The following is a 121,992-nucleotide window of genomic DNA, read 5'->3' on the forward strand; positions in this document are numbered from 1 at the left end:
CTTTTCTGTACCTCTCTTCGTTTTAACTTTCTGAGCGTGTTTTTAATCCAAACATATCATATCTATATGTTTTTGGAATCAAGAACCGACAAGAAATAAGATGAAATTGTTTTTAAATCGATTTCGGAAATTTTATTTTAATCATAATTTTTATATTTTTAATTTTCAGAGCTTGTTTTTAATCCGAATATAACATATTTATATGTTTTGGGAATCAGAAAATGATGAAGATTACGATTAACGTAATTTTGGATCATTTTATAAAAAAATAATTTTAATTACAATTTTCAGATTTTTAATGACCAAAGTCATTAATTAATTTTTTAGCATCCAAGCTGAAATGCAATACCAAAGTCCGGCCTTTAACGAAGATTGCTTGGCCAAAATGTCAATCAATTTTATTGAAAAATGAGGGTGTGACAGTGCCGCCTCAACTTTTACAAAAATGCCGGATATGACGTCATCAAAGATATTTATCCAAAAAATGAAAAACAAATCTGGGCATATCATACCCGGGAACTCTCATGTCAAATTTCATAAAGTTCGGTCAAGTAGTTTACTCTGAATCGATCTACACACACACACACACACACACACACACACACACACACACACACACACACAGAGAAACACACACACAAACACAGACAGACAAACAGACACACACACACACACACACACACACACACACAGAGAAACACACACATACTCCACGACCCTCGTCTCGATTCCCCCTCTATGTTAAAATAGGGAGCCAGGATACAGGTCATGCGAGGGTGGTGTGTGAGTTTTATGGTAAGAGTAAGATGCAGCTCTTTTCAATTGATGGCGGCAAAGCAGGCTACCGAAAACCATGCAACTTTCCCTTTTTTTGGAATGTTACTCGACTGAGATTTCAGAACATTTGATACTGTTTGTTGCTGGGCCCGTGTAGAATGAGTATTACGCTTAAAACAGCACTGCCGCGACAGAGCTAACATTAAATTTTATGAGCTGCATCTTAGCATTGCCCAAGCAGACACATTTTCTGCATATCGCTAGTTTTTTCAAAAGTCAATCGCCGCCGTTCAGTTTGTGTCTCTCGCAGTCGAATCGTGTGTTGTATTTTAGGTTCAGAGGTACACAATAACGTACTATTGCAGATGTAGAGTCGCTTTGAAACCGGAAGCGACTCAATAAATTATGTATGAATACAGTGGCCACACGGGGCCCCGATGGCTCGGGGGTTGAATAAACAACGAGAACTGCTTTGTGGTTTACGCGTGCTAAATAGCCATTCAATTGATTTGTAAGTGGTATTTAATGTTAGAAAAATAAGCAAAACATTCAACCAAATATTTTGTTGCTTTCAGAAACTCACATTGGTCTTCGTTCTTTGCTGCATTACAACACGTATGATTTGCAATGGTAAGAAATAGACTTTTCCATTAGGCAAAAAAAAAAAATTGTCTGTTTAGGGTAACCCGACCGACCCTATCGATTTGGCGCCGACCCAAAAACTTTTTTTTTAATTCAAAAAAAAAAAAAAAAAAAAAAAAGAGGTAAAAATGCTAAAAAGAGACATTTGGCGTTTCTTTCTCTCCCTTTCTCTCTGTTTTATTTATACGTTAGTTTTGAAACATGTATTCATCAAATATAAGAAGTGAATGTTCAGCCATTTACACACACACACACACACACACACACACACACACACACACACAAAAAAAACCCTACCTACCTACCGACCCTACTTTTTTTGCTCATGTTACCCTAAACAGACAATTTTTTTTTTGGCCTTAGTTTCTCTCAAAACATACTTTGAGTATGGTGTGTGTGTCTTTGTCTGTGTGTCTTTCTGCCTGTTTGCGTATCGGTTGGTCGCTCTGTAAATGTGTGTGTGTGTGTGTGTGTGTGTGTGTGTGTGTGTGTGTGTGTGTGTCTGTGTGTCTGTGTACCCATGTTTCCACAGGTTTGGTTGCCTAAATCACCATAAGGCAACCATCCACACGTGGATGGCAACCTAAACTCTGGATGGCAACCTAATTGTGTGGATGCTCGCTTCATTTAACACCGTTAAATTGACTTTTTTGACGGAAAGAATGTCATAACAATGTTCAAAATGACATTCTTTCCGTCCTCTATAGGCGACGAAATAGGTCAAATTTTGTGCATTTTTTAGTGCAAAATTCTTCGATGCCGGAGCGAGTACTGCACCCAGTGCTGTTGTAGTGCAAGTGCACTAGAAAGGCACTTCACCCAGTGCCGCCTCTTAGGTAACCATCCACACTTTAGGTATCTGTGTGTCTGTGTGTCTGTGTGTCAATTTATCTGTGTCAATTTATCGGTGTCAATTTATCTGTGATTTTTTTTTAGGGGAAAGCAAGAGGGAAGAGAAGAAGTCTCCAGATACACGCAGCCCTGTCGCTGAAGAAAAGAGATATCTGACCGGCGGAATCAGATACAAGAAGTCTCCAGATACACGCAGCCCTGTCGCTGAAGAGAAGAGATATCTGACCGGCGGAATCAGATACAAGAAGTCTCCAGATACACGCAGCCCTGTCGCTGAAGAAAAGAGAGCCGTGAGACTGATGAGATTGGGGTAGAAATTAAAAGAGTAGAAATTAAGACTACCAGGGCATATGAAGCTGAGAAAATTTCTTTCAGTTGGACATCACAAATGGGCTATCTCATGTCTTTTACAATGACAGAAGAAGCAATCTACATACAGAACCCAACCCTTTAAATCAGAACACTCTGCTATACAGATCTGAAGGTAATTAGAAAATGTGTTGATCAGCAGTGTTTTTCTGGTTGCCTATATATGTTTTTGGAATCAGGAACCAACAAGGAATAAGATGAAATAGTTTTTAAAACGATTTCGGAAATTTAATTTTGATCATAATTTGTATATTTTTAATTTTCAGAGCTTGTTTTTAATCCAAATATAACATATGTATATGTTTTTGGAATCAGAAAATGACGCAGAATAAGATGAACGTAATTTTGGACACACACACACACATACACACACACACACACACACACACACACACACACACACACACACACACACACACACACACACACACACACACACACACACACACATACACCACGACCCTCGTCTCGATTCCCCCTCTATGTTAAAACATTAAAGAGAAAAAGCCGAACGGTTTTGAGATTTGTGTTTCTGCAACTGTTTTGACATGTGCAGAGAGGGTGAATACAGCGAATAAAAACTTTTTTGAACGCTCTAGCGCCGTTTGTTTCTTTCTTTCCCTCTCTCTCTCTCTCTCTCTCTCTCTCTCTCTCTCTCTCTCTCTCTCTCTCTCTCTCTCTCTCTTTTCATCTCTCCATCATCCCTTAAGCACTTAAAGTCATTAAACAAATTAAAAAATGTATCAAAAAACACTTAATGTCTGAGTTGTTTAACGCGTTTTGATTTACCGCACTTAGTATTACGCCAAAGATATGCTGTGCATTGCATATTCTGAACATATTTTTGTTGTACTATTGCTACATGTTCGATTGCTACCAGCTTGTACTTATAATTACTTGCATAGTATGCATTTGATTTTATGAATAACCACATATGTATGCTCTTCATGCCTCATCATCATCATCATCATCATCATCATCATCATCATCATCATCGACATCTTTATCATCACGTGTTGAAGTTTTTTTGTGTGAGTTTAGATAGAGCGGACAGCGTCAGATAAACTCTATTTAAACGAGACAGCAGTGTATGGGTTCAGACAAATCCGCATCGTCGTTAGAGAAATAAACGGTAAAAACCCTCTTTCAAATGTATGGGTTCAGACAAACCCGCATCGTCGTTAGAGAAATAAACGGTAAAAACCCTCTTTCAAATGTATGGGTTCAGACAAACCCGCATCGTCGGGCGTGTGTAGTCAAAAGCGGCATCCGGCAAAGGTTAACAATGAAAAATGCATCATTGCAAAACTAGTTAGTCTGTTACAAGAGAAGCCAAACAGACGAAGCAAACATCAAGCTGACAAATTAAACACATTTGCAGATCGATCTCTCTCTCTCTCTCTCTCTCTCTGTCTCTCTCTGTCTCTCTCTCTCTCTCTCTCTTTCTCTCTCTCTCTCTCTCTGTCTCTCTCTCTCTCTCTCGTCTGCCTCTCTGCATGTCCGTGCGTCCATCCGTCCCTCTCCCTCGAGGTATTACACACCGGTACGACCGAACATAAGGTATCAATAAACTCCTCTTGTGCAGCGGGTTGAAAGTATACCCTGATCCCTCGGAGATATACCTCCACTCCGGTCTGAACGACCTCACGTGACATGTTATATGGTAGAAGAGCATGCTGTCGCTTATTCTCCTTCTGAAGATGAGGTATACCCTCAGTTCGGTTAGACTGAAACGATGCTCAAGCAGTGGAATTTGTGTGTGGTTTGTTTCAGAGCAAAATGTTATTTTATCCAAACAAGAAGATATTCTCGCGCACCGCCTTGTTCAGGATATCCACAAGTTGACAATGATGTGTGCGAAATAAATAAACAATGAAACGAACCAGAACGGACGGACGGACGGGCAGACTGACGGACGGACTGACGGACGGACCGACGGGCAGATTGAGGGACGGACCGATCGATGGACGGACGGAGGGACGGGGGGAGGGGGGGGGGCGGCGGGAGGGGGGGGGGGGGTGGCGTTACGGGTAACCCCTCCTGATCCGGTCCTGCAGGGTATTCCTTCAACCCTCTGCACAAGAGGAATCTATTCGGATACAGACTGAAGGACGGACGGACTGACGGACGGACTGATGGACTGACAGACAGACTGTCGGACGGACCGTATGGACGGACATACGGACGGACTAAAAGGACGAAGGAACGAATAAACGAAGGAAATAACGAAGGTCGGAACGAAAGAGCGAACGAACCAACCCACGAATGAACGAACGAACGAACGAACGAACGAACGAGCAAACAAACAAACAAACAAACAAACAAATAAACAAGCAAACAATAAACAATAATTGTGTGCAATCTGGCCCATTTTCAGGGCATTTGTCAAACGTTTGGAGGAGGTCCACAGTTAGGCCTGGGTGGGGGGGGGGGGGGGGGGGGTTGTCCCACCAACAGGAATTCCCCCCCCCCCTCTCCCCCTGTATTGGGCCCTGCACAAGAGGAATTTATTGATACGGACTGAACTTGAAGAACGGATTGACTGACGGACCGACGGACGGACGGACTGACGGACGTACTGAAGGACTGTCGGACGAACTGTCGAACGAACGAACGAACGAACGAACGAACAAACGAACGAACAAACGAACGAACGAACTGACGAACGAACAAACTGACGAACGAACAAACAAACGAACAAATTAGCAAATGAATACATACATTCGCAGAAAGAAAAAGGCAAAAGGTACATTTGTGGAGTCAGTAATTAAGGGGGGTGGGTGGGCTTCCGGAACCCAGGAACCTTGGGAATCCCCCCTGGCCTAGAACACACACACACTGATCGACACTGACACACACACTGACACACACAACTTGACGAACGCACACACACACACAATCAGTACACACACACACATCCACACCGGCACACACACACACACACACGCACGCACACACACACTGTGACACACACACGTAAACACACACACCGGCAATGACACTGACACACACACACGTACCGTACACACTGACGGGCACACTGCCGGGCACACACACACACACACACACACACACACACACACACACACACACACACACAAACACATACTGACATACTCGCAACTGACATAGCAGAGGGGGGTGGTAAGTCATTTGAACGTTTAATTTCTTTTGTCACAAATTTAACTACCCATCAACAATAGACCCTATCGGTATTCCAAGCTCTCGTAATCTCTCGCAAACTCAGTTCAGAGCATAGCAAAGCATGCGGTACAGCGATCTCGTGCAAGCTGCACAAGCCAAGGTTCGAAGTTCTCGCGATGTTCAAAGCATAACAAAGAGCGTGTCTCGCGAGAGCTGCTCAGATACCGAAAAGGTCTATTACAAACCGTTCCTTGTGTTTTTATTTTGAGATAGTTTTGTATTTTTAGTCACTGCAGCGAAGGGACATCACTCCCGCCACCTTATCTGTATAGATCTTCTTCTGCTTGTTGCCGCAACACGTGTAGACCAGTCCAAATCGTCCAAATGTAGTGGTCATCTGCAGAGACGCCGCCGTGCCGTACAGCTTATCCTGGATGGGAGTCGGGATTCGCTTTTTTTGCACTGCCATTGATGCCAAGAACGGAGCAGCCAGGGTCATTTCAATTTTCATCCAGGAATGGCACAAGCGAGCCAAACCGGCCGATGGTCTTTCGACTCCATGGAGACAGCTGGTGAAGGTAATACTATTTTTATTCCTACATTCGTGTTGACGACAGAGTGCAACGTTTCTAAAATATGATCGGTGCTAACAGAGCAGCAGGAATATACGTGCCCTTGATGACTTGGTCACTTTCGGTTTCACGGTACCAGTAAAGTCGATCGAACCCCCCCCCCCCCCCCCCCCCCTTCCTTTTAGGACCTAAACAAATCTGAAAAAATCAGGTCTTGAAAGGAAGAAGTCTTGAGATGAGAGTAAATATAGAGAGGTTGTGGACAGACAAATCTGAGAAAACAGGGTCTTAAAAGGGAGGGAGTCTTTAATCAGGGGATATTAAAAGTGTTGTTCCACTGTACTACCAAAAAGAGGGGATACTGTTTGATGTTACTGTAAAGACTTACAGTAACACTGTTCTCTCCGATTGCCAGTGTTTGTACTTTGAAACAGATTGTATGACCGGCACGGTTGGCCTTGTGGTAAGGCGCCCGCCCCGTGATCGGGAGGTCGTGGGTTCGAACCCCGGCCGGGTCATACCTAAGACTTTAAAATTGGCAATCTAGTGGCTGCTCCGCCTGGCGTCTGGCATCATGGGGTTAGTGCTAGGACTGGTTGGTCCGGTGTCAGAATAATGTGACTGGGTGAGACACGAAGCCTGTGCTGCGACTTCTGTCTTGTGTGTGGCGCACGTTAAATGTCAAAGCAGCACCGCCCTGATTGGCCCTTCGTGGTCGACTGGGCGTTAAGCAAACAAACAAACAGATTGTATCCTGAAATTTAGCACTCCATGTGTTAACATTTCCACTTCCAGGTCTGTAGTGTGCAAACGTGTTGTCACTGTTACAGCTGAAATGAACTAACAAGAATACTAGTCTGATGTACATAAAATATGGGAGAGGTTTGGGGTCGGGGGTGGATGGCAAGCATAACATTGATAAATGACTATAGTTTTGCAGTGGTTTGCTCTCTTGTACTATGAGTGTTAACAGCAATTGTTTATAATTTATTACTCAACTTACTGTAAGGACTATTACTATTAGCTTTTCTCAGCAACTGCAAACAATTGTGACTTAATTGCAAGAGCGCTTCATTAAACATTGGGACACTTCTTTTGGTTTTTTTAATGGCTATAGTGTAGAAACTAGAAATGCTGAGATACATTAATGTAGTCATGAACAACAGCAACAACAAAAACAAGAACATGTTTTGAATTCTGATAGCTAATGAAACTGACAGCTTGATTAGAATTATGTAGTTTTTGCAATTGCTGACTGAGTTGCATCCTTTGGTTTTACCTTGCATTGATTATCACCTTTGCTGACAATTGACTCATTGAGTGCAGTATTGAGTAACGTATAGTTATTTTATTTCAAGTTAACTTCTGGCTCTGCATGGTGTTAATCCTACTCAAACTTAGTCAAAGTAAGGTATCATTATTTATGAATAATGTGAAGTTGAAGATACAAATTAATGAGAAAGTTTGTGTATTTTTCTGTACACTCTTGCTATTTACTGTTTCAGTGCTGAACCATTTGCTTGAATGCTTGATCAGATGATGACAGAGTGACACCTGGTGGTACCCAATAAAACTGCCTTTGCTGCTATAACTACAAGAAATTTCTACAATTCAGAACAGTAAGTGCATGAGGTTCCATTTTAAGCTGTCAAGAGTAAATCTCAGGAATAGATTAGAAGATTTAGTTATGTCACACATGTCTTGCTTTCTTGACTTTTCTCACACTCTCTTGTCAGACTCAGAGAGTGCATGATTGTACATTTTTTTTACAGTAATTTTTTATGTTCCTAATTGGAAAACAAATGTGTCATAATCTTAGTGTTTAGGATAACTATATGGCAGAGAGAATCATGGAAATGATTGGGCGATGGGGGTGTGTCGCTGGTGTGCAAGAGGGTGGGTGGGTGTGGAGAGAGTAGTGATGGTAGTCAACTACTAACTAAAAGATTACTGATTGCATACATTTAGTGTTTATTGATTTGGAGGGTGGGGGAGGAAGGCAAGCAGTATTATTACATGTGTATGGGTATACTAGTTGTGCATGTTCCAAATGGGGGTGGAGGTTGGCATGGCAAGCAATAGCTCAGTCGGTATAGTGGCCTTGAAACCGGTTGTGGGGATTTATTTCTCAGAATTGACGTTGTGCAGACTCTGCTTGGTTTCTGAATAGCTTATTAAGCCTGTGACTGTGTGCATACATAAAGATCTCAAGTTCACAGTTTCAGGGCTTGGAATTAATGGAAACATCAACACACATGTAGGAAAAACTCAAAAAAAGGAGGGGGGGGGGGGGAGTTTGGTCCCACGGTAGTGTTTGAATGAAAGCAATCTTACTTTTTAAGAGGGTAATGTTGCAGGACTATGATTCTTACATTGGTAGTTGACTAGTGTAGTTGTGGTTTTGTACTAGTGAGGAATGTCATCTATGTCATGTGATTTCTTGCTTCTTCTTTTTGTGTGTGCAGCTAAAGATGTTGGACCTTGCCTACAGCCTAGTTTTGCATAGATCTCCAACACCGTGGCTTTACTCTGAGACACCACAGAAAACACAGCCTTTTCTGCTGCTGAAAGGTAAACATTAGGTTAAATTTGTGTTTGTTTTGATTTGTATGTTTTCCTTTTGTAGTCTATGGCAGGAGATTTGTGCAGGTGTACAAATGGTAGAGGTGTCAGAGGAAATGTCCACTTGTTACTTGTCTCTATATCAGTATATATGTATCACAAATACGCATCAAATGTACTGATAGAGACCACATGGACAATTTCAAGCACTTTTCTGCCAGGGGTAGGGTCAGCTATGTAAGAATCATGTCTTACTCTGTTCATGCAAAAATAAGGTTCTGCATTTGAATGAGTTTGAATCAGGCACCTGTGTTTTTGCTCTTGTTTGTGCCCTCTTGTGAACTGTTAACTTATGAACAACCACCCCAGCAAGCAACTCTTTACTGTTCTGAGCACAACAGAAGGGCGCATGGTCTGGGCATATGGATGGTAAACACATCTCATGCACAAGTACAGGCCTGAAAGTGGCGAGTATTTTCAATTACTCGCCATGGCGAGTAAAAATCATGTAAATGGTGAGTAGAAATGTTAATCTACTCGCCACATGCGAGTAAAGTTGATAAAACAAATGGTTGTTTTGACGAGTAAAGTTTCAGTAAATTATGAGAAGTACATGTACTAGCAGTGCTTCATTTTGTGGACTTTCAGTGCTGAAGTATGATTGTGTGGATTGATCATTTTGTATTCTGTTATTCAGATTGCCACTTGCTTTCTTTTACATATATTTACAAGATGGTGGCTGATTTGTGTGTGTTGCAGAACACAGGTCCATGAATAAAAGAACCCAGCTGGTATTCTTCATTCATGGAAAATGAAAGGAAATTTATCAGCCAGGATTCGCCACTCACTCTGCTAAGGGGGAACCCCGGTCAGTCCTACAGTGGATGAACAGCTTGGTCCTTGGAGGGAAAGGTAACTACTGCAGCACTTTAGAAGGGGTCTATGTCGACCAACAGTGGCTGTATTCCCTGTATGTTAATTTCCTGTACATATACAGGGAATATACTTCCGTTAGACGCCATGGAGTTACTTCAAGCTTACGAAAGTGAAAGTGATTCAATGGACGAGAGTACCAGCGAGGAAAACATAATACCAGGCTGTTGGGGGTGGGGGTGCAGATGTTTCTTTAACTAAATCCGTTTTGATAAACGGTCGAAGCATGTTTTGCTTGACTGGATGCCGCATGCGAATTCAGGATTTTAAATAGATTCTCCTATCTAACCGCAGTCACGCGCTTGGCGCAAGATTGTACGATATTATACTTCTTTACAGAAAATCCAACTGTATTCCCGGTACACAGGGAAAACACCTATGGCTATGGGGAATACACCTTCTTTTGGTCGACATAGACCCCTTCAACCTTACAATATGTGAATGTGTAGAATATTATGCTTTTGCTTAAAGCTTGTTACATATGACTAAGACAGAAATGTTAATCATTCCCTTGGTGCAAATCATAAAAAGAACAATAGCGATCTGATGTACTGTGGATCAATCGAGGAAAAGGTGTGTATGACCTAGAAGAAACTGGTTTTGAAAGTGCTGAGGATGGATGGAACATTGATGCAATATCATTTACTACATTGAACCTGGGTTTCAAACTGAAGTGCTTTTTTATGCTTCTTGTTATATATATGGTCTCGATTGACTCCTGTGTTCAAGAGACTGTAAACAACCATAAACAATCTTGTGTTGTTATGTGGTGGTGGTTTTGCTGTTGTCTAGCATCTACCCGTAATTGGCTTTATCAAATGCACCAGAAACGAGCATGAGTTTGTCGGATTAGTGAACTGTTTGAAAAACTTTAATGTATTTGTGGTTGACAGGTTGTTATTATTTCTATATTGTGTTCTTCTTTTTCTCAGGTGGGCTGTCTTCTGAAACATATGAATCGGGAGCGTCACATCTTTCTTCCTGAGACATCCCCTCTTGAAAATGGTGTGGCGTTTAGCTGAATGGAAACGTGGCAGTGTCCTGTTTTTCATAGCTTCGATGCGCGAAGTTGGGGATTTCAGCAGAGAATTTATTGATTGATTAATTAATTAGTTATTTAAGCTCACCTCACTCCTTAGTGTTATTTTGGGGGATGGGGGGGGGGGGGGGGGTGGTGTTGGCCTGGATCTTGTTAGTGAACTTTCTTTCTGGCAACTCGCATCAGAAATTCCAGGTTTGCTTTCAAGGCAATAGACGGTTTTTGAAAATAATTCTGTTAGGATTATCAGCAGTCCGGAGGTGTAAAAATCCCTGTACTGCAGTCAGGTTTTTCAAAACATCTCGAGCACGCTCTACGCCTCTGACGGGCTGTATCCCACAATCGGGACAAACGACCAACTTGGATGTGTATGCCATGCGCACAATATGATACCCCTTGCCTTTAAAAATCAGCGGTCACGAGTTCATCAGAGTTCAGAATTTGTTGTGTAAAAGATAGCCGCTGTCAGCTAGCCATTCGTGGCTCAGGTGATTATATTTAATACAAATTTAAAAAAAGGTTTCTTATGTAGCGCACGCCGCACAGCATACACATCACAGTCAGTCGCTTGTCCTGATCGCAGGATAGCGTGAAACATGCTCCGGGAGACTGCCAATAATCCTTACATAGTTATTTAAAGAAATTGTGTATTGGTACAGCATGTTATGCATGTACTAAGATAGCTATTTGTAAATATTTGGTAGATATTTATGGTGGTGTCCCGAATTGCTCCCTCCCAATTTGCCCCATCCCATATGGTCCCCAATTATTCTTGCATTTTGCTGTGAGTAACATAACGTGTGCAAAGGCATTTGTCTGAAGCGCATTTCCAAAAAGACCCCCCGCGGGTTAGGGGGAAGAATTTACCCGATGCTCCCCAGCATGTCGTAAGAGGCGACTAACGGATTCTGTTTCTCCTTTTACCCTTGTTAAGTGTTTCTTATATAGTCAATGTTTGTACAGATTTTAGTCAAGCAGTATGGAAGAAATGTTAAGTCCTTTGTACTGGAAACTTGCATTCTCCCAGTAAGGTAGTATATTGTACTACGTTGCAAGCCCCTGGAGCATTTTTTTTATTAGTGCTTTTGTGAACAAGAAACAATTAACAAGTGGCTCTATCCCATCTCCCCCCCTTTCCCTGTCGCGATATAACCTTCGTTAAACACCAATTAAAGAAAGAATTTCCAAAAAGCATAGTTACCATTTGTTTTTTTAAATCTGAATCCGTGACTGTTGTTCTTGAATACTCTTTCGTTTAGGTTTCCAAAAATGCTGATATAAAGGGGAAGGATAGTTGAAACTGTAACCGTTTACATTTTGCTCCCAGATTTGCAGTTGTTGTTTTTACTAGGAGTTTGGACGGGCTCGGTGTTCTTGTGGATAAGACATCGGCCTCCTATTCAGAAGGTCATGAGTCAAAATCGCGGCCGCCTGGTAGGTTAAAGGTGGAGAATTTTCTGATCTCCAAGGTCATTGCTTATGTGCAGACCTGCTAGTGCCTTATCCTCCTTCGTGTGTACACGCAATCACAAGACCAAGTGCGCACGGAAAAGATCCTGTAACCCATGTCAGAGTTTGGTGGGTTATAGAAACACAAAAATACCCTGCATGCTTCCCCCGAAAGCGGCGTATGGCTGCCTGAATGGTGGGGTAAAAACGGTCATACACGTAAAAATCCACTCGTGCAAATTTGTGAGTGAACGTGGGAGTTTCAGCCCATGAGCGAAGAAGAAGAAGAACTATGAGTTTTACTCTTTTAAAAAAATTATTTTCAAATTCGAAGATTGCCACAACAGTAGTCTATCTCATCCGACTTGAACCCTTCAGACTCCCTGTACATGTACAGTGGTCGCCGGATAATATGACCACTTTGGGACCGGGATAAAATGGTCATAATAAGCGGCTGGTCATATTAACCGATGTTAGAGAAAACGACTTTAAAAAAATCGCAAAACGAAACATTGTTTTTGTAATTAATAATTGTAAGAAAATGTAACTTGTTGGCAACAAACACAAAATTAAATATGTGTACTGTACATTGTAGCCATTATAGATGACGTCCGTTGAAAAGAAATTGAAATGGAATGAAAAGTAAATGGAAGAAACGGCATATACACGTCCAAATGTTCACTTAGGGCCTGGAAAAAATCACGGATGTTGGTCTGTGTGTTGGTGCTAGACCAGAGGAGATCCTTCACTTCATTGTCAAAGGTTCCAAACTTCTCCATGTTGTAGCCACGACTTTGAAGTCCAGACCTCAGTTTCTCCATGAGCGCTCTCATTTCAGGAGCTGTTGGGGGTGGGGGTGGGGGTTCCTCTTCGTCATCACTTTCAGGTTCTGTCTCGGTCTCGGTTTCATCCAATGACGTCCCTGGGCGCAATGATGTCACAATGTTCTGCATTATGGTTTCATTGTTCTCATCTGTGGGTTCGACGATAGATGCGCCGTCGTCAACCCCCACCCAACGATCAAATTCCTCTTGTGCCATGTCGAGAGATCACTGAACACTGATCACTGATCACTTTAGTTTCATTCACGAAAAAGAAAGAAAATATCGCACGCCTTTTTGCCTTTTTCAAAAAATCCTATGTTTTTTTTCCCCCCGAGTGATTTCAAACTGAAAAAGATGTGAACTTGTTGCCATTTTCTCGAAACAATGTGGCCATATTAAGCGGCGTTGTGGTCATATTAAGCGGCTTTTTCTAATACATAACAAAGAAGGACAATTCCGGACCGGGTAAAATTGGTCATAATACGCGGCTGGTCATATTAACCGCGGTCATATTAACCGGCGACCACTGTACTTGCAGTTTAAACTCATATTTTGTCTGAGAATAGTTTTCAAATGCAAAGTCCTTCAGAAAAACTGCGAGATAAAAAATCTGGAGTGCTAATATCGTGTTGGTGTATCGTGTCAGTGGCCGAGTGGTAACGCACTTGCGCTCGGAAGCGAGAGGTTGCGAGTTCGACCCTGGGTCAGGGCGTTAGCAATTTTCTGCCCCCTTTCCTAACCTAGGTGGTGGGTTCAAGTCTTTCGGATGAGACGAAAAACCGAGGTCCCTTCGTGTACACTACATTGGGGTGTGCACGTTAAAGATCCCACGATTGACAAAAGGGTCTTTCCTGGCAAAATTGTATAGGCATAGATAAATTTTCATAAAAATGTCCACCAAAATACCCGTGTGACTTGGAATAATAGGCCGTGAAAAGCAGGATATGCGCCGAAATGGCTGCGATCTGCTGGCCGATGTGAATGCGTGATGTATTGTGTAAAACAATATTACATCTCACACGGCATAAATAAATCCCTGTGCCTTGAATATGTGCGCGATATAAATTGCATAAAATAAAATTAAAATAAAATCCCCGAGCTTAGAACTGTACCCACAGAATACGCGCAATATAAGCCTCATATTGATTGGTATGTAAGAAATGTTAAAGTCCTTTGTACTGGAAACTTGCATTCTCCCAGTAAGGTAGTATATTGTACTACGTTGCAAGCCCCTGGAGCAATTTTTTGATTAGTGCTTTTGTGAACAAGAAACAATTAACAAGTGGCTCTATCCCATCCCCCATCCCCCCCCCCCCCCCCCCCCCCCCCTTTCCCCGTCGCGATATAACCTTGAACGGTTGAAAACGACGTTAAACACCAAATATAGAAAGAAAGAATAATCTTTGAACAGCATTTGGTTGGAAAATGAAAGTCTTCACAAAGCTATCTTCTTCTATTTGTGTGGGTTAATAAATAGGATTTAACATAACAATGTGGTACTGGTATGGGTTTTGTAAAGTGATTACTCAACTTCTGTGAATTGTACCTTCGTGGTGATCATGCTACACACTGGGTAATTCAAGCACAGAAAATAATATTTCTTAATAATTTGGCCTTATAAATGTACTCCGTGACTGTATTTGTATATGGTGAAAAAGAGAAGATATAAAATTTGTGAAATAGGACTTCGTATTTGGTTTTGTCATAATGAATTTGTTGTTTCTGTGTGTGTGTGTGTGTGTGTGTGTGTGTGTGTGTGTGTGTGTGTGTGTGTGTGTGTGTGTGTGTGTGTGTGAGCATGCATGCGTGCTTATGTGTGAGTGCACAATTGTGTGTGTGTATTAATCCAGCAGAAACAGCTTCTCTTCCATACATTTGAATCATTTATATTGATACCACATGGAGACTATTCTGAACACACAAGCGTGGTTTTCTCTCTACAGTGCTTTTCCTAAAGTTAAATATTGAATTTTGGAATTTAAAAGTTTTTGGCACACCACTTTAAGATAATGCTCAAGGAAAATAAATAGTCTTCTTTTTTCATTAACGCTTTTTCTCACAGTGATGTGTCAATATCTCAGACGCAAATCCAGAGTCATGCACCGTTTTATGCTTGGGAAGCGCACTATACTCACTTTGGTAACGGTCACTGTTAGAAACATGCATACCAATCAATCAATTAAGCGAAAATGAATGATAAGATTCGATTATGTTCTTCTTTTTGTGCACAGGCGGTTATATACAAACGTGCATAGTGTCAAGAAATCACACACACACACACACACACACACACACACACACACACACACACACACTGAAAGTATGAAGAAGCCCCTCCAACTTTTGGTTGAGTTTGACTGCATTACCTTGAGGAGACTGACGACACTTCACAATGGAAAAAATAATAACTTTTACATTTCAGTGATTTGTTTTAAGTACAAGTGAAAGTAGAAATAAATTAATGTGACACTATCCCGTAATCACATATCAGGGTCAACTATAATCAGTCCATTGGTTTACAAAACTTTATTCAATTTGTTATCATGACAGAAACAATGCATTGTTTTTTTAAGATAACTCAAGCATAAATGCTTATTTTAAGTCATCCTGGTATGTACATAACAAAGTTTAGCATGATGGCGGACTAGATACATTTACTCATTTCAGACAACGAAAACAAACAGACAAACCTGATGCGCAAGCAATCAAAAAATGGAGGGGGTGGTAGTACAGAACTTGGTGGGGGTAAAAACAAGAAACAAAAAGAAATGGGGTACGAGAGAACAGAATTCAGCATAAGGGGGAAAAAAAAGGACGACGAAGACTTGGAGCGCCAGAAATGTTGGAAGAATGGGTCACGTCACAATAATATTAAATGCACAGAAGACACACACGCAAAGTTAATACATTTTGTGATCGGCGAAAATGGCACTAAATTACATAACGATTGGGCCACAATCGATAAGTCGAAACAAGGACACAAAACACGAGAGAAATTACGAAGAACAATTGGTCAGGCAGCATTTGTCTCATGACAGTGTCAAATGAACATTATGAATAAAATGTAGAGGCTCATGTACGGAACATGCCTGGTTGTCTTAATAAATTCTTGTACAGTTATGAATATGGTCTGATTGACATTCCGGGAATATTGCGGGATGCCTTTCAATAATATTTCAATAAACTTATAATCAGTTATCAATTGACAATAATCGTACATCTCTACACGTACAAGGGTCAATGCAACAAATAGTGCTCAGCAGTCTCCCTTGGGTAACCGCACTCACATTTGGGGCATTCCTTGAGGTGCCGCTGACATAAATCAAAATTCAAATCACTCATACCAATACGCAGTCTGCAATTATGGACTTTTTCAAATCTATCTCCAAAATAATAATGACATGGTACTTTAAAATCAACGTTGATTGCAGTAAAGTAATTGACTGACAATTAGGGTTGTATGTGGGGTGCCTAAAATTTGAACTTTTCTTATTCCCGAATATTTTTTGTGGGCGCAGAAGCACGGGGCAAATGGTATTGTTTTTTTCTGGAGGGGGATCAGACAATATAAAACCAATTAGAGGCCGAGTTGCCTGACAGAAAGGCCAATTCTAGCCCCAGTCCATGCCGGTTACATGTAATTAGCTATGCACACATTTGAGATCGATACCCAACCTTACTGAGCATCAGTTCTTTGCGTTATTTTAATTTTCTTGTTTTTCTTTAAAATAAAAAAGGGAATGGTTTTATTGATGTCATTTTATTATGTCATTATCTAGTCAGCATAAATGACTTTTGTGGATACAGGAGAAAGTGTTAAAATGTGAAGATTTCAAGTGTGGTTTGTGGTCATCTGCTCAGTTGACCACTTAAAATGATGTTTCATTTGATGATACGTTTTGTTTGGTGTTCCCGCTTGAATGTGACAGTAAGTTGTACAATGTTACTCTGTGTGTGTGTGTGTGTGTGTGTCATGTGTGTGTGTGTGTGTGCCGTGTGTGTGTGTGTGTGTGTCATGTGTGTGTGTGTGTGTGTGTGTGTGTGCGTGCGTGAGTGTGTTTGTGTGTGTTGGTCATGGTGTGTGTGTGTTTGGTAACCGGCTTTGTACAGCGGGACCACCTTATTTTGTCATGTATTTTTATTCATTCTGGAGCTTTATTAAATAAACTGCCCATTTCAATCACAACTCTGGTCTGGTCTTATTGTCAGTGTTGCATAAATGATTGTATGTGAGCTTGTGAACATACAAAGAAAAAAGAAAGAAACATTCTGTGTCGAAATATCTTGACTAAAAATCAGGCGGAAGACTACACCTGTTGCATTTCCTATTATGCTCAGGCAATTATAACTGAGGGCGGAAGCGACAATGATTCGTTTTCCCCCCAGATAACATTAATTTGTAGAGACGGAAAAGGAACACGCACATTCTGGAACTGATTTGTGTAAATAACTGAGAGGGTGTTTTGTCTGTTTTGTGAAACGGTCCTCACACATTTGCAAAGTTCCACAGTTAGGCAGCTGAATTAAAGCATTACATAATGCATAGTGTAAACTCTAGGCCTACTTCAAGGTCTTATTACTTCAAGATGCATACACGTGCTGTTGTATCTGTTAGTGCTTGCCGGACACCAGTGCTGATTAAAATGGCTTAGATTGTTACTAATTTGAAACTACAGTATGTCCTTTTACGCGTTGTGGCAACTGAATTTTGTTGGTACCGATGATTTATACAAAGACTTTTATCACAGGTTTCTTCCATATCAAACATTTATACTTACCTTCAAGTTCGAGTTTACCTTTACTTTCACGAGGAGAGTCTGTGTGTGTGTGTGTGTGTGTGTGTGTGTGTGTGTGTGTGCACGCTTAAATATTCTTGATTTTTGAACATAAGCAGTTTATCTGTCATGGAGTTGTGTGTGTTTTCATGTCTGCGTGTTCTTTTCCCCCTCCTTCCTCCTCTCGGCAGTCCGGCTTCAGTCATTTTATTCCTCCCCTCAAAGCAGACAGCAGCATTGCGTTAATGTTCAGAACTTTGCCAGGTTTTTTGTTTGTTTGTTGTGCTTCTTTAATTTAGGTTTGTTGTTTGTTTAAAACACTCAAACATACGCACACATCCACACGCACACTTTTACTTTTTAAGTTATAATAAGTATTGCATTCAGCCACGGTTTTTTTTCTCAGTTGATATTCTGATTTTTGCCATTTTTTTGTGTAATTTGTTTTTGTTGTGCTTGTTTGATGTAGGTTTGGTGTTGTTTGTCGTTGTTTGTTTAACACACACTCAAACACACACTAACCAGACACACACACACACCATCACCACCACCACCACAAGAATAGGTTTACACTCACTTTTTCCTCCACATTTTAATTTTGGCAATATCATTAACCCAGGATTGCAAAGCAGGGATCATTTGTCAATTTCATAACAACGTACATACAATTTCAGCTGGTCACTTCAATAAAATGTGCATCATCACAGGTTTCTGCTGGAATGACAGTGTCTTATCTGTCAACACAAAATACACACACACAAAATGAGTGTGATGCTGTATGCCTCCTAACAGATCCTAACTTCACCCTCCAAACCTCCCTGCAGATGTATGTTCTGTGCACAAAAATAACCTTTTAAAATATACAAAATGCAGACGACATTTCTACATTTGTAGTTGTGCTGCAGACCTGTTTACCCCCATAAGTGTTTTGGAGTAATGCTCAGCCCCAAAAATAGTAATCCTGGTACAAAAATAGTAATCATCCAGCATTCGTCGCCAATTACAACGCACATGACAACTGTGTCTGCGAAACGCAATAATGCACATATATCCATCATTCACAAACAAAACACATCAGTCAGTTTTTGTAGTCATCATAATGTCAAAGAAGATTACATCAAAAGCACATGCATCACTGATTCTTTTTCTTTTGCTCGTAGTAGGCCTTTTTCAGTGTGTCAAGCGCTTCTCTACTGTACTTGCGCTTGCTGAAGGTACTGAACTTGTCAAATTCAGGTGCACGGAGCCCCTGGGGCTTTTAGTCATACCTCAGGCAGCTATCTGTTAGAAGAACTACCAAGTTTCATTGACTTGCACCCAAAGAGTCAAGAACTGCGATTTTTTTACGAATCAATTTCGTACTCGGACCCGGCTGGTTTGTTTGTTTGTTTATTTGTTGCTTAACGTCTAGCCGACTACGCAGAGCCATATCAGGACGAGGAAGGGGGGGATGAAGGGGGCCACTTGTCAAGCGATTCCTGTTTACAAATGCACTAACCCATTACTTGTGTCCCAGCAGGCTTTAGTAAAACTAAATTAATACCTACTGGAAGATTACCAGTTTCCAGTATGTTAAAATAGGCTTAACCTATCTACTGCTGGACTTACATCAGAACACTAACAGATTAAACTATACATGAATCGCGAGACAAGCGGCAAGAGAAGAGATTTTTGGAAAAAATACAGGTGAATGAGCAAGAAGGCAGAAAAAAGAAAAGAATTCATGAAGAAAAAGAGAGCATGACAGGAAAGAGGAACCAAAAATCTACCTAACAGCAAACTAGAAAGCTCCTGCGGTTCCAAAAACAGGAGGGGCTTTTAATTTCATAACCGCAGTGCCCCACTGCGGGAACCCGGCTGGTCTTGACCTATTTTTGGATCTAAATTTAGATCAGGTAGATCACCACATCATGCACAAAAAGACACGTCACTAGCAAACTATGTCAGACATCATCATGAGTTTGTATATAACAAAATGGAGGCCGGAATCACTCAGTTGAATCGAACTCCGACCAAACACCACGTAATAACTAGGTTAATTTATGCACTCGCGTGAACAAGAAACTGTCGAGCTTCACAGATGTCGTCGTTGGGTAGTTTTACTACCATAGGAGGATTTTTGAACTGTAAATGCACTCAGCTGCAACAAAAACGCAAAACGAAGGCTGTAAGCTGCACTGTGCCTTTAAGTAGCTCAACACAATGATCGCAGCCCAGGGTGCTAACACAGTTTGGAAGGTCAAGGTTTTATAGTATGCTTCACTAACGGGATCTTATAAAAAAAAACTAAAACATTTACCACTGAAGAAAAACCATCTCTGAACAATTCAAAATTGTCACACTACTAGTTTTACATTTTAAGGATCTTGCCTAGTGCACATCTTTTTATTATGAAACATTTGTATTGTAAACAAAAGAAAACACAATGTCTTGTGATCTGTAAATGTTAATACAGGGAACTTTATACATTGTTCAAGTGAAGTACTGTACAGCCTATTTAGCTTGTTCATTTTCTCCCTATAATCTGCTACAATTCAATAAACTGCTGTAAACTTGTGTGCCCTTAAAGTAGATTTATGTCCTTCTGTGTGGGCACCTTCTTCTTCTTCTTCCTCTTCAGTGTTCAGTGTTTGCATTTGGATGTGTGCTCTCTGGCCAAGTCTTGTTGCACAGGGGTACGGGTGGCAAGAAAAGGCCACCCTCTCAGAACGTGTTGCAGAGTCTGTTCTTCCTACCCTAGCCACAGTCGCACGCTGTAGGTGCAAAACCTATCCTTTTGATGTGTACCTTCAGACAGCAGTGTTCTGTGCAAAGGCGAAAGATGGCTGTCTGTTCTGCGTGAGTAAGATGGGGCTATGGTCTTGAATGAGCTGGTAGCTGTCTGTCTTTAAAAACAAAAAAAAATAGACATCAAAGAAGCTGCAGCACCAGCCAAGTGTTGACTGTTTTCTTTATGCGTAACCTGGTCCTGGCAGTAGCTGTTGTCCATCTGTAAACAAGCAAGATCATTATTATAATATATTGATGGTGTATTTGTTTTACCCAAAAGACGATTAAAATAACATTTAATTTTTGTTTTAGTTATGTGGCATACATGCAGTGGAACGATCATATCTTGTGATATCTTCCCTCTGAGAAAAAAACTACTATTCAAAATGTACTTTTACATACTTTTTTGTTAACTTAGGCTTTTGAAGATCCACATCCAATCCTGCCACAATGTAGGCACAATCATAGGCTAAAATTGTCAGGGTTATTTACCATCGAACTGTCCTCAACATTCTATGCTGACACACACACATGCACACACACACTGGCACAGACACATAACTTGACTTCACTTAGGAAGGTTATGTGATGCTTAAATCATTTGTCTTGCCACTAGTTCATCACAAGTAACCACTGTGTTTATTGCTGGTATGTGCTTAAATGGAGGGATAGTCTTATCCCATGGTAAAACATTTTTTTTTTTAAAAAGCCTGGCAGGTGATGTGAGATGTGAGCCAAACTGTGTTCACGAAAAGCAGCCGGCCTTTAATAACACAAAGCTGCCTCTGTACACAATTCTGCTTTTACACATGCTATCCCTTAACTTGGATTCATACCAAAAATCAAGCCTGGTTTCATAGGAAACAGTCAGAATGTTGATTCAGCATTTAGAATGATAATCTTATTTCATGTACACGCCTTGGCAAATCTGACAATTAAGTAAGCAGAAGTTTTCTTCACGGGACGGATTTGCTCATTTTATTATGTAGCAATGCACTTCACTTGGTCACATACACCCCCCCCCCCCTCTGTGCACAGTGATAGTTTTAAACAAGGAATTCTGTAAACACAGGGGTGGTCAAATACACCCCCCCCCCCTTCCCTCTGTGCACAGTGATAGTTTTAAACAAGGAATTCTGTAAACACAGGGGTGGTCAAATACACCCCCCCCCCTTCCCTCTGTGCACAGTGATAGTTTTAAACAAGGAATTCTGTAAACACAGGGGTGGTCAAATACACCCCCCCCCCCTTCCCTCTGTGCACAGTGATAGTTTTAAACAAGGAATTCTGTAAACACAGGGGTGGTCAAATACACCCCCCTTCCCTCTGTGCACAGTGATAGTTTTAAACAAGGAATTCTGTAAACACAGGGGTGGTCAAATACACCCCCCCCTTCCCTCTGTGCACAGTGATAGTTTTAAACAAGGAATTCTGTAAACACAGGGGTGGTCAAATACACCCCCCCTTCCCTCTGTGCACAGTGATAGTTTTAAACAAGGAATTCTGTAAACACAGGGGTGGTCAAATACACCCCCCCCCCCTTCCCTCCGTGCACAGTGATAGTTTTAAACAAGGAATTCTGCTGTAAACACAGGGGTGGTCAAATCCACCCCCCCCCCTTCTCTCTGTGCACAGTGATAGTTTTAAACAAGGAATTCTGTAAACACAGGGGTGGTCAAATACACCCCCCCCCCCTTTACTCTGTGCACAGTGATAGTTTTAAACAAGGAATTCTGTAAACACAGGGGTGGTCAAATACACCCCCCCCCCTTTACTCTGTGCACAGTGATAGTTTTAAACAAGGAATTCTGTAAACACAGGGGTGGTCAAATACACCCCCCCTTCTTCCCTCTGTGCACAATGATAGTTTTAAACAAGGAATTCTGTAAACACAGGGGTGGTCAAATACACCCCCCCTTCCCTCTGTGCACAGTGATAGTTTTAAACAAGGAATTCTGTAAACACAGGGGTGGTCAAATACACCCCCCCCCTTCCCTCTGTGCATAGTGATAGTTTTAAACAAGGAATTCTGTAAACGCAGGGGTGGTCAAATACACCCCCCCCCCTTCCCTCTGTGCACAGTGATAGTTTTAAACAAGGAATTCTGTAAACACAGGGGTGGGACTCTCTTGTGATGAAAAAGGAGGAAATCCCTTTTTTTCCAGGGGGTTCGGGGGCATGTTACCCTGAATTTTGGTTAAATGGTACATTAAAATCTGTGCAATCTGACAAAAAAGACATTCTCCACACTCCCCAACCTCCCCCCCCCCCCCCCCCCCTCAAAATTACTATTAGTTATCAGGAGTTTTCAGTCAGCACAATTTAACTCTCAAGCCTCCAGTGTTCTGTTTCATCTCCACGTCTCTCCAAATCATTCAGTCAACAAGTCATAGATATTGTAATGAAATGTGACGCGGAAAAATAGATTACTCCAGCAGAATTCGTAAGTTGTGTCCGCGGAAATCCGCGGAAAAGTCCCACCCCTGAAACAGCACTGCATGGTGCCTTTTCCAGAAATAAATTCATCAAAAAATGTCAACTCACAACAGCAAGAGTCAGTGTGTCGATTGTTCATATGTGACAAAGTTGAGGGATGAGCTTATCCTATGTTAAAGCCTGGCCAGAACTGAGACGGTGACGAGAAGTAGTGTGCCTATAATGACACAATGCTTTCTTCGTAAGCAATTAGATTCAACATCTCAGATCTGGTCAGGCCTATACAAATGCCATCTCTCAACTTGGTCCATACAAAAATCATGAACCTGGCTTAATTCTGTACAGAGTGGGAATTTGTTTTTCTCTTTTTCGAAATCCAAAATAAGCAAAATCAGGTCTTAAAATCAATCAATCAATATGAGGTTTATATCGCGCGTATTCCGTGGGTAGTTCTAAGAGCAGGGATTTATTTTATCTTTTTATTTTATGCAATTTATATCGTGCACATATTCAAGGCGCAGGGATTTATTTATGCCGTGTGAGATGGATTTTTTTTTACACAATACATCACGCATTCACATCGGCCAGCAGATCGCAGCCATTTCAGCGCATATCCTACTTTTCACGGCCTATTATTCCAAGTCACACGGGTATTTTGGTGGACATTTTTATCTATGCCTATACAATTTTGCCAGGAAAGACCCTTTTGTCAATCGTGAGATCTTTAACGTGCACACCCCAATGTAGTGTACATGAAGGGACCTCGGTTTTTCGTCTCATCCGAAAGACTAGCACTTGAACCCACCACCTAGGTTAGGGAAGGTGGGAGAAAATTGCTAACGCCCTGACCCAGGGTCGAACTTGCAACCTCTCGCTTCCGAGCGCAATTGCGTTACCACTCGGCCACCCAGTCCAAGTCCAAATGGAGCAAGTCTTAAAATGGGAGTGAATTTACAGATGTTATGAACAAGAAGTCTGCGAAAACAGGGTCATTAATAGGAAGGAGTCTTAGATTGGGGTGTCTTAAAAGGGGCAGGGGTGGAGGCCACTGTAATGACCATGAAATAATCAAAATAATACTATCAGTCATCTTATTCTCTACCAAATTTCTAGAGGTCAAGACAATGATACAGATTATTTACTTGTGTCACTGTTAGTGTCATTCTATGAATAACAGACCGATAGAAAGAGAGCTCTGTGTCTTGTACCTGGGTTCGTGCTCAGTTGCTTGAAAATTGACTTGTCAGAGGTTCTTCTTCAGCCTTACACCAGCCTACAGCGGTAGCTTCTACTTCACCAAACTTTGTTCTGAAACAAAACAAATAAAACACATCTTCAGGCTCAAGCATATGTATCAAATCATGATCACACAATTAAACCTTCTTCTTTGGTCAGTACTATTGAAGATTTGTTGATTGTTTCTTGTTCACAAAAGCACTAATCAAAAAATTGCTCCAGGGGCTTGCAACGCAGTACAATATATTACCTTACTGGGAGAATGCAAGTTTCCAGTACAAAGGACTTAACATTTCTTACATACTGCTTGACTAAAATCTTTACAAACATTGACTATATTCTATACAAGAAACACTTAACAAGGGTAAAAGGAGAAACAGAATCCGTTAGTCGCCTCTTACGACATGCTGGGGGGCATCGGGTAAATTCTTCCCCCTAACCCGCGGGGGGTTGTACAAGATAATGAAATAGAGTGAATTTTGAAGTGCATTCATAATTAAAGCCCAATCATGTGGTTTAACCTACCTAGTCTTGAAAAGCCTGTCCGAGGAAACAGATCAAGCACCCTTCCGCAGACCTTCCTGACGGAAGAGTCTTGGTTGTAACCGCTCACTTTCTAAAGTAGTCCATAAGCAGTTCTATGTGCCTATGTTATCACTGTAACCAGCTCCTTTGTGTACCTGTGATCTGGATGAGCTGCAACACATAAAACTTTCATATGAACACTATGTCAAGTATACCAGTTAGCATCCATCAAACACTGAATGACTGAGGAGCATCACAAGATCTGTTCTAAGGAGGTAACAACTATTGTCACAAAGTGTTTATGATACAGCTGCAGGCACATGGCACTGAGTGGTCAATTGGTGAGGGGGGGGGGGGCAGAAGTTCTGCTCAGTCTTGTCTGCTGATACTACACTTTGTGGTGGTGTAAGGCAGGGAATCACACCCCAACCACTGGCCCCGCCCACCTGGTGTCGAGTGCCTGTGGATACATCAGTCCCAGTCATGGCTGGCCCCCGGTTGACAACTGCCATGTACGTCATGTACGGGTACATTTACTTTGCAGTACAGATTAGTTTTCAATAGCAATGACATCATGGACGCACACCTGCCCAACGCAGACAAGGACAGCAAAATCAGGGACCAAACGTGATAAAGAGTAACTAATCGTCACAAACATCAAAATGCTTTGCATTTCTTGACCAGATAACAATCATTTCTGGGCAATTGAAGATTATTATTCCACCTACAGGCTATCACCCCCATGGCTGTTACTTGTAACACATTTCATTTCTTAAAATATGTTTTGTAAAGTAATACTGTAGTTAATAGATTTCTCTGAAAGGCACATTCCTTCTCATGAAAACAATTTGGCTCACCGTCTAAGATCTGGTCAGGCTTTAAAATGGGATAAGACATGATCTCTTAACTTGTTCACATACCCACAATGAACGGTCTGGTTGCTCTCTGCGCCAAGTGCGATTGTGTTATGAATAAATGCTGTAAAAGCTACAACTGTACTAGCTCATTTAAAAAAAAAATCACAAAATGTCACTTCACCACAGCAAGCAAACAGTGTGTTTATTTCTGGTATAGAACAGACACACACATACACACACACACACACACCAAAGCAACACAAAAGCCCAAAACATGCCTACCATCTAAATGAGGAATCCAGTTCCAACTGTCTTCTGCCAATATAACACTGCCAGAGACACCATGGTGTAGAAAGTCAGTTTAAAGAGAGACTACCTGAAAGAAAAATGATACAATAATAATAAAACACCCAGTGCAATAGACATACTTGCTCGTTAAAGGCTTACTTTACCATGTAAAAACATTTTGCTTCACAATCACAGTCTCAGATCTTGTCAGGCTTTTACTTGGGATAAGATCATCCCTCTACTTGGACGAATTGCAACATAGATCAGCTTGAATGCTCTCTGTGCAGAGTGGTTTTTGTTTGTTTGTTAAAGAATTAGTTTTGTTAACAACACTGGTACCTTTTTGTGAAAATATTTCATCACACATTTTAACTCACCACAGCAAGCAGTCACTGAATATATAATTGTTTGTATGTGGCCAAGATGAGGGATTCCATGTTAAAGCATAGCCACATTATACTGTAGTGACAAGGCAAGTGGGCCTTTAAATTGTAAACTGATATATTGTGCATTTTGACTTCTTCATAAATTATAACCCTGATGCAGGCAGTCATCAGTACATGTAGTGGTTTAGTCCCTTGAATGAGAAAAGAATGACTTTGCAAGAAAGAAACTTGGAGTCAAAGTCAAAATACCCTTTAAATTACAAACTATAGATTCAACAGGGTTTGAAGTTAGAAAGCTCTGAAAATAACTCTGCTATTTGAAATTGACTAATAGTATTAACTTATACCGCCATACATGATACACATGTACAGACAAATGAACTAAGGCTTGTGAAGATCCATAATCCTGCTACACAAAGACACAATCATTCAGAGGTTGAAATTGCCAGGGTCATTTTCCATCCCCATGTAGCCTGGATTTAATTACTGGCATGTTTTTCAGTTAAAGAGATGTGTCACTCAGAATGACAGGAGATGGTTCACTCAATGCAGAGCATAATATAACATTGATTTCTTCATGCCATCTGATTTGCAGTTGAATTCACAGGGCGAGAAAAATTCTAGACTGTCCTCAACATTCTATGCTGACTGTAAATTGTAATTATATAATACATCCACCCTAGCTAACTGGTACACTAATCACTTGCTCTGGCTTACTTCTTTTTCCAACATAATAAATCTGTTATTTGTACTTTAGCCTTTTGTGGTAAAATATTCTCATTACCACCAGTTGCACTCACAAGCTATTGCACTAGTGTATTTTGGAAATGATCAAAGGACTTACTTGTGTTCTACAACAGCACCATGTCAGTGTTGCGGGAAGAATGAGGCAGGGCTTGGTAATAACTGAGACCTGCAAGTAAACAGAACATATTTAGAATCCCAGCATGTGTTATAATTTGTGTATATTTATATTATAAGGTCTTACATTGCAATAACAAACACACACACACACATGCACACACTCATTCAATGTGCTCTATGTGCTAAGAATAAGAGTGATTGTTTAATGAATTAACGCTGAAGAAGCTACTAGTTGCTTAAACACATTCATAGCAAAATGTCACTTGATCACCACATCAAGCACACTGTATCTTCATTTCTGGTTGTATACATTGTATGCAAGTGGAGGGATGATCTTATTCCATGTAAAATCCTAGCTCAGCTGATCTCTCTCAACTTGGATTCATACCAAAAATCAGGAGCCTGGGTGTTTCTGTTCAGTGGGCATTTCCCTATTTGTTTTATTTGAATGCATTTCTTAAAAAGAACACTTCCTCTGCATAGCCGTCAGGATGTTGGTTCCACCTTTAGGAATGTGTCTTAGTGGACGGACAATCTTATTCCATGTACATGTTCCATTCCTTCGTGCATTATGTGATTCTACTGTATTTTAGTCATAAACAATGACCTTCATTCTAATAAGAAGAGACTATTACCTTTCACCTCGGACGTGTCAACTCATATTTTGCTGCTGAGTCGGTGGACAGTTGCTGGAAACCGAGTCCGTCGTCACACTTCGGGCTTTGGCAACTAAGTTCACTTTGCGGGTCTTTCCCCTTGTAACACCATACTTGTTCGATCACAGTTTCTTTGTTCATCGGCCGAAGCAGGCCCCTCCTTCGCTCCCGTCTCGGCCACAGTTTCCTCAGTGCAGTCGGGCATGAGAGCCCGCCCTTGAACGCACTCTCCCCTGTACCGCATAGTTTTAAACCTCCCCACCTTTTTAATCTCCCTGTTTGCCGGAGCTAACCACTATCGGTAACAGTGACTCAACCGCAGGACTCTGAGACGTTCGCAAGAACCCAGTCCTCTTCGGAAGAAGATGATGATCAAAGATGCATTGCCGACGCCGGCCATGTTGAATTAGTGAAAACCGATACGTGGAAGCGAAACTAACTTATCTTCGGGAATCAATTAGGAAAACTATATGTGTAGTAGGTAGAAAAATGGCATTTAATGAGACAGATAAAACTCGGATCAAATGAGAAAGAAAGAACTATCCAAACTTGCAAGCACAGCCGCGGTAGTCCTAAGTACGTACTGAAGTTCCCGATCCATGTTTTAGTCTAACCAGCGCTGTCTCTAGTCTATAGATGCGCAACAGGATAAGAGATACCCTGAGGTTATAAGTGATACTCCCACATACGTTGCACAAGCATAATTTAACGTTACCTTATGTACGGTCCAACCGGTGTGCAATGGGTGCTCCCTCTGTCTCTGTGTCTCTCTCTCTCTCTCTCTCTCTCTCTCTCTCTGTCTCTCTCTCTCGTCTGCCTCTCTGCATGTCCGTGCGTCCATCCGTCCCTCTCCCTCTGTCTCTGTGTGTCTCTCTCTCTCTCTCTGGGGAGTGAGCACATCTCAGGCTTCCGGCCGGTCGCATTTTTCCAAGCTCCTGCTTGTTCATCAAGTTTTCCTAGTTTCACGCTGTTTTGTTCAACCAAGGTTAGTACAAGCACGGACCTACATTCTACTGGATGGCTGTCTCAGGATCTAGGTCACTTTAGTGGGAATATCGGTCAACTTCGAAACCTGGGGACCAGCCACTTCCGGTTCGCCTTTCAGAGTAATGAGATTGCTGGGGCCGTAGAATTTTTCATCCAGTTTTGTCCTTTTTTTCCAAAATTGATATTAGTCGGAAGAAACAAGCACACGTGTGGTACGTGGGGGTATTTCCCGGCGAGTTTTCAGTGTTGTTGTTGTTGTTGTTGCGAAGCGAAGCGGCTTCCCAGTGCGGAAGGCAGGCAGTGTGTGCATCAAACAGTGTTGTTGTGATGGATGGATGAGTGAGTGATGAGGGTGAATGAGTTAGTTAAACTGTGACTGAATATCTATTGATTGATTGATATTAAAGTGAACATTAGGGGGGGGGGGGTAGAAATGCACCATTGTGCACTCGCCTTGATGTAAGGAACACTACTGCAGTCTCCAACAGCTTCAAAGTGGGTTTGACAGGCTCTTGATAAAGAGTGAGGCAAAATGTGCCAAATCACACATTGTCTTGTAAGAAGGAAAAATCTTCATTTGTCACCTTTCTGCACTTTTTTGACTTTGAGTGCATAGCCACAATGGTCACAGACAAGATGCATCAAACAGATTTGAAAAAGACCCCAAACTGAACTTGTTATGACTATTTGTAACCCCTCTCACCTTTTTGACTTGGCCGTACCCAAGCAAAAAGGCTAAAAAAAAATCATAACTAATTCCATGTTGACTTTTTGGTGGGGTGGACCTATTGTTCCAGACTCGCCTTGATTAGAGCAACACTAGTGCAGTGTCCAACAGCTTTTAAAATTTGTTTTGACCTCTTGACAATGTACATGTAAACATGTAACCCTAATCCCTGACTGTTCTTCTTCTTCTGCGTTCGTGGGCTGAAACTCCCATGTACACTCGTGTTTTTTGCACGAGTGGAATTTTACGTGTATGACCGTTTTTTACCCCGCCATTTAGGCAGCCATACGCTGTTTTCGGAGGAAGCATGCTGGGTATTTTCGTGTATCTATAACCCACCGAACTCTGACATGGATTACAGGATCTTTTTCGTGCGCACTTGGTCTTGTGCTTGCGTGTACACACGGGGGTGTTCGGACACCGATGAGAGTCTGCACACAAAGTTGACTCTGAGAAATAAATCTCTCGCCGAACGTGGGGACGAACTCACGCTGACAGCGGCCAACTGGATACAAATCCAGCGCGCTACCGACTGAGCTACATCCCCGCCCTCCCTGACTGTTGTGTAGTATGAAAAAATCTTCATTTTTTCCCCTTTCTCCACTTTTTTGAGTGTCAGTGCATAGCCACAATGGTCACAGAAAAGATGCAGCAAACAGATTTGAAAAAGACCCAAAAGTGAACTTGTTATGACTATTTCTAACCTTTCCCACCTTGTTCACTTGGCCGTACCCAAGCCAAAAGGCTAAAAAAATTCATAACTAATTCCATGTTGACTTTTTGGTGGGGTGGACCTATTGTTCCAGACTCGCCTTGATTAGAGCAACACTAGTGCAGTGTCCAACAGCTTTTAAAATTTGTTTTGACCTCTTGACAATGTACATGTAAACATGTAACCCTAATCCCTGACTGTTGTGTAGTATGAAAAAATCTTCATTTTTTCCCCTTTCTCCACTTTTTTGAGTGTCAGTGCATAGCCACAATGGTCACAGAAAAGATGCAGCAAACAGATTTGAAAAAGACCCAAAAGTGAACTTGTTATGACTATTTCTAACCTTTCCCACCTTGTTCACTTGGCCGTACCCAAGCCAAAAGGCTAAAAAAATTCATAACTAATTCCATGTTCACTTTTTGGTGGGGTGGACCTATTGTTCCAGACTCGCCTTGATTAGAGCAACACTTTAGTGCAGTGTCCAACAGCTTTTAAAATTTGTTTTGACCTCTTGACAATGTACATGTAAACATGTAACCCTAATCCCTGACTGTTGTGTTATTGTAGTATGAAAAAATCTTCATTTCTCCCCTTTCTCCACTTTTTTGTGTGTCAGTGCATAGCCACAATGGTCACAGAAAAGATGCATCAAACAGATTTGAAAAAGACCCAAAACTGAATTTGTTATGAATATTTCTCACCTTTTTTGGACTAAGAAATATTTGGCAAAAAAAACCCACCCAAAATCTTCATTTTTCCCCTTTCTTCACTTTGTTTTGACTGTCAAAGCATAGCCAGAATGGTCACAGAAAATATGCATCAAACAGATTTGAAAAAGACCCAAAACTGAATTTGTTATGAATATTTCTCACCTTTTTTGGACTTAAAAAATTTGGCCCAACAAACACAGCAAAAATCTTCATTATTCCCCTTTCTTCATCATTTTGTCAGATCGAATTCATCCTCGTCCTGTGAGGGAAAAAAACCGTCTATGAAATATTCATAGTTGTTATACGAATTGAAAACAAAAAGGCTATTAATGAGAACACAAACAAGCCAAAGTTTGCAAACTACTAGCTTAGTAGACTAGGAGTAGGAAAGTCTGCAAGTGTACTGTTGAACAACTTACAGTCGACAAAGCGAGTATTTACGGCGACAGGGAGAACAAAAAACGTAAGCAAGAAGATTTTCAATATTAAAAAATCAACAGTTCATAAGTTATACGCGGAAAACATAGTAATAGCTTTCATTTTACCCGAAGAATGTCGTCGACGTTGAAATTTTTGCAGACGACATTGCTGGTGGAATTGAAACCGGATGTGATCGGTCCCTAGCAGTTGATTTGACCTCGTTTCTCTCACTGCCTGACAAGGCGAGAGAGGGACCCTTACAGAAAAAAAGGCCCTGTGGCGAGCCTCGCAGCGAGGTCGCAGCGAGCCTTGCTGCGAGGTCGCTGCGAGGCCGTAATTTACCATGCAAATTAAGTTTGCTGCGACTAAGTCGCAGCTAGCTGCGATGTAGTTATATATCCTTATATGGAGATCCCACCCGCGAGCTTGATGTGATGAGGTCGCGGCTAGCTGCGATGTTCCCTGCGAGCTTGCCGCGACCTAGCAACAGCTAGCCGCGATGTCCTGGACCCCTTACTGTGAGCTTGCCGCGACCAGGTCACAGCTAGCCGCGACCAGGTCACAGCTAGCTGCGACCAGGTCACAGCTAGCTGCGACCAGGTCACAGCTAGCCGCGACCAGGTCACAGCTAGCCGCGATGTTCCTGGGATCATGCTGCGGCTTGCCGTGATCTAGTCGCAGCTAGCTGTGATGTAGTCGCAGCTAGCCGCGATTACCTCGCAGCTAGCCGCGATTACCCGGACCTATATGTGGTAGTCACAGCTATATATCCGCGACCATGTCACAGCTATAGCTAGCAACGACCAGGGTGAGCCGGGATATCCCTGGCCTGTCCTCCAAATTCTTACCACGTACAAGCTTTCCTTGAGCCAGCTGCAGCTACCTGTGCAGTTGTCACGGTTTACTGCGATGTCCATGAAATCATCAAGCAACGACCTTCAAATTTCACAGCAAGTGAGCTGCAACCTAGTGATGAGTGATAACTTACTGCAGTTATGCAGGAGGAAATGCTTTACCAAACCCTGAACATTGTTTAGATGGTTTAAAGTCCCAGTTAAAATATACCTAAACCCTCCCAGAAAAATGCTGCAACCAGCTTGTGGGTGCATGCAAATCCTTTCGCACTGACAGGCCATTGTGCTACATACATTCTAAATTGACTAGAGACAGAAGCAGTTCAACACATGCAGACGCATATTCTCAAATGTAAAACAAACAAGTGGTTTAAATTCAAATTATTTAATGAAAGCTCATTTGGCATAAATTCAGATTAAATAGAGCAAGCTGTATCCTGCGATCAGGACGAACAAGTTCATCAGAGTTCACAATTTGTTGCCGAAATACAAGATCGCCAGCACTAGCAATCGCTCATGCTGGTTTTTTTACCAATGTCACATGGGTTTAGCTAAAGGTCTCGTGAGTAATTTTTTGTTTAACCATAAACAGCTGCTTAACCTTTTTTCCAAAGTTAATTGCAATACACCCTAAAAGTAAAAGTGTAGAGCTAAATAAAAAAAAGTTTGGTACTGAATATCAGCGATATAGTTATTATGAAAAACTATATTTCGAAAATGAAATCAAGACAGTACATTACAGGCTAACCAGTACATAATATGTTGCATACCTACCAAGTAGTGTATGCACTCTCCAAGAAGTTCTCCCCAAGGTGGCTGAGTGCATCAGAAACAAAATCAACAGAGATGAGATTCTTCCGCTTTTTCGCGGAATTCTGCTCAAAAGTTGATCCCCAGGACCGTTTTCCTAAATCGTCCAGATCCCTTGAGAAAAAAAAAGGGGGGGGGGTAGAGGTTGATTATCAAAAATCTGACCTGCCAATGACTGAATCTCCCAAAAGACTAGACCGGTTTTTGATTGTCCGGACCGACAATACCTCCGACAAAAAAATCTCCGCCGAGCTCAAAACCAAAAATCTACGAAATGAACTTTAGACCCGTGTACGAACTGTCCATTTGGGAACAAGTTTCTCCTCATCATCAGTGTCTTCATCGCGGAAGTTCCTAAATGGGCTGATTTATGTTGACTTTAGCCACTTTAGCAAGATGGCGTCGTCAATGCGATTGTTGGCAGAAACAGAACATGCTTTAGCTTCTGAGATTGATAAAGGGCTAAAGAACAAATGGGTTTGGGCGTGGAAAGACGAAATTATAACTACCGAAGTGAAGGGACAAAAACTGTCCATCCGTCTCGGAGATTCGGTTCAAAAGTTGAATGTTCGGGGAAGGCACAATGCACGTGGTGTAATAAAGTACTGGGCTACAAATAGAGAGGCAAGAGAGTGTTGAAAGACCATTTGACCACATATTTGTCCTTGTGTGCACACTTGTGTTTGTCAGTCTGTGAGTGTGATGTTATTTTCAGTGACTGTTGTTGTTTATTTGTGAGATTCATTCTAGAAATGCATGAACAATGCCCAAAGTTCTAATCAAAATATTCTGCTGCTAAGACTCATTTCTGAGCAATTTTTTGTTATGTAAATGCTAAAAACGCATCAGCTTCAGCCCCCTGACTCCCACAAGGGGCGTTGCCCCTGGACCCCAAACTTCCTTTACCCTCTTATGTCAAAATTTGGGAATCTCATCTCTGAATCAAGATCTCTGACAACCTGAAGAAATGCTGTTGTTCCTGTCTCCCCACTGAGGTGCTCCTTGAATTGCTTCTCCGTGCGATCAATGACACCACCAATCCGATCCACAGAAAAGGTAACTTCTGGGAAGAGCTTCTCAAGCCAGGAGTGGACCTGAAAAAAAGTCAATATCAGTCTGTGTTCCAAAAGATAATATACCAGTGCATGAACTATGCTGCAGTATAGTAAAAGGGACAGCCAAAGAAATAAATACAAATTATCAATGTCTATTATTATTGTGTAATTAATTTTAGTGGATAAAGAAAAGACGCAAAGGATTGCTAGCCTGTTTATAAATACATAAGCATATCTATAAGACAAAAAAGAGTTGTGATCAACCGAGTACTTACCACTGAAGAGGGCTTGCCACTTTGCCTCTGTAACTGCAGCAAAACCTTGTTTGTCAGCCCCGGTGGATTTGGAGGTCTGCCACGGCCAGAGGCAAGAAAATAGTTAGCAAGTTGTTGGTGCATGTGTGTCATCTGGAGAAAAGAACAAAAAGTAAGTTATAACAATAACATCAAACACTACTTCTGCAGAAAGAAAAACACCATTCAAACTCAAAGAAGAAAAGTCAGTTATTTCATTTTCAATAAATGAAAAAGCAGCTACCAGTGTTTTATAAAAAATATATCTGTAATATCTGTTTTCTCACACGAAATAAGTCGACATACATGTGCGAAACATTGCGAGTCCGCAAAACGTTCTCAGAGTCAGCTGGTGAATTCTACTTTTGGTTTCCACTCAGCTGGTGCAAGAAAAGAAGAAGTTACGTGACCAGAATAAAATCAGTTTTTGAACAATATGCAATGTTTTCATTTCGTAGATGCACCAGAAATAGTTTTTTTTTATATCTTTAGATACATTGTCAATGATTATTTTCGTCATTAGATTCTATTGGGTTAGAGAAAAAAACGAAAGCGGTTCGTAACACAACCCTTCCGCTTGAAACACAGACAGGCCATCGAAGTCGAACCACTTCGTCAAATTCAGTACAAAATACCTTCTGTCATTTCGTACATCCGCCATTAAAAACATTCAATCAATACTTTAATATGTCTAAACTTACCGAACAGAACATCTTGAATCGATGTGCCGGACGAAAAGAATGCTTGGGTCGAATTTGTTGAGTCGGTAATCGCGGCTTGAGCCACCGGTCGCCATTTTCAAAACTGCAGGCAAAGCTATTCGAGCCTCGTTTTGGGCGTCTTGCTCGGAGGACACATGTCGGACTGACTTCATTTTTTGCTTGTTTAAAGAAAAATTCGAGCTGAATCGAATGGTGTATTTCATTTGGCAGTGTGATAAAGTTGTCGGTAGTTTGATTTTGAAAACTTCAACCGCAATTTTTGGTCACTTTGTTTTCCAGTTCTCAAAATATACGAAATTATAGAGCTAGCTCTGCTCTTTTAAAACACCCATTGTAGTTTCTTTGACGCGGAGCAAGAGAGCGTAAAGTACGACGACCGAACTGAAAAATGTTGCGCATCACAGCGCGCGGAGGCTGTGTGAGGCTGAACGGTACTTCAATAAAATATTCATACAAAATCACATAGTAAACACAAATTAACTAACGAAAATGGTATGTATTTTGATGTGGTATACATTTTTTATTTTATTCGGTGAATTTCTTCACATTTTTGGCATCTTCAGGTGCATTTCTCTAACCTTCAGTCATCGGTTAGTGGTTCTAATAACCTTTAAAACAGCATGGTCTGGTCCTTTGAAATGGGGTGGAAAAAATCCCGATTGCGGCTAGGAGCTAAGTGATACAAAGAAGGTTTGGGGTACCTATAAGATCACAGAAAGACCAGTGGACGATACCTTCCGCCTGTGATCAAGACCTGGGAACACATAATTATTGCCGTATTAGACTATGTATGCTTGTTTGTCTAAAAATACGATCAGTATGGTTTAATGATTATAACAACTTTACAACTCTGCATAAATTTGATCAATGGTAACCGCTTTTGTCATTACACATTGAAAGAAGCATTTGGTTTAAATGTTTTGGTAAACTTTTTAATGTTGCAACGGTCAAATGTATGGAGTACACCTTTTTTTTCCTGAAAATATATATATATATATGCCAAATTTGTTTGAGAATACTCCAAGCGCAAAACAGCTAGGGTTCCAGCTATATTTTTTAATGGAATTGTTTGATCGTCACACTGCCAGTTAAAATTTCTCTTGTTTGTTGGTGTGCAAGCTATATGTAGTGCTTCCATTCGTGTGCTGTCATGTATGCTCTGAATCTGATCATTTCTGTTAATTAAGTCTTTATAATATAGGCTGGTTGTACACTTTGAGTTTAATGGGCAATAGTAAACTCCCTAAGCTAAATGCAGTTAGCAACACATCACCATGGTACTTTCTAGCTCCCAAATTTTAAAGAAGCACAAGATAACACTTTACCTGATTTTTAAATGGAAATGCAACATGCCATATAAACGGTTGCGACCATCTTTGTGAAAATATAATACTCGAGTTTAAAGGTGTTTGTCTACATTTTTATACAGAAATCGGCATCAAATACTAAGTCTAGCTATTCCCTACAAATATCAAAAATACACTCCCCTTCGATCAGGAAGGACGAAGCCAGGGTAGCCGATTGAAAATTCATGAAAGTAATGCAGCGTAGTACGATATCCTTATTTGTCAAATGCCAAGGGCAAAAGTCCTCTCAAATACCATGCATTTCGTGCGTTTAACAAAACATCGTGGACAGCGCTCTAATACACTGTGTCAAACTGTTGCTGTGGGTGTGGCTGTCAGCATAGTGACATGAATTTGATTGGTCGATATTTATAGTTAAAACACATGCTCTCTCCACATGGAAATCAAAACATTGGAAGTGTTATACTGTACTTCTCAAAAATAAAAACTTTTTTTTACATTTATTTTTATTTTGTTAAAAAAATTTCCCCATGCTTCATTCATCATCTGACATAACTTTTTAGCGAAATCTAACCATAAGATTATTGAAAAAAAAGCAGAAATGTAGACGACCTTTAAGCCTTGAATTTTGCTTCAACAACATTTTGTGTGAAACTACAGAATAAAAGTCTCTGGCAGTTGGTAAACAAACAAGAATTTCGGGCTGCTGATTTATACATCCCTTTAACAGAAGAATTAATGCCAAAATACACTTTTTGCTTAAAAACAAAAGAAAATATTTACTTTGTAATATTTTTTAAAACATGAAGCAAGCTGAGTGTTATGTTTCTGAATAATATTTGCTGCCACCATGTCTCATTCTTGTGCCAAGATGGTAAGAATATTTGCAAATAGGGCCACTCAGAGAGTCAGACACAATAATCGCTCTATAAGCAGGCCCCTCCATATGATATTGAAAAAGCCTCCATTAAGGTCCCGGCTAGCTGTGATGTTGTTCGGAAACTTACGCCAAGATCGCAGCTACCTGCGAGGCTCGCGTCAAGGTCGCAGCTACCCGCGATGTTGTTGCGAGGTTCGCGCCAATTGTCGCAGCTAACTTTGATGTTGTTGTGAGGCTCGCGCCAAGGTTGCAGCTACCTGCGATGTTGTTGCGAGGCTCGCGCCAAGGTCGCAGCTACCCGCGATGTTGGCGCGAGCCTCGCACCATGGTCGCAGCTAGCCGCGCTCTTGTCGCGAGCCTCGCGCCAGGGTCACAGCTAGCCGCGATGTTGTCGCGAGGCTCGCGCCAAGGTCGCGGCTAGCCGCGATGTTGTTGCGAGGCTCGCGCCAACATCGCGGCTAGCCGTGACCAGCTGCGACTAGTTGCTGCGATGTGTTTAGATCGCTGCGACCTCGCAACGAGGTCGCAGCGAGGTCGCAGCGACTTTTCTTTTCTGTAAGGGTCGAGCGCGCACTGAGACAGCCATCCAGTAGAATGTAGGTCCGTGGTACAAGTGTATGCAAGACTACAACAGTTAGAATGCCGGTGGAAAATATAGCGTTCCGTGCCATTTGTGGTGGATTTCGTGCTGTTTTTCTGAACTTCATGTGCAAACGGGTAAAAGTGACAGCAGCCATGATCAACAGTTTCACGAGAAAGTCGAGCACGGCCAGAGTACAGTGTGTGTTGTTGACAGTCATCTTACTTCATGTGTTGATGTGTGCCAATGACATTGAAAGAAACCCGGGACCAGTGCATAGCTTTCAAGAAGGCATTGAAGAAAGACTCCACAAGATGATTCTTAGTACAAACGAGCAACACGCATCAAGGTTGGAGGGTACAATTTTCCGCCATTTTGATGAACGATTCGCTGACCTTTCAACCAGACTAGTAGGACGCATGGAGGATTCTCTGCGAGCAGTGACTGAACAGATAGGTCTTATCCAATCCAGAATGGATTTTCTTGAAAACAGTCAGAGAGAAATGGAAGATAGACTAGAACATTTCCGCGGATCCGTTGATGACGAGCTTGATACACTAGAAGCCTTTTCCAGAAGAGACAATCTAAAGTTTTTCAACGTTCCCCAGACTGACACAAGTGGAAAAGAAAGTTATGACGTGTGTGCCACTGCCCTGATAAACGTGCTGCAAAACACAGTACCAGATAAACAATGGTCGCGTGACGACATAGTACGTGCACATCGCCTTCACACGAACAGATCAGGACCGCAACCTATGATAGCAAAGTTGGCGAAGTGGTCAGACAAAATGGACATTTTAACAAAAGGCAGAGACAAGTTGAACGAGAAAGGTGTGAGGGTCGCATGTGATCTGACGTCAAGACAGCAAAGCATTATCCGACAGCATCGTGACAGGGGGATCCACGCATACTACAGGGGCAACACGCTGGTTGTGGACGGACCGCTCCAATCTCGCCGCAGCCACAGGCACCAGAACGACAAGGAACATCACAGGAGTTACGCAGCCGCAGCCCAAAACAACAGGTACATGAACGAGTACGCAGATGCTGCCAACTACGACAGGTACTCTCGTGCTGCCAACCACGACAGGCACAACGAAGCTACGCACTACGACAGGCACCAAAGCAGGTACCGTGATGCAGCGCGGCAGGATTCCAGGCTTCACGGCTGGGTCCAACACCGTGACACTCACCCGCATCCACGACAGAACGACGCTCCTTCGGGTCTTTTAGAGCCCGGGGAATAGACCTTTTCGGTATCTCGGCAGTTCTCGCGATGTTAAAATCTCGCGGCCTTCGCGAGACGAGATTTCCGATCCTCCTTTGAGCCGAGTTTCGCTTTCGCAGTGGCTGAGACGACGCTAGGACCGACCAGAAAAACGTGCGTTCCTGTACTTCCAAGCTTCGTGATGAAAGGTATGGCAATTTCCAAAGTCGCAAACTATATTTTGAATTCTCTGTTGGAATTAAATGGCTTCGTATAATTTGTCCACCATCTTTACGAACAACTTCAAGTTCGTGAGTCGATGATTTTCTGCTCAGTCAATGTTATCTGTTCGGAGAGACATGGTATCGAAGTTTTTTCGTCCGGACCAAAGTCTGCGGACATTGCAATAAATGTATAATTTGTGACTGGTTGTTTGACATACATATGTTTACACTTTTTGGGGGGAAATTCATTTTGATTTGACTTCTTCGTGAGTTGGTATGAATCTAGATGATAAATGTGCGGTTGAAAAATGAAAGTGATACCACTTTACCAGCTGCAGTGTGGGGTGGCTGTGTACGGTGAGACCATCGAGATTCGGAGATGTTATACAGTCTATCAATGATTCAATCTCTTTTTCTCCTGTCTGAATTTATCATTTTGGTTATCATCATCATTGGTTACAATTTATCTTAAATGTTATTTTCACAACTTACTTATCTTGCTTCTCCAGGATCATCATGCCAAGAACATGTGCGGTTACTTCTTGCCGCAACAGCGAAACCAAGCTCAGGAAATGGGGAGCTGAAATTTGTGAAAGACACCACATTGCACAGAGGAGCTGTGACTGTGGCTGGCCATATGAACTTCGTCCCTTTCCAGCAGCAAAGAAAGAGCATGTCCTGCGTGAAGAATGGATCAAGCAGGTAATTTTGTATGCTCTTTTCCCACCCCAGTGAAAATAGTTGAGGAGGCGAGAACATAGAAAACATAGAAAACAACAAGCAAGCTCTGTAATTCCCAATTTTTAAAGCAAATATAAACAGCAGCTAACCAATGCAAAATGTACACTGTTTGTCAACGGCACGAATCTTGTAAGCAAACTTTCAAACATATTAAGGAACTTGAACACCTGAGCAATACCATGACTCAAGATAAGTGTGTTGAAACTTAAGGTAAATATTAAAGTGTAATCAATAGATCTTTTCGGTATCAAAGTAGCCTTTGCGAGAGATATCTGCAAGAAGCACGCTTTGTTATGTTTTGTACGTCCCGAGAACTTTGAGCCTCGGCTTTTGCAGCTTGCACGAGATAGCTGTACAACATACTTTGCTGTCCTTTGAAGATTGCGAGAGCTTGGAATACCGATAGGGTCTATTGAGTCCAGTCCACTCAATGATGCGTGTACTAATAACAATTTTGAGTTGGAAATAGAGATAGATAGTTACATTCCTGTGCAAAATTGTGTTTTTACAGATGCATCGGAAAGATCCAGCCAGCAGCTACAAGAGATGGGAACCCAACAACGAAAGTCGTGTGTGCTCCCTACACTTCATTCCAGGTGGTACCATCCCAACTTTGGACCTGGGTCATAACAGGAAGCAAGTGAAGGAGCGGAGCCTCCCTAGACGCCGGTGTAACTCACACAATATATTCCAGCATCACACAAAGAAGGAAAAGCACGTTGATTTGGAGCCAGCTGCTACCTCTCAGCCTAACTGTGATGAACCAGCAGGACAAACAACTGCGACGCCTCCTTCATCTCCTGATGCACCCGCAGGTGGGTCTCCTGTTGCACAAGCGCCTGCATCTCCCGATGCTACAGCTGCACAAGCGCCTGCGTTTCCCGATGCTACAGCTGCACAAGCGCCTGCATCGCCCGATGCTACAGCTGCACAAGCGCCTGCATCTCCCGATGCTACAGCAGCTCCTGATACACAAGCAGCATCACCAAACTGTGATCACAACTATGCATACAGTTCAGTGTGTTTTGCAAATTGTGCATGTAAATGTTGTGATGAAAAAGACAAAGTGATTGTGGAACTAAAACGCAAACTTTTTGCAGTGAGTGCTGCCCTAGAAGTTTTAGAAAATGAATTGTGTAGTACTCAGGAGAAAGTTTTGAAGAACAATCACATTCCATGGACACAGTTTGTGAAAAATAACAAGGCCGTGAGGCAGAACACAGGTTTTCCATCAAAGCAGCTGTTAGACAGGGTTTTTACGAGCTTGCAGAGCAAGGCGCGACGCATGCGGTACTGGCAAGGGGCCAAGAGAACCCAGGTATGTGTGTGGACGAAAGCTCGACGAAAGTTTGCCGGTACACCACGGAAGCCAGGGCCAAACAGAAAACTGCCCCTCAAGGCAGAATTTGTAATGACCATGGTCAAACAGAAAACTGCCCCTCAAGGCACAATTTGTAATGACCATGGCCAAACAGAAAACTGCCCCTCAAGGCAGAATTTGTAATGACCATGGTCAAACTTAGACAGGGACTCAGCACTGATTTTCTCTCTGGTCTTTTTGGTGTCTCCATAAGCACCTGCTCAACCACCATCACAACATGGTTGAGATTCATGTCGGAGCAGATGAAGAGTTTGGTAAATTGGCCAGACATATTTGCAACCAGACAATCGATTCCGGCAGGAATGGCAGAAAAGTACCCCCGGCTCAGGTGCACTATGGACTGTGCTGAAGTCTTCCTGGAAAGGCCAAGTCATTTGGAAATTCAGGCAAAAACATATAGTCAATTCAAGTCCCACAACACTGTCAAGTTTCTTGTATGCATAGCGCCAAATGGCCATATTTCCTTTTTGTCAGAGGTCTGGGGGGGGGCGTGCATCTGACCGCGCCATCACTTTAGACTCTGGGGTGCTCGATAAGCTCGACCGAGGCGACACTGTCTTAGTCGACAGAGGCTTCACCATCAAGTCTGACCTCCTTGTGCGAGGTGTGAACCTGCTTCTGGACTCGGCCAGATGACTCGCAGTGATGTGGCCAAGACCAAAAAAGTTGCGAATGCCAGGATTCATGTGGAAAGGGCCATTGGGCGTATGAAATAGTTTCGGATTTTGACGTGCGTTCTGCCAGTCATTGACGACATTGTGGTTGTTTGTGCCGCAGTGTGCAACTTGCATCCGGCTCTTGTGAAGTAAGTGTAACTTGTGCTGTTGCAGTGAAAGGGGGGGGGGCACACAGAAGCTTCAGTCTTTGTTTCCTGATGTGTAAGGGTGCTGGATGTGTTTAGTTGTGTGTGTATAAATATTTATCTTTGGTCAGGTTGTTCTGCATTTGGTGGAACATTTTTGTTATGCTCTGAGTAAATGAACTTTTTTGTACCGGTGGTATTTTGCTGTGATTATTACGAGTAATACCTAACATACTGGACTCGCAACGAAATATACAAACAAATGACCATGAACCAAATAATGAAATATGATCCCAACGAGATACAACACAACAGTTATAACAGTCAGGGTTAAAATGTACATGTGTGTGATTCGCTTACTTTTATTTGACGCATGATTCGATTGATCAGTTGGTATGCACTTTTTTTTTTTGGTGGTAAATCCACTAAATCAGTATTATTGTTCCAATTGGCTGTACTGTTTTAAAAAGTGTATGTGCTTTTTTGACGTGTTGTTTTTGATTGATCATTTTGTGTTATTTTGCTGTGGTTGTTTAGTGTAAATATGTTACTTCCATTACCAGTGATATTTGATGTGGTTTCTTTGTGTTGTTACAAAATGATGGAACCGCAACATGCAGGCCTTCAGGTTTTGGAACCGCAACATGCAGGCCTTCAGGTTTTTCTGCTCCTTATTTAACACTTGATTTTCAAATAGCTGTACATTCTGTTTCAATATGTGTTTCACATACTTTATTTTGACGCATTGTTTTGATTGATCATTCTGTGTTGATTGCTTCACAATCACATACTTAAAATTGATGCATTTTTTTGTTTGATCATTCTGTGTTCACTGTGGAGGTTGAGTGTGTGGAAATGTGATCGTTTAATTCCATTAATCATTCACCCAGAAGTTTACATTCTCATGGCACCAACCAACAGGAAAAAGACACTTGTGATTATTACGTTACAATTGAATCTTCATCACTTTACATACTTGTGTACATATTTTTGACTCATTTTAGTCCGTTACATTGTCCTAGTGATATTTGCTGTGGTTTCTTTGTGTTACAATTCAAGATGAAACCGCACCATGCAGGCCTCAGGTTCCATAGATTCTCTGCTCCTTTTTTAACAATCATTTTCTTAGTTTTGGAGATAGTAAAACTGAGAACTCCCCCCACAGCTCAATCAGTATTATTGTCCCAATGGGCTGTGCTGTTTTAAAATGTTTGTGTGCTTCACAATCACATACTTAAAATTGATGCATTGTTTTGTTTGATCATTCTGTGTTCACTGCTTATTTTGTGTAAATCCAAACGCCCCACTCAGCTGAATCAGTATTTTTTCTTAAAATTGGATGCGCTGTGTTAAAATGTGTGTGTGCTTTACTGTTTACATGTTTTATATTGACGCATGTTCACTGCTTATTTTGTGTAAATCAACACCCCAAAGCTGAATCTGTGTTTTTGTTCCAATTGGCTGTACAGTATTAAAATGTACATGTGTGTGATTCGCTTACTTTTATTTGATGCATGATTCGATTGATCAGTCAGTATGCACTTTTTTTGTGTGTGGTAAATCCACTGAATCAGTATTATTGTTCCAATTGGCTGTACTGTTTTAAAAAGTGCTTTTTTGACGTGTTGTTTTTGATCTTTGTTATTTTCCCGTGGTTTTGTGTAAATATGTTAATTCCATTCCCAGTGATATTTGATGTGGTTTCTTTGTGTTGTTACAAAATGATGGAACCGCAACATGCAGGCCTTCAGGTTTTTCTGCTCCTTATTCAAATAGCTGTACATTCTGTTTCAATATGTGTTTCACATATTTTTTTTGACGCATTGTTTTGATTGATCATTCTGTGTGCACTGCTTATTTTCTGTAAATCCAAACCCCAGTCTGCTGAATAAATATTGTGTGACTTGAAACATGTGTTGATTTTATGCATTTGTATGCGTGGAGGTTGCGTGTGTGGAAATGTGATCGTTTAACTCCATTAATCATTCACCCAGAAGTTTACATTCTCATGGCACCAACCAACAGGAAAAAGACACTTGAACTCAAAATTTAGGTCTGGAAAACATGGTTCCTTTTCTTTATTCTAAAATACAGCTACTTTATCCCAACCAAAAAAAGAGGTCCGTTTCAATTTCATCTGTCTCAAAACAAAACAAAACTGGCACCAATGATAACCACATCTGTAGGTATCTAAGACCTACATACAGTCATAGCCGATATATTGATTGTTAAAATCGCTTTGGGAATATTTCTGTGATTAAATCTATCACAATAAGTCTTAAAAGACCACTGCAAAGGAAAAAATCCCCAAAATAGAAGCAGCCCTGGAAAATCGCTTCCTACTAGACAAGATAACAACGGTTGGTGAGGCGACCGATTGCATCCGAGCAGACGCGTGTAGTTCATAACTCTTTCGCCAAAACGTGTCGCTTATTTCCCCAATGTTCATCTTACACTTTTCTGACCGTTCAACCCAAGAGGCTGCATAAATGCATCACATGGTGGAATAAACTGTAGTTGCAGATTCACAGCAGTGGTCTAATCAAAAGTATGAAATTCTACAAGGTGGCATTACTTTTGATTACTGATAACTCAAAAACCTGGTATATATTTTGAATCATAATGAGCACAACATACAAAGTTATGTATTTTGTTCAATGTAAGTAGGACACAAAGCTATGAACACAAGTTGTCAACTAGAATATAAAAGCAGAACTACAAAATAATACAAGGAGGGCAGTACCATTTGCTAGCACTCACATCTTTGAAATTCACACAGATGCAGTGAAACCATACACCACATTTGTCACAGCCAACACTCTCTTGGTCTGGCTGTGTGATGTCCTCCACCTCCAAACACAGTTTGAAACAAGTGCCACAATTGTATATGTTGGACTGAGAGTGAGACTGTCCTTTCTTGCGCAAAGTCCTTTTTTTCTTCACAATTGAGGTTGGCAGATGAACAGTGCTCGTAGTCGTACACTTGCCTTGGTCTGGAACTGGCACAGACACAGACAACAGAACCTGTGGTGCATTATCAGCTGTTCTCACAGTTATGGTTAGGTCTTGTGGCTGGGGTGCATTATCAGCTGTTCTCACAGTTATGGGATCTTGTGGCACATCCTTGGGGGCCTCCACAGCTGTCGCAGTAATCATCTCATGAGACAAAGCCAACATAGCTGGAGCTACATGCTGAATAAAAAAGGCATCCAGGAGATGAAGGCTTGTTAACATGAATTCTGGATCCGGAACAATACGTTCTGTGAAAGAGAAGCCTGGGCCACAGTACACACAAAAAGTCACAAAAAGCCCTTTTTGTAACACCTAGCTGCTGCTGGCACTGGGTGAAATAGGCGTGGCTTCGCTTGAGCACAAGTTTACCATTTACTTTATGCAGGAAGGCCAGGTGCTCTCCTGGAGCCTTTCCTGCCCCTGACAAGGGACATTTTATCTCCACCAAACCCTTCCCACAGTCACAATCAACGAGTCCATCGGGGCTGGCTGAGATATATAACAGCGGTCCTCACAAACGACAAGTCCGCACATCATGCTTGTAGAGCTCCTTGTGCGTTTTACTGTATGCTCTCCTCGCCTCATCCTCCTTCAAGCGGCCGTACTTCACAGCAGGCAAGTTGCCGATGTCCGGTCCTTTACCCAGGACAGTCTCCACAGCTTTGAGGATACTGCTGTGGTCCCCTTTTTTCTTTTGGAGAGTCGCCATCCGCGATTTGCACATATGGGCTACAGATGCCCCAATCCGGCCATGTCTCTGCTCCCGCCAAGTTGCTCCCGTCTGGTCACGGGTTGCCTCCTCCAACGCAGCCACATCACCTGGATTTTGACGAATAAAGTCGACAAATTCGTTCGTTGATGTGAAGTCCTTGGCCACATGTGGAAGGGGATGCGGTACACATGCACCCGTCTCCACTTCCTCCTCCAAAGCCACGTTCAGGTCTGCTTCAGCGCTGTAGACAGGAGCTCTGTGGGGCACGGCGTAGTTGAACGCTACAGCATCCTGTTGCTTGTAAAGTAGACCTGCCCACTGGTCGAGGGTGAAAGGCGTGTCCTCTCGGCTCCGCTGTGGTGAAAACAGCCTCTTCGCTGCATGGTTGATGTTGCGCTCTGTAAAAACACGAAAGGAGGAAAAAAATCAAATTTAACATTTATCCTACTTGTGCCAACTGTCATATCATATATAAATAATCACAGAGAAAATAAGTTCTACCGGTACTGAAAAGGCCTGCGACTGACAGTGACATGTATGAAATGTCAAAATCTGTTGAAGTCACAAGGTTCAAAGAAGGAAAATCCCACGTTCAATCGATACAAACAAGGAATTAAAAAAAATTAAACACCACAACCATAAAGAGCGTCTGCACGCAGCAGTATCACTTTTTATGGTGGATGGACAATGTTTTAAGACACAAATTCTGACCGCTACACAGAGCAAAAATCAAAAATAAAGAGCCAACCAGGTATAAAATCATTAAAAATGTGGTAACAGCGTATCAAGTTGTCTTAAAAAGTAGCATAGCAGTCAGCAGCTATGTCCATATGAACACATTATTATGAGCTTACCAGTCTCTGTATTAGTGGAAGGAAATTGAACACCAAATGAAACAGTAATTTCTGTACTTACCAACTCTGCTTTTTGAGTCACTTGAGAAAAAGTGACTCTATGTAATCGGTCAGTGTTAGTCTGTCCGGCCGGCCGTCCGTAGACACCACCTTAACGTTGGACTTTTCTCGGAAACTATCAAAGCGATCGGGCTCATATTTTGTTTAGTCGTGACCTCCAATGACCTCTACACTTTAACGATGGTTTCGTTGACCTTTGACCTTTTTCAAGGTCACAGGTCAGCGTCAAAGGAAAAATTAGACATTTTATATCTTTGACAAAGTTCATCGGATGTGATTGAAACTTTGTAGGATTATTCTTTACATCAAAGTATTTACATCTGTAGCCTTTTACGAACGTTATCAGAAAAACAAGGGAGATAACTAGCCTGTTCTGTTCGGCAACACACAACTTAACGTTGGGCTTTTCTCGGAAACTATAAAAGTGACCGGGCTCAAATTTTATGTGAACGTGACTCATTGTGTTGTGAATAGCAATTTCTTCCTGTCCATCTGATGCCTCATATAATATTCAGAACTGCGAAAGTGACTCGATCGAGCGTTTGCTCTTCTTGTTTCAGCTTGGGGCTTGTAGATAGTCATATTAGCAATCTTGCTGGGTTCCACCACCTTAGCGCTGGGTACCCCCCACTGGCAAGGGTTTGAGGTGACTGACTTTTCCGAAACTGACCAGGCCCAGTCCACCTTGAACAGTATGGCAGCAACATGGTTGCACTGGGATAACATCCTGAAAAAAGTATAAATATTATTGTAAACTGTGTAATGTATGATGAGTGCAATAATTTTAATAAATCGGGGAGAACATCAGCAACAGGAAATTGCCTGGAAAAAAACAAATATGATCACTCCTGGACCATATGAATTTGAACACAGCAGATGAATGTGCAAAAATAAAAACTTGGCAACTTACGTACATGACTTTAGCAGCACTAGCGAGTAACACTAATATATGATATATCTACACTCTTGAACAAGAGGCATGTGATTGGTTTAAATATAAATTCTAATAGTATAAGGGCTAACACATACAAACTCCTGCAACATGAGGAATACATTTAAAGGTAAATCATTTTTGGCTCACGTAAGTGTAGCCTATGCGATGGTAAACTTTGTCTGTCTGTGCGTGCGTGCGTATGTATGTATGTGTGTATGTCTGTGGTAGAAACTTTAACATTTTTGGCTAAACACCGAAATACTCATTTCACGTGGTTAATTTTCAAGCACCATCTTCAAATTATTGAAGCAATGATCAACATTGTGTCGGCATGTGTGTAGTTAAAGCGTGTATCCAAAGAAAACGGGTGGTGGGGGGTTTTGAAGGGGTACAAGCAGTTGACTGATTTGTGTCGTGTTTGGCATGTAGACGGCAGGTCAGGTGTCAAGATCAGGTCAGGGGTCGCGCGAAGGATTGTGGTCCAGTTCTCACCTCGCCGATTCGCCGGGGAAGACGATTTCATGTTGTTCGGTTTCTAAGCTCCAGAAAAGTAAATAAAGAAGATACCAAAGGGAGATTTCCTACAATTTGATCTGCACAGCGTGTTTCCAATGTCCACGCGAGGAAGAGCTGTCGAAAGCGCGGCAGTCAGTGTCGATCTTGCAGCCGTATCCCGGTAAGTTCAGAGACAGATCTAGTGTCTCCCACTCTGATAACGTGTCACCTACTGTTAATCCGTTTTGTTTTAATTTCTTTTTATTTCAGCAGACACGGATGTCAAACACAGTGCTAGGCAGTCACCTCTAGTGAAATGAGTTGATCTAAAGTGCCTGTAATGTTTGGATGTCTTTGCTCGTGGTTCGATTTATGTGAATTTCAAGACTTGCAGTAGAGTCTCAAGTTAAGTTTACTCTGCCCGAAAAAAAACTGTCCACCATTTACTTGAACATGCAGATATAAGGAAACGGAATGAATCTGTTCTCAAAGTCAAAATGATCACGATTTTTTCCTCAGATTCAAAACATGCACTGTCATGGTTTTGTCTGTACAATTTAGTAAGTCTTAAGTACTTTGCAACAACTTCCTTGAACGTGAAAGACAGTTTTTGAATGCTAGATCTGTATCGCGTTTCATTCCAGACTCGATCCTCTCTTTGATTGTAGATCTACTGTTTGCTGTTTACGCACTATCATATGATTCGCTATGTAACGTTTGGTAAGCTTACCTTGCCACAGCTTTCTTGTCTTTGTTGGCATTTCTGGCTGTGTTGACCGTCAGAATTATTTTAAGAACCAGGCTGCTGCAGTCGACATGTTTCGCATATTGTAGGGTTACCATGCTGCATAGGTAAAGTGGCTTGTATAACCTGACTATTCTGTTTCAAAACACTGTTTATATTTGTGTAGGTTGTAGTCATCATAACTAATCGCATTTTGCCATTTGTTTCAGAAAGGAGGTTAACCTACAACAAGATCGACGCTATGTCAGATATATGCCTCAGCCACATGAAGACTTCCGAATTTAGATCTACTCGGCATGGTGACAAGTCTTGATGAAAAGTATAGGACTGAGGACAGCAGTGGAAAAAGTGCCCACATGGCAGGTACCTAACCTATTACCCTAGTCATTTTATCTGTTTGCCTTCTTTTGAAAATTATACATGGAGTTGATATGATGCGTTAGTTTTAACTGTGTGTGTGTGTGTGCGTGTGTGTGTGTGTGTGTGTGTGTGTGTGTGTTTGTTTGTGTGTTTGTGTGTGTGTGTTACGGAGTGAGTGAGTTTGTGTTATGTTACTGTTTGTTGATTTCTTACGGGAGCCTTGAAGGCTTCGCCTCTTGTTACAGTATAGTTTTTACAAATTAACATGCACTTACCCTGCCATACAAGTGCAGTATGCACTGCGAATCTGGCCACTTTCCTTGTCGATGAGGACCCAAGCTTTGTGAGGCACGTTCCTGATGTTCTGGGACGGTGTCGCCTTCGCCATCAAGAAGCAGAACTTGCTTCCTTCGCAGACTTGATGGTACTGGACCTGCTGCAGGAATCCGCTTGCAAAGTAGCTGTATCCTTTTCCATCCTTGTACTCAGAAAGAATCTTCTTTCTGCGTTGTCCAGGAACACCACTGGAAAAGATGAAACATAACCCGATTTGATTTTGACTTTTGAGTACACTGCAGCTCTAGACATGTGAAAATAACTGTCTATGCTTTCAACTTTCTCAAGTTCTACTAGTAACTACACTTACAGTTACACTAAAAGTAAAAAAAAAAGTTACAGTCACATTAAACACAGGAGTAGCCAGTGGACTTTTTCACCTCACTCAAATCAAAGTTTAAGATTTAACGCGCCTTTAACAGCAAAATGTTTCACTTTATAAACAGTCACTGCTTTAATCATCACATGTGTAGACACTAAAGAGAAGGTATAATTATTATAACAGACAAGTAAAACGCTCACCATTCAGCCATGAACTCGATCATGTCACCATACATTGTTGGGGGCCATTTTTTGCGTGCAGACCCAGACTCGTCCTCCCATCCTGTCTTCAACTCAGAAAACGGATCCGGCAGTCGGTTCCCGTCTATAAACAACAGATCGGCATACTCTTTGGAAAGAGTTTTTTTGTTGTCCTCGACCGATGGCTGGGGTGGTATGTCCATGATGTGACACGCGAACACAAGGGCAACAAGTTCGTCTTTCGTACCACTTGTTTTTACGCCTCTTACACGTAAAAAATCTTGAAGTGGCTTAACTTTCCACAGCCGGAAGGTTTCTAAGTTCATGGTGAACTTCTATCTCTTCTAAACTTTTTCTCACAAGAATCTATGAACTAAAAACCAACGGCAAGTACAGAGAATACGCTTTACGCAGGTCGCACAGTACGGTCAGAAGTATTCACGCGAGCTCTTTTAGGTTCTTAAATCCCGTTCTCGCGGCGCGAGATGTCGCGAGCGATGCGAGAACTTGGAATATCGATAGGGTCTATTCCCATCCCTGCCCCGCTCCAAACCCCAACCCACCCCTAAATCCCCACCTCCCTCCAAATCCCCACCCACCTCCAAATCCCCGCCCACCTCCAAATCCCCGCCCCCCTTCAAAATCCCATCAGCTCCCAGCCTTACAGGCACAGACAGCGAAGCAGAGTGCCAGAGGGACCGACCACCTCACGGGGACGACAAGCCAGCGTCAGAGTCAGGGGACTCCCGAGTTTCTGCGCGCTCAGACGTCACGACAGAGGAGCCTTCGCCCGCGCAAGACGCCTTGCCCCAGTCGCCGGTGGCTGACCTTGGGGCTTCCCCGCAGGAAGACACCATCGAACCCGTCATCGATGACGACAACACAACCGCCTCACTCCCTCTCAGTACGGTAATACAAGGAAACCCCACGAGGGTTGAACGCGATGTTGTTTTTCATGATGCCCTAGAACCAAGTAATGCCGAAAACCCCGTGCAAGGCGTGATGACCGACAGGCCACGGACAAGGTCGAGGGCTGTGGTTGATTGTGGTCGACAGCTGACACTTTGAGCCGTGGTAACGATACTGCCACGAAGTCAAATGAATGAGGGGTAGGCCGGGCCAACTGTGACAGTACTCGACGGATTGTCAAGTTTATGACATATAATATTGAAGTGTTGAGAAATGTTTATGACTGTGAAATAAGAGCCTACATTGAGAAGTTTGATATTGTCTTGCTAGTTGAAACGTTTTCAGTTACCTTTCCGTCCTTGATTTTTCCGTTATATGATGTGTTTCTTTCTCCAGGTTTAAAAGTTTCAGACGCAGTCACCGGGCGTCTCTCCGGTGGTGTAGCTTTGTTGGTTAAAAAAGAAATCAGCCATTTCGTCGAAAGAGTAGAAACAGAATACGATAATTGCGTTGTATTAAAATTAGGAAAAGAGTTGCTGGGGTTAGAGAGTGATGTATTACTGCTAGGGACATATCTACCACCAGCCAACTCTGCCTATTACAACGAAACTGAAATTTCAAATGGTGTGTCTATTATGGAAGAGTGTATTTTGGATCTTATAGAAAACGTTAGTGATTTGCCCTTTATTTTGTTTGGAGATTTGAATGCAAGAACAGGTTCTCGGAATGCACGTGAAATGCAGTGTTTTTATGATGCAGATTACTTCAGTGTGTTCCCGTCACAGAACACTGAAGTCGAGGAAGGAGACGATTGAAACAGTGGATCACATTGAGAGGCGAATGGCCTTACCCCAAGCTACAAACAATGCTTCTCCTCCCCGCAGTCCACCCCCAACTCCCACTGATCAAAGGAACCAGTCACTCGCCACACCATCCAGCGAAGGCGGACACTCAGCGGTAGATGCAGACGCATTCCCAACCCCCTCAGCCAAACCCCCGTCTGATATACCTCTGTCCTCATCTGACAAAGACGATTCATCCGTCTGTGATGAGGCGTCTGCTGCAGAGTTAGATGAGGAAGCCGCCGGTGTCCACAAGGAAGAGCGAGGCAGTCTGTCCAAGAAACCAACCCGCCTCTCCCCTGCCGACAGACTTAGTACCATGGCGGTTGACAGAAACGCCAGAACCGTACTGCTAGGAGACTCGGTCGTCAGAAATATTGACCTAAGCAAATCCGTGCCCACGAAGGACGCTGCAAGGAAAGTGTGCATTCCAGGAATGACACCAGAACAGCTAGCAGCCTGGGCACACAGCACAGAGCCGGTGCCGAAGGTGGAACAGGTCACGTTTCACGTTGGCATCAACACCTGTGTTCATTCATCTCTGGCGGTAACGACTGACGCGTGGAAGGATGTCGTGACATCACTGAGACTGGCATTCCCCTACGTCAGTCTCCGTGCATCATCCATTATTCCCGCACGATGACGCTCTCCATTGAACGACGTCATCAACCCGTCAAACAAAAACTTGGCTGTGGTATGTGAACGTCTGGGCGTTGTTTTCGTAGACAACACGCCTGTTTTCATCACTGCAAATGGGGCGCCCCGCATGGCCCTGTACAGGGACAGGATCCACCCCAGCCCCAAAGGAACAGCCAGACTGGCAGAGACCTTGTTCCCCGCCCCCAATCATCCAGCCAGGCGACCTGTCCACTCTAAGGACGAGGCCACCTTCGCCCTCCAACACTCCTCCATAAAGCGACCCGCGCATCCGTCCACCAACCCGAAAACCTTCTCATCCCCCCATTATGACTCTGAATTTCCTCCGTTATCCCAGCAGCAGTCACAACACTACTCATACCCCCCACCCCAACCTTGCCACATGGACAGGTCTCCCCAGCCTCCTGTGTCTCCTTTCTTCAACGCCACGAATCAGCAGTCACCACCGCCCACCAGTGTCCACGTGTCGCCACCCCCAGGTGCCTTCCCTAGCCTTCCAAATCCCGGGGTTTCTTTTGAGGAGCCAGTCTACCGGGCCGCCGTTGACCCCAGGAGGTACGCACGTCCTCGAGAGGACAGCTATCCTGTGGGTGATCACGGTGCAGCTGATCGCCACTTTCCCGCTCCAATGTCTGGTGCTCCTTACGGCAGTGACCCTGTTCAGCGCCTCCTGCCGCCGCCTGTCCACCCAACTGTAATGCAGGCTTACCTTAACCACATGAAGGCTTGCCGTTTGCAACAGCAGTTTTCTGTGCCTTACTAGTATTGAACAGTGTCTCGGAACTACTATCACAAACTACCTCGCAACCAACATAGCGACTCCTCTTAGATTGTGTGTGTATGTGTGTGTGTGTGTGTGTGTGTGTGTGTGTGTGTGTGTGTGTGTGTGTGTGTGTGTGTGTGTGTGTGTGTGTGTGTGTGTGTGTGTGTGTGGTCGAAGCTGGCATTCTTTGATTATCGTGTGTTCACTCAACGGAAAAGTGTCATTGACAAACCTTGAAATCTTCTGCTGGTGCTTTTGGTTTTTTTTAAGAATCCTGGTGACACTTCGTTGTGCTAACGATCTAGTCTCTGCTTACATCGCGTGCATCTGAACAGACTTCCTTCTGGCGTTCATAATTCTACTGCTAATAGTGTTTGTCGCAGAGAAGTGATAAGAAGACTGTTACTGACGACAGATTTTCCGTGCTGATCGGCTTTTCTACTTTTTGTTTTCCCTTCTTTCGTTTACCGTGCGTTTTTAGTAGTTTAATTTGTTTTGCTTTTTATTATTCTACGAGATAATACTCACTAATATTCTTTTGTAGAGATTATTGTTGTTGTGTTTTGTTCATTTTATGACTGTGTCTATGAATTCCTGGCCCGTGAAAGATGGTCTCAGAATTGGGCATTTAAATATCAATCATGCCATAAATAAGCTGGATGAGGTAGCAACTATTCTACTCAATTCAGGCAAATATTTTCACATTTTTGGTCTCTCTGAGTCAAGATTAAACAGTAACATCACGGATGCGGAAGTTAAGATTGAAGGATATAATGTCGTACGTCGAGACCCTACATCAACACGACAAACTGGTTTGCTAGTTTTTATTCACGAGTCTTTATCATTTCATAGACTTCATCACTTAGAGCAACATTCAGTTGAAACAATATGGCTAGAATTAAAATTGCCTAAATCAGCACCAATATTGATAGGTTTCTGCTACAGGAATCCAGCTGAACATATTAACTGGTTCGATAATTTTGATGATATGATGGACGCTGTCAGTCTTGAATCCAGAGAAATTATACTTTTGGGGGATTTTAATCTTGATTTAGTGAAACCCAACAAATGCTGGATGGAAAGGTTATCCCTGCATAATTTACAACAGTTAGTAACGATTCCAACAAGAGTTACAGCTACCTCATCTACGCTTATAGACCATATCTGTGTGTCAACTCGAGCTAACATTATTGAAACCTCAGTTCCAAGTTTTAGCTGTAGTGATCATTTTCCAGTGTGCCTCACGTGGTCGAAAAAAGGGGTTAGAATCCCAAAACGAAAACATAAATTTATAACATATAGGTTATTTTCAAAACTTGATCAAGATTCATACCTTTCGGAACTCAGTTGTACAAATTTTTCAATGATTTATAATTATACTGACCCCGACGAAGCATTTGATTTATGGTACAACTTGTTTATAAAAGTATATGATAAACATGCACCATTTCGAACCTCTCGTGTGCAGCAACATCCCAAACCTAAGTGGCTTACAGGCGACATTCAACATGCGATTGATTACCGCGATTTTCTTAAACGTAAGGGAAAAGAAGAAGAATACAGAAAACAGAGAAACAAAGTAACGTCCATGAAACGTGCAGCTCGTAGAAAGTATTACCGTGAGCTCGCTGCATCCAGTTCAAAACAAAACTCAAAAGCCATCTGGAAGGTGATCAACCAATTATCTCGTAAAGATACAGTAAAATCTTCCGTTATTGATATACCTGCTGATGATCTGAACATTCATTTTACTTCTATTGTTGACAAAATAATTACAACTGATAGATCGAAACAGAATAATCTGGACAAGTTGAAACAGTTTTGTGATTAAAAAAATATTACCCATAATTTAGACATTCCTCTGCTATCTGTTAGCGAAGTCTTCCATTATCTGTTGTGCTTAAAACAAACAGGTACTCGGGGTTTGGATAATATTGATGGGAAAATTCTGAAGTTGTCTGCCCCTTTTATTGCAGAATCCCTTACATATGTTTATAATTTGTGCCTTGACAAATCCTACTTTCCCACCAAATTAAAGGAGGCGAAAGTAATCCCGCTATTTAAATCAGGTAGTTCTTCTGACCCCGCCAATTACAGACCAATCTCAATTCTTCCTGTTTTATCAAAACCACTTGAAAAACACATATTTACACACTTGACCACTCATTTGAAGAAATACGATCTTATACATTCCAACCAGTCAGGTTTTAGAGAAAATCATTCGTGCCACACAGCATTAACAAACCTTCTTGAAAGTTGGCTTAGCAGCATTAATAATAATCAACTCTGTGGTGTCCTATTCGTCGATTTTGTTAAAGCTTTCGACGTTATTAATCATGAATTACTATTAAGAAAATTAGTTGAATATAGAATGTCACCCCAAACCTTATGCCTGCTCTCCTCTTTCTTAGCCGGGCGAGAGCAGTCTGTCTGCGTTAATTCAACCGTATCCAGCAAAAGACCTGTGTTATACGGGGTTCCCCAGGGTTCTGTCCTTGGACCACTACTCTTTTCCCTGTATATTAATGATCTTCCTCTTAGTATTAATGATGACTGCGAACTCTTTGCTGACGATACGACCCTACACACTACTGATAAAAAATTAGACAAAGTGTATTCATCGTTGCAGAACAGTGTAGATGATCTCATTCATTGGACGGAGTATAACCACATGAGTCTACACCCTAAAAAGACCAAATACATGTTAATAACAACAAGACAAAAGAGACAAAACATACGAAACAATCCTCATTCCATATTCATTGGTAACGACGCAATAGAGGAGGTAGGAGATCATAAAGTTTTGGGAGTAAATATCGATAATAATTTGTCTTGGGCCCATCATGTTCGGTCGGTATGTAAAACAATGTCGAGAAAAATATATCAGTTAAATAGAATTAAACACTTTCTTGATCAGCACTCAAGGTTATTATACTTTAACGCATATATACAAACCATCACAGATTATTGCTCAACCATCTGGGACTCTGCCAGTGCTAATATTTTAAAACCATTGTTTAGTTTACATAGGCGAGCGCTGAAACTAATTTTACTGAAACAATCCAGTCTTGTATTTGATGATTATAAGAAACTTAAGATTCTCCCATTAAAAGAAAGATTTGAATTAAATGAAGGCGTGCTCCTTCACAAAATACTTTCCGGCCGTGCACCACGAACTTTCGTCGCAAACTTTAAAGTCAAACCAAACCGAAAGTTTAACGTCCCAATTCCAAGGATAGATCTCTTCAAGTCAAGCTTAGCCTATTCTGGTAGCGTCCTGTGGAATTCTCTCCCGGAATTTGTGAGAGTCCCAATGAGTCTCAATACTTTCAAAAAACACCTTTCATTGTATTTAATGTTAAATTACGAAAAATCACAGTGATGGAAGACTTCGTTTAGTTATATTTTCATTTGTCCAAAGCATCAGTGTTCATTATATCCACACAAAAACACTCAAAGCTTTAATAACACATTTACTCATGCATGTGTATTTAGCATTGTTTTCACTACGTTACGTGTACGACGCTTTATATTTGTGTATAATATGTAATGTGTAAATATTCATATGTTGTTGTTTTTTCTATCTTTTTTTTCTACGTTAATATCCGTGTAAATATGTGATTAGATTAGTCCCCTCTCTGGGCGAGGGCTGGTTGAAAAAAAGCTCGTTGTATTGCTTATGCCACAACCCTCGAAAAATAAAATTTGATTTGATTTGATTTGATTTGATTTGATCTCTCTCTCTCTCTCTCTCTCTCTCTCTCTCTCTCTCTCTCTCTCTCTCTCGCTCTCGTTCTCTCTCTCTCGCTCTCATTCTCTCTCTCTTATTCTCACTCTCTCTCTTTCTCTCTCTCTCTCTCTCTCTCTCTCTCTCCGTCTTGCCTGCCTCTCCGAGCTGTTTGTCGGTCCGTTATGCAATCCGTCTTTTTCTCTGTCTCTCTCTCTCTCTCTCTCTCTTGTCTGCCTCTCTGTTTGCCCCCCCCCCCTCTCTCTCTCTCTCTCTCTCTCTTTCTCTCTCTCTCTCTCTCTCTCTCTCTCTCTCTCTCTCTCTCTCTCTCTCTCCCCCTTTCTCTCTCCTCTCTCTCTTTTTCTCTGCAAAATCAACAGGTTAATATTTTCAATAATAATAAATTTTAAAAAAGCAAAATTAAGCAGCATACAGACACACGCATCATTATTCTACAACTTTGCTTTTTTCAACATAATTATAAGGTTTAAACAAGGTGGTATTGAGATTGTAGTTCTCAAAAACAAAGACCGGACAGAGCGAAAGCAGGGTGTGCCAGCGAAAGAATGGGCACACCGCGATGGCCGGCGCGCGGGTCTCGGTTGCTGCACGTGTTGCGGCGCTTGGTGGCTCTATTCTATATCTCTGTGGTCCCAATACTCTGAGAAAAGCAAGACCTGTTGTTTCAATTTTACTTTCTCAATATTCTTAGAAAAAGTAAGACTGTTTGTTTTCAAGTTCAGTGTCTCAAATTCAATTGAAGATCCTGCAAATGATTCAAGATTCTCGGCAGAGATCAAAAATAAAAATAAAACTTTGCCCACCACTCAAGCAGATTTGTGTTGAAAAGTAATGATTTTTTAAATAGAGTTCATTCCATTCCGCAATTCTTGTTTCATGTTTTGGGGAACAACATCATGGCTTACCCCTGACAGAAAGATTCCGAAAAAGGTAATGTTGAAAATCAACCCCAAGGCTTGGCCGAACAGTGCTGAGCCCATTTAATCATAGACCTATTATATAGGTCCCTGATTTAATGTATAAGTTTTGCACTTTTGTTTAAAAACGTTAAAATACCATAAAGATGTGGAAGACTTGTCAGGTAAAAGTCAGATAACACTTTGTCTTCTTGTGGTATCAAACTTTTTTCCTCTCTGTAAGAATAAACAGTATACTGGTCTGTATGATTGTTTGTTACTGTGTGTGTGTGTGTGTGTGTGTGTGTGTGTGTGTGTGTGTGTGTGTGTGTGTGTGTGTGTGTGTATGTGTGTGTGTGTGTGCGCGTGTGTGTGTGTGTGTGTGTGTATGTGTGTGTGTGTGTATGTGTGTGTGTGTGTGTGTGTGTGTTCCTGTGTGTATGAACGTTGTGTGCCTCTATAGGCCCGGTGTGTGTGTGTGTGTGTGTGTGTGTGTGTGTGTGTGTGTGTGTGTGTGTGTGTGTGTGTGTGTTCAAGTACAACTGAATATTCATTCTTGTGTGAACAAAGCCACTGCAACAACAACCACAACAAAACCACACACCTTCGTGAATTTCTGGTGTGTTGTGTCGGCTTCTAGTGCATACAGGACGCAAGGACGCACTGTGTGGGCAGCCCCGCACTGTCACACAAAACACACACACACACACACACCATTACCCTCTTCTCACTAGCCAGTCTATCTGCAATCATTAAGTCAAAACCTGACTACATGTTCACATTGAGAAAGTAAAGGTGGAACCATGATCTGACACGAGTCATAGTAATTCCCCAAGGTAATATCCAATATCTTGATTTTACTGGCATGCTCCTGAGAAAAAAAAACTGACGCAAACCGCGAAACACTTGACATATCAATCATTTACACATTCTCGTTAGCCAAACCGATTCGGTAAAATAGTGTTTTTTGATCTAAATGCGACAAAAAAACTACCATCTAAAATATCAATTGCCCCTCTTCGGGGAGCCATTTGTGTGTGTGTGTGTGTGTGTTTGTGCGTGTGTGTGTTTGTGCGTGTGTGTGTGTGAGTCTGTGTGTATGAGTGAGCGTCTTTGTGTGAATGTGTTTGTGAATGTGCGGTTTTTGTGTATGTGTGTTTGACAGATCTTATTTTAGATTCTGTATGGTTTTGTCTCAGTGTGTGTGTGTGTGCATACGTGTGGGTTGTCTGTGTTGTGTGCGGTATTGCAATTGCTGTAATAAGTGTGCGTGTGTCTGTCTGACTGTGTATGCGTGCGGGTGTACGTGGAATGTGACATAGAAGAGTCTGGAATGCCAAAAGCTAGTGCAAGTTTTCTTCGAGGACCAAACTCACAATGGTAACTGGGCATTTCAGTCTTGTGTCTAAAAAGACAACACACACACGGACGCATGCACACACACACACACACACACACAAACACACACACACACACACACACTCACACACTCACACACACACACATGCACACACACACACACACACACACTCACACACACACACACGATAAAATCATGAATTAGGTCCCCCAGTTTACTTATTTTCTTCAAAACTGCCTTCAAACAATGCTTCAAGATCATCCCATTCGCCACAATTAATGTTGCACCAATTCTAAATCCGTCAACACAACAAGAAAGTTATAACTGCTATTTAAGTTACTCATGCACCACATACATCCAAAATGTAATGACTACCAACAAATCGAATTGGGTGATGATAATTGTTGAAGTGTAGGATACCTATGTTGTAAAGCATCATCTGTGATGGTTTAAACAATGGCTTACATGCACACCGATGAAAGTTGGAAAAATTGAAAATACATTAAAAAGAAATATATATATCTTTCTTTCTTTATTTGGTGTTTAACGTCGTTTTCAACCATGAAGGTTATATCGCGACGGGGAAAGGGGGGAGATGGGATAGAGCCACTTGTCAATTGTTTCTTGTTCACAAAAGCACTAATCAAAAAATTGCTCCAGGGGCTTGCAACGTAGTACAATATATGACCTTACTGGGAGAATGCAAGTTTCCAGTACAAAGGACTTAACATTTCTTACATACTGCTTGACTAAAATCTTTACAAACATTGACTACATTCTATATAAGAAACACTTAACAAGGGTAAAAGGAGAAACAGAATCCGTTAGTCGCCTCTTACAACATGCTGGGGAGCATCGGGTAAATTCTTCCCCCTAACCCGCGGGGGGGGGGGGGGGGGGGGGGGGGGGGGGGGGGGGGGGGGGAAAGCAATGAAGGGTGTCTCATTGGCCCTCACTGCCAATTCTTGTGAAATCTGAAGCCAAAAAAAGATCATCTTTCTCTTGGTTTCTGGGTACCGAATAAAACATACAAACACAGGCGCTAGAAAAAAAGCCCACGATAACCTTACTTGTGTCCATATTGACCCCAAACAAAAGTATCATCATAAATCAAGTTGTAACAATGTGTGAGTCCTGGTAGAGCATAAATAGAAACAACAACAAAGGGCACTGTTCCCACTAAATAATTCAAAAAATCAAAGCATGAAATTTACAATTTTACGATATTAGTACCACTAGCAAGAAACGAAAGGCTACTGTAGTGAGGTATCATCAGTACAGGAATGTAGGGGGTAGATATTAATTGTTTCACTATATATCTCCGAGTTGTTAACACAAGTCAGAACTATGTCAAACTTTCATATTTTAAATCTGGAGTGCTGCTTTTTTACGTGGTGATGATCTGTCTTTCACTCGGCCCTAACTGTAATGTCTACTTGTATCCACTCATCCCTAAAGTCACAAAATCATAAAATTCGTTCTCCTATAAAACTAAACACCGGTATAATATTCTGACTAATGGCTGAAAACAAACAGAGCAGCATTCTTTTACAATAACAATTAACACACAAATCATAAAAACAATTTTAAAACTCGACAATCTTTACCATTTGCGATAGAAGGCCTTATCGTGCAAGTTATCTGATGCCGGCAGGAAGATGTACATGTATCTAACATTCTCTGCAATTGTACACAGCTAAGTAATTTAGAACTATCAGACCGTAACATTTGAATAAGGAGAAGTCCTTGTTGTTCATGCAATCCAACGTTAAATTATTGTGTACGTGGTTTTAAGAAAGTATTCACAAATAATTTTCAATTCATATTCAAGAGTAAATGTCTTCAAATGTATAACAAAAAGTGCAACTAGCAAGTACGTGTACATGTAAAACTCCAATAACAATACATAAATAACCAGCATCCATGTGAATTTCCATTGCAGAAACATTGACAATTAAAGAGAAACGAATAACATTGAACAGCTATAAACGGTATGTGGTAAAGGTGCACAAAAGCCAAAAGGCCATACATACCTGTGTAGTGTTAGATCTCGAATCCCATTCTGTATCAAAGCAGGCTCTATCACAGAGTGCATAAAGTTTAAAAGCTTTGGTTTCAAAAGCATCAAAGAAAATGACAATTTCCCATTATTTTTACTGAAAACAACACCGCTGTGTCCTTGAAATTTGACTCCAAGGGTCTATGAAGCTTGTGTCATGTCTGGAGGGCATCAATCCCTGAGAGCGTGTGAAGTTTAAAGCTCTAGCTTCATAAAACTTTGAGAAATTGATACATTTCTTCAATCCATTTCGAGATGTCCGAGAGGTAATACAAAATTTGAAAATGTCAGTGTTAATTTTTTGTCTACGACAGTCGTAGTGCTTACACTGCTTATTACTCAGTAAGGACTCCTGATTGCTCAGTAAGGACTCCTGATTGCTCAGGTGAGCCAAAATCTCAACCACAAAACAACAAAAAACAAAAAAAGGACTGGAAAATTACATTTTGTTCTTGCTTCTGCCTGAAATCAAATTACCATAGGTCATCAGTAATATATAGAAGGTGTATTGAGGTAGTATATGTTAGGAGTAATTAATGTGGCAGTAAGATAAATACATACATTTTATTATTCAGTTTGTTTCAAATAACAAGACAATGTGTTGCTCATTCAGGGCACATAATTATGTTGTGTTCTGTGTGAGAGCAGGCAGGTTCTTTCTTTTCTTTATTTGGTGTTTAACGTCGTTTTCAACCGTTCTTCTTCTTCTTCTTCTGCGTTCGTGGGCTGAAACTCCCATGTACACTCGTGTTTTTTGCACGAGTGGAATTTTAGGTGTATGACCGTTTTTTACCCCGCCATTTAGGCAGCCATACGCCGTTTTCGGAGGAAGCATGCTGGGTATTTTCGTGTTTCTATAACCCACCGAACTCTGACATGGATTACAGGTTCTTTTTCGTGCGCATTTGGTCTTGTGCTTGCGTGTACACACGGGGGTGTTCGGACACCGAGGAGAGTCGGCACACAAAGTTGACTCTGAGAAATAAATCTCTCGCCGAACGTGGGGACGAACTCACGCTGACAGCGGCCAACTGGATACAAAAATCCAGCGCGCTACCGACTGAGCTACATCCCCGCCCTTTCAACCGTTCAAGGTTATATCGCGACGGGGAAATGGGGGGGGGGGGGGGGGGGATGGGATAGAGCCACTTGTTAATTGTTTCTTGTTCACAAAAGCACTAATCAAAAAATTGCTCCAGGGGCTTGCAATGTAGTACAATATATGACCTTACTGGGAGAATGCAAGTTTCCAGTACAAAGGACTTAACATTTCTTACATACTGCTTGACTAGAGCAGGCAGGCAGGCAGGTAAGGCAGCCCGTTGCGTGAAGGAACAAGCACATCTCCTACATAAGGCATTGCTTTGTACACGCTCAAGGTTAAGCTATAGATACTGTGGAACCCCCACACATTAAAACTCCCTCCCTTGTTTTCTCAGACTTTCTCTTCAGAACCAAGACCCCCTCCTTTTCCAGACCCCCTCCTTTTGATTTTCTCACATTTTTAGAGGTTCAACTGTACACCACACAGAAAAGTTGAACGCAACAGGTCGCATACAACACATTGAACAGTAAAGTCGATCAGGCCTGACAACCGCATGCACTGCAGACAAGGTACATCGCATTGCATTCAACCTTCAAACAAAATTCCATTCCAAACAGTAACATTAGAGAACATGGCAATCAGAATGAGATGCCGGGTAGCTGGGTTAACATTAGAGAACATGGCAATCAGAATGAGATGCCGGGTAGCTGGGAAAGGTTGTATACAACTGCACACCAATGAACCTCTGTTGTTCACAGGCCACCACTTTGTGCAATGCCTGTGCCACCATCCCAGATGCTGGGTAACTGTGATGGGATAACATTGGAAAAACATTTTTCTCAAAAACGCTGTTTTTATATGAAAGAGCGTCCTCTTCCATACAAGTCTTGATTTTTTTTTAAATGTAAATCAACAGTACATGTGTGTACCGTACTTTCATCTTTAGATGAACGAATCATTGTGCTTGAAGCATTTTGAAATCTGCCGCAATTACATTCGTCACATACAGACCCGACATAACGCTGATGTCATGAAACAAACTCATCTGCATTTTCTAAGACTCTGCACTCTCCTGTTTGTAAAGAATTTAAAATTTTTGATATTTTGCAATCAATTTCACCTTCCCGATTGCTTTTCTTGAAAACAAAAGATATAGATTACTGAAGTTTTGAAAGAGTCTGCAATAAAACACCTGTTACGAACAAGTGCCGATTTTATCTCCATGTTTCTCTTCAATTGGCATTACCAAGCACATTGTTGCTTATGTTTGGTCCAGACTGGCTTTACTTTGCAGCTTCAAACACAGTTTTAAAGCTTCTACACTTTCTTTATTTCTTTCTTTGTTTGGTGTTTAACGTCGTTTTCAACCGTTCAAGGTTATATCGCGACGAGGAAAGGGGGGGATGGGATAGAGCCACTTGTTTATTGTTTCTTGTTCACGAAAGCACTAATAAAAAAATTGCTCCAGGGGCTTGCAACGTAGTACAATATATGACCTTACTGGGAGAATGCAAGTTTCCAGTACAAAGGACTTAACATTTCTTACATACTGCTTGACTAAAATCTTTACAAACATTGACTATATTCTATACAAGAAACACTTAACAAGGGTAAAAGGAGAAACAGAATCCGTTAGTCGCCTCTTACGACATGCTGGGGAGCATCGGGTAAATTCTTCCCCCTAACCCGCGGGGGGTAGCTTCTTCACAACAGTTTGTGTATCATTTAACTACAAAGACACTTTTCAGCGTGATTTTTTTCTCAGAGTTCCATAATTCCTTTAACTTTGGTTTAATAATTATTTACACACAATCAAAAATGTACTTTCAAAACACCTGAATGATATGACGAGTTACACCGTATTGCTTTGTTACGCTACAGAAAAGCTGGGCTAAGAGAACGACCAGAATACAAGGTCACCCCCGCCACTTTTAAGGTGTTAGCCAGTATATGTCTATATAAGGTCTTATATATCGCGTGCGTATCTCCAGACTCGGACTCAAGGCGCAGGATCTATTTATGCCGTGTGAGATGGAATTTTTGTACACAATACATCACGGATTCACAACGACCAGCAAGATCGCAGCCATTTCGGCGCATATCCTACTTTTCACGGCCTATTATTCCAAGTCACACGGGTAGTTTGGTGGACATTTTTAATCTAGGCCTATACAATTTTGCCAGGAAAGACCCTTTTGTCAATCGTGGGATCTTTAACGTGCACACCCCAATGTAGTGTTCACGAAGGGACCTCGATTTTTCATCTCATCCGAAAGACTAGCACTTGAACCCACCACCTAGGTTAGGAAAGGGGGGAGAAAATTGCTAACGCCCTGACCCAGGGTCAAACTCGCAACCTCCCAGAGATACATTTATCTTCTCCTGAATATCATCTTTTCTTTCTGTTTATGATGTTCATCATTGATATCATAACATCTCTCTATACACAACTTCTCTCATTACTCACAATAAACACCATAACACTCTGATGACATCATTTCATTGTGGCATCATTTCATTGTGGCATCATTTTATTGTGACATAATTTCATTGTGACATCATTTCATTATGACATCATTTCATAGTGACATCATTTCATCCCCTGCAGCAAACCATGGTTCACAACAGAGGCAACTTTCCCTCTGCAATGTACAGTTGAAGGCTGACTGGCATTTCTGAGGTGACTGATATGACAGCAGTGAAGTCATTCAAGGTCAGGGTCAAGGTCGCTACATGCCGGCAGGGATTTCCGATATCTCCTTCATTTCCGGTGTCTCCACTTCATCCTGTTCATGCTGAACCAGCGCTGAAACACATGAAAGGTTTACTGTTATTGTAACACATTCTCCCGATTATGTTTTGTTAAACTCGCTAACGCTAACTAAATCTTTGAATAAAACCTGCTCATGGCACACATTTTCCGACACTCGTACTTTCTCTCTCTGTCTGACCTCGCTCTCCATCACACACACTCACACACACACACACCCGCACGCACACACACTCACACACACCCGCACGCACACATTCACAATCACACTCACACCTGCACGCACACACACAAACACACACACACCCAAAACAGAGAAGGGTGTCGACATTCATCAATGATGCACAAAGGACAAATATGACAAGATAACCCAGAAAGACATTTTAGAATACTCTTGTCATTTTAAATGTATCTGTAGTGCCAGAATCCATTCACTGAACTTCTAATTTTCAGAATTACAAATGAACTGCAGACATCAATGACAACACAGAGAAAGTGTTTTGTTCTGAACAGACGTTTTCAGGAAATTACTCGTCAGGATTTACAAGCGGAAGATGGTTACGTCCCGCTAAAACATCAGACATCCCGAAGTGCATGAAAACATGTGGTCGACCAATTAAAACAAAGATTGCAATGAATAACTGACTCCAATGTGTTTGTTATGCCGTGTCAACTTGATATTACCCCATTTATTTCGGGAATATAAGACATCCCAGTTAACAATTAGTTGCAGCAATGCTGGACCGCTGGCCCTGTGTGTTAGCCCACAATGCAGCCTGACTACTGAGGTCACATGAGTTTTGCTTCAGGTTGAGGTCACGGCAGCTGTGTGAAACTGACACGTGGTTAGTGATCACTGGAGTCAATCAAGTGAATTGTGCCTTTGATGTGCAGATTTTCAAAAGAAAAAGGCATTTATATCAAGTTGACACTGCATAACATACACATCTGAGTGAGTTATTCGCTTTGATCGTTGTTTAAACTTGCCGACCATGTGTTTCTGGTTTGTCTGCAGTTAGCGGGACGCAACTCTGCCACAAGGCTTGGGAACCCTGACAGAGTCATTTGTGAAAATCGTCCATTTCATTGAGGTACACAAGGCAATGCAAATTTCATAAATGTAAAAAAAACGCAACACACAAAAAAACATAAAAAAACAACAACTTAAACTGAATGAAAACACCAACCAACCAACCAAAAGAACCAACCAAAAACAACAACTTAAACTGAATGAAAACACCAACCAACCAACCAAAAGAACCAACCAAAAACAACAACTTAAACTAAATGAAAACACCAACCAAACAAACAAAAGAACCAACCAAAAACAACAACTTAAACTAAATGAAAACACCAACCAACCAACCCAAAGAACCAACCAAAAACAACAACTTAAACTGAATGAAAACACCAACCAACCAACCAAAAGAACCAACCAAAAACAACAACAACATGTCTATAAAACCAAACAGTGTCAGATTGCTACAAAGAGAAGCCAACATGCATGTGACAAGACACGTCAACAAAGTGACCGTCACAATCAATACAACATTATTGCCTGACACGTCAACAAAGTGACTGTCACAATCGATACAAAACTATTGCCTGACACGTCAACAAAGTGACCGTCACAATCGATACAACATTATTGCCTGACACGTCAACAAAGTGACCGTCACAATCGATACAACATTATTGCCTGACACGTCAACAAAGTGACCGTCACAATCGATACAACATTATTGCCTGACACGTCAACAAAGTGACCGTCACAATCAATACAACATTATTGCCTGACACGTCAACAAAGTGACCGTCACAATCAATACAACATTATTGCCTGACACGTCAACAAAGTGACCGTCACAATCAATACAACATTATTGCCTGACACGTCAACAAAGTGACCGCCACAATCAATACAACATTATTGCCTGACACGTCAACAAAGTGACCGTCACAATCAATACAATATTATTGCCTGACACGTCAACAAAGTGACTGTCACAATCGATACAAAACTATTGCCTGACATAATAATAATACAATAAATGAGCATTTATATACAGACATGAGACCAGCAAATGTTCAAAAAGTAGGAAAGTGAGCCGGGGTCCAGGGGCAACGCCCCGGTAGGGGGTTCAGGGGGGCTTCGGAAAATGAATGTTAGAATTATAAAGGCCATTTAGGGGCCTCTCCTGATAGCAAAAAATGAGATCATGCCTTTTTAAAAAGCTATAAAACCCACAAGAATAATATGTTTTAGCATTTTAAACAAAAGTGTGATTTATAACAATCACACACACACACAAAACTTTCCCCTTATTTTTTCAGTTGCTAATGAAAGATGAAACACCCGACTACGTTCTCATCAACTAATTTCGGTGGTGCACTCGCAAAAAGAAAACAATGACAAAAGTTCGTTTGCATTTATTTTATAGAATTCTCGCGACCTGGCGAAAAAAATGTCGATGCACCTCTAGCCCTATGTATCTGCTAGTGGTACCGGTCAGTATCGTCCACAACCAACCACTCAAATCGACGTACTTTGCCGTAACCTGACCCTGAGGTCCGGAGCCAAATCGCCGACCGGATTTTTGAGTGGGCGTGGTTTGCAGCGAGAGTTATCTTTTCCTAGCTTGCCCCATGCATAGATGCTACACCAAGTCCGTATTTCACCAAGCAGTGGCCGTTGTCGCACCACGTGCACACTGCCTGACCGGGAATGGATATCTTGGCGATACTGTCGCCAATGAGCTGGCGCCTTTCTTTCTTGTTGATAGTGACAGTCACTTCTTCTGACAGCCAGTTGGCCGCTTTCCACTAGTTTTTCACACTTTGGTGGTCGATCGTAAGAGCTTCCACAGCCGACAAAACACTGAATACAGAATCCAGAAGCCATGATGCTACCTTTTTCACCTTCGGCGTTTGGAGATCGGCAGCCAATCAAAACAACCCACAAACCGCCATCGGTGAATAATTAAGCCCCGGCGATAATCGTCGGAGATCGACAGCCAATCAAACGCGACCCATGATACTACTATGGGTTCACGCGAGTGCTGGGGTGCGAATGCACTGACTTCAGACGCAGACAGCTTCAGCTGAACGGTTCATACCACCACCTATGGGTTCACGCGAGTGCTGGGGTGCGAATGCACTGACTTCAGACGCAGACAGCTTCAGCTGAACTGTTCATACCACCACCCCCCTCCCCCCTTTTTTCTCAACGAATTTGCATCGATCTCAAGAATGGTCTGTGAGCTAAGGAAAATATCGGAATTCCGATAAAAATCGGACCAGTCCCATATCTGATATAGCGCAACATCATAACTTTACAATTATGCTCTTTGCGCTTGACACATTTACAATTAAAACACAGTTATACAAGCATTTACATCTACATTCATAGTCAACAACGCTTAATTAAAAACATGTCACTAGCGTCTCACCTTGATCTGAAACATAGCACCAAGTCACCACAGTGCAGTCACAAAGCTAATGTTTGACAAATCACACTCTCTTCCTCACTCATGATTTACCGCTGCCCATGAAGACCACCCTCTAGGTCCCCCAACCTGTTTGTTTCTGCATGATTCACCTTTCCACAGTGACCACCTGCCTATAACGACCACTTTTTGGTAGGTCCCTTGGCTAGTCATTATAGACAGGTTTGACTGTATATTGACTAATATTGACTGAACTCGGGAGGATTTAAACTTGCGCACAAGTCTTTTTGCATACATTCCTGCGATTGAGGGTGCAGTACAATTCTGTCTGCTTGGAGTCTACAATGAACGTGGTCTCTGGAAACTTCTAAAAACAAAATCCCTCACAGTACCTGGGCCTCGATCCTACGATCATAGCAACAAATCGATCAAAAAGCCAGCCCTGCCGACTGAGCTAGGAACCCACCCTTCAGCCTATCCCAGCACAGACAAAAGCAAGAGAGAAGTTGATGAGTACTCACAGGCAGCAATCTTCTCCACGATGTCCGAGGCACAGATCTCGTCGTACTCCGGTCCTCTGGCGATGATGTACGGCTTCATGCTCTCCTGGAACTCCGACAGACGGCACACAGGTCCGCTACACCCTCGTATCGTCCTCGGCTGCAACATCAACATCTTGTCAATATTGGAGGAGAATCTAGCTGTTACCCCATGAAATAATACAGTGGACTTAAGATCTCCAACATTTCGGAGAAAATTACAGTGGAGTTCGAGTACAACGAATCTCAAGGGAAATACATTTTAGTTTGTTATATCAGCAATTCGCTGTAGAATTTTCAACCCTAAATGACCTTGAGACAAGTTTTCCCACTCACCTTCAAATGATCGTCCCATCGATCTTTCCTTGGAGAGTACAATCTCTGCATGTTTTCAACAGCTTCATAATATAATCCATAGAGAGAGACATAGTTCAAATGTTCACTTTATTGTCACAATTTTAGAAGTAAAATTTAAAAAGTCGTGTAAAAGCATGGACATGTACATTCTGATCAATTTCCGTGTGCGTCAAAAAAGACACTGCACACACTGACACTGCCGCGACACGTGTACTAAGCTGTTTTGAAAAGTCCAGAATGTTTGTCTGACGCTGCTCAGAACTGGCACACTTCTCCACTGTACACTCCAATTTGGAGATCATATCCAAGTCACAGACATCGCTGCACTTTGCCTGCAAGTAGCGACGTAGGGTATTGGCAGCAACACGTGCTTCTGTGGCAGATGGTGTTGGGAGCGGTTCTGGGTCAACACAGCGGCGGTGGTGTTCAGAGTTCGCTCATCATGCGATGTGCACTTGTGTTTGTGTATTTTTGTCTTTGGAGACAATTATTGACATCAGTTCGTTGTAGCCTTGTGACTTTTAGAGACAAAACGGCTCTGGGGCGATGAAAACGTGTTTGTTAAAAGAGGGGTTCGTTATGCAAATGAGTTCAAAAGGTTCGATGTAGCCGGAAAGTAACAAGTAAGAAATAGAAGGCTGTCTGCCGGGAAATCAATGGCAGTTCGTTAAAAGAGGGATTTCTTTAGATCCACGTTCGTTATAGCTGGATTCCACTGTAGGTCTTTTACTAGGAGGGAGTCTTAAAATGGAGGTAAATTCACACAGGTTGTGAACAGAAAATCTGAGGAAACAGGGTCTTAAAAGGGAGGGAGTCTGAATGGGGGTCTCAGACGAGGGGTTCCACTGTATTTCAGGTACAGACCTGCCAACCCTTGACAAACCTCAAGTGCAGCCATTTTGCTGAATTTTCAGCGTAGCAAATGGTGTTTTAGTGCAGCGCCCATTCTAAAATGTACTTGCAAATCCACATCTAGTCTATTTCGCACAAGAATATATACATTTTTGAAAAGTGCATTTAGAAAAAAAGAAACATAATGGCCAATAGAGAGTGTCTGCAGTGCAACTTTTCAGAGCGGACAATGTTTTATTACACGAGTTCTGAACGCTACACGGAGGGAGAATCGGAATGAGTACCAGAACTTACCAGAAAAAGCCAACTTGTTGCATGCTTGTGATTATTTGTTTGAGCGTAGCAATTTTCAGCTTGGCGTAGCAATTTATCTTAAAACTTAACAGGTGGCAGCTCTGCAGGTACATATACATATAAGCAAGTTGGACACATGCAGACAGGTGCAATCTTACACTGGAACCCCCCTTTTAAGACCTCCAAAAATCTGAGAAATCGACAAGTCTGGCAGCGGAACAAAATTCAGAGGTGGTTGGAGTAGTGAGTGCAGGGACGGGGCGGTGTGAGAGCACAACGGGACAAGGGAACAAGTGTAAAGACGAAAAAATAAAATAATAAAAAATTAATAAAAAATAAAAAATAAAAAAATCTGAGAAAATCAGGTCTTGAAAAGGAGGGAGCATTAATTAAAATGGGGGTACATTTATTTATTTTTTATTTATTTATTTACGAGGATTTATATCGCGCACGTATCTCACCACACAAGGCGACTCAAGGCGCATGTTACCCGTGTGAGATGGAATTTGTTTTACACAATATATCACGCATTCACATCGGCCAGTAGATCGACTGGCTTTAGGCGCTACATCTACCTTTCACGGCCTATTATTCCAGGTCACACGGGTATTTTGGTGGACATTTTTATCTATGCCTATCCGTCGCGATATAACCTTTGTGGTTGAAAACGACGTTAAACACCAAATAAAGAAAGAAAGATCTACGCCTATACAATTTTGCCAGGAAAGACCCTTTTGTCAATCGTGGGATCTTTAACGTGCATACCCCAATGTAGTGTACACAGGTTATCAAGTGAAAGTGTACAAAACAGGGTCTTGAATGGAAAAGGTCTTAAAAGGTGGGTTCCACTGTACACCCAATGTTGCACAACAAGGTAGGTGACTGACCTGGCCCAGGTAAAGGACGCGGACCCAGAGTTGCTCGCCCTTGTCCTGATAGAGCTCCATGCGCAGATCAGCGGCAAAGGGAGGCCACTGCCAGTCAAAGAGTCCTGTGGCCTCGAGCAGTGCGATCATGGTGGAGTCGTGTGTGGAGTACAGGGACATCTTGGGCGCCCTGACAACAGATTGTCAGTGTTCATTATTTTCACATTTCAAGGGTTGAAACGTCGCCATTACTTGTTTGTATTCTTCGTTCACATGTGAGTAAAGTATTACTGGTCTTTTTATTGAAATTTTTGTTATCATTTTTAATGCTTCATTATTCCATTGCTGGGAAATTGGGGCCTATTTCCCCCTTTGAAAAGCTAGCAGGAACAAGAGTCACATTACCCAGGTGTGTGTGTGTTTAGGGGTGTGTGTGTGTTTAGGGGTGTGTGTGTGTTTAGGGGTGTGTGTGTGTTTAGGGGTAATCAGGCCTTCTGGCAGAACGTCTTTTACATGCCACAGTGGTGACACAGGGATGGGACATAGCTACCATCTCTAAGTCTGCACACAAAGTTGACCAATGTCCGTCCCGGCCTGGATTCCAACTCGTGACCTAAGGATTACAATTCTAGTTCCTACCAAACGAGCTACCAGACACCAGGGTGACTTTACAAACATAAAACACACATCAACAAGCAATCATAGATGGAAAAACAAAGAAAAGCACACACAGACACTGGCTTGAAACCACTTGTTGCTATCGGTGTGGGTTCCACCCCAATGTTCGGCGAAGGATTTATTTACCAGAGTCAATTTTGTGCAGGCTCTCCTCGGTGCATGAACACCCCCACCCCCGTGTGCACGCATACGCACGATAAAGAACCCAAGTTCACAGCAAAAGTCTCAGGGCTTGCAAACACGAATACATTCATTGAGCAAAAAGAAAAAATTGGGTTGTGCTCTGCTGTATGGCAGCTAGCTTTCCGCAGTGAGAATGCAGCAGCAGCCAGACTATCCATGACGGTAACTCCACAGAACGATATGATACCAATACCAATACCAATACCAATACCGAGTACGGTACTTACTTTTCACCGCGCTCAACTTTTTCCATTCCCTGCATCATGAGGTTGAGGGCCGGGCCGGCCGCCAATCGGGTCACTATGGGTCGCTCTGCACTGAAACACACGTCATGTACTGACACTACAATATAATACAAGTCTCTTTGTCCCTTGTTACCCATTCACACACTCCACACTTCACTATGGGTCGCTCTGCACTGAAACACACGTCATGTACTGACACTACAATATAATACAAGTCTCTTTGTCCCTTGTTACCCATTCACACACTCCACACTTCACTATGGGTCGCTCTGCACTGAAACACACGTTACGTACTGACACTACAATATAACACAAGTCACTTTCTCCAGTGTAACCCATACACACACTCCAAACAGGCAGGTCACTGTCTGCCAACCACTCAAACGACCGCATGTAGTTCAGGTTGGTTGGTTGCTCAATTTTGGGTATTGTCTCTTCAGCTGTAGTTGATGTAGAACTATATTTGATTGATTTATCTTTAGTGTGCTGACTGTTATCAAGCAGTAAAAGACATGTCAAGAAAATGGATATCCACATGAGCCTAACAAGAGGGTTCACGAGACTTGCATCATGTTTAGAAGTCATCAAAGTCTGGAAGTGTGTGAGATATCAAAGATTAAATGCACACTCCTTCACGTGGAAAAAGTTCAACTCACCATCTCATATATCTGGAAAGGCTTTTACACGGGATAAGGCCATCCTTTCACTTCATTGCTCACATACCAAAATTCAATGCCAAGACTGCTTGTTGTTGTGAGTTGGATTATTTTTAGATTAACTTACTCCAGTTGAAAATGACAGAGGTACTTCCTCGTCATGAGAACTGCAAAGGAGCTGTCTCCATTTATCAGATACTGAAAGCAACACGACAATATAGTGATAGTTTTTAGCGTTAAACTTTTAGCTAAAGCTGACGGCAATTAACCTATTTGGAATCATGTTATTATCCCTGTTAGTGTACATATGCGTGCGCGAGTGTAGTATGCTTCGTATGGTATTTTTATCTGTTGTCTTATTATTTGTTTTGTCTTTTAATGTGCACCACACTGAAATTTCTCTGTATGAGATAATAAAGTATTCGTATTCGTATTCGTATTCAAGGCTGCACTCACTCATGCTGGCCGCACATGGCAAAGTACAGCAGCTTCGTGGCGTTGTCGTCGATCATCTGCATGTAGGGCTGTAACTTCTCTGGAATCCGGTAGCCCGCGGTCTGCAAAACAAATTTTTTTTTTAAAATTACTTTCTTTTCTTTATTTGGTGTTTAACGTCGTTTTCAACCACGAAGGTTATATCGCGACGGGGAAAGGGAAGAAGATGGGATAGAGCCACTTGTTAATTGTTTCTTGTTCACAAAAGCACTAATCAAAAAATTGCTCCAGGGGCTTGCAATATAACCTTACTGGGAGAATGCAAGTTTCCAGTACAAAGGACTTAACATTTCTTACATACTGCTTGACTAAAATCTTTACAAACATTGACTATATTCTATACAAGAAACACTTAACAAGGGTAAAAAGAGAAACAGAATCCGTTAGTCGCCTCTTACGACATGCTGGGGAGCATCGGGTAAATTCTTCCCCCTAACCCGCAGGGGGGGGGGGGGGGGGGGGGGGGGGTTTAAATTACAAGTTGATGACACTATGATCATGTAAATGTGTGCCTCAAGACATTCTGTAACGGTACCCTGTAAGCACAAAAATCTATTTGTATCAGAGACCACAGCAGTTGCTTTCTAACCCTTTGCCTTCCCACACCCAATGACGCTGTCTCCTTTGCAGTAGAAAGAATACAGATATGCGTCATGTTACATTAATAATAAGAACATTTATATAGCGCTAAATCAAAAACTTTCGTTAAAAAGGCTTGCTCTAAGCGCTTGAGGATCATATGAAAGCAAAAGTGAAAGTATGTAGCGTAGTGTATAGCGGATGTTTCCAGTCGTTCTTTCTTTTCTTTCTTTATTTGGTGTTTAAAGTCGTTTTCAACCACGCAGGTTATATCGCGACGGGGAAACGGGGGAGATGGGATAGAGCCACTTGTCAATTGTTTCTTGTTCACAAAAGCACTAATCAAAAATTTGCTCCAGGGGCTTGCAACGTACTACAATATATTACCTTACTGGGAGAATGCAAGTTTCCAGTACAAAGGACTTAACATTTCTTGCATGCTGCTTGACTAAAATCTTTACAAACATTGACTATATTCTATACAAGAAACACTTAACAAGGGTAAAAGAAGAAACAGAATCCGTTAGTCGCCTCTTACGACATGCTGGGGAGCATCGGGTAAATTCTTCCCCCTAACCCGCGGGGGGTTTCCAGTCGTTCAGTGATCTGCAGATGGAATCTCCAGTGGGCTATATTGGGAGCACTGAGAGGCATTGAGGGGTTGAGACAGACTGCGGGAATGGGTGTGTGGTGGGGTGGGGATCAGACAAGCCTTTACTTTTGTTTGGCATGTACAGAATACTGGAAATCTGGAATAATAAGATGAGCCTGAAGGCAAGAAATCTGTCATGTTATTTATTTTTCTTTCAATTTGCATTCCTTTATTATACCCTAGCTGAGAAATTTTAATAAAAAGAAAACACACCAGTAACCAGGTTAGGTACGTTTGTATCATAATCAATATTTCGGCATGTTACTGCCTTCTTCAGGATGGTAAGCTTATGGAAAGAATGGAATGACGGCACGTCATTTCTCGCTGAGAAATTCAGGTCTTTTCCTCCAAGTAGAAAGCTAGCAGCCACATGAGTATGCTACCCACACTGCTTTTATGGCACAATGACCGAGGTCTTTTGTGTGCCACACGGGGGTGGAACATGGAAGACCTCGGTCATTGTGTCATAAGTGCAGAAGGCGGATTACACTTAAAACACACTCACACCTGGGTAGTGCGACTCTGTTGCTGCTAGCTTTCCACTGGGAGGAAGCGACCCGAATTTCCCAGCGATGGGACAAAAACAAATGAAAATGAAAATGAAATGGCAACTCACGATTCTGGCTATGAGGTCGTCTCGCATAAATACAAAACTCAGTCCTTTTTCCCCCTTGTAACCTGCAGTAAAAGTAGAAAAACTGATTAATTGATTTTCACATTTGCACTGACATTTGACAACACACACACACACACACACACTCACACACACACACACACACACACACACACACATGCACACACACACACACACACACACACACACACACACACACACACACACACTCATACATGCACACACACACACACACACTCACACCCACACACACTCACACACACACACACACACACACACACACACACACTCACATTTCTCTCATATATGTGTTTGCCATACATGCACACAAACAAACAAGCAAACAAAGAGAAGTGTGAGTATACATGCATACAAGAAAGACAATGAGTGAGTGAATGATTGTCTGTGAGTGATTCGGATTATTAAGTATAACAGATTTAAGGTGCAAGCCCTTTTTTTAAATCTACAATTCTTGTCAATGTATTTGTGTTGCTGGAAGCTTTCTCTCCTGTCTGTTTCTTGGAATGTAACGGCTGTCTTTCTAATTCTTTCTGTACTATTGCCTGGCTTTGTCTTTTTTCTGTTCCTTCTTGTCGCTTAGGTCACCGGGCGGGGATGTAGCTCAGTCGGTAGCGCGCTGGATTTGTATCCAGTTGGCCGCTGTCAGCGTGAGTTCGTCCCCACGTTCGGCGAGAGATTTATTTCTCAGAGTCAACTTTGTGTGCAGACTCTCCTCGGTGTCCGAACATCCCCGTGTGTACACGCAAGCACAAGACCAAGTGCGCACGAAAAAGATCCTGTAATCCATGTCAGAGTTCGGTGGGTTATAGAAACACGAAAATACCCAGCATGCTTCCTCCGAAAGCGGCATCTGGCTGCCTAAATGGCGGGGTAAAAACGGTCATACACGTAAAAGCCGTGGGAGTTTCAGCCCATGAACGAACAAACAAACAAAAACTTAGGTCACCCAATGAGGATGGATAAGGAAAGAGAACATTCAGTGACGCTTTCTTAGACAACTTCAATGAAGGAATATCAGTGAGAGAAAAAGTCACGATTTTTGCCACACACCTATAGCTTTCTCTTCTTCTTCTTCTTCTTCTTCTGCGTTCGTGGGCTGAAACTCCCACGTACACTCGTGTTTTTGCACGAGTGGAATTTTACGTGTATGACCGTTTTTACCCCGCCATTTAGGCAGCCATATGCCACTTTCGGAGGAAGCATGCTGGGTGTTTTCGTGTTTCTATAACCCACCGAACTCTGACATGGATTACAGGATCTTTTACGTGCGCACTTGGTCTTGTGCTTGCGTGTACACACGAAGGGGGATAAGCCACTAGCAGGTCTGCACATAAGTTGACCTGGGAGATCGGAAAAATCTCCACACTTAACCCACCAGGCGGCCGCGGCCAGGATTCGAACCCTCGACCTTCCGATTAAGAGGCCGACGTCTCACCACCCCGCCACAACGCCCGTCAATAGCTTTCTCAAGGAAAAGCAATGAAGAAATAAATGAAGACAAAGATAGTCAACATTTTACAAAACCAAACACAAATGCAACAACAAGGAAGAACGAACGACTGATAAACAGAGACAACATACACCACATAACTGTAGCTTTCTCAATCAAAAACAATGATGTAAGTAGGTCACACACGTGTAAATGTTGTGCCCAGTCCTTGTTTTTGTCTCTGTTATTATTTTAGTTAGCAGGTCTAGTTGAGCACGTATTAAGTATCATGTACCCACTACTAGCCATTGTGCATTTTAGTTAATGGACTGATGATGTCATTTGTATGGAGTCGACGCACGTGCGAGGATATGTATGTGTGGGAGGGGGGGGGGGGGGGCGCGGGAGATGGAAGCTTGCTGTATGTTATGTAATGTATATATTGTGTGTGATACGTGGAAATGTGATACTATTTATTTGCATGTATGATACAGGTACAAATGTGATAATTGTAGGCTTATACTAGTGATTACTGTGTGTGATACATGAAATGTGATATGAATGCTGTTTTTATATGTTATACTCTTACTTTCTCCCAAGCGCAAGACAAATTCTTCTATGAAAATTGAAGCCAATAAAATTTGAGTTTGAGTTTGAGTTTGAGTTTGAAATAGAGGTAGATAAAGAGAGAAAACATTGACCACACACCAAGAACTTTCTCATTCTCAAAGAACTACAATGGACGACTAACAGGTGTTTAAAAAACCTCAAGTGTCAATCAATCAATCAATATGAGGCTTATATCGCGCGTATTCCGTGGGTACAGTTCTAAGCGCAGGGATTTTTATTTTTTTATTTTTTGTTTATGCAATTTATATCGCGCACATATTCAAGGCGCAGGGATTTATTTATGCCGTGTGAGATGGAATTTTTTTACACAATACATCACGCATTCACATCGGCCAGCAGATCGCAGCCATTTCGGCGCATATCCTACTTTTCACGGCCTATTATTCCAAGTCACACGGGTAGTTTGGTGGACATTTTTATCTATGCCTATACAATTTTGCCAGGAAAGACCCTTTAGTCAATCGTGGGATCTTTAACGTGCACACCCCAATGTACAAACTGCAGACGTACAAGTAAGTACAAAGTCGAAGAAAAGATCCAGTGAGTCGATATGCATACAGTGGAACCCCCCTTTTAAGACCTCCAAAAATCTGTGAACATCAGATCTTAACAAGAAGGGCAAAGCCCATACGACTCACATGCTTTACACATTTTTCCTACCAAAATACATGTGACCTTGACCCAAGGTCAAGGTCATCCAAGACAAAGCTGTTAATTCAAGACATAGGAAGTACAATGGTGCTTATTGGCTCTTTCTACCATGAGATATGGTCACTTTTAGTGGTTCACTACCTTATTTTGGTCACATTTCATAAGGGTCAAAGTGACCTTGACCTTGATCATATGTGACCAAATGTGTCTCATGATGAAAGCATAACATGTGCCCCACATAATTTTTAAGTTTGAAACAGTTATCTTCCATAGTTCAGGGTCAAGGTCACTTCAAAATATGTATACAATCCAACTTTGAAGAGCTCCTGTGACCTTGACCTTGAAGCAAGGTAAACCAAACTGGTATCAAAAGATGGGGCTTACTTTGCCCTATATATCATATATAGGTGAGGTATTGGATCTCAAAAACTTCAGAGAAAATGGGAAAAAGAGCTGTTTTTTAGGCAACATTTATGGCCCCTGCGACCTTGACCTTGACGCAAGGTCAAGATGCTATGTATGTTTTTTGGGGCCTTGTCATCATACACCATCTTGCCAAATTTGATACTGATAGACTGAATAGTGTCCAAGAAATATCCAACGTTAAAGTTTTCCGGACGTCCGGACGGACGGACGGACGACTCGGGTGAGTACATAGACTCACTTTTGCTTCGCATGTGAGTCAAAAAGGCAGAGATCTTAAAACGGGGGCAAAGAGTACAGAGGTAATGAACAGAAAGTCTGATAACACACGGTCTTAAAAAGGCAGAGATCGTAAATCAGGGGGTCATTGTACCTAAACTTGTTTCAATGTTTGACACGAAAAAAATAATAGTAGAGAAAGAAACATAAGATTCGGTGATTCATCACCCACCTAAAGCTTTCTCCACAAGCTTCCTGTCCTCTGTGACACCGGGAATGTTGTCGAAGTGGACCATGGCTGCGTGGTTGACTTTGCGTAGAACGCTGCACTTATGGGGGTTGGGGAAGAGGACTTCATCGTCCGTTGTCGACACCGGTATCTTCACCACCCCTGCAACAAAATCACACTGAATCCATTACAAATGACGGAGACAAAAAAATCCCTTTGCACAAATTCCTTCTATGAATAGGTGCCACCGGCCCAGAACCCCCAAAATGACTTGTTTCTCATCCCTCAAAACTCAGAAGTCCCCAAAATACTGTACTGTCACAAGACGCCTTCATTTAAGACGCCTTCCCTTTCAAGACCCGGTTTTCTCAGATGTTCCCTTTATTGATCGAGTCCGCAAATTTACCCCCATTTTAAAAAGCCTTCCTTCAAGGAGGTCGTAAAAGGGGGTCCTACTCTACACAGTCAAACGTTTGGGTTTCCCCTTGCATATAGGAAACGCCTTGTAGTGGTAGAGGGGGCCTGGTAGCTTAAGGGCAGGTGGGCCAGTGCAAAATTGACCAAATCGTTCAAAACACTGTTTTGGGTATTTTAGCAGATTATGTTTCCATAACATACCTATCATCCATGTGTGTCGGTGTTTTTGTCAAAAGTGTCCTATTTATCTGTCAAAAAAGACAAAATGTGAACATGTGTGGCCTTGATTGTCTTCTGTAGTCGATATTCCCCCGCCAAAAAATGTCTCATTTCAAAGGCTAGTTACGGCTTTGTCCTCAGCAAAACAGTGCATTCACGACATACGAAACTGCGCAGCAGCTCTTGACCTATAACATGACATCAGTGTTTTGATGAATGTTCCATTCACTCAGCCACTTGTCCGTTGCAAAGGCAGCAATTGTAATCGAACGGAAATGTCCTTATTTGGAAGGTACTCGACATCCATTGGTTCGTTTCATAAACCGAAATCGGGAACCAGTTTACTTTGTGAGTGCGCATGCTCAGCTTAAGAATTTTGCATACGGAAACAACCGAAGAGACTCTCGGCCATGACGGGAACACCCGAAGTTCACTCGGTTTTACAACATCCTGGTTACACATCAAACGATCGGTGACAACCGAAAGCGAATTTTTCCTTGAGAAACAACCTTTGATACGATAACAATGGCTCAAAATAAGAAAGAGGACAATGTCTTTATTAGTTCGGTTAGCAACAACAAGTAGTTCCGCTGGTACTAGGCCAAAGTTTGGATTCTGTCGGTGTTTCCGATACAGAGGAAAGCTTTGATCTCCACGCAGATCCACAGGTCGCCATTTCCGAACACGCCATGCAGCACACTTTTTACGTCTCGGCACTGGCTTGCTTTGCGCTGAATTTGAGTCAGTTTCTGTGCAGTATCTCCTCGACAAGCAAGTTGAGCATTTGCTACGCAAAAAAAACAAAAACAGGAGAAAGTATCCAACATCAGTCAGATTATCGGTAATGTTTGCTGGGCCTGCCATTTCCCGAACGAAACTGGATCAGCAACTGTTTGTATCAATCTGCACTTTCGTAAATTCCGTCACTGTCTTGACGAACTGTGTCATTTTCTTCACCGCGATACACAGTTCATTGCGAAGAGCTTCCTCAGTAAATCGTTCAGATTCCACGTACGATTTGTTGTCAAAAAACAACTCAAACGAAAGTTTCAAACTCATCATCCTCCATCTTGCTTGTCGAAGCACCAAAGTACTGTATCGATGTAAAAACAAAAGCAGAAAACTTCGAGGAAACCAACAAATCGACGAGATAACGGAAGGAATAAGTCTCGTTCTGGCTCAAGTAAGTTACCGTTAAAAATACCGTTATTCTCGCATGCAAATACAAACGAGAATCGGGTCATTGATACACGTTTAGCGCTGGGGCAGTATCCCCATGCTGGTTGACAGAGGGAAAGAAGGGATGGACGCATAAATTCTCTGCTGGCGTGCTAAAGGCTAAGTAGTTTGCAATTCAAATAAACTAAGCTGTTCATTCATAACACAGTTTTGTCCTTGTGTGTCTGTTTCAATAGTGTTTCTGTGGTGTTCAATCTTCAATGTCGTTTTTCTCAGTTCAGCCATTTTGCCTACGGTTACGTCTTGGGTTACGCGATTTCTCTGGCTGTAATTTAGCTAGAGCAATATTTTCTTTTGTAGTTTGTGCAGAATATAACATTCTGGGGGATTACGAAGGGATTTTGCTGAAATTTTATTATAGTCATATCCAGATTATTTCAAAAAATAATTTCGCAAGCGTTACCCTAAAGTTTGACAGTTGTAACAAAGAAGTGTTCCTAACTCCAAATATAAATATAATAAACAAGATCTGCTTCGTAATCCCCTAGAGCATACCCAGAAGGATAAAATAAAACAATAATTAGAAGTGTGACAATCACATCTGATGAAAATCCGTGTATCTCCTGTACTCCACTTTTGTCTGTATTTTGACTGTTTTTGTCGCGTAAAACAAAAACCAGCAACCAAAAATACAAAAAGTGACTATTCTTTGTCATCATTTGTTCATTTCTTTCATAAAATAACATTCAGACACAATAAAACATTCAAAATTAAAAAAAAGGTAGTGCACTGGCCCACCTCCCCTTAATTGGTAGAGCACTGGACTTGTGATCTGTAGGTCACAGCCACAGGTTCAAACTCGGGCCGGAACAGACACGGGTCAACTTTATGTGAAGACTCAGAGACGGTATCAATGCATGTTCTACCCCCATGTCACAACTGTGGCACGTAAAAGACCTCGGTCATTCTGCCATAAGTGCAGATGGCTGATTACGCCTAAACACGCAGATACCTGGGGCGCACGACTCTGTTGCTGCTAGCTTTCCTCTGGGAGGAAGCGACCCGAATTTTCCAGCAATGGGACAATACAGTAATGAAAACGAAAAAAAGAAGAAAATAGGGCAGTGTTGTTACCACATCGGTTGAGATTGTCTCTGCCGAAGAGGCCGGCCATCACACAACACAGCGACTCTATCGTCCTATTGATGTTGGTGGACTGGACGCTGTCACACAAATATCACTGCAGTCATAAATAGGTACATAAATACGTACTATAAATAAATGGATAAATAAATATATGACTAAATAAATCAATAAATAAAAGACTATTTTTAAAATCTATATCTATATATATACGGCTTGTGTGTGTGTGTCTGTCTGTCTGTCTCTCTTCGCGATGCACGGCCAAAGTTCTCGATGGATCTGCTTCAAATTTGGTGGGCATATTCAGGTAGACCCAAAACACAATCTGGTCGATGAAAATTTTCAACCTGTGCTCTCTTGCGATCATTCCGGCGAAGCCGGTACCCGGCGAAGCGGGTAATCATCTAATAATTAGATAAATGACTAAACAAATCAATAAATAAAAGACTAAATAATTAGATAAATGACCAAACAAATAAAATAAAAAATAATAATAAACAAATGAACGACTAAATAAATAAGTAAATGAATAACTACATACATGTTTATATATTCAGAGGATTTTATTCATTACATGAAGAAATGCTGCAGACAGTATGTTATCCACGCATATAGCTGGGGAGGAGAGGGGCTAAAAGGATGTTACATGCAAACACCACTTTTAATCAGTACAAGATTGAACAGCACCTGTAGACAATGAACACCTGCACGGCTGACTATTTCAAAACATGAAACGTCACATATACAGGGTGGTCCAAAACAATGTAGACAGTTTTGCGTGCCTGTCATTTCTGCTACAGGGCTCCCACCTATTCTTTTTCACCTGGAATGTCTCACACAAGCATGAAAGTTTAGTAAGGCACAGTTTTTTCTTCTTTGCAAGATCATTTCTGGGCGTAGTTCAATAGTTCATCACATTCTCAATCCAAGCACCTTGTCCCCAGATCTTTCTCCTCCAGATTTCTACCTCTGGGGGTACTTGAAGGAAGGGTTTACCACAACAATCCACAGACAATACAAGCGCTAAAGGAGAACATTCTTCGTGAAATCATGAGGATTCAACTCGAGACCTTGGACAGAGTTATCAACAACTTCAATGTCCGTGTCGCAGCCAGAGACGAGGTGCTTGGATTGAGAATGTGATGAACTATTGAACTACGCCCAGAAATGATGTTGCAAAGAAAAAACTGTGCCTTACTAAACTTTCATGCTTGTGTGAGACATTCCAGGTGAAAAAGAATAGGTGGGAGCCCTGTAGCAGAAATGACAGGCACGCAAAACTGTCTACATTTTTTTGGACCACCCTGTATATACCATACATAGACAAACATGAACACCCCCCTCTAAGATTTACGACACATCTTCCAGGTGCCAGTCAGAAAAAACTTTGTGACTGGAAGTATATCAACATTTGTTTGGTTAATCACACAAACCAGTCACTGACGCCATTCGTATGGCCAAAGCCCTAATGTTCTCCACCCACCCCCCCCCCCCCCCCCTCTCACGAAACTTACAAGACATCCTCTGGGTGGTAGTTGGTCATGAGTCTGTGCGTGTGTACGTAGGCCTGTCGCAGCTGCTGGCCCAGGTCGTATGTCTGCTGCTGGCCATATGTGGTCAGGTTGCCAGCATAGGCACCACCCTGAAACACAAACACCCATCTCATGATGATAACTGTTGCCTTAAGCCCTCACGGTAAAAACATTAGGGGCATGTTCCCGGGTGTTACCTTGTCTTTAGATGAGATACCCAGATATATATGCAAGCTTGTCTGCTGAGTGTACAAACAAAATTGTTTGTGGACTTTAAGCATGCAATGATTAAGTAAGAGACACAAATCTGACCTTGTTGTCCTTGTCTACGTCCCACAGGGCTGATTATTCCTGTCACAGTATCAGTCACAATTAGCCTTAAACCTGCTACCGCTTCAATTTCGGCAGGAATTCTGAATACCCCTTGCATAGTTTGCCAAGAGATACAAAACGTGAAATGATCTAGAGGATGTGGAAAGATGAAAGCCAAAGGACCGTGACAAACCAAACCTTGAGCGTTGTTTTCTTGTAGTGTTCCTCAAAGTCAGAGTAGTCTCCCCTGGGCTTCATGTCCGGCAGAAACTGTGCCTGGTGTTTGAAGTCAAAGTGCGAGGGAATCCGCAGCATGTCCCGGGTGTAGGTTGCCTGTCAGTTTCAGGAACAAACGCACTGTCAGTCAGATCACGTACATTCTAAGGCGAAAACTATTACTGAAGCGCATACAAAAATTTTACCAGCAAAATAGATGGTTTCAGCAGCAAATAGGAAGGAGTGAGCAGCGAATGTGAAGCAGCAAATTGGATGAATTCAACAGCAGAATAGATGAATTGAACAGCCAAGCAGATTTCTTTAACAGTAAAAAAGATGAAAAATTCAGCAAAATGAGAACAGCAAAAAGGATGAAACAAGTCGCGTAAGGCAAAATTACTACATTTATTCAAGCTGTGGAACTCACAGAATGAAACTGAATGTAGTCCGCCGCTAGTGAAAGTGACGAACCTGTTTGGCGCGGTAGCGGTTGCGCTGTGCTTCATAGCACGCTTTACTGTACCTCTCTTCGTTTTAACTTTCTGAGCGTGTTTTTAATCCAAACATATCATATCTATATGTTTTTGGAATCAGGAACCGACAAGGAATAAGATGAAAGTGTTCTTAAATTGATTTCAAAAATTTAATTTTGATCATAATTTTTATATTTTTAATTTTTAGAGCTTATTTTTAATCCAAATATAACATATTTATATGTTTTTGGGATCAGGAAATGATGAACAATAAGATGAACGTAAATTTGGATCGTTTACAATTTTCAGATTTTTGATTTATTAATTAATTTTTAAGCCACCAAGCTGAAATGCAATACCGAAGTCCGGCCTTCGTCGAAGATTGCTTGGCCAAAATTTCAATCAATTTGATTGAAAAATGAGGATGTGACAGTGCCGCCTCAACTTTTACAAAAAGCCGGATATGACATCATCAAAGACATTTATCGAAAAAAAGAAAAAACATCCGGGGATATCATTCCCAGGAACTCTCATGTAAAATTTCATAAAGATCGGTCCAGTAGTTTAGTCTGAATCGCTCTACACACACACACACAGACACACACATACACCACGACCCTTGTCTCGATTCTCCCTCTACGTTAAAACATTTAGTCAAAACTTGACCAAATGTAAAAACAGCAAAAAGGACACAAATCAGCAAAATTGTAATAAAAATTGAAGAAAAAGTTCACACAGAAAATAGACAAAAACATGAAATCGCATTCACTCTATTTGAAAAAAATCAACACACACACACACACACACACACACACACACCACCTCGTAACAGTAATGGTTTACAATCTATGTCAAGAGAGGCTATTGTGGCTGGAATGGATGATACGGATGTAAATGCTTTGTTTCAAATGTTTTTATTACTGTATGCGGATGATACTGTGATCTGCTCAGAGTCGGAAAAAAACCTGCAAGAATGTTTAAACAAAATGCACGAATACTGTTTAAAATGGCGTCTAAATATTAATGTAAACAAAACGAAAGTTATAGTTTTTTCCAGAGGTAAAATTAGAAATAAACCACTGTTTACGTACAATGGGAATTTAATCGAAGTAGTGTTTGATGTAATGTACTTGGGCCTTAAGATTAATTATAATAATACATTTTCAGTCGCACAGAAGAATCTATATGATCGTGCCTCAAGGGCAATGTTTGTTCTTTTGCGCACTTGTAGACAATTGTCACTACCTGTGGACATACAAGTTGACCTGTTCGATAAAATGATTGCTCCAATTTTATTGTATGGATGTGAAGTATGGGGTTTTGGCTCCTGTGAACTTGCTACTAAACTTCAATTGCGTTTTTATAAAATTGTTTTCAAACTAAAAAAATCAACTCCAAATGCTATGATATTTGGTGAACTTGGAAGATATCCACTAGATGTTAATATGAAATGTAGAATGCTTTGCTATTGGTATAAACTGATTAGTCCTATTCATAAAAATAAATTTTCAAGTATTGTGTATTGCTTTACTTATAGATTGTATATCAACAAGATGATTGAATCCAAGTACTTATGTTTCATTGAAAAAACCTTAAATGAAATTGGTCTCTCTGGCCTTTGGACTTCTCAAGAAAATATTCAATACTCAAGCACATGGTTTAAAAATAAAGTAAAAAGAAGTCTATATGACCAGTATATCCATAAATGGTTTACAGAAATTGGAACAAAAAATATGTTTTGGAATTATCGAATGTTCAAAGATATTTTTGCATGTGAAGACTACGTCACAACCCTGCCATATCAGCAATGTGTTTCAATGATGAAGTTTAGAACATTAAACAACAATTTACCTGTACAGAAAGAACGTTATCTTAACATCCCGAGGTCAGAAAGAACTTGCACCAAATGTGTATCGCATGACATAGGTGATGAATTCCATTATTTATTTGTCTGTGATTTTTTCAAAGAAGAAAGAGCTGAGTTGTTACCACCTTACTATTGGAAAAAACCTAATGCACTTAAATTTAAAGAGTTGTTTGCTACTAAGAAAAAGAAATTGCTAAAGAATATTTTGGACTTTACTAATAGAATTTGTAATAGTTTTTCATAATTTTTATTTTTTTATTTTCTATTTTTTTTATTTTTATTTATTTATTATATTAGCATATATCATGATTGTATTGATTGTATTTATTGTTCAAAATGCCCCCATGGGTTATGGACCAATAAACTTGAAACTTGAAACTTGAAACTTGCACCACCACCAAAACAAGAAGGGCAAAGCCCATACGACTCACATGCTTTACACATTTTTCCTACCAAAATACATGTGACCTTGACCCAAGGTCAAGGTCATCCAAGGTCATGCAACACAAAGCTGTTAATTCAAGACATAGGAAGTACAATGGTGCTTATTGGCTCTTTCTACCATGAGATATGGTCACTTTTAGTGGTTCACTACCTTATTTTGGTCACATTTCATAAGGGTCAAAGTGACCTTGACCTTGATCATATGTGACCAAATGTGTCTCATGATGAAAGCATAACATGTGCCCCACATAATTTTTAAGTTTGAAACAGTTATCTTCCATAGTTCAGGGTCAAGGTCACTTCAAAATATGTATACAATCCAACTTTGAAGAGCTCCTGTGACCTTGACCTTGAAGCAAGGTAAACCAAACTGGTATCAAAAGATGGGGCTTACTTTGCCCTATATATCATATATAGGTGAGGTATTGAATCTCAAAAACTTCAGAGAAAATGGGAAAAATGTGAAAAATAGCTGTTTTTTAGGCAACATTTATGGCCCCTGCGACCTTGACCTTGAAGCAAGGTCAAGATGCTATGTATGTTTTTTGGGGCCTTGTCATCATACACCATCTTGCCAAATTTGGTACTGATAGACTGAATAGTGCCCAAGAAATATCCAACGTTAAAGTTTTCCGGACGGACGGACGTCCGGACGGACGGACGGACGGACGACTCGGGTGAGTACATAGACTCACTTTTGCTTCGCATGTGAGTCAAAAAGGAATGTGAGAGGATGCCCATGCAGAGCGCTAGCAGCAAGTACACCAGACAGTCGGATGCAGAGGATGCCCATGCAGAGCGCTAGCAGCAAGTACACCAGATAGTCGGATGCAGAGAATGCCCATGCAGAGCGCTAGCAGCAAGTACACCAGACCTACTGACGTATGAGAGCTGGTTTTGCCAGCCTAGGTCGTCCCCTCTTTCGCTTCTCTCCCAGGGGGACGGTCTTTGCCTGTGCTGGTGGTTCAGAAATGGACAGCCGGATTTCCATGCCAAGTGAGTGTTTACATATGTTGGACTTCATGTAGACAGGGCAATTGCAGTCAATTCTGTTGTCCTCCACGGTCAGACTCCAAACCGAGTTCCGGCTTTCCTTGTACTGGTCAAACGATTCCCAAGAGGCTCTCTGGAACTGGTCTTGTTGAATCCTGACAGCTGTCTTCAGGTCCATGTTCTGAAGCGACTCCGAGGCCACGAACACTTTCTGGTTCCTCTTGATGGACTTTGTGTTTGAAGATGCCCACTGTTAGGCAGCCATCCAGCAGGGCAAGGTTCTGTCTGGTTCTTGGGCCACTGGGATATGATCAGGCTGAGCGTTGTCTCTCTCCCTGGACCAGTTCAGGACAATGTCTCTTTCAACAAGGGTTAGGAATCTGGACAAGTCAAGCCTCTCACGAAATGTGTTCTGACGTTTGATGGTCTGGTTTATTGCCTCCAGTCCATTGTTTGTGGAAGGAATTCCCGGGGCGTAGCCTTCGTATCAAGTGTCATTGCGGTCGATCCATGACCCCTTGAAGTACTCCACGAAAGACAACAATCCGTGATCGTCGGAATCTTCCCATTTGGCCAGGAACAAAAGAACTGCATGATGAAATAAATCTTCATCTAGACAAAGCTGCAGCTGACTGATGTCAATTGTCATCACGTACAGCTTGACGGGTTCTTTGGTCTCTGATTCTCAGAAGATGCTTGTCTACGTTCATGACAACATGAGCCCAGCATGTGATTTTTTTTCCGGTTCACGCCCAAAGGCAGAGGCATATATATATATCCGTTCCTGATGGCAGGAGCGGCATCAGCGATCAAGTGAGAAGGCACAAAACCGTCATGATCATCTGGAGTCACCTGGCTGATTCCTTTTGCAATGGACGAAAACAAGAAGTGGAAATCGTCCTTCGTTTCATTCTTTGTAACCGCAAGACCTAGAGGGTGAAACCTGCGGTTAGCATCACTGTACCCGAAGATAAGTACAGGGAAACCCTGCCATATCAACTTATATGTTGCGTCTGCATGGACATTCGCAGCATCAGCACCAAGTTTCAGCAGACGCTTGGTTGTCATGCACACCCTGAAAAAAGCCTCTTTCTGGTCATACGAACACTCAAAACCACAAACAAAAGTTACATCGTCATCATCAGGCACAGCTGTGCAAGAATCAGCCCATGCTGCAAGTTCACCCAGGGAAATTGTATGCTTTCCACATTCTTTCATTCTCAGACCGACAAGGTAATTTTTGAGCTGGGCTTTCGAAGGCAAGTTTGCAAAGTCCCTATTGCGCAGTGCTACCAGAATCGCCCTTGGTTTTCTCACACCATCTCTGAACAGAGAATCAATCACAGTCCTTGTGTCTGGGTGAATCCCCCTTGTAGGCCTTGGTGTAGTTGCGTGGTCGTGTTCGCCGGATTCATACAAGGAGACGGTTTGGTCTTCAGCGTTGTTGAGTAGGAACATCCCTGCCAAGCAGCTGGCTCCTCGTTTACACTTGAAGTACACCTTCTTTCCATCAGTCGTCTTATGTGTGTAGCTTAAATGGCCCACTCATCCTGAAACGATATAAAGCCTGTGCAAGGAACGAAACACCTTACTCCTTCTCCTCATCTACTGACTTGCATCACCTCCATCACCATTTCTGGAAAATCACTGCCAGTATTATCGTCGCCGACACCAACATCACTTTTATCACAATCATCATCATCATTCGCCATCAACTTATTCCCTACAGCAATCATCATCATCATCAACATCATCATTACCATCATCATCACTCCTCTTACTGCCATCATCATCATCATTCGCCATCACCTTATTCCCTACAGCAATCACAACCCTAATTCCCACTGATCTTTATTACCATTCAACTATAAAGTGCTCACCTTAGACACAAAATCATCGGCAGCCTTTTCATCATCAAAAGTCCGTTGTTTCTGCCATTCCCTGGCCATTCCCCTGCGCCTTTTTGCTGGTGGCAATTCTCAGTTCATTTTCACTGGATGATGCCTCTTGGGAGATGGGGTGGAAGGTCTCAAACTCAGTGTCATCCATACTTGATACACTGTGTTGAAACTGTGTTGCACTTACATGCAGTTGCCCCACAGTAGTTCAGTCTCAGTAATAAAGCGCGCCGTAATAAAGTACATGTCACCCCACAATTGCTAGAAGGCGAACAAAGCTCAGGTGAATAAGACCCAGATACAACTCTGATTACAGTTCATATGTATTCACGTTTGTTGAATTCATGTAATCTGCTGCTGTGATCATCTATTCTGCTGCTGTGACCATCAATTCTGCTGTCAGTTGTATTTTCTTGCTGGTAAAGTATCTAATTTGCAGTTTAAATATCTCAGCTGTTCAAACAGCAAATCTGCTGGTTAAGGCCTAAAAAAAAATAGGTGTGGTTACGGTAACCCGACCTAACAGTAACCCGACCTACCCTATTTTTAGGGGCCAACCCTATAACTTTTTATTACATAAATTGTTAAAAAAAAATAAAAGAAGAAGGGCAAAGCCCATACGACTCACATGCTTGACCTCAAATAACTAAACCTAGCAATGACATCATACACTAAGAACTGCTTTACACATTTTTCCTACCAAAATACATGTGACCTTGACCCAAGGTCAAGGTCATCCAAGGTCATGCAACACAAAGCTGTTAATTCAAGTACAATGGTGCTTATTGGCCCTTTCTACCATGAGATATGGTCACTTTTAGTGGTTCACTACCTTATTTTGGTCACATTTCATAAGGGTCAAAGTGACCTTGACCTTGATCATATGTGACCAAATGTGTCTCATTATGAAAGCATAACATGTGCCCCACATAATTTTTAAGTTTGAAACAGTTATCTTCCACAGTTCAGGGTCAAGGTCACTTCAAAATATGTACACAATCCAACTTTGAAGAGCTCCTGTGACCTTGACCTTGAAGCAAGGTAAACCAAACTGGTATCAATAGATGGGGCTTACTTTGCCTTATATATCATATATAGGTGAGGTATTCAATCTCAAAAACTTCAGAGAAAATGGGAAAACTGGGAAAAATAGCTGTTTTTTTAGACAACATTTATGGCCCCTGCGACCTTGACGCAAGGTCAAGATGCTATGTATGTTTTTTGGGGCCTTGTCATCATACACCATCTTGCCAAATTTGGTACTGATAGACTGAATAGTATCCAAGAAATATCCAACGTTAAAGTTTTCCGGACGGCCGGCCGGCCGGACGGACGGACGACTCGGGTGAGTACATAGACTCACTTTTGCTTCGCATGTGAGTCAAAAAAAAGCAGTGCAGAATACGCAATGAAAGCGAAAGCGCTCGAGTCACACACTTATTTCCCTGTCAAGTAGGTTTAATTTGTACACATTGGAAAAAAAAAGTTTAAAAAAAAAAGTGATTGCCTACCTTCCTAGTCCTACCCTATTTTTTTTTGGCTATGTTACCTTAACCACACCTATTTTTTTTTTTGGCTTAACCATCTTTTTTGCTGCTAAAATATCCAATTTGCTGCTAAAATATCCAATTTGCTGCTAAATATATTTTTTGCTGCCAAAAATATTTATCGCAGCTAATTTGCTGTTGAAACCCATCTTTTTTGCTGCTGGTCCATCTAATTTGCTGGTCCATTAAATCCCTGCTTCCAGTTCCATCCGCAATGAGCAACCAAACAACGAGCAATCTTGATTCTTATGAGGCCAAAAAAAACAAGAAGAGCAAACGCTCGATCGAGTCACTTTCGCAGTTCTGAATATTATATGAGGCATCAGATGGACAGGAAGAAATTGCTATTCACAACACAATGCATACCTGAAGCATACCTGTGACCTTGAAAAAGGTCAAAGGTCACCAAAGCAGACGTCAAAGTGTAGAGGTCACTGGGAGTCACGTTCACATAAAATTTGAGCCCGGTCACTTTTATAGTTTCCGAGAAAAGCCCAACGTTAAGTTGTGTGTTGCCGAACAGAAAAGGCTAGTTATCTCCCTTGTTTTTCTGATAACGTTCGTAAAAGGCTACAGATGTAAATACTTTGATGTAAAGAATAATCCTACAAAGTTTCAATCACATCCGATGAACTTTGTCAAAGATATAAAATGTCTAATTTTTCCTTTGACGCTGACCTGTGACCTTGAAAAAGGTCAAAGGTCAACGAAACCATCGTTAAAGTGTAGAGGTCATAGGAGGTCACGACTAAACAAAATATGAGCCCGATCGCTTTGATAGTTTCCGAGAAAAGTCCAACGTTAAGGTGGTGTCTACGGACGGCCGGCCGGCCGGCCGGACAGACTAACACTGACCGATTACATAGAGTCACTTTTCAAGTGACTCAAAAATAGGTGTGGTTAAGGTAACATAGCCAAAAAAAATAGGGTAGGAAGGTAGGCAATCACTTTTTTTTTTAAACTTTTTTTTCTAGTGTGTACAAATTAAACCTACTTGACAGGAAAATAAGTGTGCGACTCGGGCGCTTTCGCTTTCATTGCGTTTTCTGCACTCGTTTACTTGGTGTTTTTTTGGTGTTTTTTTACAAATGTAATAAAAAGTTATAGGGACGGCCCCAAAAAATAGGGTAGGTCGGGTTACCGTAACCACACCTATTTTTTTTTTAGGCCTGACCACCTGAAGTATTTTAGTGTTACTCGTTGTTTCAAGAAGTCTCATTCCACCTCGTGAGCATCTGAATATGCGGATGTTTTCCTTTCAAACCTCATGTAAATAAAAAGGCATCTGTAAACTTCATTCTGTCATTCAATTGGTAATTAAAATGACTTGTTAGTGTTATGCTAGCTTACAAGAACAATTTAAGTTCTGAACATTCACTGATTCAGAGTCTTGGTTTGCATGTGCAGCAGAAAACACCCAAAAGTTTACAATGCCAAAGTATAACTTAAAGGCAGAGTAAGCCTCTCGTAAACCATCACAGATACGGTCAGGCTTCTACACACAGTACAAACACCCTTTCATTTAAACACTCACCAATTGAGAACATCCTAGGTGCCCTCCGTAAAGAGCGAACAATTTTCAAAGAATTTATTTTTGCGTGGTTTATCTTACCCCTGAGCCATCGTGAACCCGTGTGATCCAGTTTTCCTTTTTCACAATGCAGTCGTTAGTTAGTCATGAATGCGACTCGATGTGCGCTTATCTACAATAGCACGTTTTTTTATGCACGAAACAACGGCTGTGGTTCACAAGAACTCTAGCGATGGCTTTTGACTGTTGAGAGGAACGGCGATTTGCACTGATAAACCGTCTGCTACAATCCTTGCGTGACCCTGCTTCCGGGCTTTTCTTTTTTTTAAACTTTCACAACTTCGAATTGTTCTGATCTTGTCTTGATGAAAAACGAATTCTTTTATGATTAAAGAATGTTTGTGTAACAAGCTGTCAATTTATTATTTAGATTTTAAAAGTTAGGTCTAGCGCAAAAACGAGGCGCCGTTGTTGTTAACGAACAAGTCTACGAAAATAAATTCTTTGAAAATGTCTCACGCTCGACAGAAAGCAGCCAGGATGTTCCCGTTCGGTGAGCGTTCAAATGGAAGTATGCTTGTACTGTATTTAGACGCTCGGGGAGCTCTGTGATGGTTTACGGGAGGCTTACTGTGCCTTTAAAGCCTGTCCTTAACTGGGCCAAGTCCACTACGAGAAGTATACTTCGCACAGCTGGCCGCACAGAGCTTCAGCCCTGGCGTCTGGCATTATGAGGTTAGTGCGAGGACTGGTTGGTCCGGTGTCAGAATAATGTGACTGGGTGAGACATGAAGCCTGTGCTGCGACTTCTGTCTTGTGTGTGGCGCACGTTATATATGTCAAAGCAGCACCGCCCTGATATAATGGCCCTTCGTGGTCGGCTGGGCGTTAAGCAAACAAACAAACGGAGCTTCAGCACTGAGTTTTCAGTAAAAAGACTTTGCGAAGTCGGCTTCGGGCTCAATTAAGGATCGCCTTACCCCCCGCGGGTTAGGGGGAAGAATTTACCCGATGCTCCCCAGCATGTCGTAAGAGGCGACTAACGGATTCTGTTTCTCCTTTTACCCTTGTGAAGTGTTTCTTGTATAGAATATAGTCAATGTTTGTAAAGATTTTAGTCAAGCAGTATGTAAGAAATGTTAAGTCCTTTGTACTGGAAACTTGCATTCTCCCAGAAAGGTAATAATTATATTGTACAAGGTTGCAAGCCCCTGGAGCAAATGTTTGATTAGTGCTTTTGTGAACAAGAAACAATTGACAAGTGGCTCTATCCCATCTCCCCCCTTCCCTCCGTCGCGAATGGTTGAAAACGATGTTAAACACCAAATAAAGAAAAGAAAGAAAGACCCATTGAAAACAACAACTTTTTGTTTTGGGGTGATACATCTTCATTTTCTCATTTTCATTTTCATTACTTTATTGTCCCATCGCTGGGAAATTCGGGTCGCTTCCTCCCAGTGGAAAGCTAGCAGCAACGGAGTCGCGATACCCAAGTGTCTGCGTGTTTAGGCCAACAAAAAAAAATAGGTGTGGTTACGGTAACATAGCCAAAAAAAATAGGGTAGGTAGGTAGGCAATCACTTTTTATTTTTTTAACTTTTTTTTCTAATGTGTACAAATTAAACCTACTTCAGTACTTGACAGGGAAATAAGTGTGCGACACGGGCGCTTTCGCTTTCATTGCGTTTTTTGCACTCGTTGTTTGTTTTGGTTTTTTTTGACAAATGTGACCCTCCACCACGGAATGAGTCGCATGTCACCTTTTCATGATTTTCATATTTTTACATTTTCTTAAAGAGTGTTTTATTCTCTATCCAGCGGTGAAACCCGTTTTAGAAAAGAGTGAACACTTGTCGAGTTATAAGCCTGTGACTATGGTGACCCTCACACTGTTACCAGACACTCCCCGGACTTATATCATGCCTAGCGCAGAACCGCGTGAGGTGACATGCGACTCATTTCGTGGTGGAGGGTCACAAATGTAATAAAAAGTTATAGGATCGGCCCCTAAAAATAGGGTAGGTCGGGTTACCGTAACCACACCTATTTTTTTTTTAGGCCTTAGGTGTATTCAGCCACCTGCACTTAAGACAGAATGACCAAGGTCTTTTACGTGCCATTGTGATGTCACGGGGGTGGGACATGGCTTCCGTCTCTGGGTCTGCACATAAAGTTGACCTGTGTCCGTCCCGGCCCGAATTCGAACCTGCGACCTTTCGATCACAAGTCCAGTGATCTACAAACTGAGCTACCGGCCCCCGGTCATGATCTTGTATACCGCTCTCACTGCATTACCCCCCCCCCCCCCCCCCCCCCCCCCTCCCTATCACACAACCCACCCGTCTGACTACAAGGGCAAGACAACAACTCACCTCCTCAACCCCCGGGATGACGTGGAGGGGTGTCCTGGCCCCATGTCTGAAGTAGACATGGACCTGTCTCAACTTCAGTCCTGCCAGCCTGTCTTGATCTTCCGTTCCCCCCTGACTTTGAGAATCAGATTCTGCTGCTTCAGCCGAAACGGTTCCCACAATGTTGTATGACTTTGCACAAGTTTTGGCCAGACATACACCACATACTGTAGATCCGATGAATCCCGTGTATCTAAACGCTCTGTTCCAGTTCATGATTGTTCAGAGTGATGTCATTTGTAGTTGTACTAGTTTGAGAATCTGTTACCATCTACGGGAAGCAACTGCTACAGATGTGTTTAAGTAACTAACGAGAGTTAGTTCCCTTGTTACACACACGGATCATCTTCATGGCTGACAATAAACACAGCTTATCATCGTTTGTCGGCTTTATCGTGTACATGCATGGTGAATGTGTATCCACCTTCATCACAGACATCATATCATTGACTGCCGGCCCTTCGATGATCCGAGTTCACCGTCACTGACCACTGACGTCAAGAACTTCGCCCATGTGCCTCATGCGCGATAACTCTCGGCGATCAAGAACCGCAACTCTTAACATTCCAAGATGGTGAGAAAAACTTTCTGCTCGAACTTTTTGTTTTAAACTTCGGATTGCTGGCTTTGTTTTGGGCCACACTGTATTGTGTTAGGTAATTTTGATTGGTCTAAAATGTTTTCTTTGATTTTTTTCAGGCACGATACTTCACTGGGGAAAAAATCGAACGTAAGTCAAGAAAGAACAAAATGATTCCAGTCAAAAAAGACCACGCCCAACAAAATCTTGAAAATGATTCCCAACTAGCACGGTTTAGTATTATTCTATAGTGCAAAGATGGTAGAACTAGAATAAGCACATTTATGACTAGCTATCCACAGATTTGATAGTGTTAAACACACTTTTTAACCTGAAGCGGGAACGAGTGTATGAATGGAAAGCTAGCTGATGCTTTTGCTGCTGACAGTCCATGACTCATGAGTGCATTGTGCTGAAATAAAATGAAATATTATGTTCTCAATGGGTTAATGTGACGTACGTAGTATTGAGGGTTACAAAGAGGGGGAAGAGGAAAAGCACATATCTGAAAGGGTTAATCAAAATTAAATTAAAAGTATTGAAGAACACATTCTCACTACCAATATGGGTGGGTTTTACTGTGTGTGTTTTTTTAAGAATTGAATTTACCTCACTACCTGTGACTCTTTTTATGCATATTTTGTTTTTTCAAAGTTTGTTGCCTGTAATAATGAGTAGAAACATTGATCAGAGCATGTCTTAATTGTGTAGCCAGCAAATCTATTAATATGTTGTTGGTGACATATATTGCATGTATGCAAGTCGGAATGCATGTTAACATAATGTTAATTGGGTTGTATGATATTCATGCTTAGGCCAACAACAAAAAACATGTTTATTTATGTTTACAACCCTTGGGAAGGCCAAATAAATTAGGACAGATAGGTCATTTATTTTTTTTGTAATTAAGAATTTAGAGAAGCTTACTTTTAGTTTTAGGAGGTTCGTTGTGGAAATGGAAATTCTTAACTAAAAAACAATTATTTACACCTCATTAGTTTTCATGCCACACAGGAAAAGGTTGTCTGTCCGATTTTTGAGCGAGAAATAGCTGCCACTTCTAAGTATTGGCTTTTTTGTGAACAGAGTTCAAGGAGTGTTTTGACTTCCACGCGCGGCGGGGCCACATCTCACACGAGGGCGACCTGTCCATCATCATGCGCTCACTCAGCTTCAGCCCCACGCGGGAGGAGATCAGCAAGTACTTCAAGAAACACGTCTCCCGTCAGTATTATACACACATCACTCTTGTCTGGGTGTCTGTCCGTCTAAATTGTGCTAAGGGCATGATATATAATACTTCCCGTGAAAACGTGTCTGCTCACTATTTCAGACCCAGGTTTTTCAGTTGCGGGATATGACAAAATGCTAACAAATTATAAGCCCTATACCATTTGTTTAAAGCATGTTATACTTATAGCTGTGCTTCTTGTAGTTGTGTGTTCTGTCTTTTCAATGAATTAGGTTATGGGACAGAGATGTTGTTTCTTGGACAAGTTACGTAGCTTGGAGAGAAGTTTATCCATTCTCATGGTTTTGATTCCTGAGTCCAGAAAGTTATTTATACTTCAAGTTTACAGTCAGGGTTTTGTAGAGACTGTTTGCATATATATTTTGTAGAGACTGTGTACACTACATTGGGGTGTGCACGTTAAAGATCCCACGATTGACAAAAGGGTCTTTCCTGGCAAAATTGTATAGGCATAGATAAAAATGTCCACCAAATACCCGTTTGACTTGGAATAAAGGCCGTGAAAGGTGAATGCTCGCCTAATAGGCTACTGAGCTTTACTGGTCGATGTGAATGCGTTATATATTGTGTGTAAAAAATGTCTGTTTGTCTGTCTGTCTGTAAAAAAATTCCATTTCAAACGGCAGAAATTAATATGTAAGCGCCTAGGGCTATATCTAGATTAGGCGCATAAAAATGATCACAATAATAATAATAATAGTAATAATATGTCTGGACACCCTATGTTTTTTATAAATTATATATATACATTTTTTTGGATAGAATTTTAAGTGGTCTACAAAAGAGGAATGCCCAACAATTTTTTTTCAGTGACAGCATTTTATCTTCATCTTCGCAGCTCTCAAAACATGTGAACTTGTTTGTTTGTTCGTTCATGGGCTGAAACTCCCACGGCTTTTACGTGTATGACCGTTTTTCCCCCCCATTTAGGCAGCCATACGCTGTTTTCGGAGGAAGCATGCTGGGTATTTTCGTGTTTCTATAACCCACCAAACTCTGACATGGATTACAGGATCTTTTTCGTGCGCGCTTGGTCTTGTGCTTGCGTGTACACACGGGGGTGTTCGGACACCGAGGAGAGTCTGCACACAAAGTTGACTCTGAGAAATAAATCTCTCGCCGAACGTGGGGACGAACTCACGCTGACAGCGGCCAACTGGATACAAATCCAGCGCGCTACCGACTGAGCTACATCCCCGCCCTAAAACATGTGAACTAACATTGATAGACTGATAGTCAGGGGAACTCTCCTTTTCACACCCTGTTTTCTCACATTGCTGTTAATAAGCTCAGTTAATATACCCCTACCCTATTTTGTGGACTGGGTGGCAGAGTGGTAACGCACTTGCGCTCGGAAGCGAGAGGTTGCTAGTTCGACCCTGAGTCAGGGCGTTAGCAATTTTCTCCCCCCTTTCCTATCCTAGGTGGTGGGTTCAAGTGCTAGTCTTTCGGATGAGACGAAAAACCGAGGTCCCTTCGTTGTACACTACATTGGGGTGTGCACGTTAAAGATCCCACGATTGACAAAAGGGTCTTTCCTGGCAAAATTGTATAGGCATAGATAAAAATGTCCACCAAAATACCCGTGTGACTTGGAATAATAGGCCGTGAAAAGTAGGATATGCGCCGAAATGGCTGCGATCTGCTGGCTAATGTGAATGCGTGATGTATTGTGTAAAAAAAATTTCCATCTCACACGGCATCAATAAATCCCTGCGCCTTGAATATGTGCGCGATATAAATTGCATTAAAAAAAAAATTTAAATTTAAAACAAGAGGCGAAGCCTTCAAGGCTCACGTAAGAAATCGACAAACAGTAACACAAACTCAATCACTCCATCACACATACACACACACACACACACACACACACACACACAGTAAGCATAGGTGACACTGTGCAAGAAAGCGAGACACTAGATCTAGATCTAGCCTACTTAAGCCTGTCCTTAATTGAGCCCGTAGTCGACTACACGAAGCTTCGCAAAGTCTTAATACCAAAAACCCGCAGCTGCGGCATGGTACTTTGACCCCAACATCGCTTCTCAAGTTTTGACATGCGAAGCTTCGCCGTAGCTCGCAACGAAGTTTGGTTTTTTTTTGTAAGAAGAGTGCTTTTTGATTCAAGATGGACGACGAAATCAGACTCAATACCATAGTGAAGAATGCACTTATCGACTTTGGTCGATATTGACTAACCGCCTACCTGTATTATTTCATACTGCGATGCATTGACATGTCGAATGAAACTCGAAATCCCAGCGCTCACGCCAACTGGTCCCGGCCGTGCTCAGTCAACGAAATAGAACACATACAATTAACTTACATCATCATCAAGTACGTAAAGTACAATTTGTGACGTAAAGTACTCAGAAAGAAGCACACCACGCGCTGGTCGAGACTACGTGCATGCGCTTTCTGACTAATAAGATTTGAGACGCCAAGACATGAAAAGATAACTCTCTTTTCCGCCATAGTGCCTTCCAACTAGTCTGGGCCCGCTCAAAATAATGAGCCAAAATGACCGAGACTTTCAGTAATTCCTTCGCGTGACGTCTAACCCTCTTACGCCATAATGTGACGTCTTCAAATGACGAAATGTTAAAGTTTCTACCACAGACATACACACGCACACACACACACACACACACACACACACACGCACAGACAGACAAAGTTACGATCGCATAGGCTACACTTACGTGAGCCAAACATTCCTGCTCTTAGAACTGTACCCACGGAATACGCGCGATATAAGCCTCATATTGATTGATTGATTGATTTAAGACTCCCTCTTTTGTAAGACCTCATTTTGTTAGGTTTTGGTGGTCTTAAAAGGAGTTCCACTGTAGCACAGTCCCTCCCGCTCAGTTCACAAGTCCTCTCCCTGTCTTCATTCGTAGGGCTAACACCTTTCCAGTTCTCGCCAAAAATCCGGGTTTTGAAAACTTTTAAAACCGGAAAATCCGGTTTCTTAAAGTAAAAGTAAAAAATAAAAAAAAATGGCTTGGATGGTTGATGGAGGCAAAATATTTATCATCATACATTTTGGAACCAGGAAAGGCTGTTCTTTTGCCCCTGCCGCCGTGGACCCTGGCCTTTCAGGTTTTTCACTTTTTTTGTGTTAGCCCTGCATTCAGTTCTGGTTGAAAAATATTTTTTCATTCAAAAATGTCAACTAAATATCTGTGTTTCTGCTTGTTGTAACAGACGAAGGACAGCTGGACTTTGCGTCCTTCCTGGACGTGATGCATGAGCACTCAAGCGTGGAGAACTGCAAGAAGGAGCTGCAGGCCGCGCTGGTCGCACAAGACCGATCGCACTTAGGCTACGTCAATTGTACCGACGTACGACAGATCCTCACCAGCATGGGGGAGAAACTCAGCAGGAATGAAGGTGAGGATGGGAAAAAACAATTGTTAACATTTGAAGATGAAGTGTGTTTGGAAAACTGAGGAACAAAGGGACGTAAAAGCTCGGAATGTATATATATTACAGTAAATTCTCAAAACCAGGACATTTACAAAATCCCTGAAATTTTCCAGTAAATTTGTTCATTTCCTGTTTTACTCAGTTTTTTTGTTAATTTTATTTTCCTACAAAAAATCTCGGAAATGTGTAAATATATGCAACATGTCCAACAAGAGGAATGAGAATTATGCGGAACCAATCTCCTGGCATCTGAGAGAATAACAAACATTGAAATGAATAAGCAACTTGCATCCTCTGTGTGTTTACAAATCTTTCTTGCTAAGATATATGTATAATTTTACCAGCAAACCGAATCCAAACAGGTGTTGTTGTTGTCTCCCTTGTGTGTTATAATTCACATCATGTGGAGCATTGAATCCTGAGATAACCTTGAAGCCATCTTTTCTCTTTTATGTGCATCCTTCATCCTTTTTTCTATGATTTGAGTAAGGGGTACAGGTGTGCGTTTGTGCATGCTTGTGCGGCACTCGCGCGTACATGTTTGTGTCTTTCTCTGTGTGTGTGTGTGTGTGTGTGTGTGTGTGGTGGGATGGCGGAAGGGTGGAATTCTTCTTCTTCTGCGTTCGATGTTAGGGAGGGTGGAATAAGAGCGGACTGATGAGTTCTGGTATCAGGAGAAGGTGGAGGAAAATGGCAAAGCGGTAACTCCATACACTTTTCTTTTCATGGAATGTATTGATTCTTCAAGTGTCATAGCGGCAGGTCGTGCCTATCTGGTGTAGGTTTCATCAGCCACCAGCCTGCTTGCATCAGATGAGAAACTCATTCTGAAAATTTTTTTCCCGTAGTCAAGCCAAGAAGAATGTAGAGACGGAGAGCGTGTGTTTGTGCGTTGGTGTATGATGTGTATACATGTGAGTGTGTGGGGAGGGGGTATACATGTGAGTGTGTGGGGAGGGGGTATACATGTGAGTGTGTGGGGAGGGGGTATACATGTGAGTGTGTGGGGAGGGGGTATACATGTGAGTGTGTGAGGAGGGGGTATACATGTGAGTGTGTGGGGAGGGGGTATACATGTGAGTGTGTGGGGAGGGGGTATACATGTGAGTGTGTGGGGAGGGGGTATACATGTGAGTGTGTGGGGAGGGGGTATACATGTGAGTGTGTGGGGAGGGGGTATACATGTGAGTGTGGGGAGGGGGTATACATGTGAGTGTGTGGGGAGGGGGTATACATGTGAGTGTGTGAGGAGGGGGTATACATGTGAGTGTGTGAGGAGGGGGTATACATGTGAGTGTGTGGGGAGGGGGTATACATGTGAGTGTGTGGGGAGGGAGTATACATGTGAGTGTGTGGGGAGGGGGTATACATGTGAGTGTGTGGGGAGGGGGTATACATGTGAGTGTGTGAGGAGGGGGTATACATGTGAGTGTGTGGGGAGGGGGTATACATGTGAGTGTGTGGGGAGGGGGTATACATGTGAGTGTGTGGGGAGGGGGTATACATGTGAGTGTGTGGGGAGGGGGTATACATGTGAATGTGTGAGGAGGGGGTATACATGTGAGTGTGTGGGGAGGGGGTATACATGTGAGTGTGTGAGGAGGGGGTATACATGTGAGTGTGTGGGGAGGGGGTATACATGTGAGTGTGTGGGGAGGGGGTATACATGTGAGTGTGTGGGGAGGGGGTATACATGTGAGTGTGTGAGGAGGGGGTATACATGTGAGTGTGTGGGGAGGGGGTATACATGTGAGTGTGTGGGGAGGGGGTATACATGTGAGTGTGTGGGGATGGGGTATACATGTGAGTGTGTGGGGAGGGGGTATACATGTGAGTGTGTGGGGAGGGGGTATACATGTGAGTGTGTGGGGAGGGGGTATACATGTGAGTGTGAGGGGATGGGGTATACATGTGAGTGTGTGAGGAGGGGGTATACATGTGAGTGTGTGGGGAGGGGGTATACATGTGAGTGTGTGGGGAGGGGGTATACATGTGAGTGTGAGGGGATGGGGTATACATGTGAGTGTGTGGGGAGGGGGTATACATGTGAGTGTGAGGGGAGGGGGTATACATGTGAGTGTGTGGGGAGGGGGTATACATGTGAGTGTGTGGGGAGGGGGTATACATGTGAGTGTGTGGGGAGGGGGTATACATGTGAGTGTGTGGGGAGGGGGTATACATGTGAGTGTGTGAGGAGGGGGTATACATGTGAGTGTGTGAGGAGGGGGTATACATGTGAGTGTGTGGGGAGGGGGTATACATGTGAGTGTGTGGGGAGGGGGTATACATGTGAGTGTGTGGGGAGGGGGTATACATGTGAGTGTGTGGGGAGGGGGTATACATGTGAGTGTGTGAGGAGGGGGTATACATGTGAGTGTGTGGGGAGGGGGTATACATGTGAGTGTGTGGGGAGGGGGTATACATGTGAGTGTGTGGGGAGGGGGTATACATGTGAGTGTGTGGGGAGGGGGTATACATGTGAGTGTGTGAGGAGGGGGTATACATGTGAGTGTGTGGGGAGGGGGTATACATGTGAGTGTGTGAGGAGGGGGTATACATGTGAGTGTGTGGGGAGGGGGTATACATGTGAGTGTGTGGGGAGGGGGTATACATGTGAGTGTGTGGGGAGGGGGTATACATGTGAGTGTGTGAGGAGGGGGTATACATGTGAGTGTGTGGGGAGGGGGTATACATGTGAGTGTGTGGGGAGGGGGTATACATGTGAGTGTGTGGGGATGGGGTATACATGTGAGTGTGTGGGGAGGGGGTATACATGTGAGTGTGTGGGGAGGGGGTATACATGTGAGTGTGTGGGGAGGGGGTATACATGTGAGTGTGAGGGGATGGGGTATACATGTGAGTGTGTGAGGAGGGGGTATACATGTGAGTGTGTGGGGAGGGGGTATACATGTGAGTGTGTGGGGAGGGGGTATACATGTGAGTGTGAGGGGATGGGGTATACATGTGAGTGTGTGGGGAGGGGGTATACATGTGAGTGTGAGGGGAGGGGGTATACATGTGAGTGTGTGGGGAGGGGGTATACATGTGAGTGTGTGGGGAGGGGGTATACATGTGAGTGTGTGGGGAGGGGGTATACATGTGAGTGTGTGGGGAGGGGGTATACATGTGAGTGTGTGAGGAGGGGGTATACATGTGAGTGTGTGGGGAGGGGGTATACATGTGAGTGTGTGAGGAGGGGGTATACATGTGAGTGTGTGGGGAGGGGGTATACATGTGAGTGTGTGGGGAGGGGGTATACATGTGAGTGTGAGGGGAGGGGGTATACATGTGAGTGTGTGGGGAGGGGGTATACATGTGAGTGTGTGGGGAGGGGGTATACATGTGAGTGTGTGGGGAGGGGGTATACATGTGAGTGTGTGGGGAGGGGGTATACATGTGAGTGTGTGGGGAGGGGGTATACATGTGACTGTGAGGGGAGGGGGTATACATGTGAGTGTGTGGGGAGGGGGTATACATGTGACTGTGAGGGGAGGGGGTATACATGTGAGTGTGTGGGGAGGGGGTATACATGTGAGTGTGTGGGGAGGGGTATACATGTGAGTGTGTGGGGAGGGGGTATACATGTGACTGTGAGGGGAGGGGGTATACATGTGAGTGTGTGGGGAGGGGGTATACATGTGACTGTGAGGGGAGGGGGTATACATGTGAGTGTGTGGGGAGGGGGTATACATGTGAGTGTGTGGGGAGGGGGTATACATGTGAGTGTGTGGGGAGGGGGTATACATGTGACTGTGAGGGGAGGGGGTATACATGTGAGTGTGTGGGGAGGGGGTATACATGTGACTGTGAGGGGAGGGGGTATACATGTGAGTGTGTGGGGAGGGGGTATACATGTGAGTGTGTGGGGAGGGGGTATACATGTGAGTGTGTGGGGAGGGGGTATACATGTGAGTGTGTGGGGAGGGGGTATACATGTGAGTGTGAGGGGAGGGGGTATACATGTGAGTGTGTGGGGAGGGGTATACATGTGAGTGTGAGGGGAGGGGGTATACATGTGAGTGTGAGGGGAGGGGGTATACATGTGAGTGTGAGGGGAGGGGGTATACATGTGAGTGTGAGGGGAGGGGGTATACATGTGAGGGGAGGGGGTATACATGTGAGTGTGTGGGGAGGGGGTATACATGTGAGTGTGTGGGGATGGGGTATACATGTGAGTGTGTGGGGAGGGGGTATACATGTGAGTGTGTGGGGAGGGGGTATACATGTGAGTGTGTGGGGAGGGGGTATACATGTGAGTGTGTGGGGAGGGGGTATACATGTGAGTGTGAGGGGATGGGGTATACATGTGAGTGTGTGGGGAGGGGGTATACATGTGAGTGTGTGGGGAGGGGGTATACATGTGAGTGTGAGGGGAGGGGGTATACATGTGAGTGTGAGGGGAGGGGGTATACATGTGAGTGTGAGGGGATGGGGTATACATGTGAGTGTGTGGGGAGGGGGTATACATGTGAGTGTGTGAGGAGGGGGTATACATGTGAGTGTGTGGGGAGGGGGTATACATGTGAGTGTGTGGGGAGGGGGTATACATGTGAGTGTGTGGGGAGGGGGTATACATGTGAGTGTGTGGGGAGGGGGTATACATGTGAGTGTGTGGGGAGGGGGTATACATGTGAGTGTGTGGGGAGGGGGTATACATGTGAGTGTGTGGGGAGGGGTATACATGTGAGTGTGTGGGGAGGGGGTATACATGTGAGTGTGTGGGGAGGGGGTATACATGTGAGTGTGTGGGGAGGGGGTATACATGTGAGTGTGTGGGGAGGGGGTATACATGTGAGTGTGTGGGGATGGGGTATACATGTGAGTGTGTGGGGAGGGGGTATACATGTGAGTGTGTGGGGAGGGGGTATACATGTGAGTGTGTGGGGAGGGGTATACATGTGAGTGTGTGGGGAGGGGGTATACATGTGAGTGTGTGGGGAGGGGTATACATGTGAGTGTGTGGGGAGGGGGTATACATGTGAGTGTGTGGGGAGGGGGTATACATGTGAGTGTGTGGGGAGGGGGTATACATGTGAGTGTGTGAGGAGGGGGTATACATGTGAGTGTGTGGGGAGGGGGTATACATGTGAGTGTGTGGGGAGGGGGTATACATGTGAGTGTGTGGGGAGGGGGTATACATGTGAGTGTGTGAGGAGGGGGTATACATGTGAGTGTGTGGGGAGGGGGTATACATGTGAGTGTGTGGGGAGGGGGTATACATGTGAGTGTGTGGGGAGGGGGTATACATGTGAGTGTGAGGGGATGGGGTATACATGTGAGTGTGTGGGGAGGGGGTATACATGTGAGTGTGTGGGGAGGGGGTATACATGTGAGTGTGTGGGGAGGGGGTATACATGTGAGTGTGTGGGGAGGGGGTATACATGTGAGTGTGTGGGGAGGGGGTATACATGTGAGTGTGTGGGGAGGGGGTATACATGTGAGTGTGTGGGGAGGGGGTATACATGTGAGTGTGTGGGGAGGGGGTATACATGTGAGTGTGTGGGGAGGGGGTATACATGTGAGTGTGTGGGGAGGGGTATACATGTGAGTGTGTGGGGAGGGGGTATACATGTGAGTGTGTGGGGAGGGGGTATACATGTGAGTGTGTGGGGAGGGGGTATACATGTGAGTGTGTGGGGAGGGGGTATACATGTGAGTGTGAGGGGAGGGGGTATACATGTGAGTGTGAGGGGAGGGGGTAGACATGTGAGTGTGTGAGGAGGGGGTATACATGTGAGTGTGTGGGGAGGGGGTATACATGTGAGTGTGAGGGGAGGGGGTATACATGTGAGTGTGTGGGGAGGGGGTATACATGTGAGTGTGTGGGGAGGGGGTATACATGTGAGTGTGTGGGGAGGGGGTATACATGTGAGTGTGTGAGGAGGGGGTATACATGTGAGTGTGTGGGGAGGGGTATACATGTGAGTGTGTGGGGAGGGGGTATACATGTGAGTGTGTGGGGAGGGGGTATACATGTGAGTGTGAGGGGATGGGGTATACATGTGAGTGTGTGGGGAGGGGGTATACATGTGAGTGTGTGGGGAGGGGGTATACATGTGAGTGTGTGGGGAGGGGGTATACATGTGAGTGTGTGGGGAGGGGGTATACATGTGAGTGTGTGGGGAGGGGTATACATGTGAGTGTGTGGGGAGGGGGTATACATGTGAGTGTGTGGGGAGGGGGTATACATGTGAGTGTGTGGGGAGGGGGTATACATGTGAGTGTGTGGGGAGGGGGTATACATGTGAGTGTGTGGGGAGGGGTATACATGTGAGTGTGTGGGGAGGGGTATACATGTGAGTGTGTGGGGAGGGGGTATACATGTGAGTGTGTGGGGAGGGGGTATACATGTGAGTGTGTGGGGAGGGGGTATACATGTGAGTGTGAGGGGAGGGGGTATACATGTGAGTGTGAGGGGAGGGGGTAGACATGTGAGTGTGTGAGGAGGGGGTATACATGTGAGTGTGTGGGGAGGGGGTATACATGTGAGTGTGAGGGGAGGGGGTATACATGTGAGTGTGTGGGGAGGGGGTATACATGTGAGTGTGTGGGGAGGGGGTATACATGTGAGTGTGTGGGGAGGGGTATACATGTGAGTGTGTGAGGAGGGGGGGAGAGGGAGGAGGGTATGTTTAGGTGTGAGTGTGCTTTGTGTTGCTAAAACTTGAAATATAAAAGATACATTAGAAAGGCAACGGAAAATGCTGATGTTTGCTAAAGAGTGAATAATGAACGAATAAACCTTTTCTTTATCCTCTGCAAAGGACAGCTTACTTTCTTTCTGTTAAATTTGACTGTTGAGGATTTCGCTAACACTGTGCTGTCGTTTGCTTCCAGTGGACACCCTGTTCAGAGAGGCTGGGATCCCCCCCAACGGACAGGTGAAAATCTCTGAGTTTGTTCAGACGGTCATGACGCCCTCACCAGACTACTGACGCTTTATTTGTTCATGGTTTCCTGTCTCAAGCATGTGTCCCGTTCGTGAAATGTTCACAGTGAAACTTGTTCTGCTGGCTCGCTTGCAGAGCGCTTTGTTACGCAACTCTTGTTGGATTTATCTGTGTTGCAATGTATGAATTCACATATCACCTGTTCGAGAGAAAAAAAAAATGTCCTTCCAACGTACACGATCATGCCACAGATCTGTCCAGGGTTTTACATGTGATGAGAGCATCCTTTCACTTGGTCTTATACTCAAAATCAATCGCGTGGCTGCATTCTGTTCAGAGAGAGATTTTTGGGACTGACTTATTTCAGTAGATTGACATAGGTGTCATTTAAGAAATGGAATCAACAAAAAAGGTCGCTCTCTGCACAGGTAAGCAGCCAGGCTGCTGAGCTTTGGTATGTGTTCCAAGTTGAAGAATGCTCTTAATCTTATCTTCATTTTGTAAATGCCGGGACAGATCCGTGATGGTCAACTCCATTGCCCACACCAAGTATATTGAGTGTACTATTAAGAAAAGATTTAAGTTGTTGTACATGTATTGATATTTTGCCGTTGACCACATAATGACACTTTTCACATAAAATCTTAGAGGCCAACATCGGCTCCCAGTAAATTTAGCTCTAGTTTCTCATGCTGGCAGCGCTAAATTTAGCTCTGTTGCCTTCTACTATAACAAGGCTTGGTCTCCCGGAGACGAATGTTAGCCTTTAATGAGAGTAGAAGTTGTGATTTATCCACATTTGATCCTCAAACATATCACTTGGGTGTGACCTTTGGGCTTTTACACTGTTGTTTGACTGGCAACAAATCTGTGCACTTGAATACAGTCTATTTACACATATCACTGTTGTTGGCCTTGTTGGTGCAATCATTCCTTCCGCAAAGAATTGATATACTTTATGTGTTGTGTATGTAAAACTGGGACAATGATTACCACATGACCCCCCGCGGGTTAGGGGGAAGGATTTACCCCTCCCTGGTCCCCCCGCGGGTTAGGGGGAAGAATTTACCCCTCCCTGGTCCCCCCGCGGGTTAGGGGGAAGAATTTACCCGATGCTCCCCAGCATGTCGTAAGAGGCGACTAACGGATTCTGTTTCTCCTTTTACCCTTGTTACCGTACTTTTCGGACTATAAGGCGATACTTTTTTTTTTTTTTTTTTTACTTAAAATCGTGGGGTCGCCTTATACACGACGTCGCCTTATTCTCGGATAAAATAGGTTTCACGAGCACTGTGAACTTGAAATCAATGAGCAACTAACAACCATTTAAGTGAACACAATTCAAGCAATGTTGATCGCCGAAAAAATTACCTGAACACTAGTTGCGTTGAAACACGACAGTCGACAGTCGGTCTCTTGACACTTCAACTGGGTACCGCTTCAACTTGCACTTCGACTTTGTCACTGTCAAAATGCCGAAAACGAAGAGAGCTTCATACGATGCTGCCTTCAAGATTAAAGCCATCGATCTTGCGATACGACTGGACTTTCTGTTTGAAACAGTGTTTCCTGCCGATTTTGAGCGGTCGCCATGTTTGATCATTGATGTTGTTGTTGTTTTTTTCTATGTACGATGTTTTTCTTCATTTTTTTCTTTCATGCCATCGCCTTATGCACGACACCATCGCCTTATCCATGGCATCGCCTTATTCTAGGCTTTTTTCATTTTTTTTTTAAAAAGTAGGGGGTGCGCCCTATACACGGCAGCGCCTTATAGTCCGAAAAGTACGGTAAGTGTTTCTTGTATAGAATATAGTCAATTTTTGTAAAGATTTTAGTCAAGCAGTATGTAAGAAATGTTAAGTCCTTTGTACTGGAAACTTGCATTCTCCCAGTAAGGTAATACATTGTACTACGTTGCAAGCCCCTAGAGCAAATTTTTGATTAGTGCTTTTGTGAACAAGAAACAATTGACAAGTGGCTCTATCCCATCTCCCCCCTTTCCCCGTCGCGATATAACCTTCGTGGTTGAAAACGACGTTAAACACCAAATAAAGAAAAAAAGAAAGAATTACCACATGACTTTTGAAAGAAAAACATGAAGGAAAAAAGTTCCTTATTTTGTAGGTTGATTGTGATGACGGGGGAGAAGGGGGCATGAAGTGTGATTTTACAGTTATAAGTTTGGATGCTTGGCCTTTATTGTGTGTGGATGCTTGGCCTTTATTGTGTGTGTGATCATTAAAAGAAAGGTTGTGTCTTTGATAGAAGCCTCTTTTTGTGTACAGACAACACCAGAGTTTTCTTTAAAGGCATAGAAAGCTGATGACTATTCACGCTAATTGCTTTACCCACAGCTGGAGACATGCTAAATTAAGTTCCCTGCAAGATATTGTGGTCTAGGACCCCTTAAATGTTGAGATATTTGAATTTTTATTTTGATCTAGATCGTCCTATTTATAGTTTTGCCAACAGAGGTAACGTTGACGCAAGGGAAATAACTCCGCGTCTTTGTTGACATCCTCACTTTTTCAGAGGCTAGAACAAGCTGTAATGCATGTATATGGTCCGCGCATTGCGACATATCGTCATTATATGGCCTTATGATGCATTTGACATCGATTGTGGGCAAACTACACATCGTAAACACGGGAGCGAGTTAGTAAGCCTTTAAGTATGGTTGTGACTAGAATTGAGTGAATCATTGACCTTAAACATAGCACATTAATTCCCCCATCAACGTTCATGTTAGCCATCACAGTTACGAAAGTAATTCAACAACAAATTCCCATTCTACACAGAAAGTAGAAAGTAGACAGGCTGCTCAAGCTTGGAATGGGAAGCTCACTTACACAAGAACATTCCAGTCAGAGTGTCAAGCCAATGATAGTTGCATCTTTTTGAAGACATTATTAGAATTGGTGTTGTTGGGTAGACTTGGAAAAAGGACATGCCTTCCACTCGGATTGTGATATTTGCCTTAGAGATGTGAATTGTATCCAGTGGTTGGCATTTGATATCTTGGTCAAATTAAGATGTTGTGAAAAATTGATATGATGGTTGTCTTTTGATAACATTTCATTACCTGCAGAATTTCCGCAAAATTAAAAAAAATACACATAGTTCACTGTCTTCAGAATATTTCCTTTGCTCTTTTATTTTGCGATAGATGAATTCCGAAAATAACTCCAACAGGTTTGTATGGGTTGTGGGAGAGTGATCTTTTCTTGCAAAACCTCATACAAACATTGGAGGGGCCAATCGCTAGCAAGGGGTCTGTCGGAAACATACACATGTTTTTTTCACACCCCTTGCTAATGTTTGGCCCCTTCAATGTTTGAACAAGGTTTTGCAAGAAAAGGTCACTCTAGTTCCCACAATAAACCTGACAGAGTTATTTAGACAAATTATCTATTGCCCGAGTCGGTGAAGTGGGTGATTGATGAGATGTCTTTTTCTTCTTCACGCAGTTTGAACAAGAGGTTGCTTGGTCACTCTTTGCTTCTTTCTTTGGCTGTATATTGTACAAAGTTGGAAGCTATACAGATTTGTGTCATTCAACTTAAATAGATGAATTCCGGAAGTAACTCTGTCAGGTTTTTTTGGGCTGTGCTTACCTTGCAAACGTTGAGTCAAGCGACACAGGATGTCTCCACATGCGGTCGCTCCATGTGCACACTGAGGGACACGATCCCATCTGCAATGCTGATTGTCAAAATGCGCACTTTCGAACGAAAAGGGGGTTATATTGAGCGGACAGTGCAGAAAGTACAGATCAGAGCTAATCCTGACTGGGATGTCAGTTGTTCGCATCATTTCACTGGCACAGATCGTTGCAGCGTGCACGCCTGTAGGCAGTGATTGGCCTTCAGTATCAAGTGTAGCTTGACTCTGTGTTTCTATGGAAAGGCAAGGAAAATCAAAGGAAAGCAATCTTCTACAACCCATAAAAATTTGACAAGAGTTAGTTAGTTGGGTTCCTGCATTTCACTTAGTACATAAGTCTAAGACATTTTATGTTGCAATCACTGTATGGTATCCTCAGTCCTGTACTGTTGATGAGGTCATTATTCCCATGAAAATGTGCATTGTCAAAGAATTTGTAACTGCCACAAGAGCAAAGAAAGTGCAAATTTGAAGTTATAGAGAATACTACATGGCTTGCTGTGTCGTACCAGATTTACACGAGTTTTAAAAAAAATATTTAGCTGTTCACTATTTGAAAAAGCAACGAGTGTAAATCTAGCACGACACAGCAAGCCATGTAGTATTCTGTTTATCCTACATACTGTACTAACGTGTATTTTACTCAAAATGTCCCGCAGTCGAAAAGACGCTTGTTTTGGAACCTCGGTCTCTTCCATTGCCTAGTGCAATCTCTTACATCAAAGCAAAGAAACGTCATTCTAGAAAGTGTAGTGTGACGTGTTAGTTCTAAAAATTCATCGAGGGGAATTAGCGAGCGCAAATATTTTTTCATAATGACGTTTGTCTCAGTGACTTTGGCATTACAAGCAGTGGAAAAACAGGTCCCTGCCAGACTTGCTTGACATGACCTCATTTACATGATATACACACGTGCGGTTTGAACGATATTGTTATGTAATGAGAGGTCTCTCGCACATATGTAGGATAAAATGTTTTACAATAAGTATCATAGGCGTTTCAACAAGTTTATTTGTTTACAGAATGATAGTTACTTAGTGCCTCTAACTGACACATTATTTCTCCTTGATTGGTTTTTATTATGTATTTATTATTGCTTTTTTTTTTTTATAGAGTAACTGTTTATCACCTGCGGAATCTCCCTGTGTATGAGAGAGATCTTTTCTGCATTGGGCCTTTTGTTTTCATAACCCACCGAACTCTGACTTAGATTACAGGAGAATGTAGAATGCACATACCTGTACTGCTCTCATCAAGGGACAGCAAGAAAGTTGCAATCAAAACCAACTTTTCCTCTACATGTACTATAATTTGGGAATGAGTAGCAGATACTGAGATATGTACGGGCTGTGTGAGAACCTTTTCAGCTACAGAAGAACCCCCCCTTTTAAGACCCCCCAATTTAAGACCTTGCTTTCTAAGATTTTCTGTTCATAATTTCTGTAAATTTACCTCCATATTAAGACTCCCTCCTTTTTAAGCCCTGGTTTTCTGAGATTGTTGGAGATCTTAAAATAGGGGTTCCACTGTATCTGGAACAAAGAACAGCAGTTGGGAGAGCAAAAACTAAACAAACCAAAAAATGTAATTATTATTCAGCTTAATTCTTTTGCGTTGGAAGTTTTACGACATCTTGTGTTCTTTAAGGTAGCTGCTGGATATCGACACAGTGTGTTACTTTGCCATCAGGGATTCCTCATATAAAATAATCCAATCTCATTTCTTAAAGGCACATTCCTATCTATGAAAACAGTTCTGCATACTATCACAGATCTAGCCTGGCTTTTACACGGCTGACATCGTCCCTCAAATTGGACACATACCAAAAATGCACACCCTGGCTGCTTCTTGTGCTGAGGGGGAGTTTTGTAATACATTGATTATGGCACAGATTGACACTGGTGTCAGCTGGGAAATTAATAAATTTTAATAAAAATGCTCACCCCTCACAGGAAGTAGCCAGGCTGTGTTTTTTGTCCTTCCGTGTCAACTTGAAGTTAAAGGATATGTTAATTCTAATCTCACGTACAGGGCGGGGATGTAGCTCAGTCAGTAGCGCGCTGGATTTGTATCCAGTTGGCCGCTGTCAGCGTGAGTTCGTTCGGCGAGAGATTTATTTCTCAGAGTCAACTTTGTGTGCAGACTCTCCTCGGTGTCCGAACACCCCTGTGTGTACACGCAAGCACAAGACCAAGTGCGCATGAAAAAATCCTGTAATCCATGTCAGAGTTCGGTGGGTTATAGAAACACGAAAATACCCAGCATGCTTCCTCCGAAAGCGGCGTATGGCTGCCTAAATGGCGGGGTAAAAACGGTCATACACGTAAAAGCCGTGGGAGTTTCAGCCCATGAACAAACAAACAAAACAAACATCTCACGTACAAGGAACCCAACACCCTTCTGGTGGGTTAAGGGTGGAGATTTCTCAGATCTCCCAGGTCAACTTATGTGCAGACCTGCAAGTGCCTTAATTATCCCCCTTTGTGTGTACAGCACAAGACCAAGTGCGCACGGAAAAGATCCTGTAATCTAAGTCAGAGTTCGGTGGGTTATGAAAACATGGAAATACCCAGCATGCTTCCCCTGAAAGCGGCGTATGGCTGCCTGAATGGCGGGGTAAAAACCGTCATACACGTTAAACCCCACTCGTGCAAAAACATGAGTGAACGTGGGAGTTTCAGCCCATGAGCGAAGAAGAAGAAGAAGAAGGAGACTGCCATGAACATGGAATGCAGAAGAAGAGGAGGTACTGGCCAGATCTGTGTAGGTGAACATGATTGCTCACACAAGAAGGAATGTCACTTTATACCCTGGCTGCTTTCTATGAACAGAACGTGATTAACAAAGTTACTGTTACACATGTTGAGTATTTCAATCAATACAAGGATATTGGCAGCATCTGCTGTTACTACCCACTGTGTCCTGTTGATTTTATCTCGCATGTCTCAAACTCATGAAACGTGGATCAAAAAGGAAAAGAGCAGAAAGTATGAGCTGTTGCGGAACATGTGGTTATGAAATCCTATTTATTTTCTTCTCACACGTTGCCTCTGTGTTCTGAAGTTGTTGGTTTTGTTGTTGTTGTTTTTAGTTTGCTTGTGTTTGTATGTATATATGTATGTGTGTGTGCTGTTTTTTTCTGTTGTTTTTCTGCCAAGTAGGTTATTGTTTTTGTGCTTTACTGGGGTTTTGATTCTGAACTGTCACAAGATCACAACAGTTCAAGAAACAGTTGGGCAGTTGTACACAGTTATTCTGAACTGTCACAAGATCACAAAAGTTCAAGAAACAGCTGGGCAGTTGTACACAGTTATTCTGAAAACTACATTTCCCTCTTAGTTTACTTTATTTTGATTTGATTTTTTAACAATGAAGCTGTCGATGTGAAAGAAAATTGTTTGCGTTTAAAAGTAAAATTCATCTATTACAAAGTCAGTTATACTTCTGTTTGGAGACCTCCCAACATCTGAGATATTTACATCTTATAATTTAAGGGATGGAGTCTTTAAGATTGAGGTACATTTTCAGACTTTATGAATGTTACGTTTCACACGTAATATCAAACACATTCAATGGGTAGCGCAATTATTTATTAGGACGAGTTGACAGTCGATGTTGACATCTCAAAGCATGGGCCGGAAAAGGGAACGACTTCCAGATCCTGTGTACGAGATCGCGTTGCGAGAGGCTTTACAAGACTTCTACAATTAGACCGCATCGTCTGCTAGACGTCTCCTAACAATGAAGAGAAATCTTGTAAAACAGGCGAAGTCTTAAACGGGGAGTCTGGAAGTGTAGGTTTCACTATATATATAATACTTCTAGTTTGAAGGGGTGAGTAGTGTTGAGAGATTGTATTTGTGTCCTCTTCCTTCCTATATGGGTACACTGACTGCACACATGCCAAAGTGTCAATACATGCAAACACACACCACACTGTGACATACACACACACTCACTCAAAAGTGCACGCACACACACTCAAACAGTGTACACATGCCGTGCGCACACACACACACACACTCAGTCACTAAATTCCAAGAAACTGTTTCAGTAATATCTCTTTCATATTGCAAAATCAATGTACATATGGTAATACATATGTATAAACACAACTCATGACACACAACCATATCGCTCTTTGAGAGCATTTTTTTTTTTTTTTTTTTTTACAGAGTACAACAGAATATTATACATACAGGAATGTGCACAAATATAACAGTGCATTGGTATAATTCCAGCAAATGTGTTGATTTGCTCATTGAAAGGCACTTGTAACCTGTGAAGGCTTAGGCAAGATTCACTTGAAAGTGCAGCAGTTCACACAGTGACTTCATTGTACTCGTCTGGATCACAAAACAATCCTGGTCACCGCATCCACCTTCTTTGGTTGTACTTATTCATGGGATAATGCATCAATTCAACTTCAGTCCTACAGATATTGTAAGTTATTTGAATTTTGTGCTAAAACATGACATTTTACAAAGATATTGATAGTGTTCCTCAGAGACTGCACCAGTGGTCGAGGTGAACAATGACTGTCGAGATCTGTATAAAATGTCAAAGTACAAATAACATTTATGTATCGCTCAATTTTCATTAGAATTCCCGTTATTTTTTTACAACTGAATGCTCACAAACATGCACTCTTTTGTAGTCTGGACTATCTGCCTACATATGACTTTTGTCTGGACTATCTGCCTACATCTGAGTTTTTGTCTGGACTATCTGCCTACATCTGAGTTTTGTCTGGACTATCTGCCTACATATGACTTTTGTCTGGACTATCTGCCTACATATGACTTTTGTCTGGACTATCTGCCTACATATGAGTTTTCTCTGGACTATCTGCCTACATATGACTTTTTGTCTGGACTATCTGCCTACATATGAGTTTTTGTCGGACTATCTGCCTACATATGAGTTTTTGTCGGACTATCTGCCTACATATGACTTTTGTCTGGACTATCTGCCTACATATGAGTTTTTGTCTGGACTATCTGCCTACATATGAGTTTTTGTCGGACTATCTGCCTACATATGACTTTTGTCTGGACTATCTGCCTACATATGACTTTTGTCTGGACTATCTGCCTACATATGAGTTTTGTCTGGACTATCTGCCTACATATGAGTTTTTGTCTGGACTATCTGCCTACATATGAGTTTTTGTCTGGACTATCTGCCTACATATGACTTTTTGTCTGGACTATCTGCCTACATATGAGTTTTTGTCTGGACTATCTGCCTACATATGACTTTTTGTCTGGACTATCTGCCTACATATGACTTTTTGTCTGGACTATCTGCCTACATATGAGTTTTTGTCTGGACTATCTGCCTACATATGAGTTTTTGTCTGGACTATCTGCCTACATATGAGTTTTTGTCGGACTATCTGCCTACATATGAGTTTTGTCTGGACTATCTGCCTACATATGAGTTTTTGTCGGACTATCTGCCTACATATGAGTTTTTGTCGGACTATCTGCCTACATATGAGTTTTTGTCTGGACTATCTGCCTACATATGACTTTTGTCTGGACTATCTGCCTACATATGACTTTTGTCTGGACTATCTGCCTACATATGACTTTTGTCTGGACTATCTGCCTACATATGACTTTTTGTCTGGACTATCTGCCTACATATGACTTTTGTCTGGACTATCTGCCTACATATGAGTTTTTGTCTGGACTATCTGCCTACATATGAGTTTTTGTCTGGACTATCTGCCTACATATGACTTTTGTCTGGACTATCTGCCTACATATGACTTTTGTCTGGACTATCTGCCTACATATGACTTTTTGTCTGGACTATCTGCCTACATATGACTTTTGTCTGGACTATCTGCCTACATATGACTTTTTGTCTGGACTATCTGCCTACACATGACTTTTGTCTGGACTATCTGCCTACATATGAGTTTTTGTCTGGACTATCTGCCTACATATGACTTTTGTCTGGACTATCTGCCTACATATGACTTTTGTCTGGACTATCTGCCTACATATGACTTTTGTCTGGACTATCTGCCTACATATGACTTTTTGTCTGGACTATCTGCCTACATATGACTTTTGTCTGGACTATCTGCCTACATATGAGTTTTTGTCTGGACTATCTGCCTACATATGAGTTTTTGTCTGGACTATCTGCCTACATATGACTTTTGTCTGGACTATCTGCCTACATATGACTTTTGTCTGGACTATCTGCCTACATATGACTTTTTGTCTGGACTATCTGCCTACATATGACTTTTGTCTGGACTATCTGCCTACATATGACTTTTTGTCTGGACTATCTGCCTACATATGAGTTTTGTCTGGACTATCTGCCTACATATGAGTTTTTGTCGGACTCTGACGTCACATGGCTCAAAGAGGGAAAATCCAATGTTCAATCATACATATAATAACTTAGCACATGATTCTTTCTTTCTTTATTTGGTGTTTTACGTCGTTTTCAACCACGAAGGTTATATCGCGACGGGGAAAGGGGGGAGATGGGATAGAGCCACTTGTCAATTGTTTCTTGTTCACAAAAGCACTAATCAAAAATTTGCTCCAGGGGCTTGCAACGTAGTACAATATATGACCTTACTGGGAGAATGCAAGTTTCCAGTACAAAGGACTTAACATTTCTTACATACTGCTTGACTAAAATCTTTACAAAAATTGACTATATTCTATACAAGAAACACTTAACCCTTACACTGGTGCAATTCTGTAACACATGTTACATAGCCACTGGTGAATTAACAGAGAGAAAAATAACAAAAAACGGTCATATAGGTTTTCGCATCCATGGGAGGTAATCGGAACCGACCAAACAGACTGAGCCAGTAGCGCGACATATGTCGTGACAACCAGGTGACAGTATACGTAAAGTAGCGCGACATATGTCGCGACAACCAGCCTAAGGGTTAACAAGGGTAAAAAGAGAAACAGAATCCGTTAGTCGCCTCTTACGACATGCTGGGGAGCATTGGGTAAATTCTTTCTCGTCCCAACCAATATGAGACTCCCCCTAACCCACGGGGGGTTTAGCACATGATAAAAACAAGGATTGTAGCCATGAATGTGCGGAAAGACTTGTAAGTGTACAAAGAAAACAATGTATAAACTTGTTACTGTTAATATCAGTGCATTGAAACATGGAATGTGCAGGTCACACAAGAAAACAAATAAAATATGTACACATTTTATACTCTCAGTGGTTGATGATAGCTAAAATAAATAATAACCTTTCAACAATATAATAGCTTGTTTTGTTACTCTGCAGTCTATTGTAACATACCCAAACAAGAACACCAAATCACATTTCCAATATTCTGCAGTAACAAGAACCACAAGAATAATTTTCAAAAGAAATGATTCATCACAGACCAAAACAAACCTTATTTTTTCTTCTTCGTTCGTGGGCTGAAACTCTCACGTACACTTGTGTTTTTTGCACGAGTGGAATTTTACGTGTATGACCGTTTTTTACCCCGCCATTTAGGCAGCCATACGCCGTTTTCGGAGGATGCATGCTGGGTATTTTCGTGTTTCTATAACCCACCGAACTCTGTTACAGGATCTTTTTCGTGCGCACTTGGTCTTGTGCTTGCGTGTACACACGGGGGTGTTCGGACACCGAGGAGAGTCTGCACACAAAGTTGACTCTGAGAAATAAATCTCTCGCCGAACGTGGGGATGAACTCACGCTGACAGCGGCCAACTGGATACAAATCCAGCACGCTACCGACTGAGCTACATCCCCGCCCCAAACCTTATTTGAATATGCTTCAATGTTACCAGGCTTGCAACAAGAACATGCAATTACATATACATACACATGTAACAGGGTGCCGAAACACCACAATCACCTTTGGAGGCGAAGTCCAATCAAACAGGATTGAGAATTTTAGAGCTTATTTCTAAGCCCTATAAAAACTGTTATGCATTCGCAAAGGAATCCATGAACATACAGAGAGACAAAAGCCGCCAGACCCCATCACAAACAGAACTCTACAATCCACAGGTGTTACCTTGCGAGCTATAAATAGCTATAAATAGCTCGCAACTTTTAAGGCGAACAACTCTGCAGAGTCTGCTGTGAAGGGCGACGGTAGTCTCCCTGTCACACACAAAATGAAACACTTCAGATAAAAAAAATTCTACAAAATATACAGCAGTAGTTACTTTGGACGGAAAACAGAAAATTCACATTCATTCTACTCAGGCCTATACAGTGTTCACTGAACTCTGGCATGTAAACTGAACAGCCACAGTCTATCTGACGTCCAGCCACAGTCTATCTGACGTCCAGCCACAGTCTATTTGACGTCCAGCCACAGTCTATCTGACGTCCAGCCACAGTCTATCTGACGTCCAGCCACAGTCTATTTGACGTCCAGCCACAGTCTATCTGACGTCCAGCCACAGTCTATCTGACGTCCAGCCACAGTCTATCTGACGTCCAGCCACAGTCTATTTGACGTCCAGCCACAGTCTATCTGACGTCCAGCCACAGTCTATCTGACGTCCAGCCACAGTCTATTTGACGTCCAGCCACAGTCTATCTGACGTCCAGCCACAGTCTATCTGACGTCCAGCCACAGTCTATCTGACGTCCAGCCACTGACGTCCAGCCACAGTCTATCTGACGTCCAGCCAGTCTATCTGACGTCCAGCCACAGTCTATCTGACGTCCAGCCACAGTCTATCTGACGTGAGCTTTCATGCTTGGACCCCCAAAATATTGGACTGACTTTTGTTTTTGTGTAAGAATTTACCCTAGGAGGCAATGCCAGTCAAACAGGATTGAGATTTTAGAGCTAATTTCTTAGCCCTACAAAATCTGCTATGGGTACGCATAGGTTCCCTAGAGCATACCAGAAACCAGCATCAGCCGGACCCCATCACAAACACTTCTCAATAACTACAAGGAACTTAGTCGATAAATATCGACAGGGGGCCGACAAATGGTTTAAATGGGAAATGTGTGTATATGGGTGTGGGTTTGAAACAAACAAACAAACCAACCCATGTGAACCCCGGGCCGCAGGCCTTCGATGTAGTGATTGAAAAAAAAGGATGTTCTCAAATGGTTCAATTCTCATTTGGTCTGATTCTCAAATGGTACCGGTATACTCCCCCCCCCCCCCCCCCCCCCCGGCCGCAGGCCTAGGAGTAAAATTTTATAGACACTGACCTTCTTCCCAGGGGTCATTGACCCAGTTTTAGCTATGAGAGGTGGTTCGCCCAGAGGCTGTAGAGTATACTGGGGCGGTCTCTTTGATGTCTTGAGAGGAAACTTGGCCAGGGTAGTACATGCACCAGAACTGGTGGACACCAAGGACAAACATGAAATCGAAGCAGTTTGCTTTCAGAGGGAACGGTCGTCAGCAACTCAAACTTCTCTGTTTTCTTTTTTTTTTAAATCTGACTTTCTTTGTGGCCCCCTGACTCCGCCCCCCTCCCTCTGTAAGGACCCCCCTCCACAAGGACCGATTTTTGTCAACATTTTAAAGGTCGCTAGAGAGGGGTTCCACTGTATGACCTAACCGCTACTGGCAGACGGCCTCAATCTTCACGCGCAAAGACGAGATTAATAGGTGCTCGGTTTTGGTATTTTGAATTACATTACATTAAACCTTTGTTGGGTTTCATGGTCATGGCAACAGCCATAATAATATTACATGATGTATAATATCATATTTCAGCATATGTGAATTACATGTCATCATACTAAACTGTCATACATTTTTATTCCTACATTATTCTGATTGATCACAACCAAACCTACTATCATTGGACACATCCAAATGCAAGCGCCTGTTCTTGACAATTTAGATCAGTGCAATTTCCTGGGTCGGGCTTTGCCACAGACACTCACGGTTTGGCCTGTAGGTAAAATGTACAATGTATTTTCTGATTTGTGCACAAAAGCTTTTTTTCTTTTTTCTTTTTTTTAACATAACAATGTTTAATGTCACTGTATGTTTAAAAGACCATGGTCATATTTGTAAAAAAAATGTTAAATTAGAAAATAAATAACATTTTGGTTCATGATTTTTCCTACACCTGTGCTAAAAATAAGAAATAAAAATGTCGGGTATATAAGTCACTCAAATACAGCTAGGTATGAATGGCTCGGTTTGAGTTTGTTGCAGTTGACCCTGCACAAAGCGACATGTCATGTTTTTGTTGAACAATTTTGACGTCACCCCTCCCATAGGGTGACGTATTTCACAACTTCCTGTGTTACACAAACTCTGTGATGACCAATTTTGACGTCACCCCTCCCATAGGGTGACGGATTTCACAACTTTCTACAGATGAACAATTTTGACGTCACCCCTCCCATAGGGTGACGGATGTCACAACTTCCTGTGTACACAAACTGATGACGTATTTCACAACAAAATGGCGCTGCCCATGGTCAACCTCGAAACTATCCGTATAGAATGGTGG

At 42.3% G+C, this 121,992-nt stretch overlaps 5 protein-coding genes and 4 long non-coding RNA genes across 11 annotated transcripts in view; 5 read left to right on the plus strand and 4 right to left on the minus strand.

Moving 5' to 3' along the window:
* LOC138950980 (uncharacterized) overlaps window positions 1-3,229 on the plus strand; it is an 11,176-nt gene extending 7,947 nt beyond the window's left edge. The window contains exons 2-3 of the long non-coding RNA XR_011450901.1: window positions 1,353-1,407; window positions 2,356-3,229. This is a non-coding gene — a long non-coding RNA (uncharacterized lncRNA). The remainder of the gene's footprint in view (window positions 1-1,352; window positions 1,408-2,355) is intronic.
* A 2,774-nt stretch (window positions 3,230-6,003) lies between these two features.
* Window positions 6,004-12,084, plus strand: LOC138950981 (uncharacterized). Its single transcript, XR_011450902.1, has 5 exons — window positions 6,004-6,362; window positions 7,862-7,975; window positions 8,822-8,927; window positions 9,678-9,830; window positions 10,784-12,084. It is a non-coding gene; the product is annotated as an uncharacterized lncRNA (long non-coding RNA).
* A 6,932-nt stretch (window positions 12,085-19,016) lies between these two features.
* LOC138950982 (uncharacterized) lies at window positions 19,017-28,727 on the minus strand. Its single transcript, XR_011450903.1, has 6 exons — window positions 27,935-28,727; window positions 27,280-27,348; window positions 26,044-26,137; window positions 24,905-25,075; window positions 24,352-24,451; window positions 19,017-20,927 (listed from the first exon to the last, which is right to left on the minus strand). It is a non-coding gene; the product is annotated as an uncharacterized lncRNA (long non-coding RNA).
* Window positions 28,728-32,734: 4,007 nt separating this feature from the next.
* Window positions 32,735-36,024, minus strand: LOC138950984 (uncharacterized). Of its 2 annotated transcripts, XM_070322694.1 has the most exons (4): window positions 35,225-36,024; window positions 34,506-34,637; window positions 34,135-34,269; window positions 32,735-33,289 (listed from the first exon to the last, which is right to left on the minus strand). In XM_070322694.1, exons 1-4 carry the CDS (start codon window positions 35,234-35,236, stop codon window positions 33,245-33,247), a joined length of 324 nt encoding a protein of 107 aa, XP_070178795.1. In that variant the 5' UTR covers window positions 35,237-36,024; the 3' UTR covers window positions 32,735-33,244. The 2 variants fall into 2 exon arrangements, with proteins under 2 accessions (XP_070178795.1, XP_070178794.1); XM_070322693.1 differs by lacking the exon at window positions 32,735-33,289 and having other exon boundaries at window positions 33,553-34,269.
* A 1,973-nt stretch (window positions 36,025-37,997) lies between these two features.
* LOC138949979 (uncharacterized) lies at window positions 37,998-41,596 on the plus strand. The gene is made up of 4 exons (XM_070321761.1): window positions 37,998-39,428; window positions 39,953-40,145; window positions 40,696-41,502; window positions 41,588-41,596. The coding sequence occupies exons 2-4, from the start codon at window positions 39,960-39,962 to the stop codon at window positions 41,594-41,596; spliced, it is 1,002 nt and encodes a 333-aa protein (XP_070177862.1). The 5' UTR covers window positions 37,998-39,428; window positions 39,953-39,959.
* An 8,982-nt stretch (window positions 41,597-50,578) lies between these two features.
* On the plus strand, window positions 50,579-52,791 carry LOC138949980 (uncharacterized). Its single transcript, XM_070321762.1, has 4 exons — window positions 50,579-50,590; window positions 50,920-51,301; window positions 51,703-51,754; window positions 52,092-52,791. Exons 1-4 carry the CDS (start codon window positions 50,579-50,581, stop codon window positions 52,789-52,791), a joined length of 1,146 nt encoding a protein of 381 aa, XP_070177863.1.
* A 12,398-nt stretch (window positions 52,792-65,189) lies between these two features.
* Window positions 65,190-96,062, minus strand: LOC138951014 (lysophosphatidic acid phosphatase type 6-like). Its single transcript, XM_070322708.1, has 11 exons — window positions 95,668-96,062; window positions 84,525-84,659; window positions 83,997-84,124; window positions 82,474-82,562; window positions 79,528-79,686; window positions 75,905-75,966; window positions 74,019-74,119; window positions 72,889-72,978; window positions 71,822-71,990; window positions 69,414-69,552; window positions 65,190-65,482 (listed from the first exon to the last, which is right to left on the minus strand). Exons 1-11 carry the CDS (start codon window positions 95,920-95,922, stop codon window positions 65,406-65,408), a joined length of 1,404 nt encoding a protein of 467 aa, XP_070178809.1. The 5' UTR covers window positions 95,923-96,062; the 3' UTR covers window positions 65,190-65,405.
* A 129-nt stretch (window positions 96,063-96,191) lies between these two features.
* LOC138951018 (calmodulin-like protein 4) lies at window positions 96,192-110,152 on the plus strand. Of its 2 annotated transcripts, XR_011450930.1 has the most exons (6): window positions 96,192-96,280; window positions 96,406-96,436; window positions 97,373-97,510; window positions 100,749-100,934; window positions 107,808-109,036; window positions 109,656-110,152. XR_011450930.1 is itself a non-coding variant. In XM_070322711.1 (5 exons), the coding sequence occupies exons 1-5, from the start codon at window positions 96,278-96,280 to the stop codon at window positions 107,903-107,905; spliced, it is 456 nt and encodes a 151-aa protein (XP_070178812.1). In that variant the 5' UTR covers window positions 96,192-96,277; the 3' UTR covers window positions 107,906-110,152. The 2 variants fall into 2 exon arrangements, 1 of the variants encoding a protein (XP_070178812.1); XM_070322711.1 differs by having other exon boundaries at window positions 107,808-110,152.
* Window positions 110,153-115,972: 5,820 nt separating this feature from the next.
* On the minus strand, window positions 115,973-120,880 carry LOC138951021 (uncharacterized). The gene is made up of 2 exons (XR_011450934.1): window positions 116,775-120,880; window positions 115,973-116,197 (listed from the first exon to the last, which is right to left on the minus strand). It is a non-coding gene; the product is annotated as an uncharacterized lncRNA (long non-coding RNA).
* Between the last annotated feature and the right edge of the window lie 1,112 nt (window positions 120,881-121,992).

Source organism: Littorina saxatilis, linkage group LG16, assembly GCF_037325665.1.
Source record: "Littorina saxatilis isolate snail1 linkage group LG16, US_GU_Lsax_2.0, whole genome shotgun sequence".
NCBI classification, from domain to species: Eukaryota; Metazoa; Mollusca; class Gastropoda; order Littorinimorpha; family Littorinidae; genus Littorina; species Littorina saxatilis.

Bases quoted from the DNA above. Each gene is read 5' to 3' on its own strand.
- LOC138951018 (XM_070322711.1), top strand. The intron at 96,437-97,372 runs GTAAGTCAAGAA...TTTTGTGAACAG, and splicing joins CACTGGGGAAAAAATCGAAC to AGTTCAAGGAGTGTTTTGAC. The intron at 97,511-100,748 runs GTCAGTATTATA...TTGTTGTAACAG, and splicing joins CTTCAAGAAACACGTCTCCC to ACGAAGGACAGCTGGACTTT.
- LOC138949979 (XM_070321761.1), top strand. From the start codon at position 39,960: ATGCCAAGAACATGTGCGGTTACTTCTTGCCGCAACAGCGAAACCAAG. The intron at 40,146-40,695 runs GTAATTTTGTAT...GTGTTTTTACAG, and splicing joins GTGAAGAATGGATCAAGCAG to ATGCATCGGAAAGATCCAGC.
- LOC138951014 (XM_070322708.1), bottom strand. From the start codon at position 95,922: ATGAACTGGAACAGAGCGTTTAGATACACGGGATTCATCGGATCTACA. The intron at 72,979-74,018 runs GTGAGTGCAGCC...CGTGTGTTTCAG, and splicing joins GCCATGTGCGGCCAGCATGA to TGCAGAGCGACCCATAGTGA. The intron at 69,553-71,821 runs GTCAGTCACCTA...TTGATGTTGCAG, and splicing joins GCGTCCTTTACCTGGGCCAG to CCGAGGACGATACGAGGGTG.
- LOC138950984 (XM_070322693.1), bottom strand. The intron at 34,270-34,505 runs GTAAGTACTCGG...ACTTTTTTTCAG, and splicing joins GTGGCAAGCCCTCTTCAGTG to GTCCACTCCTGGCTTGAGAA.
- LOC138949980 (XM_070321762.1), top strand. The intron at 51,302-51,702 runs GTACGGTAATAC...TTCTTTCTCCAG, and splicing joins AACCGCCTCACTCCCTCTCA to GTTTAAAAGTTTCAGACGCA. The intron at 51,755-52,091 runs GTTGGTTAAAAA...TTCCCGTCACAG, and splicing joins CTCTCCGGTGGTGTAGCTTT to AACACTGAAGTCGAGGAAGG.